At 45.1% G+C, this 134,261-nt stretch overlaps 1 protein-coding gene across 2 annotated transcripts; it reads left to right on the plus strand.

Annotated features, from left to right (window-relative positions):
• Nucleotides 1-392: 392 nt before the first annotated feature.
• EVA1C (eva-1 homolog C) lies at nt 393-87,715 on the plus strand. Of its 2 annotated transcripts, XM_066599072.1 has the most exons (8): nt 393-892; nt 62,543-62,748; nt 64,751-64,874; nt 72,099-72,251; nt 73,845-73,988; nt 74,961-75,032; nt 82,593-82,682; nt 84,657-87,715. In XM_066599072.1, exons 1-8 carry the CDS (start codon nt 781-783, stop codon nt 85,043-85,045), a joined length of 1,290 nt encoding a protein of 429 aa, XP_066455169.1. In that variant the 5' UTR covers nt 393-780; the 3' UTR covers nt 85,046-87,715. The 2 variants fall into 2 exon arrangements, with proteins under 2 accessions (XP_066455169.1, XP_066455170.1); XM_066599073.1 differs by lacking the exon at nt 74,961-75,032.
• The last annotated feature ends 46,546 nt before the right edge of the window (nt 87,716-134,261 follow it).

The following is a 134,261-nucleotide window of genomic DNA, read 5'->3' on the forward strand; positions in this document are numbered from 1 at the left end:
ACATAGTTGCAACTTGGTTGCCAAAGTAACAGTCGCTCCCCACTAAGACACTAAAAATCATCAGTGACCATGTATAAAAAGTGCGAGGGCGTACTGAGCGGCTTGAATTGTGTGAATTAATCGTGCAGTTGACGTCCCCCACCTCCAGGGGGTCCGTGCGCCATGAATTGAGATCACATATGAAGTGGGATCTACTACAGCAGTGTAGATCTGGCTGGTAGCAACTTCTAATTGACTTGTAAATCAATTCCCAAAACAGGAATAACTTTCTTTAAGAGTTTTGCCACTAGATGGCTTCAGTGGCACGTTCTCCCGAGCCCCATTGACTCCCAAACAGTAGAAGTTGTGTAAGTGGGAGGATATGTCTGGGTCACCAAACATTCCACGTGCGGCAGGAGCAGGGAGGGCTCCTCTGTTTATTCCTGGTCATCAGTGATGATGGCACCGACCACTCAGGACGAATTTGGATCCTTCTACTGATACGCCACCTGTCCCGGGTCAATAGCTTACTTCACGGTAAGCCTGTGCCCCCCTGGAGTACCCGGCTGCTCTTCTTAAATGATGTAAGAGATATAAGGACACATAAGAAGAGATCCAGAAAAGGGGGTGTGAAGGCAGAAGTGACACCTCGCCCATGAGCAATGACCCCTGAGCTCCATTGTATATGAAGACTTCTGACAGCTGGGATCTGCAGGTCCTTCAGACATGACTCCTTGTTTCCCAGCGACAGGCTGGATAGAAGATCGGATCATGTGAGTCCCCAGGCAGGAGCTCCACATCATGATCAAGCGGGATGGCTATGAAGGGAGACAGGTGGACCCAGTGAGCTGCATTGCCCTTTGCATCTTCCTGCTCTGGACCACAGAGGTCTCTGCCCTGGCTGACTTCTCAGGTAACTAGTGCCGATAACTTGTGATGACGCAGAATACTGTTGCGTCGCTCATCTGTAGCTGCAAATTGCATTTCATTTGAAAATTTCAATTGCTTACCTTTTTCGCCACAGCAGCCAAACCAAATCTGTCAGTAAATCCATCAGTATCGCTTCATCTCTCACCGTCTGACACTTCGCAGAAACTTTGTAAAAAACTCTGCAAACATTTTTTTTTTGTCTCACTGCCCGGTGATAATTCCTTTTTGTAGTACAAATGGAGGTTTTCGCTCTCAGGTAGCACTCCTAGATTAGGGGCTCATTCACACGGGCAGATGCAGTTTTCAGTCCGTGAATGTGCCGCATTTCCAAGGACCGGAACACTGCGTGTTCTCCGTGTATCTGGACCCCCCTGCAGATTTTTGGCACGTATGAACAGTGTTTTTTAGGCACGTAAAAAAACCCCTCCAAGTAGGTCCATTGATGTCATAAATCCACAGTGAATACGCATGTATCAGGCATATTTACGCCTTCCCATTAACCTCAATGGGCTTCTTCAGTCTGTAATAGGGATCAAATTAGGAAGTGCTGCAGGTTTTTTTCACGCACGTAAATAATGCAAGTCTGTAAACCCCGATGCAAAGCAAAGGGGATGAAGAACTCCATCATACATGTATGAAAAGTACGGAGTGCATACATGTGGATGAGCCCTAATATGCCAGGGCAAACACATCCTACTCACTCCTATGAGATGTAAGGGGCGAAGGGGGACGTTATCAGCAGGGCGGTCCCTCATGTCATCTTCCTGCAGCTGTTTTGCCTTTTCCAGTTTAAAAGGCGACATATTTATCAAATGTTGCCCGATGTTGATACATTTGTGGCAGTTTTAGATGTGACTGTAGATGTGGAGTTACTTTGTACATCCCTCGGATCCTACAGCGAGATTGTGACAGATTTATGACTTTTTAATACGTTTTAAACGTTCCCCGTGCCTGTATGTCTTGGGTGGGAGGGGTGTGGGGGGGGGGGGGGGGTTTGAGCAAAATGCCATACATTTACACCATGTAGATGGAGAGGGCTCAGAAGTTGAGCCTGCGCCATCCGCAGCGGGAACTGGTCGTAACTGATAACCAGGATCGCGCTGCAACAGAATAACTCCGATCCCAGCCATTAGAGGGAACTTGGTACTACTTATAAGCACCATAAACTAAGTTAAGGTGCTTCTAGGATAGGCCCTACTGAGTCCGGGGTGTCATTTTTATACTTACCAGGCTCCCTGTTCCTTTGCTGTCATCACAGGAACCCAATGCTCTATTTATCAATATTAGTCAGGAAAGAAAAATAATAATGGCCCGTAGGCGCCTAGGCTCCATTATTTTCTTTCGTGACTAGCACTTTTTACTCACAGCTACCTACTATGGTGGCAACCGGACTGGCAGCACCCTGCTAACCATCTTCCAAAAGCTATTTGGATCCCATCCCTGATACCCTGTTTCCCTGAAAATAAGACATACCCAGAAAATAAGACATAGCATGATTTTCCAGAATTTTTGAGGATGCAAAATGATTTTTCAGGCTTTTTGAGGATGCTTCAAATATAAGCCCTACTCCAAAATTAAGCCCTGCTAACAGTTATTTTAAAAAGTCAATTTAAATAGTGTCCAGGCAGCTATACATGTAAACAAGTTAAACCTTTTTGAACAAAAATTAATATAAGACACTGTCTTATTTTCAGGGAAACACGGTAGTAGTTGCTCCACCCTCTCCTTCTCTTGGACGTTTATCAGTATGACTCTCTTCATTCAGTCCCATAGAGAACAGTAGAGTGTGTGCAAGGACTGAATGAAAAGTCATGCTGACTGATTGAGCGCCGGCTTCCCAGGGTAACAGCATGTGAATGGGGAGGCCGGTGAGTATAAAAATTCCACCCGCAGACTCAGTGGAACCTGCCCTATATGCACCGTAACTTAGTTTACCGAGTTTATAGTAAGTGACAGGTGCCCATTAACCTCTAAGATGCCATGGTCAATGCTCACTGTGGCATACAAGTGGTTAATAGTGTGAGGAGCACCCTCTATCATGTCTTTAGCCCTCTGCAATGCTATCACGGAGGATTGATGCGTTATCACAACTGGAGGCCTGACCGTGGCCTCAGAGCTTGCCATGGCTGATGGTGTCAAACAGCAGTGATAATACAGAAGTACTGAAATGTATTATCTGCACAATCACATGTTTGCATGTTCAAGTCCCCCACAGGGACAACGAGAACGGGAAATCAATAAAACAAAAATAGTCAAAGAAAATAATTAGGTTAAAAAAACAATTAATTAAACATATTATTTTTATAGTACGGCGAATGCTTAAAAAAAAGCCAAAATCCGGTTTTTGTTCATTTCACCTTTCAAAAGGTGCAATAAAAGTGGCCAAAAAAGTTCTATGGACCCATTGATGGTATCAATAAAAACTGCAGCTCATCATTCAAAAAACAAGCCCCCCCCCCCAGAGCTCCATTGATGGGGGAAAAACAACTAAATCGGCATCACCACCTTGTAAGACCCAGAACATTTTCCTTCCGGCAGCGGAGCTCTGTGGGGGGCCTGATTTTTGTGGGAAGAGTTTTTATTGGTACCATTTTGAGGTACATGTGGCTTTTGGATTGCTTTTTATGAAAAATAGCAATTCTTGTATTACTTTTTTAATTCTCTTTACGCGTTCACTGTGTGAGATAAATAAATATTGTCATTGTCGTTACAAACGCCGGGATCTTATGTGTTGCTTTTTTATATTTCTTTTGGTATTTTATCTATTTAAAAAAAGGGTTTCTGTGCGCTGATACGCTCACTAAGATAGCACACTGCATTACTTATGTACTGCATTCTACTAAGCTTATGGCACCGGCCTATTAAACTCTGCTTAGTCAGGATAAGAGATGAGCAAGCATACTCGCTAAGGGAAATTGCTTGAGCGAGCATTGCCCTTAGCGAGTACCTGCCCGCTCGAGACAAAAGGTTCGGGTGCCGGCGGCGGGCAGGGAGCTGCGGGGGAGAGCGGGGCAGAACGGAGGGGAGATCTCTCTCTACCCCCCCCCCCCCCCCCGTCACCCCCTGCTCACCCCCGCAACTCACGGCTCCCCCGCGCCGGCACCCGAACCTTTTGTCTCGAGTGGGCAGGTACTCGCTAAGGGCAATGCTCGCTCATCACTAGTCAGGATCTAATAGAAGGAGTTACATTGCAGACATGGAGGCCTTTGTCAGGCTTCTGGCTACCATGGGAACCCATTATTACCTTGCAATTGCACTGTGGAGTGCTGATCGGTGACAGAAGAAGCCTCCTCCCCCTGTCGTCTGCTTACATGCTGCAGTTGCTATTGATTGTGTCATATAAGGGGTCAGACTGCCAGGATCTGAGGTTTCAGGCTGTTAGAGCAGGAGCCTGGCTGTCAGTAGTCAGCCCAGCCGCCACCTTAAAAAGATATTAGTGCAGGTTTAAAGCCCATTAAGGAGGTCAATAAAAAGGCATATTGAGGCCATGGAGGGCTTATTTAAAGGATTGGGTCGGAGTACACTTTGGGGTCAAAATCTATGTTTAAGTTCATTTGAATTAATTTAGCGGTGTGATCAACAGGTCACTGGATTGGACGGCAGTAAGCGGGGGCATTGTCTATATCAATAGGGTGGTGCATACAGACATATCTCACTAGTACTGTCATTTGTAGTACCACAGGTTGGGTTAGTTTGTTGGCAGTGCGGAGCAGGATGTGTAGTTTTCTACTTCCCTCTTAGCACCAATGCCAAAAGCAATACAAGATTTCTCCAGCGAGTCACACAGTATTATAATGTCGATGAGCGCACCAGGAAGTTAGTCTATCCTGCTGTCACTTCCAGTTTCAGGGAGCGTCCCTCCAATCACATCCTTGTCGTTCGTCCACTGAGAATTTCAAGTGTCAGACTAGAGGATTATGCCAAAATTTGAAGGGTTTGTCCAGTTGTAAGCTATTGATGTCCTATCCTCAGAAGAGAGAATCAGTATAAGATTGGCAGGGGTCCATTGCCAGGGACCTCCACTGATCAGCTGTTAACCAGGCTGGTGTGCAGGAAGCAGACAGCTCTGTTCTCATTGCAGTGGCCAGGCTTGGTATGGCAGTCCAAGTTTCCATTGAAGTGAATGGGAACTGTGCCTGTAATACCAAGTTTTGAAATGATGATAAACAGGCAGCACAATGGAATAGAGCTTCTTACCAGATAGAACTCATATAAGGACTTTTATTCATAATCCACATGTAAAGACGCAACGTTTCGATCAACTGCTGTGATCTTTGTCATGCTTGACAAAGGATCACTGGTTTTCACCCTTCACTCCTTCAAGCAGGATTCATTTTTTCTGCAGGGGCCCCAAGACGTTTCTCACACCTGGTGTTGTGGCGACTGACACGGCGCAGGACTGAGTTGTGCTACCTGGTGGTCTGTACAGGAATGTAGTGGGTTGACAGGCGAAGGTCAGAGCTGGCAGCAGCGGTGTAGAAACAAGGTCAGGGCAGGAGCGAACAATAGCATAGTCCGAAGAGTCAAGAGTCAGAGCATGAGTCAAAAAGCGGAATACACGAAATGGGGTTTATCACAATGACCAGCATTAAACGATTTCTTAGGCATTCCCTGGTGGCCGAGAGCAGTAAGTGCAGACCTCTCGGCAGGTAGACAGTACACACATTGCAGTGAACGGTAACAATCTTCACTTGGCAGCAGAGTTAGCAAAGCAGTTTTCAGTACTTACAGACAGTATTAAAGTAACTGTATTACAGCGATCAGTTCCCGCCACTCATTGCCAATCAGGTCTGACACCGCCCACTTGACGCATTCACACCAAAACTAAGAAGAGTCCATATGGGGAAACGGGACAGAGAGAGAAAAGAAGAGACCTCGTTGGAGTCAGCAGGGCCGCAGCTGAAAATCTATGTGGCCGGCCCCGCTGACATGAGGCCGATGTAGAGAAATGTATGACTTCAGCAAGCTTCCTTCACCAGTCCTTCTCCCAGCCAAAGGCAGCTTCCTTTCAAGAAGGTGTCCAGTAAGATAAACCTTCTCTGATAATTCCCTCCAGTGCCAAACCACTGATGTCCCTCATCCTCCGCACAGAGGAATGTATATGGGAACCAGTGAAGAGTCGATCACTGCTCATCGTTCATGGCGTCCAAAAGCCTGAACTACAGTTATGGAGGGAATCACTTATTGGTGCCAATGTAAAGTCAATATAGGAGAAAAGCCGACTGCTTAAGAACACTTCATTTATTCTTGTTTTATTCCAAAAAAATCCATAAAATTACTAATGGTAGGTGCTGTGTAATAGCGCGTCTACACGGTACCTACACTCTGTAAATTTATGGAATTTTTGGAATAAAAGAAGAAGAAAAAGTGTTTTTTAGGAGCCGGCTTTTCTCCTTTGTTGTTGCTATTTAAGCCATTTGACTTACGGTCAGCCTGAGAACCTTCCAGCTGAACCGGGGTAAATACTACTAACCAGATGAGGATAACAATGTGTGGTGTAATTTAAAGACAATATACCTTTATTTCACAATGGTCCAGGTACCGGGGGGGGGGGGGGGTTGTAGCAATAGTTGATAGGAATCAAGGACGGAATATAGATAAGCCAAAAGGGGCACCTTCCACAGCAGCCCCACTGCCACCAACTAAATGTTGAACCTCTGTGTTCCTTACATGGAGCTTTGGTAGCCCATCTTCCTGCATTGATTGCTATAGATATGTGGGCTCACCTCTGTTGCCGCTTACCTCTATGAGGAACAAATGATAAAATGTTAAGATCCAAGATGACAATCCATGTTTCCCCAACTCATAGTGCATATTGGTGGTCCTCCGGAACGACTCTAGGTTTACTTGGGCCCTTGGGGACAAAGTCTCAAAGAACCCCCTTATTAATTTATAGTCTCTGCCCCATAATTTATAATTTATAGGCCCCACCGTGCCTCATATGTAATTTATAGGCCCCGCTGTGCTGTTTAGCTATTTATAGGCCCCACTGTGCTGTTTAGCTATTTATAGGCCTTGCTTTGCCCCCTTAGCAATTAATAAGCCACACTGTTCTCCCTTAGTAATTTATAAGCCATGCTGTTCTCCTTTAGTAATTTTTTTGGACCCGCTGTGCCCCTTTAGTAATTTCAAGACCTTATTGTTCCCGCTTAGTAATTTATAGGCCCCGCTGTTTCTCCTTAGTAATTTATAGGCCCTGCTGTACCCGCTTCATTATTTATAGGCTCTGCTGTGTCTCCTGAGTTATTTACAGGCCCCACTGTGTCCCAGCTCACCTCCATTACACTTCCATGGCATCCTCCAATCTCTGCCTTATCCTTTTCTAGCCAGGATCGTGTGGAACAACTCAGGCAGCGTGATGACATCATCTCACCATCTACATGACAGAGAAGACATTGGGTGGTGGAACAGGAATCGTTTCGCTTCCTGCAGTACCGCTCTTAAAGTCAATTGTATCCAGGCCAAAAAGATGTGGATACAATTGATTTCAAAGGACAGACCAGATTGGGCACCCCAAGCCTCAGTGGGCCCGGCACCTGCCTGGGTTTGCTGGCTGCTGATGCCAGCCCCGGTTGTCCTTGTGCATCATAGAATGGCATTAGATCTTGTTGACTGTCACTGCGGATGGGCCACACAGATCTTTTTGCCCACGGGCCTCCACCAGCCCGGTGGCCATAATAGCATTTCTGATACTAGTTCTGATGATAATATTCATCTAGCAGCAGGTTGCGTTTCTGCCCTGACTCCAGAACATTCCTCTTCTGCGGAGACCTGGAGATTGTACATTTGCAGGGGGGGATTATGGTGGGGCATTCTTTCTTGGGTCATTGGTTTTTCCGCTCTGTGTAATCTGTACGATCAGATCTCTCCTTGAGCTATCTCCCTGCCTGGGCTCTGATCCCTCCCTGCACGTTCTGAGGCTTTCTCTAATCGCTTCCACGCCTGCTGCGAGGGAATGCATAAAACAACATTACGTTTGCCCTCCTTGGCCTTCCCCATCCTGCGCAGTTCGACGTTCTCACACTCGCAGCCAGAAATCTTACAATCACTTCTAGTTTTTTCCTTTCCGGCTTTTCACTTTTCTCCGACTCAATGGGAATTTAACCCGGCAGTGAAATATAAAATGTCTCTTGTGATGTAACCCGCGAGCGGCTACCGGACACCTTGTAGCGATGGGGGGCACAGGGCCGCGCTCTATGGGTTGTGAGGCACATCTATCCTTTGCCCCCTCACCACCACCTTACAGGTGCACCCAGAGGCGTAACTTGAAGCTCCCGGGCCCCGATGCAAAACTTGTAACAGGGCCCCAACTATAATGCTTAATTCATAGTACTGGGCTCCTTATATGGAGAAGAGAGGCCTTATGGGCCCCCTAAGGCTCTGGGGCCTGGGTGCAACCGCATCCCCTGCATCCTCTATAGTTACGCCTCTGGGTGCACCTCTGGGGTCTTAACTCCTTCCCGCTGCAACGCTTTTTCATTTTTTCTTCCCCTTTTCCCAAATAATCACAGATTTCATTTCTCCGCTGCCGTAGCCACACGAGGGCTGTTTTTCGTGGGACAAGTTATATTTTTTAATAGTACTATTTAACATCTCATACAAAGTACTGGAAAACTTTAAACGTTTCTAAGTGGGGAGAAATTGAAAAAAAAATGCAATTTCTCCATTTTTGGGGACTTTGTTTTTATGGAGCAGTAAAATGAAATCCACAATGTATGAAGTTTTATTTATGTAGCGCTTCTTACAAAAAAGAAAATGTTTTTTTTAAATTGCTTTTGACCTCCACAACTTTTTATTTTTCCATCGATGGCCCAAGTTAAGGTAACCAATAAAGCGCAATTCTGCCAATACATATTGTTTTTTTATGATGGTTTCGAAGTACAGGATTAAGAATGTGATAGTTTAATAAATTGGACTTTTGCAGACGCGGCAATACCAAAATTTTTTTGTCTTTATTTTTTGATGCAGTGACTAGGAAAAGTTTTTTTAATTAACTTTTCATATTTTTTACAGTAATTCAAAAAACTTTTTTTTGTCATTTTTGACATTTGTTTTTTTAGCCTCCAGAGGGGCCTTGAACTTGCAATTGTCCGATCACTAATACAGTAATATGCAGTACTAGAGTATTGCATTATACAGTATTCTGACAGGCATCCTTTTAAGAAAAGCTACAGGCACATCTTAATAAGTGCTCACTCATGGCAGCCTTAGGGGCTTAATACACAGACCCCCGATGTGCGCTGTACATGTACGACGTGTCAGGATGGAGTTAGGTTAGTTTAACACAGACAATTGCGAATTTGACAGGAGAAAATGGCAGCAAAATCGTTACTTTGTTCCCGCGATTTTTGAGCGTCAGCTATGCTTATTCTTGAGAATAATATCACTGCCGCCTGCGAGAAAATCGCGCCATTTTTTATTGCAAAAGTCAATAGGACTTTCTTATGTTAAAAACGTATCCCATCACACGAAAATCGCAAGTTTGTGCCATGCGATGCCATAAACAGGAGGCTCCATAGGGAAACATGGGAGATTTTTAAAAATCGCATATTGTGATTCTGTGATTTTCTTTTCTAGCAACATCGCATCAGTGAAAACATCGCTAATGTGAAGGAAACCATTGAAACTCATTGCTTTCATAATTCTGCCTCTTTACTCGCTCTCGCATCGCACTACATTTGCACGATGTTACCTCCCGTATGAAGGCTGCCTAATAGAGGCTTCCAGAAACACGAACATTTGTCCCATTTCCTCGTAGCACCAAATTCTAAATACTTTGCCAACTTTCTAGAAGTTCTTCATCCCCTCTTCTTTACATAGACTGCTTTAGTCTGCCTGCCCGTTCAATAATTAAGACCTTGTTTATGAAAGGTCTAATTCTTATATGCATTATACATGGTGGTCTAGGGGAGTGTAGTGGTTTACACCTAGTAATTTTGTAGTCTATAGCAATAAGGGGTTAATACTGACATCCATTATCTGTGGTGGTGATGTAAGCTGCTGAAGGGGGTTTACAGTTGGAAATAGTTGCTGACCTATCCTTAGTATAGGTCATCAATAGTTTATTGATGGGGGTCCTTTGATCAGCTGCCCGCCGGGCCGCTATAATAGTGTGCAGAGCCGGAAGCGGACAGCTCTGTATATTATGTAGCGGCCCGGCATTATAGTGCAACTCTCATTCACTTCAATAGGAGCCGCGTCTGAAGTAATGCATGCAACAAATCCTTCTGGTTGGTAACAAGTGCCACATGGAACAAACCCTTCTTCTGGTTGGTACCTCATGTAGTATGAAACAAGCCCTCCTTCTCAGTATCACATACCACATGGAACATTCCTTCCACTTGATACCGTGGGCCGTATGAAACACATTCTTATTCTGGTTGCTCCCATGTCACACATCACGCATCATTTTTCTGATGGGCAGGGGTGTAACTATAGGGGGTGCAGTTGCTACCGGGCCCAGGAGCCTTAGGGGTCCATAGGCCCCCCCACTACATACCAAGACACCAGTATTATAAATCACACATGGTAGATAGGGGGCCCTGTTACAGATTTCGCACACGGGGCCCAAGGGCTCCCAGTTACACCTCTGCTGATGGGTAATGTGCGCCATAGAACACATTCTTCCTCTGTTGGTCACACCTTCCACATGGAACAATCCTCTAGTTGGTAACGTGCCACGTAGAACCCATTCTTCTTCTGCCTGGTAACATGTGCCATGTGGAACAGCCGGCCACGGGCAACTGAACGATTACAGAATCAACGCCCACTTGCCTCGTCCGCTACTTGTCATTCGCTTCGTCTCTCATCTCTGCATAATAATGTAATTCTTCAAATTTCTCTTATAAATTTCAGGTCTTCATAGAAATAGAGATCCCATCAAGGGTTAATGATCTTCTCTGGGCGTCGGTGTAATTAACTAACGACATTTCATTACGTTCTGCGTGTTCTGACACTTCACACTGGTTACGTAAAGAGCTTCAGCTATGCCCCATAAAGGCCATTAAGTGAGTGTTAGTCTCCCCTGATGCCGTGTAACTACATGTATGTAGTGGGTGGTAATGCACCTGTAGCGCCAAGCTAGAAGAAGACTCATAACCATCTCTAAAGCGGTTACACCAAGGGCACAATCCATGATCATATGTCCTACGAGCAGCATCGGGGAGAGTCCCTACCGTGTTTCCCTGAAAATAAGACAGTGTCTTATATTAACTTTTGTTCAAAAAGGTTTACCTTTTTTACATGTATAGCTGCCTGGACACTATTTAAATTGACTTTTTTAAATTAACTGTTAGCAGGGCTTAATTTTGGAGTAGGGCTTATATTTCAAGCATTCTCAAAAAGCCTGAAAAATCATTTTGCATCCTCAAAAATTCTGGAAAATCATGCTATGTCTTATTTTCAGGGAAACGGGGTAGCTTGGAGGTCCTCTCTATGACCAGTAAGTCCTGGTATCGCAGCACATGAACGCCCGTCATGCAATATTATACTTCCCCTATAGCGGCTGCTGCTGAGATAATGTGTAGCTGACCGCTGCTTTACATGGCAAAATCGGCTAATTGCCGGGTTGCCAAGATAAGTCTAGTTCTCTGTGCTACAACATTTGAGGATCTCTTATCTGCTAATATGGCACTTATGGAAACAGCAGACTACTTGGCGCTCAGGTACTTCCGTCCTCCCAACCATCCCCAGCCACCCCATTCAGGTGGCAGTGGTGGTCCCAAAAGTTGGAGCCACACCAATCAGACTTTTATGACATATCCTGTGAAAATGTAATCCCTTCGCAGCCCAGTGCTGGGGGATCAATGATAACACCGATCCTCGCTGTTAACCTCTTATATGCCACGATCAATGTTGATTGCGGCATGTAAAGAGTTCATAGAAGAACGGCTCTCCCTCTGTGATATTATTGGCCCTCCACCATATAATCAAGGCTAATGGATTGCTATAGCAACCAAATGCGAGTCAATGGTGTCCGGAACTGCCATGGCCTGTGATCGCTATGATTAGCAATAGTGCATTGCAATACAGAAGTACTGCAATGTATTACCATAGCGATCGCAGGATCGCAGGTTCAAGTCCCCTTCAGGGACTTAAAAAATGTTTTAAAAAGTAGTCATGTACAAATTAGTAAAAAACAATAAAATCTTTTTGCTCACTTTCCCCTCTTTGTTTAAAAATATATAAAATAGTTGCATCCCTTAGGACCAAAATAGGTCGCGTCACTAAGGGGTTAAGACAGGTGACAATCTTACTCGAAGGACACCTTATTTAGTCTTAATGACCACCCTCCCAGCTTTGCCACCACCCGCACCCCGGAGGTCAGTCTTCTCTTATAATGTTAATTTTGTGTTTTAGATGGTGCAGCATTTAATGAGTTAAAAGACCAATAAACACATGAAATATGACTCTAATCCGCACTCCGTCAATATTACCTCATTAGTCACAGTATCTGCCCCAGCCACAAAGAGCTCTCAGATATTCAGGGACGATGTGCCGGCCACAAGTACCGCACAGAGGAAACAACACCTTCAATAGGGAGCAGAACGGCCCATTAAATTGTCCATCTACTCAACTAGATAAAGTCAAACAACGGGGCGGGGCTATCAGTGGAGGGAATCGTCTGACTGTGGAATTCTGCTTCAGTAAAGTCTTTCTTCCTGGGATTATAGCAGGACTTACCTGTAGCTTTCATTTAGCTTTGCAGCAAATTGTATATCCAAAAATTATTTATTCAATATATATTTGGGTTTTTTTGTTTATAGTGGTGCCGTTTTCACTTTCATGTGAGCATCTATGTAAAAAAAATTACATCATTGCAGTTCTCACACCAGCCACTGGGGCAACACAGTAGGCTGACACCTCCTGTTTTATGCAGTTTATTTTCCAGCTTTGTTGCATAGACTGGGTCAGATCAGCAAAGTCATTTCATTAGGATTAGAGAGCAAGGGATATAATCACAGCTTTATTGTACTGCTGAAGACCTGGCACTTTCTATTTTCAGCAGTTCACTTTTCTGCTTTGCTGCATATACTGGGGCCGCTCAGCAGAGTCATTTCATTATCCTTAAAGAGCAAGGGATGTAATAATAGCTCTGTTGTACTCCTGAAAGCCTAGATAAGGCAGAGAAACAGTGCTATATACACAGGCTCTGTGTGAGGACACTCTCAGATATCTCAGGCCAGAGAGGCTGCACTCCATCATGGGATTGAATTCAATGAATGGTCGAACGCTGCCTGTGATTGGCTGAGCACTGTGACCAATCACAGGCAGCGCTCAGCTGTCATTCAATGAGTGGCTGAGTGCTGCATGTAATTGGCTGAGTGCTCAGCCAATCAGACACAGCCCTTTTTGAGCAGTCTGGGATTTTAAATCCCCACCTGTTGAAAAAACTTCAGAGCAGTGCAGGGAGACAAGCGACTAGATGCGCCTGAGCCCCGGCAGTGGCGGAGATGTGAGTATATTTTTTTTACACAAACCAGGGATTATTTCCAGGAAAGGGCTTATATTTAAAGCCCTTCCCTGAAAATCACTGCAGGGATTGCCGGCAGCCCATTGCTTTTAATGGGGCTGCCGGCAGCAGTGGCGGCCCCATTGAAAGCAATAGGAGAACATCGTGATCCTCTGCCACAGCTGTGGCAGGGGATTCTTTACTCTCCGCGGGGAGTCCCCTTGTCACTGAAGGCTGTGACAGCACTGTCACAGTGTTCAGTGACAAGGGGACTCCCTGCGGGAAATCTTGACGCGCAGCACAGACCTATGGTGCACGCGTGTCCTATCTTATACAGGTGTGCGTATTTGCATGCCTGTAAAACACAGACATGTGAACACATCATAGGAAACCTATCGTTCTAATAGACGCACGGTTTTGTGCGCACATAAACACGCTCGTGTGAACGAGGCCTAAGATTGTGTTCACACATAGCAGATTTGGTCCAGATTTTGGTGTGGATCCACCCCAGACTTTAATTTTCACTTGTCAATTGAAAGGGTGAAGTCTGCTGCAGATCCGCACTACAATCTGCACGTGTGAACGCACCCTACGTTGGTGTTGATAGTTGAACTATATAAAGGGGTTTTCTGCTTTGAACAATTCCTACTTTTTAGAAGGGTCTCTTTACAATAAGCTGATCAAAAACCCAGCTGGGACCCCCAGTGATCAGCTGTGGAGAAACCTGTCAGGAAGGGAACAATTTTCCTTGCAGTGCCTCCACAGGCGAAGATAAGCATTACACAATGGCCATTCAAATCAATGAGTTCTCTGTGTAATGCAGGACGCTCTCTAAGAGATATATGATAAAGGGTTTTCTAAACTGAACCACTTTATACCGAGTGACGACATACCGTGCCAGATTCTTTGGTATTTGACAGACCTTGAAGAAGCAGAATCCCCCCCCCCCCTCCCCGAATGACCTCAGTAAGCTCCGGTAATGTGATCCTTCACAGCCTCTCGTACGTAATAACAATTTGTTGTACCTAATTGAGTGTGGTTAATGGCTTTCTATAAGGAAATGTTACCAGGAGACGGATTGCTGTACGTTAGATGGAGGCGTACCAGAGAGAGCGCGGGCGCTGCAGCGCCAAGACATAATCGGGCTCAGATCCCGGATCTGTACAATAGTCTCTACTAAGTAAATACTTCTCACTTCCATCTTCACTCAGCGTTCACGAGAGACGGGGGGATTAGGGACGGCGGTGAAAATCAGACATTCCTATTACAATTCATAAATAATAATAATAAACTTTATTTGTATAGCGCCAACATATTCCGCAGCGCTTACATAGACGGGGGATACGGAAAGACAAAATACAAACATACAGAACCGCGGTTACATAGTAATCAGTTGATGGAAACAATAGGGGTGAGGGTCCTGCTCCAACGAGCTTACATACTACAAGTAATGGGGTCATACAGAGGGTAAAGGGGCTGGAGATGGGCACGGTATGGCGAGGTGGAGAGTGAGGGGTGATATACACATAGACAATGGTCAGACATTTAGCCATGTGACGGCAGAAACGGTGTGACTGCAGGAGCGGTTTATGATGGCTAGCAGGGATTGCAGTCAGTAGGTCAGGGAGCATGTTATCAGGTGGAGTACAGAGGGGTTTGTTTAGGGAATGCGGTATGCCTCCCTGAAGAGGTGCATTTTTAGAGCACGCCTGAAGTTCTGCGAGTCCTGGATTGCTCGGGTATCCTTTGGTAGTGCGTTCCAGAGGACCGGTGCTGCTCTGGAGAAGTCTTGGAGGCGGGAATGAGAAGGTCCAATGAAAGGGGCGCTCAGTCTGGTTTCATTAGCAGAGCGGAGAGCCCGGGCTGGTTGATGGATTGAGATGAGGGAGGCGATATAGGGGGCGCTGCGCTGTGGAGGGCTTTGTGGATGAAGGTAGCGAGTTTGAATTGAATTCTGTATTTAACGGGCAGCCAGTGCAGTGACCGGCACAGGGCAGAGGCGTCCGAGTAGCGGCTGGACAGGAAGATGAGCCTGGCTGCCGCATTCAGGATGGACTGGAGAGGGTAGAGTCTGGTGCAGGGGAGGCCGATCAGCAACGAATTGCAGTAATCGAGCCGGGAGTGGAGAGGGCAACAGTAAGCGTTTTTAACGTCTCCACAGTGAGAAAAGAGCAGATTCTTGCGATGTTCTTGAGGTGCAGCTGACATGTTCGGGCCAGAGATTGGATGTAGGGGGCAAAAGAGAGATCAGAGTCAAATATGACCCCAAGGCAGCGGGCATGTTGTCTAGGAGTTATGGTGGTAAATCACCATACCCAGATATAAGAGACAAGAAGAGGGGCTACCTACCCCCCCAGGAGCCTAAGTACAATGGGCGTAGAAGAGGAGGTCGGACCCGGGCCCTGGAGCCTGAGGGGCCCGTAAGGCTTCTCTTCCCCATGTGAGCAGACCAGTACTATGAATGAAGCATTATAGTTGGGGGCCCAGTAAAGCCTTATGAGCTTCCATGAATATTGCTCTAATATTACTGCGCCTTCTAGATCTTCTTTGGGCACTTTTTGGGATGTTTTTATTTTATCCCTGAACCTTACATAAACGTTATATTTAACATGAACATGTGCGTCCCCCTCCACCCTGCCCCGAAGAGACGGCAAATACCGGAGTCGTCTCGTCTGAGAATAATTATACCTATTATATACATTCACAATCCATTACTCACTGCTATATAGGAAGGTATATGAGGAAATGGTTCTACAGCGGCCCATCTGGTTATGGCTGCTTCTGATCTGGTTAAAAAAATGATCTATCTATCTCATATGTATTTCTTATCTCCTATCCATCTATTTTCTATCTCTATCTCATATCTACCATGTTTCCCTGAAAATAAGACACTGTCTTATATTAATTGTTACCCCAAAAGAGACACAAGGTCTTATTTTTGGGGGATCTCTTATAATACTTACCTAGCAGGCGTCGTCCGGGTCCCTCCCGCTGTTGTCCGAAGTCCGGCAGGCTTCTGTGCAGTTTTCAGCTGCCAGGAGAATATCGCTTGCTGGTAACGGGGTTTGAAAACCCAACTTCCAGCAAGCGATTGGCTCTCGAGCGTTGCAGCTCAGCCAATCACTGCGATGCATGATGAACTAATCACAGCCATTCAATGTGATACTGTGATTGGCTCATCAAGCACCGCATTTAGAGTAGCTATAGCTTATTTTCTGGGTAGGGCTTATATTTCAAGCCTCCCCATGCAAATCAGGGTAGGGCTTATTTTAGGGAAACACAGTATCTATCTATCTCATATCTATGTATCTCTGGGCTAGTTCCCTACGTACACTGCAATCAGTACTATAAGTGACAAGGGAAATGTTTATTACCCAGTTCTCAATTTACTCATCCATTTCCAGGAGGAATTACAGAGGAATACTTCAGTGCACGGTTCTCTAATGAGCTGCTCTGGAATTGTAATTCAAAGGAAATACAAGTGTTTGTTAAACAGATGTATCTATAGATCTGACAGATCCTCTCCACATTCCATAAGAAATATATTAGGAAGCCTTGGAGGATATCTGAGAGCGGCTGAGTAATAATCAGCTGCGGGACGGAACGCTGACTTTCATGCAGGAGGAACCTTCTGTATACCGTAGCTACAATTCCTCATGAATAGAGGTGGGGAAGACGCCTTCCCTGAGTGATGAGCGCCGGGGATGACATATTGGAAGCGCTCTGACATCTTCATAGCGGTGTAGCACATCTGTTCTGCGCCCGCCATCTACACGATGTAAAGGAGATTATAGCGGGGCAGAAAATGTGGCAGGAATGCCAGATACCATCATTAGTAGACGGCTGGAACCGAAACAGAGGAATTCCTCACTCTGGGCTTTGCATTGTGCCGATGACATTTCTCTATCTGATAAACGTTTTTGGCCCGGCGCTCGCTGCATTTGATGGAAGCTCTAAATGGTGGTTTTAATACGGAGCTCTGGGCAGCGGGCACCGGGGTAACCTGCGGGCCGTGGTAGGGTTACACCGCCTTTTGTCTCTGCTCGAAAAGCATTCTAGAAGAGAAAAAAAGGAAAAGCTGACTGTATGACCTGCGAAATTCTGTGTGCTCTGAAGAGCGGCGATCAAAAAGAGAATCTGATGGGACAAAAACAATGTTGTACAAATACGGTTGTTTGCAAAAGTTTAGGCGCCCCTAATCAAATTACTGATTGTTAAAAACTGGTATAGCGGCACCTGTAAAGGTCCGATTTATTAAAATATCGCATTATTAATCGCAGGCGGTGAACCCCATCAGGAGAACATTACCAACGCCCCAATCGCATTTGTCACGCAAAATCGATCAAAAAGCCGTCTGTACCCAAAACTGTACCAGTAAATACTACAGGGGCCTCATACGGCTGCACTGATGGACAAATAAAGTTAGGGTGTTCAAAAGATGGCGACAGAAAGTAATAAGTAGTTCATAAGTAGTAAAACAAAGAATATTTACACTTCTGGTCAAAAGTTTTAGAACGCCTCAATTTTTGCAGTTATTTTTGACACCTAGGGCTTATTTACACGAGCGTATATCGGCCAGCGTTTTCACGGCCGGCCGATATACGCTTCCATCTAAGCAGTTCCCCCCTTCCCCCCCACTCACCGACTCTCTGCCTCTCTCCTCCACTCCAGCATTTGCAATGGGACGCGGGTGGGATGGGGCGGAGCTAAGCTCTGCTCTGTCCTGCTCTCTTCCATTGCTAGCAATGGAGAAGGGGAGGGAGCTTAGCTCCGCCTCCATGTCGCCCACTCCCATTGCAAACCACTCAGAGGGGAGGAGAAAGGCAGATAGTCGGTGAGTGGGAGGGAGGGGGGAACTGCTTAGATGGAAGCGTATATCGGCCGAGCGTGAAAACGCTGGCTGATATACGCTCATGTAAATAAGCCCTTACACAGTTCAAGTCCAGCAAATAATGTGAAATGGTTCAAAAGTGAGTTACAAACGTAAAAACATTATGAAATCTGAAACGCAACAATAGTCTAAATGTATCATTTTAAGCAAAGCAATACTTCCGGGAACCCATGAGGGCCGGCGGCTCTGCTGCACAGTAACAAGTTATGCATTGAAATTGGACACAAACTGTTCCTACAGGAGTCTCAACTTTTGTAGATTACTTTTAAACCCTCCTATTCTACATAACCAGTGTTTGAACAGCCGGCGTTACCCCCTCCGGGGCAGGATCGGGACAGTTATGTTCTTCAGGACGGAGCACATGGCTATCATAAGGGCAAGGAAAGCAATTAAACAAACTAAACAGACAGACAATTATAAGTCTTAGGCCCCTCCCATAAATGCGTTCAGAAAACTCCGCTCGAAATTGTAGCATTTTTACTGCGATTTTTAGCGGCGTTTTTCAGCAAATGTCACGGCCTTTGAAGGCAGCACTTTTTAAAGCACTCTATCATTCTTCAAATATAACAGACAGTGGCATTAGAAACACTGCGTTCAAGCGCATGCCTGCAATCAATGGCGGCGCTGTACCGCGGTTAGCGTGGCTCCCGGGACGCCGCACTAAGGCCTCATGTCCACGGGGAAAATCAGGCCCGCTACGGATTCTCCATGGAGAATCCGTAGCAGGTCCCTCCTGCCCCGCGGACATGAGGCATAAAAATAAGAATTAACTCACCTCTCGCCCGCTCCGGATCTTCCCTTCGCCGCGGCTTCATCTTCTCTCCGTCGCGGCCGGATCTTCTTTCTTCGGCCCGGCGGATGCGCAGGGCACGTCGGTTACGTGCCCCGCGCATGCGCCGGCCCGAAGAAAAAAGATCTGGCCGCGACGGAGAGAAGATGAAGCCGCGGCGAAGGGAAGATCCGGAGCAGGTGAGTAAATTCTGATTTTGGTCTCCCGTGGATCCGGACGGCTTCCATAGGCTTCAATAGAAGCCTGCGGGAGACCCGCACGAAAATGGAGCATGGTCCAGATTTTTTCATGCTCCATTTTAAAAAAAATCACTTTTATTGACCATCCGCGGGTATTTATCTACCCGCGGGTGGTCAATGCATCCATATGGGGTGCGGATACGCTTGCGGGAGAAGAGTTAAAATCCGCTGCGGATTTTAATTCTTCTTTTGCCCGTGGACATGAGGCCTAATCGTGGTAAAAAGTGTCATGTGTGAGAGTGGCCTTAGAAGGGTAGGTCTATCCTAGAGAGAAATTGCCAAAAAAGCCAAGGTGGCAGTCAGTACAGTTTCCTATACAATCACAAGGCATTTGGAAACTGGAGGAAACTGACTTGAAGAGTTTGGCAGACCAAAGGCCTCTAAAGAAGCAGCAACTAATCTTCAAGCTCAGCTTAATGCCGCAAAAGAGCAAGTTTCCATTTCAAGTGTGAAGAGAAGACTTCTATCCGCAGGTCTTACAGGTAGAGAATCCGTAAGAAAGCCACTGCTGAGACTGCAAGACATCAACAGGCTTGCCTGGGCCAAACAGCAGTGGCAGTGGACTACTGAAGGGTGGAAGAAGGTCTTATGAACGGATGAATCAACATGTGACATCTTTGGTACGTCACTCCGGGATCTTATACACTGTCTATTAGGTGACAGGATGGCTCCTGAGTGTGTGACACCAACTGTCAAACATGGAGGAGGAAGCATGACGGTCTGGAGCTCTTCTGCTGGATCCAGAGTTGGCAACTTGCACAGAGTGACTGGCACACTGGACAAAAAGGCCTACCAAAACATTTTGATGCACCATGCTATACCCTCCGGTGTACGCCTAGTTGGTCAGGGGTTCATATTACAGCAAGACCGTGATCCAAAACATACTTCTAGAATATGTCAGAACTATTCAAGAAGAAGCCGGTAGAGAGAAGAACTGGATAGAAGGGTGTAAGCAAAGCAACTAACAAGTGCAGCACATTTGTGGGAACTTCTGCAACAATGCTGGGAAGAGATTTCCGAACAATATCTGAATGCAATTGTAGAAAGAATGCCTCAATAGTAAAAAAAACTGCTTTATCAGCTGGAGGGGGAGACTGGGAAGGGTCAGAAATCTAGATTTAATTTAGTGAAACAAAGTGAAACCATTATTTTCATTCATCTTAACTTGTTTCTTTTTTCTATGATTTCATTTCAAAGTACATTTGGGATATTAAACTGTGTAAATATCAATGAAAACTGGAAAAACTGTGATGTTCTAAAGTTTTTGGCGAGTAGTGTCAGTGTATTTACACAGCTGATGAAAAGAACTCATTATTATAAATAGGTGTCTGTACATGGGCGATTTGTTTTCCTTGCAGTGAGGCACAATATGTGCTTCTTTTGGTGAATTCTGTTCACGAATCGCCCATTATTCCCTATGGGAACAAAAAAAGGTATTAAATTGCACTGGTTTGTAAATCTGATTTTCATGTGAGTGCGGTTTTATATTCTTACTATTGGATCAACATGCTGTTTTCACGCACATGAAAATTGCACGTTCAGTGATGGGAGTGTTTTTCGCACAAAACGCATCGCAATCACATAATAAATGCAGGTTTACAAGTGCAATATTGGCCCAAGTTTCTTGGACTGATGTCACACTTGCCCATGTAGATACTAAATCTGGTATTTCTGTACTCATATTGATCCACAGACTTAAGAGAACTTGTCACTTACTGTCATCGCTGTAAAAACAGCCCTCTCTAAAAAGTGTCCAAATTTCATTTTTTCCATTTCACCTCACTCAGAAATGTTTAAAAGTACATTATATGGTACTTATAATGGCACCACTGGAAAATACAACTCTTCCCGCAAAAAACAAGCCCTCATGCAGCCATGTCACTGAGGGAAAGTGGTGAGAAAAAAATATAGGAACGAAACATGGAAGGGCCGAGACTAAATCTTTACTTCATGTTCTGTTTTTCCAATTTAAAGGGGTTTTCCAGAAAAAAAACTATTGATGAAGCTGCTAGGGCACTTCTACCTCCGACGGTGGGGACGGCTGCGAAAGTGCACTAGCAGCTTCAGCTTATATTGATTTCCAATAGCCAGTCCACTTCCTCCCCCGACCCCTATGATGCACTGACAGCATATGATGTTATGTTGTGAAACTGAATGCAGTTTTGTGAAAAGGTGTGCCCCCGGCGAATAGGTCACTGACGATAGGTCATGAATAGTTTGTGCCTGGAAAACCCTTTTAAAAGTTAACATGTTTACTACCTTCCGCCACCATTAGCGTCAGCTGCCTGTTTTATCATTGCACTCAGCCCCCCCTAGTGGTGGCCACAGGCAGCCAGGATTTTATCATTGAATGCCTGATCTATGAAAGAGCTTTGGGGCTATGTATCAGAAAAATAGAGCTCTGAGCCCTAAAAAATAAATGATAAAACTAATTAGTGTATAATTTTGCTTCTGATTAAATATGTGCCAGAGTCGAATCCACTTTAAGAAGCTGAGGATTGAATTGCTACAGAATGACCTCATTTTTCCTCCTTATTGTCCCAGTTTACATTACGCAACTTCTGTTTCCGCACTTCGTAGAAAGCAATATTTGTTAAAGGGCAAAATGCTTCCACTAAGTTCTTCTGTTGTGTACTGTGAAAGTTTGTTGGTAAATATAGTTTGACTTTTGCGCTGTTTACCACACCGTCCACCAATCGGCTCTCTTTATTACTAAAGAAGATTAATTAGCGCTTTATAAGTTTCCGCTCACTATAAAGCGGTAAGACTGATATCATCTGGACAGGAGCTGTCTGGGACCTCGTCTCGCAGCGCCGGATGTCACCACTTCACTTATCGCTGACTCTCAGCTACAGCTATTTATATCAGCGGAACGCGGTGTCTCTACGTGAAAGTACTAAAATAGTCCAGCTGCTCCGGAGCACAGAGAACAATACTATCGGTGACGTCCGCCATTCAGTCTCTATTACAGAGGGAGATTTATGAAATATCATCAATGAATCCACTATTGTAACAAGAACATTCTGGATGGTAACATTGTATCACACCGCTGACACCAGCTAGACGCAGTTACAGGGTGGAAATCTGCACAACTACTTGTAACGTATACCTTTACTAGGATCACAAGCTTACAGAGCGTCACAATGCTGCGTTACATCCACAACACGCTCATGTGAGCCCGGGTTTCGCATGGAAACAGAATACATTGATTTGAATGGGGAGATTCACACGGGCATTTTTTTACTTGGTCGGACAGTTTGATTAGATTAAAAAAAACAGCATGTCCTATTATTGTCCAATTTTCTGACAAAAGTTGGTCCTTCAAATTAATGCATGCATGAAAAAAACAAACCGGTTGCGCTGATGGGATGAAACTGAAAGGAAGGAGACACAAATTAGATATTAGACAGTGAGGAGGATCAATGTGTGGAACAGGTTACCACGGGGGGTGGGGAGTTCTTTTTCAATGAAAGATTTAGAGATCCTGCATTGAGCAGAGGGTCGGACCCGATGACCCTGGAGGACCCTTCCAACTCTACAATTCTAGGGATCCCGAGCAGCGTACCCCTGTTGATCAATGAGTGGAACAGGTTGCCACAGGAAGTGGCGAGTTCTCCTTCAATGGAAGTGTTCAAACAAAGGCTGGACAGACATCTGTCTGGGATGATTTAGTGAACCTGCACTGAGCAGGGGGTTGACACTGGAGGTCCCTTCCAACTCTACCATTCTGTGATTCTATTTAAGTGGGAGCAGTTTTTAAAGGTTTTGTTCTAATATGACAACTTATCCTCTATCTACAGGATATAAGATAACTTGCTGATCGGTGCCATGGCCTGTGATTGCTATGATTAGCGATAATGCATAAACATAAAAAAATGTTTAAAAAAATTTAAAACACGTAAAAAATTAGTAAAAAAAAGTTTTTTGTGCATTTTCCCCTATTTGAAACATTAAAAAAAAAACATGCTTGTTATAGTCACACCCATAACAACTCATACAATCAATTGAACATTTTTTTACAGCAAATGCTACAAAAAAAAGAAAAAAAACACAGAGCCAAAATGCTTTTTTTCATCATTTTGCCTACCAAAAAAATCGCTATAGAAAGATCGAAAAATCATTACAAGAGTTTCGGCGATGGTAAAATAAAAAAAATACGGCTTTTGAAAGCAGAGATTAAAATCGCCCAAAAATTGTTCCATCCTTAGACCTAAAATAGGCCAAGTCATGAAAGTATTAGGCAGGACCAAAAGACCACAAACTTACCGTAGGCCCCCTCCACAGAGAGGATGCCTGATATAGCCGGCAGTACCACATGATTGGCAGGGGAAGGTTATGTGCATTGGCCCATTAAGAGCATGGCAATGTGAGCGCACCCTCTGCGCTACAGAGAGAGGGCGAGCCGACGTGAGAGCAGGGCATCTGCTGGGAACAAATCAAAAATGTGCACTACGACCACCAGGGGAGGTAGGTGGGCGGCTGCGAGCTAGAACACCGCTGCTATTGTTATGCCTGAACTGAAATGATCCCAGTGCAACAGGTAAAATTCTGCTCACTGTATACACATTTATACAGCACTCAGTGAGTTCAGTGGGACGATATAAAACTATACAGTTCCAAGACAAAAGTAAGTGAACCCTTTGGAATCACCTGGATTCCTGCTTGCTTACACAGTGTGCTTTGCTATCTACAGTTGTACTGTTCATGTCTTTTATTGAGCTCATTGAGTAATCATCCACAGTGCTGGAAGAAAAAGAAAGTGAGCTTCAGTCCCGATGGGCAGGATTTGCTGTATTTGCCGTAGACTTCAGCACTGGAGCAATAAATTACCAACCATCATGTTATTATTTAGAAGTAATTGTGGGAAAATGATGGCATTTATCATTGCTGACAGCAGCTGCTATAGTAGCAAACCACAGGAATCTACTTACCTGACCACACAGTCCTGACTATATTAACTTGTGGCTTAGCGACGATCTCCACTGAGCCCGAACGCATCACATTGTCTTCACTGCTTACTGTGGTTGCATCGTTATGGATACAATGGAGCAGTCACCGTAACAATGCAGCTCTGAACAGTAACAGTAGGTATCCATACACACAGAAGGTAAAAACAGCATTAAAGGGGTTGTCCAGGATTGATTTTTAATTTTTTTTTATTGATGACCTTCCCTCAGGGTCGGGCATTAATCGTTGATCAACAGGGGTACGCTGCTCGGGATCCCTAGAATGGAAGAGTTGGAAGGGTCCTCCAGGGTCATAGGGTCCGACCCTCTGCTCAATGCAGGATCTCTAAATCATCCCAGATAGATGTCTGTCCAGCCTCTGAACACTTCCATTGAAAGAGAACTCCCCACCTACCGTGGTAACCTGTTCCACTCATTGATCCCCCTCACTGTCTAATATCTAATCTGTGTCTCCTCCCTTTCAGTTTCATCCCATTGCTTCTAGTCTTTCCTTGTGCAGATGAAAATAGGGCTGATCCCTCTGCAGTGTGACAGCCCTTCAGATATTTGTAGACCGCTATTAAGTCTCCTCTCAGCTTTCTCCTTTAACCGTTCCTCATAGGACATGATTTGCAGACCGCTTACCATCTTGGTAACTCTTCTCTGAACTTGCTCTAGTTTGTCTATGTCTTTTTTAAAGTGGGGTGCCCAGAACTGGACAGAGTATTCCATATGAAGTCTTCCTAAGGAAGAGTAGAGGGGATAATGACTTCATGTGATCTAGACTCTGTGCTTCTCTTAATACATCCCAGAATTGTGTTTGCCTTTTTGGCTGCTGCATCACATTCTTGACACATGTTCAGTCTATGATCTATTAGTATACCCAAGTATTTTTCACATGTGCTGCTTAGCCTTATTCCTCCCCTGCTGATCAACTGATTCCTGGCACCGCTATCCCTATTGCCGAATGCAGACGGCTGGGTCGGATTCCGACTTTGAGATGCGACCCTGTGACCTTTAGTTTACCTGTCTGGCGTCTACACTCAGCACTATGGATGTGGCGGCTTGCGCACAGCCGCACATGCGCAGTGCAGAGGCGGTGTGTCAGTGATAACACAGCCGTGCGAGGCTCACACTAAAATAGGACATGCCACGATTTTTTTTAATCACGAGAGTTTACCGCGATCGAAATCTCATCTGTCTGCATTGGTTTGCGTAAACCAATGCAATCCTATGGCAGCATTCAACAGTGGAAATTCCATGCGAAATCCCGCTACGGAATTTCTGCTTGTGTGCATTCGGCGTATGGAAAGCATAGAAAGCAGATGGTGCAGCTTCCTGGATTTGTATTGCAGGCACCATTGCCTGACCTCCATATTGGAGTTTATGTTGCCTGTCCTGCCTTCAGCTTCTTGATTACATCAGTGTTCACACTCTCAGATACAATGCCTCAGGCTTGTATAGTGTCAGCTGCCACATAGTTGAGGCAACTTCTGCGAGTAATGGCCCGGAGACCCTGCAGTGCAGAGCAGATCCCAACTGTAGGGGCAAAGGGTGAAAACTGGGATACCCCAGGTGCTGCCTGCAGATTAACCCAAAGCCGGATCCGTACGTGGCAGAGTGAATCCACATCTGCTTCACGACATTTTTCTGTTGCTGTAGGAGATTTTATTGAATTACTTTGCATCACAATATAGTAATCCGTGTCGTACAAAATGTTTGTGAAACTTTACATTTTGTTTCAGGATGATGTCATGTTTACAAATATCCGTGCGGATCTGTTTGTATGTCGGTTACTGCTTGTAAACATCATTTTGTAGAACTACATGAACTTTGTAAGAAAAATGTGTCTCTCTAATGAAAGACATGAAGAACAGTAAACACGATTTTCTCAAAACCAAATGCATTTTCACCAAATAACATAATTTGCTGTATGATATGACGCCGCATCACAAAGCGGTCATCTATGTCAGACATGATATTGACATTTTGTGTCCGGACTATTTGTGGTTACAGAACCCCCTGCAGATGCTTCTCTTCGTACATCGGGCACTATAAACAGAGTATTTTGTTCACACGTTGGCGGCTCCGTTCAGACACTTCGGCGCAGAGCCGGCATGAAATTCCGGATGAAAAAGTCGTGCATGTGGGGCTTTACGTGCTGTAAAAATGCTGGACAGGTGCCGGAACCAAATGGACCCCCTCATAGTCAATGCGGTCCACTCTGCAGAGTTTGGTTCTTCTATGAGATGGATCCATTCATCCAGGGGATTCCATTTTCCAACTTCCCGATCGGAGAAGTGAACGTAGCCTAAATGAACAGCATTAAAGGCAACCTGTCACTTCCAAACAGCACAATAAACTAAGTCATGGTCCTGTTCGGGGAGGTTACAGGGAGCCGGGCGGATGAATTTTTTTTATACACACTCTTATTCCCACACTGAAGTCATATGTGGTCTGCAAATCTGACTCTTTTCAGACCATTATTACACTCTCTCCCATAGACTGTGTACGGCAGTCTGTAAAGAGTCAGATTTTCAGATGGTCTGTGGACTTCACCAGGGAGGTGTGGGATAGATTCCCTGTCACCTCCCAGAACTTCACCATACTTAGTATATTGTGCTGTTTGGAGGTGACAGGTTCCCTTTAAACCCAATTTTCACAAAACTATGTCCTGTTTCACAAAATAGTTTTAAATATAATGTAAATATCAATGGGATCCTGTCAGCAGCCCTGAACACCTAACACTGCCAACAGCTCCGGGAGAGCAGATTCCAAAATGTATCTGGTTAAAATACCTGGACAAAGTGTATCTTTCTATACAGCCTTTCACAATTTCTCACGCCGTATGTTAATGGCAGCTGAAGAGTCCGGTAGGTGAGCTGGACTGTCTCTGCTGCCGGAGGTTCGTTATACAACCCTGTCCCTCCTTCCTCTGTGATATGGATGATGTCTCCAACATCATCTACAGGACAGTCAAAATCTCACTGGAAGATCGTGGCCCGATGCATATGCAGATCGTTTGGCCTTTTTGTGGACAGACATGGCTTCTTCATCTGTGTATGCCCTAGTCTGCGATCTCCCAACACATGTGCAACATTTGGATGACGTCAGAGACAAAAGTTGTGGGGTTATGAAATGAATTCCAAAGCAGCAGACATAATCCGGGGAACCCACCAGCATATGTCCGGAGAAGTTTTAACAGGTTTACAAGAGTACGCTTTGCTAAAGGCAATTGCTCGAGCGAGCATTGCCTTTAGCGAGTACCCGCCCGCTCGAGACGAAAGGTTCGGGTGCCGGCGGCGGGCAGGGAGCTGCGGGGGACAGCGGGGCGGAACGGAGGGGAGATCTCTCTTTCCCTTTCTCCCCCCGCTCCCTCCTGCTGACAACCGCTACTCACCGCTCCCCCACGCCGGCACCCGAACCTTTCGTCTCGAGCGGGCAGGTACTCGCTAAAGGCAATGCTCGCTCGAGCAATTGCCTTTAGCGAGTACACTCGCTCATCTCTACAGTAGATACGTTTTGGAGTCGGCTCTGCATCAGTGTTTTGGAACTGTAGGCCGGTTTAGGTGCTCAGAACTGCTGACAAGTTATCCCTTTAACCTGTTCCTGCCCCAGGACATCAATGCACGCCCTGGCTGGGAAGCAGTTCCCACTAATGGGCATACATTTACATCCTAGAGATGATGCAGGCTCAGAAACTGGGCTGAAATATCCACACCGACAGCCAGCCGTGACTGACAGCCGACTTCAAGCTGCAACAGCGTGGACCAATGAGAACACCGATCCCTGCTGTTAACCAATTGATCGCAGCATGCAAAGGGTTCAGAGAGGGGCGCAATGTCCATGCTCTTTGCAATACAAGTTGCGCCTGAGAATCTTGGGCTCGACTCTCTAGACTGTGTAAATACGGTCTAAAGGGTTAATTTGAATAGCAAAATGGTCATATGTACTATATGAAAATATTAGTCACAAAATTGACATTTTGTCTCCGTGTTTACAGACCTTTCTGCAGATGTTCTGTCTGTATACAGGATGCTGTCAGTAAACAGACTCATTTGTAAAGAAGGGGATTAAACAGCAGCGTCACAAAAGAATATTATATGTATTATATTAATGTGTCATGCTGGATATTAGTCCCAATATTGACAGTTTATATCAAGACTAGCTGATATATCCGGCTTCGCCCGAGGTAATTTGGAACAAGTGTTTACCTGCTGTTCACACAAAAAAGCATAGAAAGCAGATTGTGTAGGAACATTTGATGAAGTTGTAGCTACTTCAGAGGAACCGAGGAATAAATTGTGTTCACCACTTTGTGTAGAATCTCCTCAGCAAATGCATGTATTTATAAGGAAGATTCTCCTCAGAATATACATGTATTTATAAGGTAGATTCTCCTCAGCATATACATGTATTTATAAGGTAGATATTCCTCAGTATATATATGTATTTATAAGATAGATTCTCCTCAGTATATACATGTATTTATAAGGTAGATTCTCCTCAGTATATACATGTATTTATAAGGTAGATTCTCCTCAGTATATATATGTATTTATAAGGTAGATATTCCTCAGCATATACATGTATTTATAAGGTAGATTCTCCTCAGTGTATATATATGTATTTATAAGGTAGTTTCTCCTCAGTATATACATAAATTTATAAAGTAGATTCTCCTCAGTATATACATATATTTATAAGGTAGATTCTCCTCAGTATATACATGTATTTATAAGGTAGAATCTCCTCAGTATATACATGTATTTATAAGGTAGATTCTCCTCAGTATATATATGTATTTATAAAGTAGATTCTCCTCAGTATATACATGTATTTATAAGGTAGATTCTCCTTAGCATATACATATATTTATAAGATAGATTCTCCTCAGTATATACATATATTTATAAGGTAGATTCTCCTCAGTATATACATGTATTTATAAGGTAGATTCTCCTCAGTATATATATGTATTTATAAGGTAGATTCTCCTCAGTATATACATGTATTTATAAGGTAGAATCTCCTCAGTATATACATGTATTTATAAGGTAGATTCTCCTCAGTATATATATGTATTTATAAGGTAGATTATCCTCAGTATATACATGTATTTATAAGGTAGATTCTCCTCAGTATATACATATATTTATAAGGTAGATTCTCCCCAGCATATACATGTATTTATAAGGTAGATTCTCCTCAGTATATACATATATTTATAAGGTAGATTCTCCTCAGTATATATATGTATTTATAAGGTAGTTTCTCCTCAGTATATACATGTATTTATAAGGTAGATTCTCCTCAGTATATACATGTATTTATAAGGTAGATTCTCCTCAGTATATATATGTATTTATAAGGTAGATTCTCCTCAGTATATACATGTATTTATAAGGTAGAATCTCCTCAGTATATACATGTATTTATAAGGTAGATTCTCCTCAGTATATATATGTATTTATAAGGTAGATTCTCCCCAGCATATACATGTATTTATAAGGTAGATTCTCCTCAGTATATACATATATTTATAAGGTAGATTCTCCTCAGTATATATATGTATTTATAAGGTAGTTTCTCCTCAGTATATACATGTATTTATAAGGTAGATTCTCCTCAGTATATACATATATTTATAAGGTAGTTTCTCCTCAGTATATACATGTATTTATAAGGTAGATTCTCCTCAGTATATTCATGTATTTATAAGGTAGATTCTCCTCAGTATATACATGTATTTATAAGGTAGATTCTCCTCAGTATATACATATATTTATAAGGTAGATTCTCCTCATTATATACATATATTTATAAGGTAGACTCTCCTCAGTATATATATGTATTTATAAGGTAGTTTCTCCTCAGTATATACATGTATTTATAAGGTAGATTCTCCTCAGTATATACATGTATTTATAAGGTAGATTCTCCTCAGTATATACATATATTTATAAGGTAGATTCTCCTCATTATATACATATATTTATAAGGTAGACTCTCCTCAGTATATATATGTATTTATAAGGTAGTTTCTCCTCAGCATATACATGTATTTATAAGGTAGATTCTCCTCAGTATATACATATATTTATAAGGTACATTCTCCTCAGCATATTCATGTATTTATAAGGTCGATTCTCCTCAGTATATACATAAATTTATAAGGTAGATTCTCCTCAGTATATACATATATTTGTAAGGTAGATTCTCCTTAGCATATACATGTATTTATAAGGTAGATTCTCCTCAGTATATACATATATTTATAAGGTAGATTCTCCTCATTATATACATATATTTATAAGGTAGATTCTCCTCAGTATATACATGTATTTATAAGGTCGATTCTCCTCAGTATATACATAAATTTATAAGGTAGATTCTCCTCAGTATATACATATATTTGTAAGGTAGATTCTCCTTAGCATATACATGTATTTATAAGGTAGATTCTCCTCAGTATATACATGTATTTATAAGGTAGATTCTCCTCAGTATATACATGTATTTATAAGATAGAATCTCCTCAGTATATACATGTATTTATAAGGTAGAATCTCCTCAGTATATACATGTATTTATAAGGTAGATTCTCCTCAGTATATACATGTATTTATAAAATAGAATCTCCTCAGTATATACATGTATTTATAAGGTAGATTCTCCTCAGCATATACATGTATTTATAAGGTAGATTCTCCTCAGTATATACATGTATTTATAAGGTAGAATCTCCTCAGTATATACATGTATTTATAAGGTAGATTCTCCTCAGTATATACATGTATTTATACAATAGAATCTCCTCAGTATATACATGTATTTATAAGGTAGATTCTCCTCAGCATATACATGTATTTATAAGGTAGATTCTCCTCAGTATATACATGTATTTATAAGATAGAATCTCCTCAGTATATACATGTATTTATAAGGTAGATTCTCCTCAGCATGTACATAAATTTATAAGGTAGATTCTCCTCAGTATATACATATATTTATAAGGTAGATTCTCCTCATTATATACATATATTTATGAGGTAGATTCTCCTCAGTATATATATGTATTTATAAGGTAGTTTCTCCTCAGCATATACATGTATTTATAAGGTAGATTCTCCTCAGTATATACATGTATTTATAAGGTAGATTCTCCTCAGTATATACATATATTTATAAGGTACATTCTCCTCAGCATATTCATGTATTTATAAGGTCGATTCTCCTCAGTATATACATAAATTTATAAGGTAGATTCTCCTCAGTATATGCATATATTTGTAAGGTAGATTCTCCTTAGCATATACATGTATTTATAAGGTAGATTCTCCTCATTATATACATATATTTATGAGGTAGATTCTCCTCAGTATATATATGTATTTATAAGGTAGATTCTCCTCAGTATATACATATATTTATAAGGTAGATTCTCCTCAGTATATACATGTATTTATAAGGTCGATTCTCCTCAGTATATACATAAATTTATAAGGTAGATTCTCCTCAGTATATACATATATTTGTAAGGTAGATTCTCCTTAGCATATACATGTATTTATAAGGTAGATTCTCCTCAGTATATACATGTATTTATAAGGTAGATTCTCCTCAGTATATACATGTATTTATAAGATAGAATCTCCTCAGTATATACATGTATTTATAAGGTAGATTCTCCTCAGTATATACATTTATTTATAAAATAGAATCTCCTCAGTATATACATGTATTTATAAGGTAGATTCTCCTCAGCATATACATGTATTTATAAGGTAGATTCTCCTCAGTATATACATGTATTTATAAGGTAGAATCTCCTCAGTATATACATGTATTTATAAGGTAGAATCTCCTCAGTATATACATGTATTTATAAGGTAGATTCTCCTCAGTATATACATGTATTTATAAGATAGAATCTCCTCAGTATATACATGTATTTATAAGGTAGATTCTCCTCAGTATATACATGTATTTATAAGGTAGAATCTCCTCAGTATATACATGTATTTATAAGGTAGATTCTCCTCAGCATGTACATAAATTTATAAGGTAGATTCTCCTCAGTATATACATATATTTATAAGGTAGATTCTCCTCAGCATATACATGTATTTATAAGATAGATTCTCCTCAGTATATACATGTATTTATAAGGTAGATTCTCCTCAGCATATACATGTATTTATAAGGTCGATTCTCCTCAGTATATACATAAATTTATAAGGTAGATTCTCCTCAGTATATGCATATATTTGTAAGGTAGATTCTCCTTAGCATATACATGTATTTATAAGGTAGATTCTCCTCATTATATACATATATTTATGAGGTAGATTCTCCTCAGTATATATATGTATTTATAAGGTAGATTCTCCTCAGTATATACATATATTTATAAGGTAGATTCTCCTCAGTATATACATGTATTTATAAGGTCGATTCTCCTCAGTATATACATAAATTTATAAGGTAGATTCTCCTCAGTATATACATATATTTGTAAGGTAGATTCTCCTTAGCATATACATGTATTTATAAGGTAGATTCTCCTCAGTATATACATGTATTTATAAGGTAGATTCTCCTCAGTATATACATGTATTTATAAGATAGAATCTCCTCAGTATATACATGTATTTATAAGGTAGATTCTCCTCAGTATATACATTTATTTATAAAATAGAATCTCCTCAGTATATACATGTATTTATAAGGTAGATTCTCCTCAGCATATACATGTATTTATAAGGTAGATTCTCCTCAGTATATACATGTATTTATAAGGTAGAATCTCCTCAGTATATACATGTATTTATAAGGTAGAATCTCCTCAGTATATACATGTATTTATAAGGTAGATTCTCCTCAGTATATACATGTATTTATAAGATAGAATCTCCTCAGTATATACATGTATTTATAAGGTAGATTCTCCTCAGTATATACATGTATTTATAAGGTAGAATCTCCTCAGTATATACATGTATTTATAAGGTAGATTCTCCTCAGCATGTACATAAATTTATAAGGTAGATTCTCCTCAGTATATACATATATTTATAAGGTAGATTCTCCTCAGCATATACATGTATTTATAAGATAGATTCTCCTCAGTATATACATGTATTTATAAGGTAGATTCTCCTCAGCATATACATGTATTTATAAGGTAGATTCTCCTCAGCATATACATGTATTTATAAGGTAGATTCTCCTCAGTATATACATGTATTTATAAGGTAGAATCTCCTCAGTATATACATGTATTTATAAGGTAGGTTCTCCTCAGTATATACATGTATTTATAAGGTAGATTCTCCTCAGTATATACATGTATTTATAAGGTAGATTCTCCTCAGTATATACATGTATTTATAAGGTAGATTCTCCTCAGCATATACATGTATTTATAAGATAGATTCTCCTCAGTATATACATGTATTTATAAGGTAGATTCTCCTCAGCATATACATGTATTTATAAGGTAGGTTCTCCTCAGTATATACATGTATTTATAAGGTAGATTCTCCTCAGTATATACATGTATTTATAAGGTAGATTCTCCTCAGTATATACATGTATTTATAAGGTAGGTTCTCCTCAGTATATACATGTATTTATAAGGTAGATTCTCCTCAGCATATACATGTATTTATAAGGTAGATTCTCCTCAGTATACACACACAGAGGTGAATAATATAATAATAATATTTATTTGTATAGCGCCAGCTTATTCCGCAGCGCTTATAAGCATGGGAGGAACACAGACAATACAACAATTACATATGATATACAATCAGTTTGAAACAAATGGGGTGGGGGTGATACAGGAGGTACAAGGGGGGATTGGCATGGGGGAACACAGGCAGTATGGGAATTACATGTGGAAATCAGTTATTAGGAAGCAAATGGGTATGGGGCAATAAGGAGGTGCAGGGGTAGGGGTTGTATGTGATAGGCAGGGTGGAAGGTGTGGGGAGCCATAGGGAGGGGCAGGGGGACTAGGTCAGGAGGTTTGGTATGCCTCCCTGAAGAGGTGCATTTGAAATTTTGTGCATCAGGAATTGTCCGGATGCCTTGGGGTAGAGTGTTCCAGAGGATGGGTGCTGCTCTAGGGAAGTCCTGGAGGTGAGCATGTGAGGTTGGTATTACAGGGGTGTTTAGTCTGAGTGTGTTAGCCGATCGGAGTGAGCGGGCTGGTGTACGGACAGGACGGAAGCGATGTACGGTGGCACAGCGCCATGGAGAGCTTTGTGGGTGAGGGTGAGGAGTTTAAATTAATTTCTGCAGTGGATGGGCAGCCAATGCAGCGACTAGTATAGTGCAGAGGTATCTGAGTAATCACTGGATAGGAAGAGTCTAACTGCTGCGTTTAATATAGATTGGAGAGTGGAGAGTCTAGTGCGGGGAAGGCCAATGAACAGCGAGTTGCAGTAGGCAATTCGGGAGTGGATGAGGGCAACAACGAGTGTCTTTCGTGTGTCCGTGGTGAGGAGTGGATGGATTTTAGCAATATTCCTGAATTGCAGATAGCATGTTCGGGCCAGAGATTGGATGTGGGGGGTAAAGGAGACGGCAGAGTCCAGTGTGACCTCAAGGCAGTGGGTGTGCTGCCTGGGGGTTATGGTGGTGCCAGATACTGATATGGAGATGTTGGAGGGAGGTTGGCTGGTTGAGGGCGGAAAGACGAGAAGGTCAGTTTTTGAGAGGTTAAGTTTGAGTAAGAGGGAGGACATAGTGTTAGAGACAGCGGACAGACAGCCGGTGGTGTTCTGGAAGAATAGTACTGAGATGTTGTGGGAGCAGGTGTATAGTTAGGTGTCGTCAGCGTAGAGATGGTATTGGAGGCTGAATTAGCGGATGGTTTGTCCAATTGGGGCTGTATAGATAAAGAAGAGAAGGGGACCAAGGACTGAGCTCTGGGGGACCCCAACAGCGAGAGGAAGTGAAGAGGAGATAGAGCTAGCGAAGGAGATGCTGAATGAGCGGTCAGAGAGGTAGGAGGAGAACCAGGAGAGAGCAGTGTCCATTAGACCAATAGTGGGGAGCATAGTGAGAAGGAGGTCATGGTCGACAGTGTCAAATGCAGCATAGAGGTCAAGGAGGATTAGTAGGGAGTAGTCGCCTCTTGACTTTGCCTTCCTCGGGTCATTTGATACTTTTTTGAGGGCGGTTTCGATCGAGTATAGGGGGCAGAAACTGGACCGGAGGGGTAGATAATCAAGTTGCAACCCTTTACTTCCCCTATTTACCTGCCGAATTTTCAAGATTCGCGTTTTGATCGCAAATTATCATGGTTGGACAATGAAATTCTCAAAAAGGCCTACTTAGTACGCCTCCATGACCTGAGATAATCTGTTCACAAAAAAAATAATTTCCCTAGGCTTTATGATTTTTGAGAAAAGAACTATCTCATGTATCACAGTTTTTCATGGATTTTCGCACTTCGAATTAAATAATCAAGTTGCAACCCCTTTACTTGTCCTATTTAGGAACTAAAGAATGGTTGTGGCAAATTTCAAGTTCGTACGACGCCGGTAACTTAGAGAATTAGTCGCTAGTCAATCAGTGATGACTTTCGCTTATATAGATGATATTGACTTTACAGAAATCAGTGTGGATCTTCCCGCGGTCTGGCACTGCTCTCTACTCTTCCGTGCAATCAGTAGCCACTCGAATGTATTTTTATGCCAGAGTCCAAACTCAGCTCTCAGTGTACAACCGCAATTCTAAAAAAGGTGGCCCACGATGTAAAATGTAATGAAATGCGAAGGACCCCATGGATAACTTGACACAGACGAACAGAGAATGGGCAGGACAACAAATAAGGCGAATGCCCCCCCCCCCCCCCCAATACTTCATCACACGAAAAGACCCAGGGGACCGAGATGGCAACAGTTCAGCGAAAAATCTGCTCCCCCACCGTGCCTCTACCCAGGTACATCGGTAGCCTACTTTTTCTCATTTTACCTTTAATCGCTCCCCCCCCCTTCCCTTACTCCCCTCCCACCCCCCCTCTTCCCCTCTCATACACTTCCCCTGTTCTTTACCCTGTCCCAGGGGAAGCACAATGTTAACTATTTAATTAGAAATAAAGTGAGATCCAGATGTGCAGGGACAACATCAAGAAGACCCAAAAAAGTGCGGATTTTTGCAAATATGGGGGGGGGGGGGGGGAACAAACATCTGGCTTATACTGTACTGAACGGTATGCATCGCAAGATAATGAATCCTGTCATACTGTACAGCTGGAATACCTAGTGCAAATGTTATAAAAAAAAGACTGATTGCTAAAAATGCATGAGCAGGGCGGCGCTCCGCTCCGCCATGCTGGGCCCCTACGGCTCTCCCGGGTCTGATCCGTCCTGAGATACCGCAAACCTATCACTCTCGCGGACGGCTGCCCCCCTGTTCTCCCCTGGTAGTAGAAGGTGACCCGCCTACCTTCTTTAAGAGCGCCTCTGCCTAGTCAGGACACCATACAAACTCTGAGAGAGAAAATAGGAGTATCCAGTTAACGGGCTCACCCCTGAGAGTACGGAGCCGCGAGAAGAAGAAAACGTGGCTGATCGGAGTTCAGCTCTTGCAGCTAGTTAACTCAAGTGCACCCTTCTCACCCCCTCCCTCCTCTCCCACCCCCTCCCAGCGTTACTATTCTATTTACAATTTATAAGTTCTATAAGATTTATAAGGTACATAATCCACCTTCATGTGAAGATCGCCTCCACCCACCCTGAACCAGAGAATAAAGCCTCTAAGCACAAATGTCGTGTTTGGGGAGGGGGGATCGTGATCAATAATTGGATTTAATCTTTATGTACCATCATGTTTGTATCAAAAATGTAATTTCTAAACAATCCTTTTTTCATTGTTCAAAGTTTACAGCCAAGCGGCATAATGCACTTACTACCTTGTTATTACACTGTAAAAGAAAAACTTCAATAAAAAGTGATTTGTTAAAAAAAAAAAAAAAATGTAATGAAATGCAAATTTAAAAAAGGATGTAATGATTTGGAAATCACATCTAACCATATTTTATTCACAACAGACAAGAGAACTTATCAGAGGGGGGGGGGGGGGAACATTCTTCCATTTCATTTAAAAAAATTAACTCATTTGATGGCAGCAACACATCTCACAAAAGTTGGGACAGGGGTAACAAAAGGCTGGAAAAGTAAGCGGTACTAATGAAAAGCAGTTGGAGGGTCAATTTTCTAGTAAGTCACATGATTGTGTAAAAAGATCATGTAGAGAGGCTGAGTTTCTCAGAAGCAGCGATGGTCAGAGGTCACCAATCTGTGAAAAAGTACAACTCAACATTCTGGAACAATTTCAGAAAATAGTTCCTCAAAGTAAAATATGTAAAATTGCGAAGACTTTGATTATCCTACCAGCTACAATACATAATATCATCAAAAGATTCAGAGAATCTGGAGAAGTTCATGTGTACAAGGGACACAGCCGGCGATCAGTACTGGATGTATATATGTAGAGATGAGCGAGCGTACTCGGAAAAGCACTACTCGCTCGAGTAATGTGCTTTATCCGAGTATCGCTGTGCTCGGGTCTGAAGATTCGGGTGCCGCTGCGGCTGACAGGTGAGTCGCAGCGGGGAGCAGGGGAGAGCGGGGCGGGAGAGAGGGAGAGAAAGATCTCCCTTCCGTTCCTCCCCGCTCTCCCCGCTCCGTGCCGGCACCCGAATCTTCAGACCCGAGCACAGCGATACTCGGATAAAGCAAATTACTCGAGCGAGTAGTGCTTTTCCGAGTACGCTCGCTCATCTCTATATATATGTCTTTTTTCGACCTTACATACTTTGTTACTATATATCAACACAATCCAGAAAGGCCGGCGTCTTCTCTGGGCCAAATCTTATTTAAAATGGAGTGAGAAAAAGTGGAAAACTGTTCAGTGATCAAATGATTCAATGAAAACAAAGATCTGGTACCGTGTTAGCCAGTAGAGCAAAATGTGATTGTTCTCAGCAAGAGAAACGACGTAATCTTGTAGATATGATACCTTTTAATGGCTAACAAAAATACATGATGTAATAATAGCGAGCTTTCGTACCAACGCGTTGGTACGAAAGCTCGCTATTATTACATCATGTATTTTTGTTAGCCATTAAAAGGTATCATATCTACAAGATTACGTCGTTTCTCTTGCTGAGAACAATCACAAATGATTCAAAATTTGAAATTTATTTTGGAAGCCACAGACGCTGTGGACACTGAGGAGAGGGATCATCCAGCTCGTTTCAGTGCACAGTTCAAAAGCCGGCTTCTCTGATGGTATGGGGTTGCATTAGTGCCTATGGCATGGGCAGCTTAGTCTGCTTTCACATCTGCACTCGGGGAGCAGTAAAGTGGAATACCCTGGCCAAACAGATTCGCCTTATGATGGGACCAACCAACACTGAATGAACCCCCTTGACTGTAATGTGTTCCATTCAGTTTTTGCTATTTCTTCTGGTATTTTTTGCCAGATTTGCGACAAAACCCCCAACGGAGGTTCCAGCATAGATGTGAAACTAGCCTAACACATCTTGATAGGCAATATCAATGCTGAACAGTATATATAGGTTGTAGAATTATAGAATGGTAGAGTTGGAAGGGACCTCCAGGGTCATCGGGTCCAACCCCCTGCTCAGTGCAGGATCACTAAATCATCCCAGACAGATGTCTGTCCAGCCTTTGTTTGAACACTTCCATTGAAGCATAACTCACCACTTCCCATGGTAACCTGTTCCACTCATTGATCCTCCTCACTGTCTAATATCTAATCTGTGTCTCCTCCCTTTCAGTTTCATCCCATTGCTTCTAGTCTTTCCTTGTGCAGATGAGAATAGGGCTGATCCCTCTGCACTGTGACAGCCCTTCAGATATTTGTAGACCGCTATTAAGTCTCCTCTCAGCCTTCTCTTCTGCAAGCTAAACATTCCCAGATCCTTTAACCGCTCCTCATAGGACATGATTTGCAGACCGCTCAGCATCTTGTTACCTCTTCTCTGAACTTGCTCCAGTTTGTCTATGTCTTTTTTAAATTGGGGTGCCCAGAATTGGACACAGTATTCCAGATGAGGTCTGACTAAAGAAGAGTAGAGGGGGATAATGACCTCAGATGATCTAGACTCTATGCTTCTCTTAATACATCTCAGAATTGTGTTTGCCTTTTTGGCTGCTGCATCACATTGTTGACTCATGTTCAGTCTATGATCTATTAGTATACCCAAGTCTTTTTCACATGTGCTGCTGCTCAGCCCAATTCCTCCCATTCTGTATGTGCTTTTTTCATTTTTCTTGCCCAGTTGTAGGACCTTGCATTTCTCCTTGTGAAATAACATTCTGTTAGTCGCCGACCACTGTGCAAGCTTTTCTAGATCTTCCTGAATACTCTCTCATCCCTAGTGTTAGTTATCCCTCCTAGCTTTGTGTCATTGGCATATTTGATCAGTTTCCCATCAATTGCCTCCTCCAGATCATTTATAAAAATGTTGAACACTGGGCCTAGGACAGAGCCTTGTGGTCCCCACTTGATACATTCTTCCACTTGGATGTGCAGCCATTTATAACCACTCTTTGAGAACGATCACTCAGCCAGTTGTGAATCCACCTAACAGTTGTCATGTCAATCCCAGACTTGGTCATTTTTTCAATAAGTATGGTATGAGATACTTTGTCAAATGCTTTACTAAAGTCAAGATATACTATATCCACCGCATTTTCCTGATCAATCCAGTCGGTGATTCTGTCATAGAAGGAACTTAGATTCGTCCGGCATGACTTGTTTGTTACAAACCCATGCTGGCTCTGGTTAATTACTCCATTTTTATCCATAATAAATTTGTTCAAAGATCTTTCCCGGTATATAAGTCAGACTCACAGGCCTGTAGTTTCCTGGATCCACCTTCTTCCCTTTTTTGAAGAAAGGGTCAACATTTGCCTTGTCCAATCTTCTGGGACTTCTGTTCTCCAGGAATTTTCAAAGATTATGGCGAGTGGTTTAGCAATTACCTCTACTGCTTCCTTTAGTATCCTAAGATGTAATTCATCTGGACCTTGAGAGTTGAATTCATTTAAGTTAGCTAAGTGTTCCCTCACCATCTCTGCTTACAGATAGCCTGTATTCTTTTATTCCTCCAATAGCACAGGGAAGATCAGTTCATGTTCTATCTACTTTCTGAGAGAAAACAGATACAAAATAGGAATTTGAAAGTTCAGCCTTTTGAACATAATTCTTAACCAATTCACCATTTTCAACCTATAAGCATCCAATAGCATCTTTGACTTTTCTTTTGCTTTTGACATACCACCAAAATCCTTTTTTATTGCTTTTGGTCTCTGTTGCAAGCCTCAATTCATTATTCGCTTTAGCTTTTCTGACACTTGCCCTACAGTTTCTGCAGACCATAGAACAACATACGCTCCATCCAGATAATGTCTCTTTTAGGGAAGGCCTTGGTTATTTCAGCAAGTCAATACTAAACCCCATACTGCATCCATCACAACAGCATGGTTCCTCAGAAGAAGAGTACGGGTGGTGAACCGGCCGCCTGCAGTCCAGGCTTTCCACCAATAGAAAACATTTGGCACATTAGGAAACAAAAAATCAGGCAGAGATGACTGAGGACTGTGGAGCAGCTAGAACCCTCCATCAGACAAGAATGGGACAACATTCCTCTCCTAAAACTCCAGCATAAGGTCTCCTCACTTCCTAGACATTTACAGACTGCTGTAATGTAACTGTATACAATGGTGGACATGGCCCTGCCCCACTTTTGTGTGATGTGTTGCTGCCATCAATTTTTAAATGAGTTAATTTCTCCTTTAAATGTCCCCCTTCTGATGTGTTCTATCTTCTCTTGTGAATAAAATATGCTTATATTAGATTTCCAAATCATTGCATTCTTTTTTTCTTTACATCTATCTGCATTTTGCACAGCGCCCCAACTTTTTGGGGATTGTAGATCTGTGGCTTTCTGTAACTGTCCTGAAACCTAGGAGGGCATGACTACATCTTAGACTCTTATTTGGCATCATGAGATTGGAGACTGAAGAAATGTATGAAAGCGTCCAATGAGTCACCCGATTCCCACTATGACCCCTCTGCCAGTATAATAGTGCAGTTGTTCTTATTCTTAGTCAGTGACCGCTCCGTACTACCTGCCCACAGTCACCATTCTGGATGTTCATGCTGCGTCACACATGGTGCTGTCTGATAACATCTCATTCGTTCTGGTGGCTTCCAGTAACGGCTGGAAAATCTGTGAGAAGCTGCATTAGCCAAAAGTACAATATAAAAAGGCACAATGTGCGGAAATCTAAGACGTTTGTACGCTGAATCAGGAAGTTTTATATCCTTAGTTGGCAGCGATTATATGCCGATGTGAGAAAGAGAGAAGTGAAGGTGATAAGAAGCAGCATCGGAAGACAAGGGTGTACGAGAACGGGAAGTCAGATGAGAGAGGAAGGGAGTAGAAAGCAGCATTTGTGGAGGAAACGGTGATTAGTGTTACAGGCACTCCAGGTTTGAAGGCTTTAATAGTCATTGCTACTTTATCAGTGATACAATAAATGTGATGCTAAATTGGAACAGGGCCCCCAGCTATAATGCTTCATTCATAGTACTGATCTCCATGTATGGGGAAGAGAGGCCTTATGGGTCCTAAGGTTGTAGGGCCCAGATGTGAATGCACTCTCTGCACCAACCACAGTTGTGTAAGGGGGTTATGGTTTATCAGTGCTAGCATCGTGTTATTTTCTTTGTAATGAATCTCTTTAAGAGGAGTGGGAATGAAGGAATAGAGCTGAGCAGGAAGAAGAGACAAGTAGTAGTTTAGAGAGGGGCTTGGTGCAGGATGGAGGTTGACGCAGGAGTCTCCCCTGGTGTACTGCAGTGTCGAAGATACAGTCCTAAAAACGATTCCCTCCAGGGAAAATAGATGCGGCCATTGAGAAGCTTGCAGAGTGTGCAGAGAGCAGCCAAGCTGTGGACAGCGAAGAAGGGAGTCTCTCCTGGTTTATGTTATCGTTGTAGCAATTGACCATTTTCCTCTGGTGAACAGAGAAAGGAGTGCAGAATAGGGAGATCAGTGCCAGTGCCATTCCCATTCCCCGTGATGATGCCATCTTCATGGGCTGGAGAGATATTGATCATTGGTCGGCTGGCCTAAAAACTGGTCAGTAAACTCAGTGTAGAGACCCAGACTGGTTACTAACAAAGTGTTAATGCAGTTCTGGGAAAGTAGCGTTACACTGTTTATTACTGTGAAGACTGTTTAATGGGTTAAATTAATGTATAAAATGGAGTTTATGATTGGAGAACCAAGGAGGATAGAGAAGAGAGGCACAATATCCACAGTGATTCAGCACTCTTCAGCACCTGTTAGCCCCTCAGCTTTATGCTGCTAGGAGGACCCAAAAGTCTATAAAAGTAACTGTTTCCTTCTAGAAAGTTCAGCTGTGGCTAGTTGTTAGTGAAGGAAGCACATGAGGTATAACAAAAAGAACAGACGGCTGGTTAAGAGACAGCTGCCTACGACTTCATCCCAGAGTCTGAGGGAGGGGAGAGGTGCCAGATACGATGCTGAAGTAACTTTCTCAGGGTCCCGGTGAGAAATCTGGACACGGATTATGGGAATTTTTTTGTAGGAAAAGCAGTATCTCCAGTCACCAAACTCTGTATCCAGATGTATGGACATGAACTGGATGTTTGTCTATTAGAAACACCTTTAACAAAAGATACTGTACACTTGCTTCACCATTCTGTATAGGCACATTCTTTTCATTCTATGTACTCGATTTATTCACGTGGCGTAGGTGTACTGATTCATAAAAATATCCCTTAAGTGTGAGTCATCTGTTATAGATTGTATGGGGAGATTTGTTTGTCTTAAATGTATTATTACATAAAATAAATATTTCTTGATGACAATATATATCCCCCCCATGAAGACGTTTATATGTGGGCATTATATACCGAAGATTAGTCTAGATAAGCCTTAATCTCAGGATGTCATTACGGCCCTTTAGTGATGAGCTTTAGATGCAGAGCAGGCGTATATGTATTCTCCTACTAATCAGATGGAAATTAATTGGCACAGGCTCACCTTGCAGATCATGTGACAGGGGTTGTAAAAAATAAGCAACTTTTTATGAAGCGGAAGATCTTTGAGGAAGGGGAAGCAGGGGTTGTTTCTGGGCTCAGGGATCATCATCCTATGTGGCAGCATTGAGAAGGCCTGATCATTTGGTTACAGAGCAGGATGAAATTTTGCTGACTTTTTTCTATTTTAAAAACATGGATGCTTCTAAATGAAGTGTGGATTGTGAAGATCTGATGAATATTTGGATCGGGTGCTACTGCTAACTTTATCTGATGATCAGAGAGCGATATTAGAGGCTCTAAATGAGTTAGGCCGCCTGCAGATGGCCGGGCCGGATCCCCTGCAAGAATTCTTGCAGCAGGACCCGACCCACGCCCGTGCAGGGACCAGTACTGCTCTCACCTTCTCCCGCGGCTCCGGCTCTGTGATGTGCCGGCTGCCGCCCAGCCAGCGCATGCGCAGAGCGGAGCTGGGGCGCACAGAAGTAGAACATGCCACAATTTGTTTTTCGCGTGTATTTTCACACGGACAAATCGCGTCCGTCTTCATAGGATTGCGTTTTGTAATGCGGGAAATCCCGCTGCAGAATTTCCGCCCGTGTGCAGGGGGCCTTGAGGAATGCAGTAGCAGCACTTCAGAGAAAAAGAAAAGTTGCCTGGGTTGGATGGTCTTCCAAATGAATTTTTTAAGCGTTACCCGGATACGCGTCTGCCATATTTATTGACGGTGTTTAATGAATCATTACATCAATGAGAGATGCCATGATAGTGTCAATACCTGGACTGGGAAAGGATTTGTCTCTTTCTGACTCCGATCGTCCAATATCTCTGTTCACCACTGATGTTAAAGTCTTGGCGAGGGCACTTTTAAGGCACTTTTATTATAAGGCAAAGTTAATGAAGAAAAAGAAGTAAAAGGAAGAATAAGGGAAAATAGGGAAAAGAAGAAGGAAGAATAAGGGAAAAGAAGGAGAAAAATATTCTTTTTCCTTCTTCTTTTAGCGGGTTCGGCTGAGATGAGCCGTCTGACGTTCGGGTTCTCACTGAACTGAATTCTACCTTGCTGATTAGGAACAGTTATCTTTGTATCTAGTATGTCGGGACATCAGTGCTGTCCGAATGATGGTTCCATCATAATTTCAACAGATTCTTCAGAAATTGGTTGTTTGCATAAAAGAATATGACCAACATGAGTTGTCAGGTTTAGGAAACCCATTTGCAAATATCCTGTTATAGACTTCCCATAAATGCCCCCTTATTTGTGGCTGCAGAGAGGGTCTCTGGAGGACTTGACACGTCCTTACAGTATAAACTGAGCGCCATTTGATATTGGGGACATTGTAATGCCAGCGACCGCTGAGTACATTGCTCGGCTATGTCCAGCAGTCCCATAAAATTAAATGAAGTGGCAGTGCACATGACTGACCACTGTTCTGTTCATATAGGGGATATGAAACCCCCATTCTAATGATCATTGGGGGTCACAGAGGTTGGACCCCCACCAATCAGATAGTTATCCCCTATCCATAGGAGAAGGGATAAATTTAAAACTTGGCACGATTCCTTCAAAGTGACCCTCCGATTTCAGGTCAAAATTATGTGCTGGGACAGGAGGAGGCGGCGCATGTGTGTATGTGGGGGGACTATATTACCTGCAGTTCTTCAGTTAGGACAGGAGCGGGCAGTGCATGTGTGTATGTGGGGGGACTATATTACCGGCAGTTCTTCAGTTAGGACAGGAGGAGGCATTGCATGTGTGTATGTGGGGGGACTATATTACCGGCAGTTCTTCAGTTAGGACAGGAGCGGGCAGTGCATGTGTGTATGTGGGGGGACTATATTACCGGCAGTTCTTCAGTTAGGACAGGAGTGGGCAGTGCATGTGTGTATGTGTGCTGCCGAGTGTATTACCTGCAGTTGTTCTTCTTTGCTGTCCCTCTGATCTGCCGCTTATGAGCCCTATTTTTGGCCATTTCACATGGCGGCAGCCACAATTTTCTAACTACTTAATGCACACTGTGCATTGCTTTTTGATTGGCCAGTGCTGATTATATGGGCAGCTCTGGCCAATCAGAGAGCAGGTATAGGGTATTAGTAGTCTCACGGTATCAATGTACTGTGGGGATCCATCATTGATCTTGGATGAACAAAAATGGGACACAGAGGTGGCAGATTTGATAGATGGCAGGGAACAACTGCAGGAGATAGTATTAACCCCCTCCTCACTGCCTGCCCTTTCTGGTCCTGGGACTGAATTTTGTCCTGAGACCGGGTACGTTTCTGAATTGGTTTTCCCATGTATATACTTGCAAGCTCTTGAGCTTATAGGAAAACTTGCAACCTCTCAAGGCCATGTGAAAACCAATGCAGACAGTTTGTTTGACTGTCTCCTGCAAATAACAGAAAGTTTACTTCAGATTTCCAGGCAGCTCCAGACTTACAAAAACAAACAGTCACGCCTGGGTGTGGTGCATACAGTGAAAGGCTTGTGGCATGTAGGGCCAGCTAAAATACCAACTCAACTGATACAAAACCAAAGCTGTGGCTCAATAAAAGCACATTACCAACATGTGACCTAAGCAACACAAATCCAGTGTTAAACTCTGGAGGAAAAAATAAACAATTTTTGTTGCCTAGTGTACTTGGTCAAAATTGGCATGTTTGGCCAAACTATATTTAATGTGTATGGCCATCCTTACAATCCTGACTTATCTAGACCTGCAACACTGCAATAGAACAGTTATTAAAATGCTAACCTTCTAATGATGAGATGATGATGAAGATGAGATGACATTGCTCACCCTGTCTCAATCTATATAGCAAAGCTCACTGTTCTGTTACAGAAAAGATAAAGTGCCCCTTCTGTGTATTCTCTAGAGGCTACTGTGAAAACTGGAATATTTCAAGGTTTTATTTATTATTTAGAGGAAAAAAATAATTGAAAAAAATAAAAAACATTTTGAAAAATATTTTTAAAATAATACTCTAATTTAAATAAAATGCCATTTCTTACATTTTGGTTCTTTTTTTTAATAATTTTCTTCTGGCCTCCTTTATTGTACATCTACACACAAGAGAATCTGCATAGTGCAGTTATGAGAAGAATTGATATAACACCAGATGTCGTATTTCTCAGACTTCGGTTTATTTTGTTTATTTTCTGTCTTTATTTCATGTCGAGGATTCTCGGATCGGAGTAAATACTTTCCATGATCTATTAAGATTCTCAGCTTGTTTGGGGGGATTGGTATTGTCTGGGGAGCTGAAGAGAACATTAACCCAGCTACCCTTGCTTGGAAAACAAACGCTTCATTCCATCCGTCCGTGCTCCCAGGGGGCTGCGTGTAAAATTGAAATTGGCAGAACAAACTGATCTTTGGAGATAGCTGTATTGATGGTATAACCAAAATCCTGCTTGTGGATGTGCAGCACGTAGCGATGATAACAAAGGATCCTTCCATGCACTCCCATAGATAGTGCAGGAAGCAGTTTAGCAGTACTGTGCATGTGCCAGAATGCCCATGCATTGTGATGGGGCCGATCACTGGAAAACTGATTATATGGATCATGAATGATATCACAGTCTCTGAGACGGGGCCCACTTGTCCTCAGCTCACAACTTCGGACCAGCCATGCAAAATTGCCACAACTTGCCTCCAGTCCTGCGACCCACCATCAGTTCAGACTATGTTCCCCAACGTGCAAAATCACCCTGCCGTGTAACATATGGCTCGATCGGTGCAGTCATGCACCATGTCACCCTAGAAGGAATAGTGGTAACATGCGGGGGGTACGATGGCAGTGACAGATCGGCGCAGCACAAACTTTTTTTTAATAATTAAACTTTAGTAACAAAACACTGATTAAGTTTTTCACTCCACAGGAAGGCACTTTATAGTTGAACGTGTCATTACCGTCACACGGCATATCCGAACAATATTTGGGTACAAACATTTCTCCCCAATATGGGCTGCAGTAATAAACAAATTAACATATCAAGCAACACACACACTATTGAACCCGTCTCTATCTCAGGCCTTTCACATCACGTAAAGTCACATGGTGTGCACACCGAACTGAGGCCAAGCCTCACTTACGTCCCAACACTGCAGCAATGTCCATAGTTCTCTAGTGGCCTGATCTCCCACCTTTGCTGCTCCAAACTCTCTCGCAGGCTCTCGCATCCTGGCCTGCCCTTCAGTCCCCAGTCATCAGGGCCCTTTTAGGTTTTTTTTGTCGCTTATATCAGGTTTTCTCTTGCATTTCTCCCCAGTGACTTTCCCTAGCACAGGGATCCATCCGTATGCGCAGCTTGTGTCCTCGCAGCTCCACACTAACGTGGCATCCACAGTGCCTCTGTTAACCCTTTCCCTTGGCTAGCAGAGGGAGGAATTTAAACTGGCACTAGCAAGCGCCACACTAACCCGTGCTCGACTGGTTTCTGCACTCCCCATACTCTCTCCCAGCCAGATTCTGGACCAGAGCAACCGGGATTTAACATGCAGCATTCGAGCTGCTGAAAACCATGTAAAGGGGTGCAGGGCACCGCTCACCCCCCTTACATGGGCATAAAAATCCACGCAAATAGAAGATCTTCAGCCAATAAACATAAAAACGAATAGCCACATGAGCAGACGCAAATAGCAAACAATTGATGTGGCCATTCATTCGGGTCATCCTTAGAAAGTTCTCTTGAAACAGCACTGATCGTGAATTGCTGCTTGTACGGGCAATTGGTGTTTCCGTTTAAAAGGAGGGTTGTCCAGGAGTAGTATAAAAATGGCTGCTGTCAGGGCAGCGTGTTGGAACCTGTCCTAGCATGGGAGAATTCATGTGCATCCCAAAAGAGGCGGCGCTGTGAGTGGGGGTGGAGCATAATATTACACTGTTCAGGCTCCACCCTACTTATAGTCATGCCTTTTCTTCCTATTTTTGCAAGAATAGTACTAAGCAGCTGCCCCCCCCCCCCTCCACCTCCTCGATGTAAGGAAGGTGTGTGAGTGGTTGTTCATCAGTGCCTTGCACCTGTGCAGGCTGCTCCTCCATGTAGCGGTCTGGCTGTCTGCATGTTTGGGATGTGGTGCTTCTACCTGCCCTCTTGTATCACTATGTATATGGCCGCCTTCTGTGATTTTTTTTTTCATGTCTGTTTATATTTCCCTTTTCTGTGATTTTGATGTGTAACAGCACAGGAACGAGCATCACTGGGATGAGCTGCCAGGCATTGCCCCATATAAATGTGGCATGAGCGCATGCCCACGCTTGTAAGACATCCAAGTTTTTACCTACAAGTGATCAGAAAACATTTGCAGTGTAAAGTTTTTGTAATGTGACCCTTAAGATTTACAGACTCTGGAACGTAAGTAGGAACAATGAGTATAGAATTACCTCCCACCCACATGGATGCACAAGTCCAACAAAGCCCACTCGAACAAGTACAAATACAGCAGGAACATTCTTGTGTTGAAGACTTCCGTGTGACGTTAGAAAGCAGGCAGCTGTTTACACACGAGGCCGATCATCCCACAAGTTATGTCTGACATAGTCGTCTAGGGGGTTGTTGTGACTTGACAAAAGTGATGAGAAGTGGGAGACGATGAATGTCGGTAAGTACAGGTGATGGCTTCCCTATCTTAGGACCCTTTTACACTGGACCACCTGTTGAGTATAGATGCCCGACAGGTCGTCCCAGCAATGATCGTGCTTTTACCCAGGAACAAGTATTGGTCAGTGAATGGAGGATGAGCGGGCCGGGAATTGTACTGGCCCGCCGGCCTTCATTCACAATAAACAGGCAGTCATTCATAGATCTATTGGTCATTATTGCAGAAACTGAACGACTAATGAGAAACAAACAAATTCTCATTCATCGTTCAGTCGTGGCAGCATTTACACTGAACCTCAAAAGACATTTACAAGGCGTCGCAGCATCTATGATTTCATTGGATTTGGCGACCGTAACAGGGTGAGCCAGTTATCTTTAATTATTCAGTCTTTGTTAATAGCTGGTGTGCCCCATTTAGGATCTCGCTTTATTAGCCAGAACGGAAAGCCATTACTAAAGGAGCGCTCATTCCGGAGGACCCAACAAATCTATACACAATCCCTACCGATATCAACTGATTGTGGCTTGTCCTCCCCAACAACTTATCTCCAGAGTGCTTCTCTAATATGAAGAGTTGTCCAAACGACCCATTTATATAGGGTTGCAATTGTACCTCATCTATTTGCCATGAGTATGTCTCTAAGAACCCCTGGCAGAGGGGAGTTTTCAACAGCAGAAGCTGCAGCCAACCAGGCGTTTTCCCCGTTGCAACCGTGTAATATACATTATCCTACCAAAAGTAATTGGACAGCTGAGCAAGAATCAAAAGTAGTATTTATTTCAATATGTTAATACTTAGTGGGGCTCCTTTGGTCCTAATGACATCAGATACTCCGTAAGGGGTGAGCGGTGTGGCTGACAGCCATGAGTTAAACCCCACTCCCTCCGATCCGGGACCCAACTGGAAGGGGGCGTGGGGTAGAGGAAGAGAGGAGCTCCAGAGTGCCATGTTGAGAAGACCTCACCCTATATTGATACCATTCCTCTATGAGACAGGGAAGAGAAAGTGCAGAGTGCTGGAGAGCGTCTAGGGGTGAGGGTTGTGCGTGCCCAATGAGAGAGACTGCAAGCTGTGGAGGGAGTGGGCAGCTGCAGGAGTAGGTCATTGGTTGTTGGAGAGATTGTGGAATGGTGTGATACTGTACTGTTGTGGAGGTTGGCTGCCCTAGTCTACATCATAGAGAATGTCACCAAGCTTCATGCACCAGGCAACAACTATCTACATCCCGAGAGAGAGAGAAAGAGAGACTGGATCTGCAACAGAGCACAAGAGCCCCTCACTGCACCATCAGACCACCAACAAGCCACAATGGAGCACGTCACAGATTGCGACGGAACTGGATCGTAAATGAGTCTGGTCTCAATGAAGGCTGAACATGTGCAGACATGTAGTGACTATTAGGGACTACGCAGGCCTGCTAGTCAGAGGACACTATTCTGTGGGACACAAGAAGTTCCATGCTTGACTAGTAAAGGGACTTATTGTAAACGAGGCCCTGAGGCTTTGGGAAACTCGTTCTGAATATTTACATTTACAATTCAGCTAGTTGCAGACAATATTTACGGACTGTGTGGGGCAAGGCGCAATTATCGGTTTACTGGTGCTGTTAAAGTACCATTGTTATATCTCAGTATCTTACTGATATTGTACAGCAGCACATCTCACAGAAGTTGGTGCAGGAACATCTCTTATTGTGTAACATCCAATCTTCTTTTTACAACAGTCTGTAAACATCTGGGAAGTGAGGAGAACAATTGTTGGAGTTTGGGGAGAGGAATGTTGTCCCAATCTTGTTTGATGGAGGATTCTAGCTGCTCTGCAGTTCTGGGTCTTCTTTGCCATTTCATAATGTGCCAAATGTTTTCTCTTGGTGGAAGGTCTGGACTGCAGGCGGCCGGTTCACCATCCGGGCTCTTCTTCTGAGGCCTTAGTCAGACGGGCGTTTTTAGCCGCGATTTGCGCATGCGCATGCGTCCGGCGATTTTATAAAACCATTGCTTTGCAATGGTATCGGACACATGAGCGCTTTTTATGCGCTCGTCCGATAAATTATAGAACAAAAAATCGCAGATCGCACCTATCTGCGATCTGCGATTCCTGTTATTTTCTCTATATGCGCTCAATGGGGCCGGCGGCAGCAGCGCCGACCCCATTGAGAACATATAGAAGACAAATCATTCTTCTCTGCCACAGCTGTAACAGCTGTGACAGAAAAGAACGATGTTTGCCCATTGAATTCAATGGAGCCGGCAATACAGCCGCTCCATTGAAAGCAATGGGCTGCCGGCGTGCGCGGGGTTAATTGTCGGGAAGGGCTTAAATATATAAGCCCTTCCCTGCAATTCATCCTAAAATGTGTTAAAATAAAAAAAAATTGTATACTCACCTTTCCGCTGCAGCCGGAGTCCAGCCGCGGCCGCTGTCAGTTCTCCTGAACTGCTTCTTGGCACTATTCAGCCGGCGGGGCTTTAAAATCCCCGCCTGCTGAATGATCTGCCTCTGATTGGTCACAGCCCTGACCAATCAGAGGCCGGTTTCACTCACACACCCATTCATGAATTCATGAATGGGTGAGTGACTGCTGCCTCTCAGCACTGAGCCAATCAGGGGCAGGTCTGACTCACATCCATTCATGAATTCATGAATGGGTGTGAGTGAGGCATGCCTCTGATTGGCTCAGCGCTGAGCCAATCAGGGGGCCGGTCTGACTCACACCCCCTTCACACCCACTGCAGGACGGCCGTGCGGAACTCCCGCTGCCGGGAGAAGGTGAGTATACAATTTTTTTTTATTTTAACACATTTTAGGATGAATTGCAGGGAAGGGCTTATATATTTAAGCCCTTACCGACAATTCATCCCGGGCTCGCCCGCAGCGCATTGCTTTAAATGGAGGCGGCTCTATTGCCGTCTCCATTGAATGCAATGTGCTGGACAGCTCCGGCCCGTTTCTAATGAAACACGGCTAGGAGCAGATTTTCGGGCGATTTGCGGGCGACTTGCGCGCACCGGTCACGCGATTTGCGATTTGCGGATGCGCATCCGTCATGCGATCCGCAAATCGCGTGAAAAAACGCCCGTCTGACTAAGGCCTGAGAAGCCATGCTGTTGTGATGGATGCAGTATGTGGTTTAGCATTGTCTTGATGAATTAAGCAAGCCTTCCCTGAAAAAGACGTCTGGATGGAGCATATGTTGTTCTAAAACCTCTATATACGGCTCAGCATTGATAGTGCCTTTTCTAGATGTGTAAGCTGCCCGTGCCATAGACGCTAATGCAACCCCATACCATCAGAGATGCAGGTTTTTGAACTGTGCACTGATAACAAGTTGGATGGTCCCTCTCCTCTTGAGTCTGCAGGACACGGTGTCTGAGGTCTGCAAAAAGAATTTCAAATTTTGATTCTTCTGACCACAGAACAGTTTTTCATTTTGCCTCAGTCTATTTTAACTGAGCTTTGGCCCAGAGAAGATGCTGGCATTTTGGGGTTACGTTGATATATGGCCTCTTCTTTGCATGATACAGTTTTAACTTGTATTTGTGGATTGCACGGCAAACTGTGTTCACAGACAATGATTTCTGGAAGTATTCCTGAACCCATGCAGGGATTTGCATTACAGAACTATGCTGTTTTTAATGTAGTGCTGCCTGAGGGTCCGTAGATCTCGAGCATCCAATATTGTCCGTCAGCCATGTCCCTTGTGCACGTGAACTTCTCCAGATTCTCTGACTCTTTTGATGATATTATGTACTGTAGATGGTGGGATATTCAAAGTCTTCACTATTTTATGTTGACAAACATTTTTCTAAAATGATTCCACGCAGTTTTTTACCGATTGGTGAACCTCTGACCATCTTCGCTTCTGAGAGACTCTGCCTCTTTAATGGGCTCTATTTATACACAGTCATGTGACTTAGTAGAACATTGACCATCTAGTTGTTTTTCATTAGTACTACTTACTTTTTTAGCCTTTTGTTACCTTTGTCCCAACTTTTGTGAGATGTGCTGCTGCCATCAATTTCTAAATTTCTAATTTTTCTAAATGAAATGGAAAAAAAATGGGGTTGTAATTAATAATTTTCATACTATGTAGGGAATATTAGTATTTCTAGTTGGTGATGGCTAAGTTTATGTAACGGATCCATTACATTTACATATTTTTTCAGCTGTTTGCTAAAAATTGCATAACGATTTTTTTTTTTGTAATTCCGGTGTCGGCTATGTAAACTGGTACCTGTGTCATCTACCGCGACAATTCTCCATGACATACTTTTTACTAATGACTGATTAACTTAAGCTAGTATTTTCCTCCATTTATCCTGCAAACATCCAGGGAAGATTGTTCATATTTCCTGTCCCGACGTTCCAGTTCATCCCAGAGATGTTCAGTACGGTCCAGGTGGGACCAAGTGTAGGACGGTCCAATTGTAGAACATCCATATCCTCAAACCAATACAAAACAGCGTTGGATCTGTGACAAGCTGCGTTGTCTTGTTGGAAGTATGGCCGAACATTCCCAGAGTATTGCCACATTGTCAGCAGCACATTATTGGCTAGAATGTCAGGGTCCACCTCCATATACATGCTTCTTGTCACTACAACCAATGGGCCGAGACCATGCCACATAGAACATCCCCAGAGTCCATAATGGAACCATACTTATCTGTTAGCACAACACACTCAGACAAAAGGGATTCTGTTTTCAGCCGTCCAAGATGGCAAATTCAATTTTTTAGTTACTTAAAGCACACTGGGCACTTGAGCATAGTACATTGGTAGTCTAATACTACCGATGCACTGTGGACGTTAGGAAGTCTGAAGCTCCTGAAATAGCCTGAATCTGTAGTAGTGTGGGAGTTTGAGCTTTCCCTGGAGACCATATTTAGTCATTGTCTCCAGATTCTTTTACTCTTATCAGTGTAAAATAATGTAAGCCACACGTTACATTAAATATGCATTCGTAAGTGTTAGACTTTGTAATGATTTCTTATTTTACTACTGCAAAAATGTGTAACTTAGGGTGTTGTCCACTGTTATTGGACCCTTATATACCTCTGTGTTGTTGTTGTTAGCTGTTTAGTCGTTCACGACCCTCGGCAACCCTATGGGCTCCCTCCATGTTTTTCGGTTTTGCACTGCTTCGTTCAGTTGTGTGATTTCTGACAGTATCAGCCATCGTGTTCTTTGGCGGTCAGGTCTTCTTTTGCCACTGATCTGTCCAAGCATTATAGATGTTTCTAGCGACTCTGCTCTTATTACATGGCCAAAATCCGTGAGTCTGAGTCTGACCATCTTATCCTCTGTGAGTCTGAGCTCGGTCGTCTTGTCCTCCGTGAGTCTGAGTCCGGTCATCTTGCCCTCCCAATGATAAATCGGGTCTTATACGATTCAGGACTTCTCTGTTTGTTCCTCGCTGTCCAGGGAATACGCAGCAGCTTTCACAAGCAGCTCCAACGCATCCATCCTCCTTCTATCAGCTTCCCCCGCAGTCCAGCTCTCACATCCATACATGATTATGGGGATAACAGTGGTTTGCACTATCCTGCATTTAGTTGCTATACCGTTATTCCACTTTTCCAGATTTTGTTTGTGTTTAGCATCGCGCTGCGCCCTACTGCTGTCCTACGCTTTATCTCTGGCATAGATTTTCCAGCCTGGTCAATTTTTGAGCCAAGGAAGATGAAGTCTCAAGCGCATTCTATGGCCTCATTTTCGATTTGGATTTGAATTTGGCCATTTTTTACAGTTGTCATAGTTTTAATCTTCTTTACATTCAGGTAGAGGCCCATTCTTTCACTTTCAGTTTTAATCTTCTATATCAGCGGCTTCAGACCGGCTTCTGCTTCTGCCAGCAGAGTTGTGTCATCCGCATAACGGAGATTGTTGATGTTTCTTCCACCTATTCTCACCCTGGTTTCCAATTTGTCTAGGTCCATTTTCTGCATGATCACTTCCGCATATGGGTTAAACAAGAAGGGGGAGAGGATGCAGCCCTGTTAGACGCCTTTGCCAATCCCAAATAAATCTGTTTCCCCATACTGCTTTTTCACAGGGGCTTCTTGATTGGTATAAAGTGATTTTATCAGCTTGACTAGATGTTCTGATACGCTCAGCTCTTGTAGGGGGCGCCATAGCTTGTCATGATCAATGTGATTAAAAGTAATGTAGTCGATGAAGCTCATGCAGATATTCTTTTGGTATTCTCAAGCTTTTCCATTGCCCATCACAGGTTTGCAATATAGTCGTGGGTGCCGCGCCCTTGCGAGAATTCTGCCTGCGCATCAGGGAGCGCCACTTCAACTGCTGATCTCAGTCTTTCCTGTGTAATGTTGAAAAGAATCCTGCTTGCATGCGGACTGAGGGCGATTGTTCGGTAGTTAGGGTAATTCTGGGAGTCGCCTTTCTTTGGTATTGAGATGAAGACATCTTTCCCAGTCCTGTGGCCATTGTGTGTATGCCCATACTGCCTGGCACAGCGCCGTGATGGTTTTCACTGGTACTGGCAGCACTCGCTCTGCCAGTATGTTATCTATGCCTGGTGCTTTATTTTTGGCTAGTTGTTTCATTGCCATAACCACTTCTGACTCCATAATGGAGGCTCCAAGTCCACACGCTCCACCTCGTGTAATGGTCCAGGTATGTGGTTGCAGGCATATAGTTCCTTGGAGTATTCCCTACATTTATCCTTGATACTCTGTTGGTCATTCAGTTCCTTCCCATTTTTGCCTCTGATCGTGCTGTTGCGTGCCAAGAACGGTTTTCAGGCCATCCTGACCTGTGAGAATAGGCCTCACATATGGCCTTCCATGGCTTCTACTTTGAGTTGTTTGCAACAATCATTCCAGTCCATTTCCTGGTCTTTCCTTGTCGCTCGCTGAAAATCGGCATCTAGTTGCCGAACTTCGTCTTTGTTGCCGGCGGTCTTTGTTGCTCTTCTGTTATCGGCTATTCTGAGGGTTTGCTCGGACAACCAATAGCGCAGTTTTTCCTGCTTCTTATTAGCGAGATGCTTACTGACTGTTTCCATAACTCTGGACTGTATATCGCGCCGTAGTTCCTCTGAATGCGTCTCTGATGTGTCCAGTAGTTAGAATCAGTTTGCGACCCCAATAGTGTATAATTGGGGGATTTTAGAGGTGTTGGATTTTCTCAGTCGAGCGCCTCTTAATGCTGCAGAATTTGATCTCAGCTGGAAGGAGTTCGTGATCAGAGCCGCAGCCGGCGCCAGGAAAGGTTTTCATTGCAACAACTGAACTTCACCAACGATGATGACCCAGAATGTTTAATCACTTTTTATTGAAGCATTTAAGTTTAAACATTTACCATCATCCACGTTGCTTATATCATTCATTAAACCAACTATCAATTACATTCAAACACAATCAGATAGTTAAGCAGCATCAGTGAGAAATTCCATATTACGCTAATAGCTCTCGATCAGTGTCACCGTCTGTCAAATGAACCAAAAGTTTCACTTATCTAAGCCCTATATCTAAACTTTCCTTAATACGGGTAACAGAATTAGGTTGTTCTAAGAGGGGAAAGAAGAAATAAAGTATGAAAAAAAAGAAAAAAATGAAGGGGGGGGGGGAATCTTCATCCATACACCATCCATACACCAGTGGGAAAAGAAAAATACATAGTATAAGGGTATATGGAATAACAAAGTATGTGTCTATATCCATTCAAACTTATTATTTCTTATTTGACATATACGAAGAAAACGAAAGATCAATCCTAGACCGCTGTCTGCGAATTTCCAATCAGACTTCTACGTTCTGGAGATTTCTGGAAGTGTATCCAGGGACTCCAAATGCAAATAAACTTCTCCCGACCCTCTCTCTCCTCCACCACCAACTCCTCCATAGACATCAGCTCATTGACCTCCTGTGTCCACTCTACCATTGTCGGGGTCTTTTGCGTTTTCTGATATCCTAGTATCACTGAGTGTGCGGCTGTTAAAAAGAACCGTAGCAGGTCTGTTTTGACACCGAACCAGGAAGCAGAGACAGGAGCGCTATCTGCGGGGATGCAGTAATCAAACTTTTCATAATTCCCTTGTAAGTGGAAGACACCATACCCCAAATGGGCACAATACAGTTTCACCAAATATGCAGCATGCTTCCTATTTCTCTACCACATCTCCAACAATCTGGAGAACCGCGGGGAAAATGCGATGCAACATGGCTGGACATCTGTACCATCTTATTATTATTTGGTAATTCCTTTCTTGTGCTCTACAGGTCATGGGCAGCTTGTGAGCCGGCAAGAAGGCCCTCTCACACTCCCAGGGTTCAATTGAACATCCAAGGTCATGTTCCCCCTTCTTTGTAAAGATGGGGTCCCAGTCAAGGGTTTTCCCCATAATTTCTTGATACATTTTTGACAGGCATCTAGATGAGGGCGATCCCTTTGTAAATAGTGTTTCAAAGGAATTAAGTGGAGTGAAATTTGTGTAATTGGATGTATGAGAATTATGATAATTATCCCCTCATCTCTCAAAATCTGGTACACTCTAATGTCATCTGTTATCGACCAACCTAGGAAGCTGGAAGTCTCCATAGCAGGAGGGAAATCTAGATTTACCAAATAAAGGAGTTAGTGGTCCCCTCTTATTGGACAGTCCATATCTTATCACTGATTTATCCCACATTTTCAGGAAATCTCTCGCGAAAGGCGAACGCTCCATAGTATTAGGTCTTTATGTCTGCGTCAACCATGGCAACCCCCCCCCCCCCCCACACCCCCACTGTCATTTCCAGTAAGTCCTCTTAGACTCACCCATTGTTTGGACTCCCTGTGAAAATGCCATTCAAACAAACACATTACTACGGAAGCCAAATGGTAGATCCTCAGGTTGGGTAGACCCGCTCCTCCATCCCCTCTAGGTCTTGTAAGTGTTCTAAAACCTATCCTACTACGGTTCCCTTCCCACGCAAATCGGATAAATGCTGTTTGCAGTTGTTTGAAACAGATACAGGAAGCGAGGAACAACATCCATTTTGAGAACATTAATACGGCCAAACCAGGACATTATTGTTTAGATCCTCAGTAATACGTTCAGTAATGGGAGGTAATTTAGAGAATATATTGACGAAAAATCTCTGGATATATGTGTGCCCAGATACTTAAAGGGGTTGCCCCGCGCCGAAACCTAAAATTTTTTTTTTAAACAGACTCCCACATTGTGCACAGTAAAAACGAATCCATTTGTTATTTTCAAAAAAAAATTCGCTTACCTGGATCCCCGTTCTGCAGCTTTGAAGATTCTTCTTTCAAAGATGGCGCCGCTGGTCTTCTCCCACGGTGCACTGCGGGATTTCTCCCATGGTGCACCGTGGATTTTCTTCTCCAGTCTTGCGTTCCACTGCCGATTACAGCCACCTCATTGGCTGATCGGCACCATGTGACGGAGGCGGAGCTATGATGACGTGGAGAAGAGGGAGGAGCCAGGACGCAGCTCGTGAGCCCGGACACATCCAGAGGAGGATTTCACTCTGGGCAAGCGCGGCTGTTCATGCGACCAGAGAAGAGGCTTCATCGTCGCCATGGAGACGGGGGGTAAGCACCGGAGGGGGTAAGTGTATAACTTCTGTATGGCCAATATTTAATGCACGATGTACATTACAAAGTGCATTAATATGGCCATACAGAAGTGCATAACCCCACTTGCTGCCGCGGGACAACCCCTTTAATGCTAGAGTTCCTCCATGATTACACAAGATGTAATCAATCTGATTTCAATGGAGGCCATTGGAGGTGTCCACGTGTACAGTCGGCGTTTGGGTTGCATAAACCATGCGTTTGTTATCCTGAGTCAATATTCTTGGCAGAACTGTACCAGGCGATCACCGGCTTCATTTTTTTCCCCCAAGCCCAAATCTTCCTGTCGGTTGCTTCTGCCTGGCTGCCAACTTTGGAATCAAAGTCCCCCATAATGTAAATAATGCCCTTCTTTGGCATTTCGTTTAGAGTTTTCTGGACGTTGGCACAAAAATCGTCAATGGTTTCCTCATCGGCATCCGTCGTTGGGGCATAGACCTGTAAGATTGAGATGTTTATTGGCTTACCACATATCTGGATAGCAATGATACGATCACTGACTGCTATAGAACTTTTTACTGCCTTTAAGGTCTGCTTATTTATAATAAAGGCTACTTCATTCCTCTTGATTTCCTCATGTCCAGCATAGTGCAAGTGAAGTCATCGGACTGAAAATATCCATTACTGTCCAGTGCAATTCGTTAATTCCAAGAATATCAATGTTAAGTCTTGTCATATCCCGTTTCACAATTTCCCTAGACTCGTGCCACGCACATTCCATGTTACTAGTATGTCAGCTTTGGTGCAGCTCAGTCCTTTCCTCTTATCATGAGGTGCATCTGCAGCTGGGCTTCCTGAGGGCTTTCCCCCAGTTGTGTCATGACGAAAACCCCAACTACTTGTACCCAGACCTTGCTCTTCCCCAGTAGCCTTTAGAGAATCCTTTGGCCTGGGGGGCCTGCCATCGGATATCATATCTGAATGATTTGAGAGCTCTTTCATGGGGTTTCCAAGGCGAGATTTTTATAGAGTAGGTCGCCAGGTCTTTCCTTAACCCTCCCCATTTATCCGGGCTTGGGACCGGCGTATAGGAATGCCTCCTACATGGCTGGGCTCCTCTTTGTTGTACCTTTTGCAATAAAAATTCTTGTGAGGGGGCTTCTTCTTTCAGAAGGGCTTTGAAACAGGACATAATTGTTTCATGTTGTATTCTTCACTGGGGCACTGTAAAGACAATTGGGCAGTCCTGGATAATGAGGCTTCGATACTCCTTGAAAATCACCTAAATTAAGGGATTACTCCATGTTATACGGGCACCGTACTGTATGAAAGTAATGGGAGATGTTTGACATGCAGTAGTTAGTAGTACATTGTATAGCAGATCCTTATAGGGGGCACCAATAAGTAGAGCACAGAGCACCATCCATTGTAAGCCCGGTCCTGCTTGTAACAACCAGCTTTGATAGGTAGAAGCCAAACGAGTTCAGGCGGCCGTCCAGCAGCGGTTCTCAGATGACAGTTCTCAAGATTAGAGGAAAACTTTGGAATTTAACTTTCAGGAATGAAAGAACTTCAGCAGCAACAAAACAGGAACTATAACGTTATAATGCAGTGAGCTGAACAAAGGTGTTCAGGCAGGAATTCCACTTCCATGGACCAGTCAGTCGTAGACCGCCATCCTAGGACTACTATGGGGGCAGGGACTGGTCTGGACAGGAGAGACTGGCTACACACAGTTGGCAATCTCTAGATCTTCTGCTGTTTTGATATCTCTAAATGTATCATCATACCTTCTTGAAAAGCTACTGTAATTGGGCCATACCATGTCGTGAAATGACCTGGCTGTATACTTTATACAATGGGGCTGTATACAGCAGAAAAATATAAGTTGGTCTTGCTGGGTTGCCCCTACCATGAGGCAAGGTGAGATAATTGCCTCAGGCAGCGGTGCCCTCAAGCGGGAAGGGTGGGTGGCGCAGCAGCGGCTGGACGTTTGCTAAGTTGTGCCTGTACTAGGCAGCCAGTAGAAGCACAGTGGGAGCAGTCTGTCCATGCACTGATTTTGCAGCCTGTATCAAACACACCCATCCACATTCCGGCAGTGCGCCTGCCATACTGCTTGCATTACTGGTTTCTTCAGTATCAGTGAGTGACATAGACAAGTCACTCACACAGACCCGCTGCTCTCCAGGTCTGACCATGCCCCGGAAGAGACATGCTAAAATTAAGTCTAACACTGGTTGGCTGAGCCTCAGTAGATTGGAAGGGGTCTGCCACTCGGTACCCTGCCAGCCAGCTGATAAGAGCTGATGTCAGCCAACCGGAAAGCTCATAATTCTGTCCATTCAGGAGTGGCTCAGTTGGTATTGTAGCTCTCTCCGATTCACTTCAATTGAAAATGCTGCAATCTGAGCGACTTCCAACAAGGCTTGGTCATTGGTGCTAGAATAACCGGGGATTTCACTGCCAACAGCGTGGGGTTTTCTTATGTAATAGTGTGGAGAGTATACAGAGAATGCCGTGATCGAAAAAAAAACAGATCCTGGGGATGGAAACAACTCATCACTGAAAGGAGTCAGAGGGGGATGTCAAGAATCATTCTGATAAGCAGGCACTGTGCAGTCGAGTAGTAGTCTTACATTTTACAATACAACCTCTCTGGGGATAATTGATTGTTAATTATAAAATTATAGAATGGTAGAGTTGGAAGGGAGCTCCAGGGTCATCGGGTCTAACCCCCTACTCAGTGCAGGATTCACTAAATCATCCAAGACAGATATTTGTCCAGCCTTTGTTTGAACACTTCCATTGAAGTAGAACTCACCACCTCCTGTGGCAACCTGTTCCACTCATTGATCCCCCTCACTGTCTAATATCTAATCTGTGTCTCCTCCCTTTCAGTTCATCCCATTGCTTCTAGTCTTTCCTTGTGCAGATGAGAATAGGGCTGATCCCTCTGCACTGTGACAGCCCTTCAGATATTTGTAGACAGCTATTAAGTCTCCTCTCAGCCTTCTCTTCTGCTAAACATTCCCAGATCCTTTAACTGTTCCTCATAGGACATGATTTGCAGACCGCTCACCATCTTGGTAACTGTTCTCTGAGCTTGCTCCAGTTTGTCTATGTCTTTTATAAAGTGGAGTGCCCAGAACTGGACCCAGTATTCCAGATGAGGTCTGACTAAGGAAGAGTAGAGGGGGATAATGACCTCACATGATCTAGACTCTATGCTTCTCTTAATACATCCCAGAATTGTGTTTGCCTTTTTGGCTGCTGCATCACACTGTTGACTCATGTTCAGTCTATGATCTATTAGTATACCCAAGTCTTTTTCACATGTGCTGCTGCTTAGCCCAATTCCTCCCATTCTATATGTGTTTTTTTTTCATTTTTTTTTGCCCAGATGTAGGATGCATTTCTACTAGATACTATTCTGTTAGTCGCCGCCCACTGTTCAGGCTTTTCTAGATCTTTTTGAATACTCTCTCTCTCTTCCCTAGTGTTAGCTATCCCTCCTAGATTTGTGTCGTCGCAAATTTGATCATTTTCCCATCAATGTCCTCCTCCAGATCATTTATAAAAATGTTGACCCCCACTGGATCCAATTGCTCTGGACCCATACAGTCTGGATATTGTTGGCAGCACATCCCCCGTTTACGAGTGAGAAGCGCTGCTGACAAATGACTGTTATTTTTGCCTGCCTAAAAGAAGCAATCAGCCGACATACGAGCGTTTGCGCATTTGTTAGGTGATCGCTTGTTTGCACGAGGGAGTAATAAGAGTTCTTATCAGCATTTGATATCAGCCCAGACCCGAGCTGTCATAAATGGGTTCTGTAAGCGTAGTAAAGCGTAAATCACATGACCCAGTTAGTTTTTGGCCCGTGCATCCTGTATATTGAGCTTTGGAAGTGGTTGGAGTGAATCAGAGTGAATCAAGTTTAAAAAAATTGGTCTTTTCATCTATCCAGGGGTCAGTGGTGGAAATGTCCTCCTCACAATATGGCTGCTTGAGCCTCGCTGATTAGGTGTCTCTTTTATCACAGGATATCTGACAAAGCTGCTGCAGAACCACACTGTATTTGCCTGCGACGGGGACCATCTGATGCTCCAGTGTCCCCGGCATTCCACTATCAGCATCCAGTCGGCGTTCTATGGGCGTCCTGCACATATCCTTCCAAGGTGCGCCTCCCCGTCACCGGAAGCCATGCCCAGTCCTCCTGCCAAGTGCCTCGCACAAACTGCACTGCAGGTAAGTGACATTACTGACTAATATGTTGCACTTTGAAGACTACATTGAGGGTATGTTCACACGGCGGAATTTTCCACACCGGTTTTCCCCCTAAAAATACAGCAGCAATCCGCTCTGCCGCTGAATTTTCTGTGGATCCGTATGCAGATTCAGTCCTGTCAGTGGGCAAAGGCAACAGTTCTTCGTTGGACGTACCGCATATGGATTTTGCCCACTGACAGGGCTAAGTCTACGTGCGGCAAAATACACCGCAGAAACATACAGCTTAGCTCTGGGGGTTTTGCCGCTGTTTTAGAGGTGGAATCTGTGCTGAAAATTTGTGCGCTTATGGAGGGCGGGGAGAAAAAACACCTCAATTCTGTCATTGTTTTTCTGTTTTTTCTTTTACGTTAATCATGGCGCATAAAAAACATAATAAATAGTTTCTGCGGGTCGCTACGATTATGACGATACCAAAATTACAGTTTCCTTTAGGTTTTTCCACTTTTGCACAATAAAAATCCTTTTTTGGAAAATCTATATTTTTTTGCATCACTGCATTCAACGCCCCATAACTTTTTTATTTCCCATGGGCGGAGCTCTTTATTTCCCATGGGCGGAGCTCTGGGGGCTTATTGTTGCATTCAACGCCCCATAACTTTTTTATTTCCCATGGGCGGAGCTCTTTATTTCCTATGGGCGGAGCTCTGTGGGGCTTATTGTTGTATAGTCACTCTATATAAAAACACACAAACACTCGTCGGTTCGCTTCAGCGACTGTTTTGAGTGACTATGCAGACATTAGATGTCCCATGTAAAACCACCCTTCCTCCGCCTGTAGGCATTATTAACGAGCACCAAACTACATTGTCGGTCGGCACTCGTTACCGCAGGCAGATTATCTGATCATGCTAAACCACTGTGGGGCGCCAGACAATCCGTACCTCCTGGTCCTGTAAGTCTGGCACTGGATAGTCATCTGCTTTCTCACTTTCCCCATCGACGGGTTCAGTTTTTGGATCGGCTCCATGAGATGTAGATTTAGTTTCGATGTCAGTTTTAGACACAGTTGACATTGGCCTCGCGGCTTTGGTTATTTCACAAGCCTATGTGGTGATGATGGGTCCATTGTGTAACATTTGGCATATGGAAGGGGTCATCCCACCAAGAAAAGTTATCTTCTATCAACAGGATAGGGAATAACTAGCTGATTGGTGGGAGTCTGACCTCTGGGACCCCGAGTGATCATGAAAACAGGGTCCTTGAAAGCCCTGAATGAATGGAATGTCAGTCAAGCATGCATGCCGCTCCATTCGTTTCAGTGGTGGAGATGGCCAAGTTCTTGAACTAGGCTATCTCCGGCAGCTCCAATGAAATAAATGGAGCATGTGTGACCTTCACGCTATTGATTTTGGGCCTTTTGGATCCCATGCCCCCTCACTTCCTCACTGCACCCCCTACAGTGAGGGGGAGTTTGATTGGAGGGATGGCCAAGCATGCATGCAACCTCTCCATTCAAGCTCCTGCAGTTGGTGCAGTAAGGAAGTGAGGAGGTATGGGACCCAAATTCTCAGGTGCAGGGTCAGTACCCCCACCAATCTGACTTTTTGCACCTATTTTGTGAAAAAAGTCTATTAACCCTCTAACCAGATTTTTCTAAACAATCCATGCAGTTGGAGAACATGATGGGGGTCTCCAGGGAACCTCTCCCAATTAAACATGCAGATTATTAGAGGATTATTCATTTTCCCAACAGGAAGCGGAAGTTGTTTTTTGTATCATGTTTTCATATGTAGATAAGAAACACTTAACATGATAAGACTGGAGCAGGAAAGCTGGGGGTTTCCTTCCTGCAGCCCTTATAATGTAATACTTGTATTGTAGTACGCCGCACGAGATAAGATGTGATGATGTGATTACGAAGGTCCACAATGTACAGGGCCACCAGATACCGCGCCATTGTTTGTACGTATATACATGGTTGGGCGCAGTATAGTCACATGGATTTTCTGCTTCCTTTTAGAAAGTCTTGGATGAATGCCAGAACCTGAGGTCCTGCCAGCTGCCTGTGAATAGTCGTGTTTTTGGGGTAGACCCATGCCCGGGGATCACCAAGTATCTGCTGGTGTCGTACAAGTGCAAACCTAGTAGGTGAATTCTATATAGTTTTCACATTTTTCTATTATATTATATTCCTAGTCTCGGCATGGGACATTCACATTAACCCCTTCAGGACCAGAGATTTTTCACTTTTTTAGTTTTGTTTTTTTGTCCCGCCTTCCAAGACCCATAACTTTTTTAATTCTCCCATTGACATGGCCGCGTGGGGGCTTATTTTTTGCGGAAAGAGTTTATTCCTTAATGGTTTCATTTCATGTATGGAAAAAGTTTTAAGCATTTTAAAGTGGGGAGTAATGAAAAAAAATGCAATTGTGCCGTTATCGGTGGGTTTAGTTCGTAGATTATTCACACTGCAGTAAAAATGACGCATGAACTTTGCTCTGTGGGTCCGTACAATTACGGTGACACCAAATTTCTATATATTTTATGTGTTTTTCTATTTTTAAAAGGTAAGTTCATTTTTTCTTAAAAATAGTTTTCTGTTGCCGTCGATTGGGCTGTATGAGGGCTCGTTTTTTGTGTGGCGTGAGCAGTAGTTTTTATGTGCACATTTTGTTGATCACTTTTTATTCAAATTTTTTGGAAACCAGAATTGGAAGAAAAAAAAAACGCAAATTTGGCATTCCGTCTTTTTTTTTTTACTTCACCATTTATTTTGCCTTCACCATGCAACTTTGTGATATTGTAATAGTTTGGACTTTTATGTGCACGGCGATAACAAATATATGGTGGGGTTTTAACTGTTCAGTTTTTTAATTGGGAAAATGGGAAAAAAGGGAGTTTGAACTTTTAATATAATTTTTTACTGTTATTAATTGCTGTTTATCCTTTTATGTAATCCCCACAGGTAACTTGAGACCATCTGATTGCTTGTACTATATACTGCAATAATACAGTATTGCAGTATATAGCAATTTTTGACGTTGCCTTTTAAACCATGCATCAGGAAGTAGGCTCCGGTCTGCCGTGCTATCCCATCTAATCATGCTGCGAGGGGGTGCCGATGGGGTGATTGAAGGGGTGTCCCCTCCCCACTAACTGTTTAAACACGTGGTCAGCCTTGACCGTGGCACCTAAATAGCTAACTGTGGTAATAAGAGCTAACTAAAACAGCTGATAGCCATCGGGTATGAAGCGGACTTGGCTCCTGAGCCCGCTTCATGCATACTTCAGGACCACATGATGTTTATAGTTGTCTGCTGATCCTGAAGTTGTTAAAGGGAAATTTTATAGATTTTTACTATTGATGACCCCTGCATAGGTCATCAATAGTTGATTGGCAGAGGTCTGCCGCTAAGGATCCCGACCGATCAACAGGCCTACTGTCAGTGCAGACAGTGCTGTCCATATTACAGTGGGCCAGGTTGGTATTGCATTGAATTCAATGGGCGTTGTCTCTGTGGTACTATTCGGGCTGCTGCAATGTTGACAGTTCTGTCTTCTTCTGGCTCACTGACAATGGGCCGGGCAAACAGCTGATCAGTAGGGATCCCGAGTGGTGGACCTATCCTGTGCACAGGCCATTAACAGTAAACGTCATATAGCATCTTTACTTTCTCGCTTATGTAGCTGTAAGAGGGCTTGTTTTTTGCTGGACGACTTGTAATTTTTATTAGTACTATGTACACAGGACATTTTGATCACTGTTTTTATTCCTGTTTTTGCGAGGCTATTCTGGCCAGGTTTTTTTTACGGTGTTTACCCTTGGTTTTCACTAGTAAAACATTGTGCAACAGAAAAAGGTTTATTTACTTTCTGTAAAACCACTTAGGTATTGTGGTCAGCATTGACTGCAGCATCTGAGGGGTTAAAGAATTGGGTTTTAGAGTCAATATAAGGCCTCGGTCAGACGACCGTTTTTTGCCGCGATTTGCAGATCGCATGATGGATGCGCATACGCAAATCGCGTGACCGGGGCCGACGATTCGCCAAAAAATCTACAGCTAGCAGCGTTTTCGGCGAAACGGGCCCGATCAAAGGAGCGCTGTCCGTCCATTGAAATTCAATGGAGCCGGCAATACAGCCGGCTCCATTGAAAGCAATGGGCTGCCGGCGAGCGCAGGATGAATTTTCGGGAAGGGCTTAAACATATAAGCCCTTCCCTGAAAACCATCCAAAAATGTGTAAAAATAAAAAAAATATATATACTCACCTTGTCCCTGCAGCCGGAGTTCAGCCGCGGCCAGCCGGCAGTTCTCCTGAACTGCTCTGTGTAGTATTCAGCAGGCGGGGATTTAAAATCCCCACCTGCTGAATGGGCTGCCTCTGATTGGTCACAGCCCTCACCAATCAGAGGCAGCTCTCACTCACCCATTCATGAATGGGTGAGTGAGTGCTGCCTCTGATTGGCTGAGCGCAGGGACCAATCAGGGGCAGCTCTCAGCTGTCATTCAATAGCTGAGAGCTCCCCCTGATTGGTCCTTGCGCTGAGCCAATCAGAGGCAGCACTCACTCACCCATTCATGAATTCATGAATGGGTGAGTGAGAGCTGTCTCTGATTGGTGAGCGCTGTGACCAATCAGAGGCAGCCCATTCAGTAGGCGGGGATTTTAAATCCCCACCTGCTGAATACTACACAGTGCAGTTCAGGAGAACTGCCGGCCGGCCACGGCTGAACTCCGTCTGCAGCCCATTGCTTTCAATGGAGCCGGCTGTATTGCCGGCTCCATTGAATTCAATGGGCGAACATCGTTCTTCTCTGCCACAGCTGTTACAGCTGTGGCAGAGGAGAATGATCTTTATAGTATATGTTCTCAATGGGGTCGGCGCTGCTGCCGCCGGCCCCACTAAGCGCATATATAGAACACAAGGAATCGCAGATCTGCGATTCGTCGTGTCCTATAATTTACCGCATATCCGCCTAAAAAGCGGACATGTGACCGATCCCATTGCGAAGCAATAGTTCTATATATACGCAGATCGCATGCGTAAATCGCACGAAAAAACGCTCGTCTGACCGAGGCCTAAAGCCTAATTGAGTGCAGAAGATTTATTAGACTGCTCTACTAATCACCTCTATCACTGTGTGACAATCAAAGAGCAAATATAGGGGGAAGAGGGTGATAACATGGTCAAAAGTCCATGTTACTCCCCTCCCAAGGGTGATCTACAACCTTACAGAGGAGACCAAAGAATGACAGCTCCTTCTTCTCTCCCTCCTTATCCCCCTTCTGCTCTGTGTGGCTGAAGTGGCAGCTGCAAGTTTAGTCCATGCAGCTCTGAATTTAACCAGCTCTATCTCTGCCTAGAATAGGGCTACTGCTGTGGGTTTGGTCTTGTTTGATAGCAAGGACTCTTGGCTCACTGTGTCTGTAGTTCATCCCGAACAGTGCTCAGGATAAACTGTAAGGTCTTTTCTCCTAGCCTCAGCACTATTTGGGTAAAGCTGTTGATGATGGAAGACTGATGCCAAGTTGGTTTTGGCACTGTTAACATCTGTCGTAAATGGAAATGGAAACAACATAACAGCAGATCCGTTACACAACAATTACAATATGACTGATTCTCACTGACCGCATTGACATACGTGTGTGTGTGTAGTAAATGAGGCCAGCTTTATGGTCACGGCCGCATGTCGATGAGACCCCGCCCACATACGGTGGGTGGGGATTCAAATAATCGGCTAGTTGACTGCACAATTTTGCTGGTAATAATGCAGTTTTACCAGCAAAAGGACACAACCATTAGCAATCAGGCCTTCCCGTTCAGACCCCCACAGCTTCTTACATTTCGCTTTTCCCCCCTGAAGGCACATTTCTGCGCCCCTCTGTGCATTTTCCTATGTCGTACACTGAACTATTAACCAGCATCTGCCCCGTACGGCTCCATCTATACTCGAGATGTTTTCTAACTTATTGTGCTGATTACGGGACATAGAAAAGGACTTTGTTTTCTGCTTGAATGGAGGGAATAATCCTATTAAACAAGTGTGCGCTCCCTGCCAATGTGGAAGAGGCTTATTTTACAACAGTAGAAAGAGATTTTTCTTTTTCAAAAACTGTCCCTGGCAGCGAACCAGCGGCTCGTTCCCCTGCGTCTGATTCAGGAGGGAGATAACAGCCCTTCATCTACCACCTGAAAATGTTACAACGGCCCCGTTAGCGCCGTCAATGGCTGCGCCGGTTCACGTCCAGAAGACAAAGCTAAAATCTACTGGTTGTGCCATCACAGATCACTCTGCCCGTTCTTACCGCACCAATCCAATAGACAGAGGGCTGTGAAATATTAGTAGGGAAGCTCTATGTTCTTGTTATAATGAGGGAGATAACAGAGCAAAGCGCTCAGGAGTGCGCATGTTTAACTGACCCTCTATTCATATAGGGGGGCACTGGATCCCCATTCTGGTGATTGGTTGGGGTCCCGACCGATGAGACACTTATTCTCTATCCTGGGATAAGTGAAAAATTTGGAACAACCCCTTTAACTCTTTCAAAACCAGAAATTTTAGTTTTTTTCATTTTCTCCTCCCCGTTTTTAAAAAGTCATAACTTTTTTATTTTGACTTAGTCATTTAAGAGCTTGTTTTTGCGGGATGACTTGTATTTTTTAGGGCCAGTTGCACCAAAGTTTTGATCTGAGACCAACAAGAGTTGATCTAAGATCAAGTAGAAAGACGTTGCACTAACTCGGTTTAGCCCGTGATCGTGGGTCAAATCTAGTCTCAAATTGATCCCCTAATTTTTTGCGGATCAAACTAGTTGAACTTAATTTAGCAGCCGAAATCCAAGATGGCGGACTGAGCTGATAGCCCTTTACTGGGTGGTGAAATTACACCCATGTTTGCTGCTGGTAGCTGCCATGATTTTACTATCGCAATGATTGCTGGAAAGATCTCTGAATGCTGGGAGGATCACCTGACTGCAGCCACCAATCAATGTGGGACACTTTTCTTCTAGGTTGATCCTTTGATTGCAGATCATGTGACCTTGGTTTTGCAAATCTTAGTGTTGGTGCAACGCTTTCCCCTTAAACCAAGTTCAACAGCTGATCGCAGTTTAACTAGACCGGGATCATCAGCGTGGTTGGTGCAACCCTCCTCTAATGGTACAATCCAATGAACTGCATAATATATTGAAGACCGTAGAACAGATTGTAAGTGGGATAAAAGCCAACCCAATCGCAGCATTTGTGGGAGCTTCTGCTTTACTCCATTTATGGTGCAGTAAAAACGACCCGCTAACTTTTATCTACGGCGTCATTATAATTACAGTTATAGCAAATTTATACATTTCTTTATATTATACTTGTTGCTTTCTGTTGCCGTATTCTCAGACCCTGAACTTTATTTTCCGTCAAGCAAACACAATGATACCAATTTTGCTACTTTTTATGCTTCTACCAGGAAAAGGGGCTTTAAATGTTCAATATTTTTATTTTTAAAAGAAGATAAAAAAAAATTTTACTAAACATATTTTCCCTTTTTTTGACCCCCCCCCCCCAAGGGGTCTTGAACTTGCATTTGTTTGATTGTTTTTGGATATTTGCTGGCAATCTATTAAGTCTTTCCACAGGCAGGGCTTTATAGGCTGAAGTGCAGGACAGTCCTGGGAGCCTTTTTTAAGGCCCCAGAATGCCATAGCAACAGAACACCACCCCGCAATCACATCGCAGATGGACTGCTTAGGAGACAGGGGGAGCCCGCTCCATCTGTCCATCCCCTTTAAAAGCTGCAGTCAATGCTGACTGCAGCATTTACAGTGTTAATGGCCAGGATCAGAGTTTCCTCCAATCCCAGCTGCTGCAGCTGGGTGAAGGCTGTGTTTTATACCTTGCACCCCCACGCTCGTCTCCCAAGTTCATTCCATACTAACCTCACACACATCCAACATTAATTAACATCAGATTGCGGGAAGGTATTCAGTCTTCAGTTACACCCGTGGCTTACTCTACGGGGCTCAGTGGATGCAAACAGCAAACAAACCCAGTATGTAGTCAGATCCTGCAGTCATACGTTATTCCCCTCCACGTCTCTAGATAAGCAAGCAGGGGAATGCGGAAACACAGATTTATATATTGTTGGTAACCATGAAGACGCATCGGGCTGCATAGGAGCTGCATACACAAAGTAGTAGGATGTGCTTAATAACGGCTGTTTGTTAAGTTGCTTCACTTTTGATATTTATAAGCTAACTATTGGCAGAAGGTCGGATACCGAATCCATTCAAGTGCAGCGAATTGTACAAGCAGTCCTGTGTAAAACCAGAGATAAATTGGATTTGATGATTAGCTGAGCCATGAAGCAAAGCCAATGTCTGTTACACCCGTATATAGTATATATCTGTTAGTGACCTTGTATTTATACTGGTGGCGTCTCATATACACAACCACATCCTATCCTATTAACCTGTGGTATGCATGGCCAGCCTTAGCTGTGTGCGACCCATGTGCCCACCACCAGTTCATAGGCAGAGGGGGGGCACTAGGCGGCTGCATGCTGGGGGCGATCACCCCCTTAAATCCACCTGGCCAAATGATCTTCATCCAGCAGCATGTTGTGGAGCTAAATGAATCATCCTCTTCCTGGCTCTGGCTCTTCCCCTCTGAATTTTTGTATTGGGGTTTGTTTGTGCTCTATTTATGTAATGAGCTTAATTCTGGTACTGCATTTATGTTATGAACTTGATGCTGGTACCGCATCTAAACTTAGTTCTGGTGCTCAATGTATATTATGAGCTTGGTTCTGGTACAGTATTTATTCACATAGCTGTTCTGGGGTGGGTCTGCTGCTATATTGTTGCTTTCTGCACAAGCAGAATAGAGTCAGACTGTCAGCAGTGCAATGTGTATATATATATATTCCTTATTATTACAAGGGTGCCAAAAAGTAAAATAGAGAAGCTTTTACTCTCCAGGGGCCCCTTGTTTACATTGTTAGCATCTGTATGTGGCTGGGACTGCATCGTAATTGAAGAATTGCGCAGATGTGGTACACAATGTACGTTACAAAGCTTTTGGATTATTTTATCATTATCTTTGATGTTTATCAAACTGCAGTATAACATGGAGAACCCTTTAGGCATCTCTAAACTATACAGAGGATGGGGCGGAGCTCAGCGGGTCACCTGGTATAGGTTGTTGGGGGGCTACCGGCTCCCACATTGTAGTCTCCGTCCTGAGATACGTTTGTGCAGATATCCTGTATTTTCGGAAAGCACTATTTCCATCCGCCATCTCCGGCACATCGCACGGCACGGTGGATGCAGGATGTTCGCTCTTATACTGTTTACTTAGTTTGCGCTTCTGTTTTTAGCTGAATACAAATCGACATCGGTTTGTGAAAACCACGAACTGAAGCTTCACTGCAAAGAGCCCAAATTACTCAACGTGTACTCTGCTGTCTATGGTAGATTCGCCCATGAAAAGAATCCTTGCACCAACGGCTTGGACCGAGGGACCCCCTATGGTGAGTAGATATGGAGATAATTTATCATCATCTGGGGGTTTCCCACTAAAGACATTTAGAAATGACTGATTACTGGGGGTCCAGCCGCAGGGATCCCACCCCAGAGATCCCATGACAGGCACACCTGAATACCCCATAGCAATGGAGCGGTGGTGCCCATGCTCGACTGCTGCTCTATTCACTTCCCTCGGACAGAGATCGATGCGCTTGGCAACCTCCCTGCCATCGATGTAAATGGAGCGGTGGCCATGCATCTGCACCACAGCTCTATCTGCATGGGCCATTCGGGTGCACCACTCTCGGGACCCCTTAGGACTACAATTAGACCCCCAGCGATCAGACATTTATCCCTATCCTGTGGGGACAGAATAAATGTCTTTAGTAGGAAAACCCCTTTAACACATGCACACGCGTGTAGGCTCTACTTACATGTTCAGAAACCTCTTCAGTCACTGAAATGTTTATCTTCAGTAAAGGTCCCCCATACACATTAGGCTAAAGCTGATGGAAATGGACAATATCCACCAAGAAGGTGGATGGAAATGTAACGATTATTTCAGCCCACTGAAAACAGACAGTCATCGTCGGGAAAGAAGGGGTTAACAGCTCAATTGTTCATCTGATAGTCGGACGAAAGATCTTTCTATGAAAGAACATTCCCAAAAAGATTGTCCGTCTGTCGCCCAGAGCCATTGGACATATATGGCCAGTTTGAAAAAAGTAGGAGAGGAGGGGTAGGAAGGCGTGTAGCTGCAGTAGCAGCCTGTGTGTGACAGATGCTGTGAGAGGGGAGGAGGGAGCAGCGGTTGATTAGTCAGATCACAGGGCACAGCTCTCCAGTCCCACATCAGTCCTCTAATCTTGTGCAATGACAAGTCATCACTTTGCTCCAACCATAATGTGTGTTTTGCCCTCAGAATTCCTACCAAATAACTACCAGCCAATCACACATGAAGTCCCCATGGTTGATATGAATCACTAATTCATGAAGTAGCAATTCCCCATAAACTGTAAATGAAAGGTGGTCATCCCCATTGTAGTCTATGGGGAACGCTGCCTTTGCGAATTGACAAACAGTCTCCTGACTTGTGAGGGTCCGAGAGGTGGAAACTTCACTTATTACATATCTATGGCATATCTACAGAATATGCATATGATAGGTCATCACTAGTTGATCGGTGGTGGTCTACAACTAGGGATCCCTGCAAATGCTGTGATTCCTGGCACTGCTGTCAGTGTGGACAGCGCTGGAAGCAGATCGCACTGTCATCGTTACAGCGGCCCAGTTTAGTACTACAGTAGAGTTTATATTGAATTTAATGGGAGCTGTGCCTGTAGTACCAAACTGGGCCACTGTAACACTGACAGTGCTATTTGCTTCCAACGCTGTCCACACTGACAACAGGGCCAGGAATCCTCTGATCGGCAGATCTCCACTGATCAGTTATTGATGACTTCTCCTAAGGATAGATCATCAATGTTAATAGTCCTGGAGAGCCCCTTTAAGCATTGAAACCACATTTGGCCTTGCAGCTTACAGATGATTTGCCAAACCAGATCTACTAACAACTCCTGTCATCCTCTGTCTTCTAGACTGTGTATCTTACTCTGCCCTGACCGTGCTGGCACAGAGGTGTTACGGAAAGCAGAGATGCAGAATGCTGGTCCATGATAAACATTTCGGAAGTCCCTGTCTGCCTGGAGTCGTGAAATATCTTACAGTAAACTATACCTGTGGTAAGGAGTAAGGACATGTCCCCCTTTGTATAGTATGCTGCTATTACAGATCAGAAATACAAATTAGTACGGCATTTGTTACTTCCGAGCTGGACACAAAACTCCTCGCCTGGATCGGACATAATATACTAACGGATATACACATAATATAACTAACACGGAGAACACAAACTATTTATAACGCAACCAAAAGTGGGGGAACAGGAAATCTGACCCTAACCTACTAATGTTATGGGACCCTACTTAACAGCAGAGTGATCGCCCTGATAAGGGCAACCCATATCAGGATCTTGTGGTGACCCTGACTCTCCCTAGTTGGAAGACAGGGATAATGTTTACAGCAATAACTATGTGTGCGATATAGATATTAAACAATCACATAATAAACCAGATGTAATGCCAATGCAGAATGAACAGTAGGTCAGGAAACAGAAGTAACACCCCAAATACCCTTAACAGAAACAGACTTATCTGGCAGTGGAGCAAAACAGGAGCCTCTGACTAGACCAAAAACACCTTCAGACTAGAAGTATAACTGGTGTCCTCCATAAGGAGGAGCCAGAATAAATGTGTACAGACAATCACAGCTGGGACACGCCCCCCCCCCCCCCAACCGACCAATCCATCCACAAACCAGCAGAGGAGTGCTAATGGCAGCTTTCAATGCTGGAATAGCACTGAGTATGCACTGGTCTGTGTATCACCTGAGTCGTAGCTGACACCGTAACAAGTCATCCGGTCCCTATCTGACATGGCCGGCGAGTCCTGACAGCGTTTGTGCAATAATCTGTAAGAAAGTGATTAACCCTCTGCTGCTGGTGGGTCAGCCGATCTTGGCCGAGCCGGACCAAATGGAGGATCCTCTGATGTCGTTCTACATCACTCATGGAATACAATGCAATAATGCTGCATCTCTTGGAAACGGCGAGAACTTCCAGTAGACGATGTACAATCTTTCTTTTTCGTTTATAGTTCCAAAAATGATACTGACAGAGATTGACCCCAAGATCTCTTATGTAATGCCCCCCACGGAGCTGAACGATGGTAAATATGGCCATTATCATGCATTATCATCACTTCTCTGTTGTCTTTTCTGCTCCTGACCATAGATGGAGGATATAATGCTGCGCTGCATCGCTTTCCCTTTATACAATATAGAACTTCTGCAACAATTCAGTTTATTGACTGTAAGCGTTAACCCCTGAGTTACCCCAGAGCATGTGATCGATTAGCTGTATCTGTCAGTCAGCTACGTATTTATGTATGTGATGCATATGATCATCTTAAACCTCAGCATAGGACGAGCGCAGCACAGATTATTTCGTTCAAACTCTTATCTAGGCGATGACACGACATCCACGAACTATCCACAACGTCATTGTGGAAGGGCTGCGGGTCGCACAGCTTCCATTGAAGTCAAGAGATGCGTGGTGGTCACTAGACTTGACAGACACGCTGACATTAAAAACATCTATGCGGTTTAAAGGAGTCTTCCAGATATGTTGGACCTCGTTCACACGGGCAGATTTGCCACTAAATCCGTGCAGAAATTAGCCTGCGGTGCGGAATTTACAGCCGCAACGCTAATTTAAACAGCAGATTTGGTGCAGAAAACCCCCAGATATCTGCTGTAGACTTCAATGGAAAGGATGAAATCCGCAGCAAAATCTGCAACAGCAGCTGTGGGCTTTCAAGGATGTTTTTACACGGACGGAGCAGGACGCAGCGCAAATGTGGATTTTGTCAAGTTGGGCGGCATCCCACGAGTGCACTTGCGGCTGCACAATCTGCAGCAAATAGAAGCCATTGATTCCAAAGGGTTCCTTCACACGCATACCGAGCGCAGGGAATAAATGCGACATGCTCTATTTTCGAGCCCATTTGCGCACCGAAGGCGCCGGTCTGCCCGAACTGTGCAATTTCCTGGGGTTAAGCGAAACCACCCGGCCTACTAGGTCAGCTGACCCTCTTACCGAGTCAGCTGCCCCGCCTACTCAAACATGGCGCTGCCGAGACCGAGCCGATGTGAGCGTCCTGGCAGTGCAATGAAGTACAGTAAAATGCGCCAATATGGGCGTGATAGCGTGCGTATGTGCGTTTACGCCCGTGTGAGGCCACCCTCAGTGCGGAGTTTGTTGTGTTTTTAACTGCGGAACGCGTTCAGTGGAAAGTCTCGCGGAATTTTCTTCCGCAGACAATAATTGGCGTTGCGTCTCCTGGATGTTAGAAATACGTGATAACAATTCCGTAAGACGTCCGTAATACCGCGGGAGAAAGCTCTTACGTTACGGAATTTAAAGGGAATCTGTCACCTACTGTAAGTCCTATGAGCTGAGCGTATGTGCTGACAGTAGGTGCCCGTTGCGTCCGGCGATGGGTTATACTCACCTCCCCTGTAGTTGGCGCTGGAAGCCGCTGCTGAATGCGTTGGGCGCTGCGGCTAAATAGTCCGCCCAATCTAATTTTAGCGGACTATTTAGTGCAGCGCACCGTGCATGCAGTGATGGCTTCCAGCGCTCACAGTGGGGGAGGGGAGTATAACCCATCCCCAGACTCAGCGTGGCGCCTACTAACAGACGTCGTCGGAGTCACTTTAATCTTGCGGTTTTGAAGTAAAGACGTGCGGATTTTAACGGGTGCAGAATTCAAACATCGGTAGAACATTGTGACGCAGAAATGTCCGCGTGGACTAATCCCGTCCTGTGGGAACGCGCCCATCAGCCGCCTTCACGCGGGCCGTATCTGCTGCGGGCTTCATGCAGCACAGAGGTGCAGGAAAACAGCAGAGACCAAATCTGTCCTTACGGGCTCCTGCACACAAGCGCCTGCGTATATATGAGAGCATGACGCGGCCGCGCTGTGAATGTTACGCTGTCATGTGCTTTCAGCGCATTTTACTGTACTTTTTTCCGTTGCCGGGCCCGTTCACATCGGAGCGAGACACACCTGCGTTGCTTTTGAACCGCCTGAGCAGCCTAATTAGTCCCCAGTGTTGTCAATCAATACCACAAAATCGCACAGTTACGTGCTCAATTTGTTTTGGATGGAGTGCACATTTGCGCACCCCCATAGACTCCTCCGGTGCCTCGGTGCGCGTCGCATATTTTTTCCCCCAACAGAAATGCGCGCAAAAATGCTGAATGTGAGGGATTGAAATCAATGGGTTCTATCGTTAGCGCTTTTATCACCCGTGTGAATGAGCCCCTAAATGCTTCCGCTTTTGCTGCGAATCTTTTAGCAGATCTGCTGTGGAGTTTAACCCTTTGTATTTCAGGGATTGAATTCCGCAGCAGCAATCCACACACTGCTGATTCGTTGCGGAAAATCTCTGCGTCACACGAAGGAAATCCCCTCCACGCGGCTCGTACTGTAAAGGCTGCAGAATTTCCGCAGCGTGTGCGAAGGCGGCCTCAGAGCAGCGGACAACGTTCGTCACGTGTTGCTTCTACCTACAGAAATATTTGGCGTTTCTCTATTTCTCAGTGACTATTTTTGCTAAATTGACAACAGGAAGTGCCGCCATGTTGGTTGTCACTCTTGCATTAGTGCGGCGTGTGTCACAAGAACGTATTTAGGCGCGCAATAAACAGAAAACAGAACCAAACGATTTCAGTGGGTTCGTTCTCAAGATCGTAATTTCTGTGCGCAATTGCGTTGCTCAAAAAAGAACACATCCTTTCCTCATTAGACTAATTGGCCTTTCCAATGGCTGAGGGTGTTATTGTTTTTTGCGGGCGCAATTACACACGGCTTGAGAGCGTAAAAAGTACATTAAAAACGGATGCAAATACGCAACGCTTGATGCGCAAATGTGCAGACACTGGTGTGACACGGGGCGGTATCTGCTATTTTCTTACTCACAGAAAAGGCCATCGGTGTGTGCGAAGCTGATTGAAAGGTGACAACCAATATGGCTGCTCAGGTAAAGATGGTTGCCATGACAACAGAAAATTGACAACATCTTAATTTCCTAACACCCGCCACTGCCGCGCCTCAAAGCAGCGTGGGGATACCAAATTGTGGGACATTTCATTCCTTCTTATACCACGAAATGCCCCCGAAATAACCCAGGAGCGCTCCGCCCCGTCAGATTAGCATAGCCCCGCCCACGGCGACTGACGCATTATAACCCTTGTAGTGACGTCTATGGTCAGGATCTTTGCATGTTATTAGAAGGCGCAGATATAATCGCCATAATTCGGCCTCATGTAGCGGCTTTCAGAGGGGAGGACCGGCCTCGTTACCCATAGCAACCACTCTGCCATCGCTCTGATTGGTTGCTCGGAGTCACACGGCCTTGTGCTCCCTCCAACAGCTCTCATACATGAGGCCCATAATGCTTTGCTGCTAAATCTGGGCGCATCCACACGGGTGAGACAATAGTGCGCGCTTTAGGCCTTGCGGGACGCACAAACCTCGCACGAGAATACGAGCCATTATTAGTAATGCGTCTGTTTACGCGGACGGCCGTTCTCTCACAACGCGGAATATTGTTCTGTGAGTCCGCAGAAATCTTGCGCAATGTTTCCAATGGCTAAGAAAAATCGCATCACACGTAAACGCGAGCTCCATGCGAATGCGATGCGGTTTTTAATTTCTAAATGTCTAAAATACTTGTAAATCGCATTCGCACTGAACAGCACAATTTTACAAGCACAATATCAGCCCGAGTTTCTCGCCCGCCCGTGTGAACGCACCGTGTCCGTAAAATCCTGAGAGACGATGTAAGTACTCCGCTCTCGTGGTTTGCATCTCCATTCGCCATTCTGAACGCGGCTGGTCAGTAGAGAGCAGTGCATTGTGGGAATCCAGAGGATTTGCACAGTTAGAGCCAATTCACATGGGTGTATGCAGGCCGTAAGCTCCGCCTCTAAGGGCTTGGACAGACGAGCGTGTAATGTAATATGTTCGCTCCTGCGCAATTTGTTTGTACAGTAACAAGTGTATTTAGTGATCATACCTGCGCAAATACACAGAGTCACCACGAGAGGATTTAAAGGGCTTATTTGCCTAACGAGGTGGTGGCGATCGCAGGTATGTGCGGCGTTCAGCTGTTTGCAGATAGGGCAGGTCCAATTTTTTGGCGCCGCAAAAAAATCGAGCGGAAAAAAACCGTGAGCATGAACCCATTGAAATGAATAGGTTCTGTTCTCGCGGCGTATCGCGCTCCTCCGTTTAAGCCCTGAGGGACATTTCTGCGTCCCAATGTTCTCCCTCTGCGGTTTGTATTGCGCACCTGCTAAAATCTGCACGGTTTTACTTCAAAACCGCAAGATTGAATTTCGCAGCGGAAAAGCTTTTCGTGGAATTAAGGACGCCTCGCGGAATTGTTCTTGCGGATTTCTAAGATGTAATTCCACAATTACAGTCTGCAGGAAAAAAGCGCACGAAATTCCACAAGACGTTTCGCAGAACGCATTCTGCAGTTAAAATTTTAACAAAATCCGCACTAATTGCCAAACTCTGCATTTGCGCTGCGTCCTGCGGACAATTCTGTCCTGCGTTAGAGGACCCTAAGGGCTTATTCACACGAACGCATTTACACACATCATACACAGTGAATAGAAGGAATTGATTAAAATGGGTTCGGTCACATGTACGTTTTTTTTACGCGCATTTCAGTCGTACAAAAAGAAACACGACATGATCTATTTTGTGGCGTATCACGCACTAATTAACCCATAGTAAACTTAATTGCCCATTGAAGTCATAGGGAGCGTGCTGGTATGTTTCTTGGGAGGGGAAACATCACTCCTTAGGGAGAGCAGCAAGGAGGTGAGTGAGGAGCCTTATAGGGCCACCCAGGCTCCTCTGGGTAATATGCAAATAAGAAAGATGCAACAATACCTCTGCAGCGCCACCAATCCTGCCATTCAATAGGTGGCGCTGCAGAGGTATTGCTCCATCTTCCTTAATTGTAAGTTTCTTTGCATGCGGAAAGCCCTGTAAAATGTGTGCAAATGCGCGACAAAACGCAATTACCGTCGTGCATATATGCAGCGCAAATGCTTACGTAAATACTCTTACGCCTATGTGAAGCCGGCCCAACTCCACGGACACCACACCGCCCTGTCATGGCCTGCGAGGACCAACGGTCTGTGTGACAAAACATCACTGCACATCCAGTTCGTGTCCATATTCACCAATGACAACAGAACACGCAATGTGCGCTATCTGTGCAGATTGCGCAGCACATGTTGACCGCGGGTTGTCCTTTGCGAGTTGCGTCCGGAATTTGTAGGCACGACCGCACTTGCTGTGTGAATAAAGCCTCACTGAGGGAGGGTCTTCTGCAGGCAGATCTGCGGTGTCTCTACTGTAACACCCGCGTCAGATTATTTAGCCTCAAATTGCATCATGTGATCTCCGCCCAAGAAGGCGATTATCCGGTCGCATGTCTGACCGCAGAAACGGGAATAAATGGAGATAAAAACCAAGAAATACCCTGAAATCTACAAAACCAGAAGAGCCGAGTTCTCACTGAGTCACTCCGCTTCGCATGTTGGCTTGTACTGCGTAACTTTCAGCATTGCTTGACTTGCACACAGCGTCCGGGCGCGATGTAATGGATTTGGCGCTGTACTCGTGTGCGAAGTCTTTTCTCCTCTTCTTCAACTTTTATCCCTAAAAGAAAAAATGTATCTTGAAAGGTTTTCTGGGACTTTAATAATGGTGACATTAAATACATCGCAAGCCGTGAGCCGTGAGCCTGCCCATCGCAATCAACGGGAAACGCGCAAAAGGATCGGAGTTTAACAAAAGCAAAGCATTTTTTGCCTAAAAAAAGGCCTCGCATTTGCGGGTAAAACGCACGCTGATGAGCGTCACAGCGGGACGGTTTTGTGGCCAATATGGCGCTCGCCTGTGTGCAACCAGCATTCCAAGGGAACGGCCAAAGATAGGACATGCCGCTCATGTATATTCAAATCAATGGGGCTCATATTCGTGCGAGATCTCGCAGCGCACAAATCTCGCGCAATTTTCTTGGGCATGTGAGGGCAGCCTCAAGGAATTGTCTGGTTTAGGGCGGAATTCCCACGGGTGCATCTTCTGTGTTATGAATCGCACAACACTCACACGACAATGGAACGCATTATTTGCAATGGCTCTACCTACACGGGTGACTTTTCTCTCACTGCGATGCTGCAAGATAGAAAAATCGCAGCATGTCTCATGTTTTGCGCAATATCGGCCATTATTTCCTATGGAATAAGAAAAAAAATTGCATTGCACTTGCCTACAGATGCAGTTTTCATGCGCGTGCGATGCGGTCTTTTGCTTTTCCTACTGAAAGAACATGCAAAAATCACATGTGCGGTGATGCATTTTTTGGGGGGCAAAGCGCATCACTCGCAGGAAAGTTCGCAGCTTTGCAAGTGGATATTGGATCAAGTTTTTCAGACCGGTATCGTACTCGCTGCTGTGAATGCACCCTAAGGGCTAATTCACACAAGCGATAGTCTGGCGCGAGTTCTGTACGATGCAATGCACCAAAAGTTGTGCGGATATGAAGTCCATTCTTTTAAATGCACTTATTCACAGCAGCAATTTTTTTTCCTCGCAGCATCGCTTAAGCGCAGTTTCAGATGAGCGCAGGCACAACTGCGCTTACCCGCATGGAGAGTAATTGGGCCTAAAGACCAGAGCGCCGGAGTTTGAAAATAAACGCGGGAAAATAGGTGTCGCCCGATCTTTCCCGCAAATGGTAATCACTAGGCCGGGTCCTATCTTTTCTCGGGGGTACAATTAACGGGCGAGAATCCTGATAGTGAAAATGAAACCACTGAAATCCATTGAAATCCACTGAAATCAGGGGTTTGGTTTTGTCCCATTATGGCACCGTGATTATGACGGTCCCGTGACAGGAAAAAGCTACGTTCGTCTGAATCCGCCCTATGGAACGCAATTTCACGGAAGTGATGTGATGTCCTTTTAAATCAAAAATGCTTTGCATTTTTGTGATAAAAGCACACTGGCGAGCACGTAATCGGGCCGCGATTCTCAGACTGATATCGCACTCGCTTGTGATAGACAGTTCTCAGCTATTCTGATAGGCTCTTCATACGTGGGAGTCCTACACTTGGGACATCCACCAATTACCTGGAGCGGAGGGCAGCTAGAGAGAGTTTTGCTCTCTGCAGGATTTCAGTGGGCACTATGTAATACTTCTTTTCACCTGCGGAGGCACTGTAGCAGATGTGAACACTTGCTACCCAATACATAATATAATAGTGTGAGTAGCTACACTGACTAATATTCGCTGTGGGTTCACCATCTAAATGCAGATGTTATACAGACATGAAGTAGTTGTGTGTGAACGAGGCTGAATCCGGTACAGAGCAGTTGTGGAGTGCTGATAGTGTCTACATGGGAGTTGTACATGGCGCGTGGTCAGCTTGCATTACCTGTCGCTACAGCTTACTGCCTCTCCCCTATTTACCTACTACTTGTTACTGAAGTATGATCAGAATGTGCTTTTCATTCCACTGTCTTCACGCTGAAACGCCTCATTTCATGGATTCTGTATCATCTGGATATATTACGGCTCGGCTTCTAGAATTTATGATATTTCACGTGATTTTCTGACATTCTCTTTTAACTTAGATATCAAACCCGACCTCTCGGAATCTCGGCTTCCCAGCAGAGACGGACTCTTCTTCAGTGACCTTCTTGCGGCGTATTCTTCCATAAGAGGTGAGGATATTTAACAAGGAATGACTGCTGTAGTAGGATAACTTGTAGCGCTGGTAGGCCTAGAAGGGTTGTCTCACTACAACAACCCCTCTCTATACGCCTAAGACATAGCTATGAGCCAGTATGGAGAGGTGTATCCATGCATTACATAATATGTTAGGAAGGAGAGTCCATTGAGCAGCTTCTTCCAGACTGCTCAGCTTGACTGACAGCTCCCTCCATATACACAGATAGGGAGAAACCTGTCAATCAAGCCGAGAAGGGTGGGGAGAAGCTGCACAGCTGACTCCTCTCCCCGTGCCGGGACTTATCTTCCCATGCCGGGACTCATCTCTCTGTGCCCGGACTCATCTCCCTATCCCTGGATTTATCTTTCTGTGTCTGAACTCATCTCCCCATATCTTGACTTACCTCCCTGTGTCTGGATTAATCATCCCATACCTGTACTCATCTCCCCATGCTCAGACTCGTCTACCGTGCCCGGAATCATCTCCCCATGTCCGAACTCATCTCTTCATGCCACAACTTATCATCAGTCCCAGACTCATCTCTCTGTGCTGGGACTCCTCTCCCCATGTCTAGACTTACCTTCATGTGCCTGGACTCGCTCATTCCATATCTAGACTCATCTCCCCATGCTCAGACTTATCTCCCTGTGCCCAGAATAATCTCCCCATGCCAGGACTTATCTCCCGCTCCCAGACTCATCTCCCTATGCTGGGACTCATGTTCCCATGTCTGGATTTACCTCCCTGTGCCTGGACTCATCTCCCCATGCTCAGACTCATCTCCCTGTGCCTGGAATCAGCTCCCCATGTCTGAATCCATCTCCCCACGCCAGAACTTATCTCCTGGTCCCAGACTCATCTCCCTGTGCTGGGACTCATGTCCCCATGTCTGGACTTACCTCCCTGTGCCTGGACTCATCACCCCATACCTGGACTCATCTCCCTGTGCCCAGAATTATCTCACCATGTTCGAACTCATCACCACATGCCTGGTCCATAATTAAAACTATGTTTACACTAAAACACTGCAGCATTTCACAGTAAAACATTGCTTCGACGAATGTACATCCAGAAGAAGGTCATATAGAATATTTCCAAGGGCTCCTGCTAGACACTTAGGCTACTGGTGATTCGCAAGCAGGGGCGTAACTATAGTGGATGCAGGGGATGCGGTTGCACCCGAGCTCAGGAGCCTTAAGGGGCCCATAAGGCCTTTCATCTCCATAGGGAGAGCCCAGTACTATGAATAAAGCATGATAGTTGGGGGCCCTGTTACAGGTGTTGCATGGGGGCCCAGAAGCTTCAAGTTACTCCTCTGTTCGCAAGACATCTTTTCCCATGCTTCAATGGAAATCAAGCATGACAGTTGCATCATGAGCCATGTGATGACATATTGGATATTGCTTGCAGGCAGCGTTGGGTTGGCTCACCAGAGAACAGATGACTTTTCCTGCACCTAGACTCTGAGTCTGACACAAAAATGGGCCACATACAACAGGGCTCCTGAGCTCCATTTGGAGGTGGCTTTGAAGCAATCACTTGTCGCTAGGATGTTTTTTAGGGGTGACTGGCTACCTCTTAGTTCTTATTCGTTAAAAGGTCTCGATTGCCCAAGGAACATCTACTTGCAAGATTCGCTTCGTTGGCCAAGATGCCACAACATTGCATCCTAAAGCAACTTTCTGCAATGGCTAGAGTTGTAGATAGGGTTCCCTTCAACTGGGGCAAAGATTCAGGATGCTTCCCTGGCACTGTATCTAATACCCAATGCCAAGGTAAAGTATCTCATTGCACCAAGCATCAAAAGCCCACTAGCCCCGGCAATGGCCATATCATTATAGTGAGACCTTATGTGGCCTCCATACATTCCTAATGGAACATGATGTCCCAGCATGCACCATGACGTCTAGTGCTTATAGATAACAGTATATTAACATAATGTATCCTTCTCACCATTTGTCTCTAGATCATCCAGAAAGAGCGGCCTTATTCTTTGTATGCAGCCTTTGCATTGGATTGATCCTGACGCTTTTCGCCCTGGTGATCCACATCTCTTGGAGAGAGGACTGGCGCAGATTTCAGAAAGTCAACGGACAAGTCATGCAAAGAGTAGACTGTGGAGAGACGGATGGAGGCAGCAGTGATGAGGAAGAAGGAGAGGACGAGGCTTCAACAAAATCTCACTTTTCTCAAGAGTTCCGTGAGTTATGCAAAGCGTCCCGTCCGGTCCATTGCACAGAAGACGCTGCAGACCTCGCCGAACGCATAGAACGCAGAGAACAAATCATTCACGAAATCTGGTTGAACAGCGGACTGGACATCCCACCGAGTCGACTCACAATACCGTTCTTCTAATGAGTTTTATGTATGAGACTTAGGCAAGGGGTGGGGCCAACTGTTGCACCCCAGTAGCTGCGGGCCTGTACTCTGCCGCAGCCACCGGGGAGTCACTCGTTACCTGAACTCAATAATACTCTTCTGTGAAGGGAAATGTAGTTTAAATTTTATCAAGAAGGAAAGAGGCGGATTCTAATTTTTAACGATGGAGACATGTGACATAAGAGCTCGCTTATATTTTTCTACGGATTTATATTTATCAATGTAAAGATTATTCAGAGATATAAGGAGAAAGGAAAGAACACTATACTTTTTTTTTTAACTTTCTAATTAAATGGGCCGTATCACCTAAAGGGGAATTGTGCATTACTGACCACGGCACTCTTAAAGTGACTCTATCAGATCTCCTATCTAAGGGCAGCGTAGGATAGAGGAAGAGACGCTGAGCTCGAATATATATATAGTTTTCTATGAATGACTCAGTATTTTCATGTAAAAAGTTGTGTAAATGCTGCCAGGATTCTTACAGAAAGCCTGAGAATCCTGATTGCCCCGCCCACTCATAGAGAAAGCCTGAGAGTCCTGATTGCCCCGCCCACTCATACAGAAGCCTGTGAGTCCTGATTGCCCCGCCCACTCATACAGAAGCCTGTGAGTCCTGATTGCCCCGCCCACTCATACAGAAAGCCTGTGAGTCCTGATTGCCCCGCCCACTCATAGAGAAAGCCTGAGAGTCCTGATTGCCCGGTCCACTCATAGAGAAAGCCTGAAAGTCCTGATTGCCCCACCCACTCATACAGAAAGCCTGTGAGTCCTGATTGTCCCACCCACTCATAGAGAAAGCCTGTGAGTCCTGATTGCCCCGCCCACTCATAGAGAAAGCCTGAGAGTCCTGATTGCCCCGCCCACTCATAGAGAAAGCCTGAGAGTCCTGATTGCCCCGCCCACTCATAGAGAAAGCCTGTGCGTCCTGATTGCCCCGCCCACTCATACAGAAAGCCTGTGAGTCCTGATTGCCCCGCCCACTCATACAGAAAGCCTGTGAGTCCTGATTTCCCCGCCCACTCATACAGAAAGCCTGTGAGTCCTGATTGCCCCGCCCACTCATACAGAAAGGGCAAGGAACCATGACTCGCGGGCTTTCTCTAGTGGGAAGCAGGTCTCACGGGCTTTCTGTATGGGTCCTGGCAGCATTTACACAGCTTTTTACATGAAAATACTAAGTCATTGATATAAAACGATATATATTAGAGCCCAGCCTCTCCTCCTCTGGTATATACTGCCCTCAGTAGGACACTTGACAAAGACATTTTAAGAATATGGGTTCTTTTATATTTTCTCAAACTCCTAAGTATCCTTTTGTACTTTGCCACCAGAAGTTCTTCAGGGCGCTCACTTCATACTGTAAGTCATCCAACAATCTGTTATAGTCAACTGTAAAGAAAATCTGAAGACATTCAAGCCCTGCCCTATTCAGGCCAGGAATATCCAAAAGCTTCCCCAAATGACCCTTTAATGCAAATTTGCATAAACCACACCTCCTTTGTTGTCCACCTTTTGAGACAGTCCAGCAAAACTTTGGACTATAGGAGAATCTGTTGTAACTAAATTAGGATTGTGGTGATGTTGGCAGGTTCTGGGCGTGTTAAAGGAATACCAAGTAGTTGATATTTCAGAATGGTTAAAGGGGTTTTCCAGGCAAATAGTGTCCTCAGGATAGGATAAATACATGATTAACCAGGGTCTGCCGCCCAGGACCGTGACTAATCAGCTGCTATGGTGCCCATTGTCAGAACCATAATACACAGGGTACAAAGCACATTACTCCAACCCCTGGGTAGTGGTCAGGGCTGGTACCTAGCATACCGTTTGGCAAATTCAGTATTTGCATATTTGCTGATTTCCTGCGGTGTCCAAATACTTTTGTCCATATGGTGTATATGGCACTGATAGGCAGCCTGCTGGTATTCTGCTTCAGAAGAAAAAAATCAGTATACCCATACCAGAACAGCTCAGTGAATAAATACTATACCAGAACCAGGCTCGTAACAGAAATGCAGCACCAGAATCAAGTTCAGTACATAAATCCAACACTAGAACCAGGCTCAGTACATAGATACAATACCAGAACCAAGCTTAGTACATAGACAAAATACCAGAACCAAGTTTAGTACATAAATACAGCCGCAGAACCAAGCTCATAACATAAATACAGCTAAAGAACCAAGATCAGTATATAAATACAGCACCAGAACCAATCTCATTACATAGATGCAATACCAGAAGCAAGCTCAGAACATAAATACAGCCAAAGCTTCTAATATAATTATAATAGCAAAACTAAGCATTTAATCCTTGAATTCTTGGATCAGCAGTTTCCGAGGAAGGGAATAGGGCATCGTGGCCTGGTGGAGCAGCCGAATCTCACCTGTGGGGTGATGCCGAGTCCAAGCTTTACGCAGTGCAAATCCAGACTGTGGCGCACATGCAACAGAGGATCCTGGATGCCTGTGCAAGCATTGCTGCTGAGGTGTTTCTCTCTGCACTGAGAATGGGAGAAGATGATAGCCCCGACGATCCGAAACAACAGGGAGCACAACAAGCACATCCTGTAGTGGATCGTAATTGTGTTCCATGTCACAGACAAAATGTTAATACCTTTGGTAGGAATAAAGATACGGGGCATTTAAGCACAGATTTGGATTCCTCATCAAATTCCCTGTTTTATATATATATATATATATATATCTATCACATTCAGCGCTTCCCTTTTGAGAAATGTCGACTTAGTTCCAAGATGGTGGCTTTCAAATGACCACTGTGTTGGACACCGCCCCTCACAGATTTGCCCTTCCCCTTACCAACATGCCACACACTGGATGACAATCCCAACCACAGTTTTCCATTTATTCAAGTGTATCTATACCTTTATATTTATTTATCAGTGTTATTTTCTAAGCTGCGGTAGAGTCTATTATGACTGCTGTATGATGACTGCTGTATGATGGCTGCTGTATGATGGCTGCTGTATAATGGCTGCTGTATGATGTGTGCTGTATGATGTGTGCTGTATGATATACTCTTTGTCAAAGACAATCCCGCCCCTAGAAGAAGCTGTCGTTTGCTGCAGACCCCGTCCTGCGGTTCCATCTCAGGCAGATCTGTAAATAATGAGAGTTGTGGTGTGATTTAGATGGACGGTCTTGTCACTGAAGACCCTAAAAGTGGTTCCCCCCTTGGCCTATAAGAGGCTCTCGGAGGCTCCTTGTGTGTAGTGACCTCTTCTTCCACTTGTGTAGAGCTTGTTGACCTCTAGACGCCTCTACGACACAGAGAAGAGATTTCACCAATTACCAGAGTCTGAGAGGGGCACATTATTGGGATGTGAGAAGCTGGATGGTCGTATCGATGAATTATCCTCCACTGGGTCGTTCTGACCAGACTGTTAGGAGGTGTTGGGACCAGTGGATGTGTGAGGGCACACAAGGTGACCGGGCTCAGGACCCCCCCCCCAAGAGACCACCAGTAGAGAGGACCGTCTGACCAGACTGTTAGGAGGTGTTGGGACCAGTGGATGGGGGCACACAAGGTGACCGGGCTTAGGACCCCCAATAGACCACCAGTAGAGAGGAGTGTCTGATCATCCAACAAGCAACTCCAAATGTTTCGTTCTCCGCCATCCAAAGACAGGTGGCGCCATTGTTACAGGCCCCTTCGTCTGTCAGAATAATTTCCAGGCACTTGGCTGAAGAACATCTGGTCTCACAGCACCCATTATGTGTACTGCCTTTGACACCCACCCACTGTTGCCTCCGTGTGCAGTGGTGTTGAGAAAGACAAAACTGGACGCTACGGAGTTGAACCGAGTTGTCTGCAGCGATTAATCCAGGTTTAGTTTGGGCGCTGATGACGGCCGTGTTTGTGTTTTGAGACCTCGGGGTGAGCACCTCAATCCTGCCTTTGCTGTGGAGCAGCACACTGCCCCCTGCTGGTGTGATGGTCTGGGGTCATCACATACGATAGTCGGAACCCCTTAGTAGTGGCACGAGGGACAATGACAGCTCAGCGATATGTTCAGGACACCCTGAAGCCACATGTGTTCCTCTCGTGGCGGCTTCCAGCAGGATAATGCTCGGCCGCACACACAAGGGGGTCACAGAAGCCCCCACAACATTGTCACACTTCCGTGGCTGCCTGGTCATCAGATTTATCACCAATAGAACTATGAGTCTGCACGATCTAGAGGCTCAGTTATAGCAAATGTGGAGCGATATGCTGCAGGATACCATATGCAACCTGTATGCCTCCATGCTCGCCCTTGTATCCAAGCTAGAGGCGGCCCAACAGGGTCCTAGAACCTCCATGGCCATCCAAATCGCATCATGTATCCAAGCTAGAGGCAGTACTAGAGCCTCCATGCCTGCCCGTATCACATCTTGTATCCAAGCTAGAGGCGGTACAGCAGGGTCCTAGAGCCTCCATGCCCACCTGTATCACATCTTGTATCCAAGCTAGAGGCGGTACAGCAGGGTACTAGAGCCTCCATGCCCCCAGTATCACAGCTTGTATCCAAGCTAGAGGCGGTACAGCAGGGTCCTAGAACCTCCATGGCCATCCAAATCGCATCATGTATCCAAGCTAGAGGCAGTACTAGAGCCTCCATGCCTGCCCGTATCACATCTTGTATCCAAGCTAGAGGCAGTACAACAGGGTACTAGAGCCTCCATGCCCACCTGTATCACATCTTGTATCCAAGCTAGAGGCGGTACAGCAGGGTACTAGAGCCTCCATGCCCACCTGTATCACATCTTGTATCCAAGCTAGAGGCGGTACAGCAGAGTACTAGAGCCTCCATGCCCCCAGTATCACATCTTGTATCCAAGCCAGAGGTGGTACAACAGGGTACTAGAGCCTCCCTACAAGGGGTCGGTTCTCTACAATCACACAGAGAAAGTTTCATTGCATTCCAACAACTTCAAGGGGAGATTGATTGGTTTTGACAATGAGTGTCTGACTGGGATACATAGACCGGGTCTGTAATATCGCACTTAATCAAAGTTTGTAGGACTAATGCAAAAAAATTCATGTTGCTCTTTGGCAGCCATATGGTTAACTATTGGTGAGCAGAAGTGCCTTCAGACCTGCAGCCGTCCCTCCATTTCTGGTAGGTAACGTGCTTAGCATTGTCTTCCATGGAGGTAAAACTAGAATCTCATAGACTTCAATGCAAGATTGCTACTACCGATACTAGTGTCCCCCCAGGTGGTAGAGGGGCTATTGGAACTGTAATCTCTGCACCCCAATGGTTGCTGCACTGGTCCTGCAGACACAGTTTAAGGGGGGATTCCAGTGAAGGAGGATAGGGAATAACTATCTGACCATTGGGGGTCCAACCACTAGGACCCCCTCAAACCTGAGAACAGTGGTCCCATGTCCCCCGAATGAATGGAGCAGTAACTGCTGCCAATCATTTCAACTGGGCTGGCACAGAGCTAGGTTAAAGCGCTTGGTTATCTTCGGTACTCCATTATTAGAAATGTAGTGGCATCACGCATGCGCAGCCAACACTCCGTTCATCTGGGAGTACAAAGTTCAAACGTTAGTCCCATTGAAATGAATGGAGCTGCAACCGCGCATGCGCAACCACCATTCCATTCATTTGGGGGTGCACAGGACCCCTGTTCTTGAGATCAGTGGGGATCTCAGCAGTGGGACCACCACTGACCATATAGTGATCCTGTGGATAGGGGGTAACTTAATTATACCACAACACCCCTTTAATGTTGTAGTCATCATCTCTGGGGTACCATTTGAGGGTGAACAGCTGTGTGTAAGCGACGCCTAAGGAGCGACCCTGCAGTACAACGGCTCCAAGATGTCTCCGCGGCACATAATGATGGCGCTGAGAAGTTTTGCTTTCTCGGCTTCTATTGTGTTTTGTGTTAATAAAATGAGAACAAAAGGGAACTAAATCAGATCCCAAAGAGAATGTACTTCATCTAAAGGGACATCATCACCGACGTAAGGAAGGACATTATTTTTGCATTACCTTTTAAAAGGCCACTCCGGCGAAAACACATTTTTTCTGTCCCTGCTCCCCTCACCTGATTGCCTATCACACTCTGGAGGTCTCCTCTGTGTATTGCAGTCACTTTCATGCAGTGCAGCCCCCTGTCTGATGCTTTTCTAAATGAGCTACAGCCCATAAGTATGCAGTCAGGAGGATGAGCTCTGATCTCCTCTATTATACATGTGTGATCATCATCAGTAATTATGGCAGGTGTGTCTGTGCACTCCTTTTGGCAGTTTTTGTGGTAGAGTCCATGTAATAGTATCAGACCGTGAAACTGACTAGAAACTGAACACATAACCCCAAGTAGATCCGAGCCGGTTAAAACTGAGATCACATGACCATCTGAGGAGATAGAGGCCAGGAGGTTCGGATAGATGGAAATAACTAACTAAGGTAACACCAGCTGACATATAAACTGGGGGTCCTGCTTTATAGCTGCCTACCGCTCCGCCCATATCTTCACTGTATTGTCATGTTGTTCGGCGGGTCACCGCCATACTGTAATTGTTTTTTTTGTACTTTTGTAATAGTTCATACTATTTATTTCCTGTCTTTTGCATTCTGCGCTGGTCTCACACATACTGGAGGCTTTTTTTTGTAAAAATTCCACTTTTTCTGTGTTTTGATGCATTTCTTAGCAAAAAATGCTGCATTTAGATGCCTGATGTAGGTCAAAAGTAAAAAATGAAACACGCTTCAAACAACAGGGCTATTTATTAAAGGGGTTGTCCAGGGTTAGAAAAACATGGCTGCTTTCTTCCAAACACAGCGCCACCCTTGTCCATAGGGTTGTGTCTGGTATTGCAGCTCAGCTCCATTGAAGTGAAAGCAATACCAGAAACAACCCTATGGACAAGGGCGCTGACTCATATCCCCATTCACTGTTACAAGGCTTGTTAATAGGTCTGACACTAACTTACAGGAAGGCGGCCTTCTAAGAGGTGGCGCTGTAGAGTCATTGTTTCATCTTCACGTCTCCATATGTTGCCAGCCAGTCATCTCTCCCCTTCCTACAGTTGGCTGACACTGCACCCTACCTGTAACATGCATGCTGCTGCACAAGGCTCGGTCTGCAGCCTCTCCTCTCCTGTGCCTGCCATCTCTATCTCTCCAGCACTCTGCTGGCTATTTGAGGTGGTATATATCACTATAAGATATGATCTGATCAGACCTGCCTATGGAATGTAATAATCAGGCACCTGCACATATGCAGACTAACCTTTGGCTTCATGCGATGACCAGACCTTGTACGGCCATCTTTATGTTCCTCCACATTATATTATAAAGACATGCATCTAAGCAAAACTATTTTATGGTTCCATCATCAGCAATGAAAGGTGAAGCTCCCAGGTGAGACATGTCAGAACATTTGACCCGGCATTTAAATGATACTGTACCTTTAAGAAGTGATGGTTGTGCATTGCTGGACATTGCTGCACTGCTTCTAATACCACGGTCCCCGTCGGTATGCAGTGGGCTCATTTCCTGTGGTGAAGTCCGAGTCGACCCACCAAGACTACTAACTGAATAATCCCAAATAACGGAGCGGATCGGCCACCATGTAACAGCACTATATATCAGGGTGTCCCGCGGTGATCTGCTGTGCTGAAATAAATGGCGTATTCAGATGTCAGACTCCGCGTGTTGCTTCTCCCATCGGCTGAGGACATATTTGACGTTCACACATATGGGCCATGAGAAGATTCAATCTACACACTGAGGGGTTAAACAGACGGCCGTGACATTGTCCCATGAGGCTGATGATAATCACGGCTGCATAACGGGACGAAACAAAACTATTGATTGTAATGGTTGTTTTTACTAGCGGTATTCTCGCCCGTTAATACTACGCGCGAGGAAGATGGGGCAGGACTGATATTCCCGCTTTTTTCCCCGAAACTCGTAAAAAATAGTGTGGAGTTTGAAAGGTAAAAAAAAAAAAGATTTTTACCTTGTTCATGCGCAGCTGTGCTCCGTAACGGTCAGCGTAATTGCACATACTCTGTGTGAAGAATGTTGTGTCAAGTAGGAACCCTACAGCATACAGGTGTAGGCTGGATTCACACGAACGTATATCGGCTCGGTTTTCACACCGAGCCAATATACGTCGTCCTCATCTGCAGGGGGGGAAGAATGGAAGAGCCAGGAGCAGGAAGTGAGCCCCCGCCCCCTCTCCACCCCTCTGCACTATTTGCAATGAAAGGAGGCGGGACGGGGCGAAGTTCCGTGAATTAGCCCCGCCCTGTCCCACCTCCTTTAATTGCAAATCGTGCAGAGGGGCGGAGAGGGGGCGGGGGCTCAGTTCCTGCTCCTGGCTCTTCCATTCTTCCCCCCCTGCAGATGAGGATGACGTATATCGGCTCGGCGTGAAAACCCAGCTGATATACGTTCGTGTGAATCCAGCCGTATAGTAACATAGTGTGCATGGCTGGAAAAAAGCCCCTAGCACATTTAGTTCAGCCCATTACTGATTCCCCCCCCCCCCCCCCCCAACCCCCAATGTTGATGTAAAGGAAGGCAAAGACCCCAATGAGGTAGAAGCCAATTTTCCCCAGTTTAGGGGAAAAATTCCTTCCTGGCTCAAAGTCTGGCAATCAGAATAATCCCCAGATCACCGACCCTTCTGGAGTAATCAGGGATATAACATGTAATATAACACTCTAGAAAGACCCTTCTTATACGTTTATCAAGTTCATCATCACCACGTCCTCAGGCAGAGAGTTCCTTAGTCTCACTGCTCTTACAGTAAAGAACCTCCTTCTACGTTGGTGTAGAAACCTTCTTTCCTCTAGATGTAAAGAGGGCCCCCTTGTTACAGTCCTAGGTATAATAGATGATGGGAGAGATCTCTGTACTGACCCCTGATATATCTATACATAGTTATTAGAGCGCCCCCTTGTTACAGTCCTGGGTATAATAGATGATGGGAGAGATCCCTGTACTGACCCCTGATATCTATACATAGATATTAGAGCGCCCCCTTGTTACAGTCCTGCGTATAATAGATGATGGGAGAGATCTCTGTACTGACCCCTTATATACCTATACATAGTTATTAGAGCGCCCCCTTGTTACAGTACTGGATATAATAGATGATGGGAGAGATCTCTGTACTGACCCCTGATATATCTATACATAGTTATTAGAGTGCCCCCTTGTTACAGTCCTGGGTATAATAGATGATGGGAGAGATCTCTGTATTGACCCCTGATATATTATACATAGTTATCAGAGCGCCCCCTTGTTACAGTCCTGGGTATAAATAGATGATGGGAGAGATCTCTGCACTGACCCCTGATATATCTATACATAGTTATTAGAGCGCCTCCTTGTTACAGTCCTGGATATAATAGATGATGGGAGAGATCTCTGTATTGACCCCTGATATATTATACATAGTTATCAGAGCGCCCCCTTGTTACAGTCCTGGGTATAATAGATGATGGAAGAGATCCCTGTACTGACCCCTGATATATCTATACATAGTTATTAGAGCGCCCCCTTGTTACAGTACTGGATGTAATAGATGATGGGAGAGATCTCTGTACTGACCCCTGATATATGAGGGGCTGCTGATAAGTCTTTGGCTTTGTGTTCTTTTTTTGTTTCTATGGTAACGAATGTTACATCACATGAAAGCCTTATGTGTCTAATATATGTTTTCAAAATTTAGTGTTTGTAGTTTATGGCAACAGGGATCTCGGCACGCGGGAAAACAAAATGGCGGAGTCTAAGGCGATATTCACAGCAAATGAGATCAGAGGAGGGATAAAGTCGGCGAAGGATATTCATGGTGATATGTGGCAGACATCGGGGGTCAATGCCCTTCATATCCTACAGTTATGAACTGGGTGCCACTTCAGCCCCAATGATGAGGAACATCCTGGACGACCGAGAGAGGTTGTTGTTCCGGAGATCATCGATGCTGTGCACAACCTCATACTGGAGAATCGGCCAATCTCAGCTGCAGGAATAGCCAGGAAAAACAATGAAGTTCCCAGCAGCACTGCAGCAATCCTTCAAGTAAAGCCAGGCAAGTAAAAAGTGCAAACGCCAGTATCAGAGCCCAAACCAGATAAGCTCAAAAAATGCAGTCCATGTAATTAGAATGACTGGCAGCAATCCAAGGTATGGAAAAATACAAATGCGTTTATTTACCCCATAACAAACAAGCAACGTTTCGGTCAACAGACCTTCCTCAAGCAGGAATAGCCGACATCATGGGGATTTCTGGTGAACGTGTTTGTGTCATTATCCATGAAGAAGCCATCGGCAAAGTGGGTCCCCAAATGTCTGACATCAGATCAGAGAAGCATCGAGTGAAAACTTCCCGGTCCATCTGTCAGCGTTTCCAGACTAATAAGAACTTCCTGGACCGACCGGTCACCATGGATGAGACCTGGATTTATGTCTATGACCCTGAAACCAAGGAGCAGTCAGAGAGTGGAGGCCCAGTGGTTCTCAGCCACTAAGGTGATGGCGATAAGGAGGGCGAGCTGCTAGTGGACGACCTTCACAATGGTTCCACCATCAATGCAAGGGATTACATGGAACTTTTGGACCAATTAAATTCTTGATGTGAAAGTACATTTATTTACATTGCTTTAAATTTACGCACATATGACAAATGTATGTTTTTATTCTGAAAATAAGCGAATAAAATACTTTTGAACGAACTTTTGGACCAATTGAAGGCAGCTCTGAAGGCCAAAAGGCGCGGCAAGCTGTCCAAAGGAATCTTGTTCCTGCAAGACAACGCCTCCGCTCACACTGCACAAGCGACCACTGCAAAACTGGTGGAGCTAGGCTTCCAGCTGGTTGACCACCCACCTTATTCACCAGATCTAGCTCCCTCCGACTATCATCTGTTTCTAAACCTGAAGAAACACCTCAAGGGGACCAAATTTCACACCATTTCTGATGCCATGGCTGCTACGGAGGTCTGGTTTGAGGCACACCCGAAATCCTTCTTTTTGCAAGGCTTACAGAACTTGGAATACCGATGTAAGAAGTGTGTTGGCATCAGTGGAGAGGATGTGGGAGAAATGGAAAGTTCATCTTCCTATCTTGTTTCTTTCTGGGTAAAGCCGAAGACTTATCAGCAGCCCCTCGTATCTATACATAGTTATAAGATTGCTCCAGTTAGACTTAAAGCCCATTTAGACACGACGATTATCGCTCAAAATTCACTCTATAGCCGTCTTTTGAGCGATAATCGTTGTGTGTAGCTGCACGGACATCGCACAGTTTTCGTTATCCCGTCGCTCATCGTTGTCTTTCAGCGTGCTGACGCTGAGCCTCATCAGGGATTCACAGCGGGATACAGCTGATACTATTGTTTCAGCTGTATCCGCTCCCTGATGATAGGCGGGGTATGAAGATCAGAGCAGTCCAGCTGTGTTCTCCATACCTGGCACGGAGCGCTCGGCTGTATAAGAGACGGGTGCCCCGTGCAGAAAACATCTGGATGCAGAAGACAAGTGGGGACACTGCATCCTCCGCTGGCAGTGTAAGGTGATCGCTCATCTTGAGCGACATTGTTTGAGCGATAATCGTTGTGTCTAAATAGTTAACTTTCTTTACAGTTAACTAAAATCCCCAGGTCCTTTTCCATGCCAGTGTTCCCAGGTGATGATGTTCCAACAACACTACAACTAAACCCTGACCCAAGTGAGACAGTGAGGGGCTGCGGTGGTCACATCTCCTCGGTGTCAGAAACCATACGTGGCCGCATAGGTGGTGTGATAAAACAGCAAAGGTCCTCTTTATTCTTCCATAATGCGCACAGCAACGTTTCGACCCTTATGGGTCTTTCTTAAACTGCTGTTTTATCACACCACCTATGCTGCCACACATGTTTTCTGTTAACCTGATTTGGAGCCTTGACTTGGGGTTCCTGGTGGCTATGCATTGATATCGCCTCGCCATATATGAACAGAGGAAGCGCTGCTGACATATCTTCTTCTTTGACTTGTCTTCTCTGGTGTCAGTGACATCATTGCTAATTCACTGCAGCTGGAAGTGAAGACCGGCGGGGCACCAGGCACTGGGGGAGAGACAAGAGCTTGGAACAATAAGAAGTCCAGGTCCATACAATAGCAATCAATCATGAGTGTCACTCGTGGCCGCTAATGCTCATGTACTAGCACCCTAAGAAAGCACCTTGTTTGGGGAGGTACTACCCTTTACATATAACAGTACCCCCGTGTTAGTTTCTTACCCCTGTGTGTGGCCATAATGGGTGTCCTTCGTGTCTCCTTTCCCTGGTGGGCATCTGTGTGGATTGGAGATGCCCCTTGTGTATTCTGTACTGCTGAGGTCATTGTCTCCCCCAAACATGGATGAGCCCAGTGGAGCAAAGCCACAGTCAGGAGTGTAGCTAAATGCTCATGAGCCTGGGCGCAAAAGTTTATCTTGGGGCCCCCCAACTTCTTTTAACCTATTAACTCAGAGGTGTAACTTGAAGCTTCTGGGCCCCAATGCAAAACCTGTAACAGGGCCCCCAACAATAATGCTTTATTTATAGTACTGGGCTCCCTCTATGGAGAAGAGAGACCTTATGGGCCCCTAAGGCTCCTGGGCCCGGGTGCAACCACATCTTCTATAATTACGCCAGTGGCCACAGTGCTAGAGCAGCATCCGAGGAGCAGGCTGGATCTTTCTCCCGGCAGAATTCTCTCTCCACTGTCATGCACTTTTTCCTCGCTAAGCAGCGGTTTTTCCCTTCCTTCGGATGCATGCGGTACCTGCGCTGTACTTCCACACGTTTCCATCATGTCCGGGCTTTCACTCTTTTTAAGACTAGTGGCTTTATGGAGGGTTCCTGGAATGGCTGGGCTCTGGCATGAGCGGCAGACCATCTCTCACTTTTCTCTTCCTCTCTCAGCTCTGGGCGACCACCAACTAACTAACCAACCTTTTTGCACCTTCCTCTCCACACATACATCACATGAACACAGACCAGTCAACAGCTAGACAGTCAGACAAATAGATACATTTTCCAGACAACACCAGACATGGACAGACATTAACCCTTTCGTGCCTGCAAACTCCAATACACATAAATCTGATGCAATCCAAATTCATGATCATATTATAAAACAAACACACACCATGTATTCTGGGGTGCTGGGGGGACCCCTAACTCTGGGCCACTACACTAGGCAGGCAATGGAGCAGGAGCTCCCGAGACAGCCAATTGTCCGGGTTCTAGGGCAAGCTTCTCTCATCATGACAAGGGCGCTCATCACAGAGGGGTAAGAGACCTTGTACTAATGTAAAGTGGAAGAGGAAGCGCACAGAGTGTACAGCGCTGCATTGGGCAGGGTAGCAGATAAATGCAGCAGGGGGAGCTGGGAAGCAGTGTGGCAAGTGCCATGTGGAGGTGTCTAGCACCCCTTCACCTCAGTCCTAGATGCGCCCACCTACTGTATACCGTAAGATGCTTGCACAGGTTCTCACTGATAGGGCTGCAGTGAGAAGGGAGAGGGAACACATGGGGGTCTCAGCAGTTGGAGGACTCTTGGCCATGTGCCTAAGGGCCATACCCTTGGTACTGGGTATCAGGAGACGGTGCGCCTAGGGGGTGTAGAGATAATAGTTGGCCCATAATGCCCAGTGGTCCTTTGGTCACATAAAAAGGCACCAGTATTATAAGTAGCACATGATATATGGAGTGCCAGTTACTGACCTTGCATTGGGCCCAGAGGCTTCATGTTATATTCAAGTGGAGGCCCATCAATGTCTAAAGTTGACCAGCAACTTGAGTGGGTTTGTGATGTATTACTTGTTGTGTCAAACACTTGGTGCTCGTCCAAGATGGAGTCTAATCTTGGACCTCAATGAGCACCTTCTTATATAGTATTTCAAGTGTGGGGAATATGGCCCCTTCATTTAACCTCTGAGGGGGTGAGAAGAGCTCCAGTGAGATTGGGGCCTATTTATTATGACCTGGAGACCAGAATTCTGGTGGCCAAAAGTTGCAATTAAGGTGCATCCGCCAAATACCGCAACCGTTTGGTCATTTACATAACACCCCGACATTTTTTCAAAAAGTTGACATTGTGCAGGTTTAGGGGGTGTGGCCATGCAAGGCCCAACACATTTACTATAATCTATGCCAAAAACAGGCGTACAGTATAGCAAAAACTCCAGCTCCTACCTGACGTAGGTTTTATTCTAGCGCACATTGGTGAATGGCTTCTTAATACTTTTGTCGCTCGTAGCCAGGTGCGCACTTTACTTCGTATGAAACACCCGTCTGCGTAAATAAGCCCCATTATGTCAACCTATCGCATACATTGATCTTGATGGAACATATACATATTTTTTTTGGTACATTATACCTATTTACTTTCCTAGGCCGCCATTTCATACACCAGTCTAAGCAAAGTGTGCGCCAAACTGGGAGCGATAAATGTATTAGGTCGCGGCACTTCCATGCGCCAAATTAAAACCCATGGCAGCCCTGGGCTGGAGTAAGTTTTTTGCATAAGTTATGCCAGTCTCTGATGTAGATTATAGTTAATGTGAAGGGTCGCACACAGCTACACCCCTACAGCTAGGCCCCACCCACTTTTTAAAAAACCGTAGTAAATGCCCCAAATTTATGACTTTTGGTTTGCAGAATTCCGGCATCCAGTGTACAGTAAATAGGCCCCATTGACTTTAAACGAGGGTCAAAAGGTCCGTAATAAATCTGGAATATTCGCCACGGCACATATTATTTAGCAGGGACGCGCCTCGCAGCAATTAACAATCTGCCAAGCCGATCAGCGAGCGCGGTGGACATTATACTAATGGAGGTTGTGTTGGCCACCTACTGCATATGGAATTCAGGATTGTCATATACACAAGTGCGGCCGCATTCCTGGGACAAATCCAGTGGCGAGCAGCGAGGGACCCGGCGAGCTGTCACCGCTCCGCTAGAGGCTCACATAATCTGGCTGGAGGAATGTTCATGCTCCGCTGACAGTCACCGCGACTCCGCCAAACAGAGACTTATCTAAGGTGAAAGCAAAGTCTTCCTGGCTCCCAGTGAAAGCTTCTACATGTAACTTAAGTGTCTTCGAAAAGACGCCGAACAAAAGGAGGAAAAATGTCATTTCCCGCGGTGACTCAGTCTCAGGTTTACGCATTAACCGTCTGGGCACAAAACGAGGCCATTGGGGGGTATCACCCATGTGTTTATTTTACTAATTAAAATCAGATAATGACACATTTTTTAAATCCGACTTCGTTTTTTGATTGTGGATTTTTTCTTCTACTGTCTGTACATAACTGCGCGGGGGGGGGTCTAGGGGCGGGCGAGCATCCTGCTGGAACTGCTGTTAGCGGGATTTAGAGATATGCTTTACAGCAGCCTCATGGGTCATAGACAGAATGGACAGGAGCTGACCTATTGATGTCTATGGAAGAGTGTTGTGTGTATGTTCTCAGAGGCAGGGGGAGGAGGTGATCTGTGACATCACCTATTGTGAATAGTGGACCCTGAGTTATCTACATATAGGTGTCTCCTCTCAGTGTAATCCTGCCTGTGATGATAATGAGATGACAGCTAAGGCCCAAGACATTCTCTCTACAGAACCAGAAGTGTCAGAGTATTATTAGGCTTAGTGATCAGTGTGCAGGGAGGGGAGGAGGGGAGCTGTGACATCACGGTTTGTGAATGGTGGAGCTTGTGTTATCTATATATAGGTGTCACCTCTCAGTGTAAGGAGCAGGAAAGGTGAATCTCCACGTCCAAACGGCTGCATTTTAGGATAGAACCGAACAGCGCCGAACAGAACCAATTGACTATATGTCCATTCGGTTTACGCTTAGCTGACGGGCCTTGGGACGGTGGGAAAAGCGCTGCATGTTGTTGTTTTGAGCCAGATCTGTGATGGAAGCTCCAACCGGACGTTCCAACTCAGATGTGAAAGCAACCTAATCCTGCCTGCCTGTGATGATGAGATGATGGCTGAAAAGTTTTCTCTACAGAACAGGAAGTGTCAAACTATTATTAGGCTTTGTGGTCAGTGTGCAGGGAGGGGAGGAGGGGAGCTGTGACATCACCTATTGTCAATATTGGATCTTGTGTTATCTATATATAGGTGTCACCTCTCAGTGTAATCCTGTCTGTGATGATAATGAAATGACGGCTGAGAAGTTTTCTCTACAGAACAGGAAGTGTCAGACCATTATTAGGCATTATTAGATGATATTGATAATAAAGAAAAAAACGCCAAAAAACGCTTTAAAAATATGTTTAATATAAAAATGTGATCTAAGGGATCGAAGCTAATTGTCCACGTTTAACCAGAAGCACAGAAATATCAATGCCGTATAATCTTGGTCTCCGAGACCCCTTTATATTCGGCCTCATGTAGAGAGATCTATAATGTGGCGCCTAGGGACGGCTATAGGCTCATATAGGCACCTATTTGTGCCTCTGGTTTGATATGCAGGCTGTGTTACAGAGGTCTTTCTTCTTATGGAAATGTCGCGGACAGTGACAGCAGATTCAGGATACGACGCAGCAGACGGAGTCGCCAAACGATACAGTATTTATTTATAGACAAAGAAGTGAAAATGTGCGATATTAAACTGACAGAAAATTAGTTAACTTTTACCGTAAGATCTCTGGCTGACTACGGCTAATTCTTAGGATCAGTAATACTCTGCACACAGACTGAAGTCATACAAGACAAGCTACATACTGTAATACACAGCTCCTACGTAAAGGAATAGTGCTTCACTTTTCTGGAACACAACTTAGACAAACTCTAATAACAATGTCTCGGGGATTTTAGGTTCAGCTCGGCTTAATATCGCTTCCTCAGTCCACTTGAATTCTCGCTCCCGGAATTAGTAACAACCATTCAAATAGCAAGTGCCTAATTGCTCACTAAAGTTTCTTTGTCACTGATTGCAGCTGGCCTGATGGCTAATTATTTAGTTTCTAGTGGTGTACACACCTAGCGGCTTTACTGAGGCCGGCCTCACTTACGGGTTGTTGCTCCAACGTCCTTCTTGGTCTTGGGCCATGGTTCAGCAGCACAATCCTTCTCTCTGGTCTTTACACTGCTTCTATCCCTGGGTGTGACTATGTCCTAAGTCAGTGCAGCAGCAGTCCTTCTGCACTTTAACAGTGCTTTCACCCGCGCTTGGGCTTTCCAGCAGCACCTCCACCCACTATCACAGTCTCTGTGCTCTCTTGTGTTGCAGCAGGACATTGTCCTTTTAGTGCTGACATCATCTCACTAGAAAGTTCCCAGGAAGCATGCCCATTTTAGTTTGGAGCGGCCATCTTGGTGCTCCATTGTGAAGTCCAGTACACCCTTTATGGGAGTCCCTTACAGAAGCACATGAAGTGCATATAGGTATGTAATATGTGGTTTCGCCATACAGGGACTGTGTGCGTGACAATGGTTGCCTCTATCTTGTCCATGGGTTGTTATAAAACAGCTGCTGATGGGTGTAAAGAGCAGGTTCTGATTATTAAGGAACCCATGTAGTCTGATCCTGCAGTCATGTATCTTCTAACTGTCTTGTACTTCTTGGTTACCTTAAGCTTCACCTCATGGACCCCATCGTGACCAGGTTCTTGACAGTGGGTCAGAATCTGGGGCCATCGGAGGCCAGAAGAGCTCAGGCCCTTCTTCTGTGTAGCTGATTGGTGGATCCTTAGGACATGTTTCCCAAGCTTCCCAGATTGTGGATGGTGAACTGCCATCCTGGGAGACAGGAGACGTGTCCCATGGGGGTGGCTGGGAATGGCATGAAATAAAAACCAGCCTCATCCGCTTTGCTCCCCGTCCTAACTGGACCTGAAGCAACTGGTGGTGTTGTGTACAACGCACTGGTAAGGTGTGATGGTTCTCAGATAGAGAAACCAAGTAATCTTGTAGATATGATAGCTTTTAATGGCCAACAAAAATACATGATGTTATAGCGAGCTTTCGGATGTTCTATGGACCCTTAGACTCACCTTCTCTCCTTACATCACTGCCCTTGCCCTTTATGTTCCTCCGTGACTGCGCCCGGTTGTCCGAGGGCAATAGTGTGGGGTCGCTGCCTTCCGCTGCCACTATCCTGCCGACTACGCCATTTATGAAGTAGGTGGTAGTGGTGTGCATGTCGTGGTGGTAATTCTTGTGAGAGGGACAGGGCTTTGCGCCTGCGAGTAAATATTTGCACAGGTGCAAGAATATTCTCTCCTGCTCTCGCATCACCACCTTACACACCAGTCCGGGTTGTTTAGGTCCCCCTGATCACTTCTGGGTAGTGTGATCACTTGCTGTGCAGCCGCAAGTGAGCCTGGTTGTGAGTGGGGTTCTGGGGTGGCATAGAACGAAGCGGGGGGAGGAAAGGGTGAGTCATAGACTGTTTTTTTATTTTACTGTATAGGCTTAAACACGTGCACGTATTTTTGTCCCATTTTGCGGCCATGAAAACCACGGCCACAAAACGGGTTGAAACAAAACCATTGATTTCAATTGTTTCATTTTCACTAGTGGTAATGTTGCATGTTAATAGTACATTTTTTAGGGCAGGACCTATCTTCCGCGTTTTTTTCAAAACTTGTGCAAAATAGCGCAGTTTGAAGAGTCAAAAAAAAGAACCCCTGGTTCATGCACTACTACGCTCCATAGCGGCGATCATATTAGCACAAGCACACGTCTGTTTAACCCCTTAGTGACCAAGCCTGTTTGCGCCTTAATGACCAGGCCAAATTTTGCAAATCTGACATGTGTCACTTTAACATGGAAAAACACCAGAAAGGTTTTGCATATCCAAGCGATTCTGACATTGTTTTTTCGCCACATGTTGTGCTTCATTTAGGCGGAAAAAATAGACCAATAGAAATTGTGTTTATTTATTAAAAGCGCCAAAATTGGGAAAATTTTGAAAAAATCGTCATTTTTTCACATTTCCAACTGCAATATCTTAAATATGTGCAAACATAATATAGAAATTTTTGCTAAGATTTATATTTCCACCCGTTTACTTTATTTTGGGCGCACATTGGAAAAACTTTCGTTTTTTTTTAACTATTTAGGAGACGTACAAATTTAACATTACTTTTTAGCATTTTGAGGAACACTTTGTTTTCCTATACCAAGCCGAGATTGGAAAGGCTCATGAGTGTCAGAATAATAGATACCCCCCCAAATGACCTCATTTTAAAAACTACACCCCTTAATGTATTCACTGAGGGGTGTCATGAGTATTTTGACCCCACAGTTTTTTTTCAGGAATTAATTCAATTTAGAGGAGAAAAAGTAAAATTTCATATTTTTGCAAATCTGTCATTTTAAAGACATATTTTTTTCCTATAGTTTACATGAAAATCAGGATTTACACCCCAAAATGGATACCCCTATTTCTCCCGTGTTCAGAAATATACCCATTGTGGCCCTATTGTTATATCTGAGTCCACAACGGGGCCCAAAATGAAAGGAGTAGTCAGTGTCTTTCAAAACAGAAATTTTGCTTGAAGTCCTTTTAGGCCCCATAGCACACATGTAGAGTTCTTGAGCGCCCAAAACCATAGAAAACCCCCACAAATGACCCCATTTTGAAAACTAGACCCCTTAAGGAATTTATCTAGGGGTGTGCTGCATATTTTGACCCCACAGTTTTTGAATGAATTCAAACCAAGCAAAAGGAAAAAATTGTGATTTTCGTTTTTTCGGCAATTCTGTCATTTTAAAAACAGCTTTTTTTGTACAGCACACATATGAAGGAAGACTTGCACCCAAAAATGGATACCCCTGTTTGTCCCGTGTTCAGAGACATACCCATTGTGGCCCTAATCTTATGTCTGGATACACAACGGAGCCCAAAATGAAAGGAGCGACCGGTGGCTTTCGGAACACAAATTTTGCTTGAAGTCCTTTTAGGCCCCATTGCCCACTTGTAGAGTTCTTGAGCGCCCAAAACCATAGAGAACCCCCACAAATGACCCCATTTTGAAAACTAGACCCCTTAACGAATTTATCTAGGGATGTACTGCATATTTTGACCCCACAGTTTTTGAATAAATTTAAGCAAAGCAAAAGGAAAAAAATAGGATTTTCATTTTTTGGGCTATTGTGTCAATTTAAAAACAGTTTTTTTTGTACAGCACACATATAAATGAAGGTTTTCACCCCAAAATGGATACCCCTGTTTGTCCCGTGTTCAGAAACATACCCATTGTGGCCCTAATAGACTTACAGGACCCATGGCTAGGCCTACAATGAAAGGAATACCCGTTGGATTTCAGGGTACCACTGAATAAATTTCAGGCCCCATTGCCCACTTATAGAGCCATTGAGCGGCCAAAACTATAAAGAACCCCCTCAAATGACCCCATTTTGAAAACTAGACCCCTTAACGAATTCATCTAGGGGTGTACTGCGTATTTTGACCCCACAGTATTTGAATGAATCTAAGCAAAGCAGAAGGAAAAAGTTACGATTTTCAATTTTTTTGGCAATTTTTTCAATTTAAAAACAGTTTTTTTGTACAGTGCACATAGGAATGAAGACGTTCACCCCAAAATGGATACCCCCGTTTGTCCCGAGTTCAGAAACATACCCATTGTGGCCCTAATCTACTTACAGGACGCATGGCAAGGCCTATAAAGGACGGAACACCTGTTGGATTTTAGGGCACAACTGAATAAATTCCAGGCCCCATTGCTTATTTGTACAGAATAAAGATTGACTCCCTAAAAATTCCCCCCCTCCCCCTCCGCGCCCTTTTTGGCGTTCGCAAATCTTAGATAAAAGTAAAAATGTGAACTGTGTAGTATTTCCGAAGACAGGGGTAATTACAGAGGCTGGTTGGAATGGGCCCATGGGGCAATAAAACCGGGTATCCCCCCCCCCCTCCTCTCATGCTTTTTGGGGGTATTTCATGACCTCAGTGGCGGGTATGGGGTGTAAAAAGTGGCGTTCCGTGAGTCTCCGTAAGCTTGATGAGGTGCGGCGGTCTCACACAGAAGGCGCTCAACAAGGTGCTCCTGGAACTGCAGGAAAGCGAGCGTTCCCGGGGCTTCTTGTAAAATACGTATCACAGGTAGCGGTCTGAATAACGCCGGGCTCACGCGGGTGCAGGCGGAATCCGCTTGCGGAGGCCCACAGCGGATCCCATCTGTGAGCCCGGCTGTGACCCTGCGTACGGCTGCGTAATGTACTGCGCATAACTGCGTACTCACACAGGCGGTCATGCACAGTACACCTTTGTTTGTATTTCCCGCACCATCGCTTAGCGATGACATGGGTACCCGCAGCCCGTATACAATGTAGTTGCGTATGGACTGCGGGTATATCCGCGACCATGGAGCACAATGGGCTCTATGTTGCCGATATCCGCAGTAAAATAGAACCTGCTGCGTTCTCTTTTCTGCGAGTGGATTACGCAATTCTGACCCGCTAATGTGAGCGGAAATGTGTAATCCAATGCGATTGATCTGCGTATTACCGCGGATCAGAAGCATGCGGAATCCGTAATTCCTATCCGGTCATGTGAGACCGGCCTAAGGTAGATCGCTACCTTTTTATCACGTGACTGGGGACCGCTCAACGAGGCCACCCGTCACTGCTCCAGGCTCTCTGTGACCGTTGGTCGCCTGGGAGCAAGGAGATTTTAAGTTTCCTGGGCTCCCCGACCTGCGCATGTGTCCGGCTTTTTGCCGGCAATCGCATGTGCAGAATCCTGGAAGGTCCACGGAGGAAGATCGTGTCGGGATTCAAATACGCAGGCCTCCGGTAAAAAGATTCATCTCCTCTCACCGATCGCATCAGTGAGGGGAGATGAAACTTCAAATTTTTTTTTTTACTTTTACGTGATCGCCATTATTGGATAATGGCGAACACGTGACCAGGAACCGCTCACCCCGGACCCCCATTAAATCTCCATGCTCTTGGCTACGTTTTGTAGCCAGGAGCAGGGAGAATTTAAATTATCCTGGCAATCCACAGCTTTTGCGCATGCGCCCGCCATTTTGGCGACGGGCGCGTGTGCAGAAGCTGTGGTAAGGTCCGCGGATAAATCTGGGGGCCTTAGGTACGTACTTTCATCCTCCCTCACGGATATGATCCATGAGGGGAGATGAAACGTACGCTTTTTAAACTTTTAAAAACTTTTTTTTACTTTTTTTTTTTTTTACTTTTTTACACTTTTTTCTCACTTTACATGATCACTGTCATCCATTGGATGACAGTGATCATGTCCCCGGTATAATCTCTCTGCTCCTAGCTACACATGGCAGCCAGAAGCAGAGGGATTTTAAATTTCCCGGGGCTCGAGCCCGTCTGTTCACGCGCCCGATGTCAATCATCGGGCGCGCATGCGCAGATGGGGATTCGGGTCCCGGGACATCGGGACACCGCTGAGGACTGGGGGTGAGTATTTTCACCTCCCCTCATGGATCCGATCCATGAGGGGAGGTGAAACTGACTTTTTTCAAACTTTTTTTTAACTTTTTCGCGATCGCCGCTAACCATTGGATAACGGCGATCGCGGTACCGGGGACCGCTCACGGCAGTCCCCGCTGACATCTCCTGCCTCCCGGCTACCTACAGGAGCCGGGAGCCAGGAGATTTTAAATCTCCCGCGCCGCCGGGCCTTCTGCGCATGCGGCTGACGTAATGCCGCCTGGCGCGCATGCGCAGAAGACCGGCTTCGGGCCCCGGAGGCATATTAACACATTCTGCCGCAGTTCTCCAGCGCGGCCGATTCACCCAATCAGCTGGCTGGAATCGGCACATGTGACTACACAGCGTGCACGCGGATTGCCTGCAGCAGCCGTGTGCACTACACAGTACAGTTAAGCAGCCGTGTACTACACACTACACTTAAGCAGCACGGGGTTAGGGTTTAGGGTTAGGTTTACGGTTAGGTTTAGGGTTAGTGTTTAGGGTTAGGGTTAAGCTTTAGGGTTAAGGTTTAGGGTTAGTGTTTAGGGTTAGGTTTAGGGTTGGGGTTAGGTTTAGTTAACCCTAAACCTAACCCCGTGCTGCTTAAAGGAGATGTCCCGAGGCAGCAAGTGGGTCTATACACTTCTGTATGGCCATAATAATGCACTTTGTAATGTACATTGTGCATTAATTATGAGCCATACAGAAGTTATAAAAAGTTTTATACTTACCTGCTCCGTTGCTAGCGTCCTCGTCTCCATGGAGCCGACTAATTTTTGGCCTCCGATGGCCAAATTAGCCGCGCTTGCGCAGTCCGGGTCTTCTGCAGTCTTCTATGGGGCTCCGTGTAGCTCCGTGTAGCTCCGCCCCGTCACGTGCCGATTCCAGCCAATCAGGAGGCTGGAATCGGCAGTGGACCGCACAGAAGAGCTGCGGTCCACGGAGGAAGAGGCCATCTTCAGCGGTGAGTAGAGAAGTCACCGGAGCGCGGGGATTAAGGTAAGCGCTCCGGTGAGCTTTCTTTACCTCCCTGCATCGGGGTTGTCTCGCGCCGAGCGGGGGGGGGGTTGAAAAAAAAAAAAACCCGTTTCGGCGCGGGACAACCCCTTTAAGTGGAGTGTGTAGTACACGGCTGCTTAACTGTACTGTGTAGTGCACACGGCTGCTGCAGGCAATCCGCGTGCACGCTGTGTAGTCACATGTGCCGATTCCAGCCAGCTGATTGGGTGAATCGGCCGCGCTGGAGAACTGCGGCAGAATGTGTTAATATGCGCCCCGGAGTGGCAGGAGAGCGGGGAGCAGCGTGCCAGACCTCGGTGAGTAATTTCAGCTGCTCCGATGGATCCGATCCATCAGAGCAGCTGAATCTTTAACTTTTATGTACTTTTATTTACTTTTTTTGCGATCGGCGCTATCCATTGCATAGCGCCGATCGCAATGCCGGGGGGGGGCTCCGAACAGCCCGGGATGACAGCTCCATGCTGTCAGCTACCTGCGGACACCGACAGCATGGAGCTGTCACGTCCACAGCCCGAGGGGCACTATTCTCTGCAGGAAGCATGTTTTTACGTCCTCAGAGAATAGAGCCCACTTCGGGAGGACGTAAAAACACTATGGGCTGGTCGTTAAGGGGTTAAGCCCAAAAAGCCAGTATTGAGCAGGGACATGCAGTGCATTATTACTGAGACGGGCATGCAGGGGCATTTTTATTCATGGAGGGCATTAATACTGAGAGGCAGCATTATTAAAGAGACTAGGCATGCGTGGGCATTATTATTGAAGGGGGCATAGGGTGCATTATTAATGAGGGTGGGCACTATTGTTGTGAGGGGCACTCTGATAGGTCATTAATAGCTGATTGGTTTGGAGCCTCCGCTGATCAGCTGTCCACCAGCTGTGCAGTGGCCAAGTATGGTATTGCAGGCATAGCTCCCATTCACAGTAGGAGCAGTGCCTGCAATATTATGCTCTGTACACCGTGACAGCGGCCCGGCGAACAGCAGATCAGCGGGGGTCCCGAGTGACGAAACCCCCTTTACCCCCGCTGTGGGAGACCCCAATTCTTATCATGTAGTCTGCAGTTATTTATTATTTTCTACATTGATGATGAATTTCTAAATGCATAAAAATAACAAGCTGCCGTTCTTTGGTCCAGATTACATGAAGATGATTTCATGAGGATTTCCGTGTCCCAAGGTCAGCTGGGACCGTACAGCCTGTAATGTGCTGTTCTGGAGCAAGCTGTCCCCGGAAAACAGCAGACGTCAGAAACCGCTCATGTGCATCTAGTTTGCGGATTTATGACCTCTCTTTTTTATTCCTGCTCCCACTATGACAAAGGAGAGAACCATAAAAACACTCATTCCACAGTATTAAAAGGGATGGACTATATTAACACTTCATTGAAAGAGGCTGTTTGACACCAGAAAACTGGATCTGTCCTTTTTAAAACAAAACAGCGCCACTATTGTCTGCAGGCTGTGGCTGGTATTGCAGTAGTCAATTTAAAAAGTGTCTGAGCCGCAGTACCAGATGCTGTCTATGGGCAAGAAGGGCGCTGTTCCTGGGAAAGTAGATCCATTTCTCCAATCTCAGTAGAAGCCCTTTTAACATTTGCCTATTTTGCACAGTTAGGGTTATGTCACAGGATTTCTGCACTTTTGATGGCTGGTTGGATACTTTTACTAAAGTTTGAGTACTTTTTTGGCTTTGGTACGTGTCTCGTGGGCAGCAGTGACCTGTGCCTATCCTGAGCTTTAGGGAGTAAAGACAGAAGAGGATCGTATAAAGAAACAAATGATGGCAATAATGACCGCAGCCGGAGTATGTTGGTCTTCTGGAAGGGAGTGAATGTTGTACTGCATACAAAGTGTCTGGCGATGTCTACGACACGGAAGTGGGTCCAGGCTGGTGTCACGACGTCAGCCTGGCTTATGTGATCGAGGCTCTGGCGCATGCATCCTGCCATTCAATGCTGGGTGCCAATGAGTAAACAGTAATCTGCCTGTGTGAGGTTTGATTGGTCTACAGGGAAATGGTTTCCCCAGGCGAATCAGCCATCTCTGTACTCAATATATATTCCAGCCCCTCCTTTCACATGGCACCGGTTATTCCTCTGCATGGTGGAGTTCCTGTCCAGTCCATGTTCTCCAGGCATCAGCCCAGTCATCCTTATTGAAAAAATGATCAAATATGGGATTGACAAAGCAACTGTTAGGTGGATATAGTATATCTTAACTTTAGTAAGGCAACTGTTAGGTGGATTCACAACTGTCTGAGTGATCGTACTCAGAGTGGTCATAAATGGCTGCACATCCAAGTGGAAGAATGTATCAAGTGGGGACCACAAGGCTCTGTCCTGGGCCCAGTGTTGGTCAACATTGTTATAAATGATCTGGAGGAGGGAATCGAGGGGAAACGGATCAAATTTGCAGATGACACAAAGCTAGGAGGGAGAGCTAACACTAGGGAAGAGAGAGAGAGTATTCAAAAAGATCTACAAAAGCTTGAACAGCGGGCGGCGACTAACAGAATGGTATTTAACAAGCAGAAATGCAGAGTCCTACATCTGGGCAAGAAAAATGAAAAAGCACATACAGAATGGGAGGAGTTGGGCTAAGCAGCATCACGCGTGAAAAAGACTTGGGTATACTAATAGATCATAGACTGAACATGAGTCAACAGTGTGATGTGTTAAGTTGATTCCTGGCAGACGCGGGCATCACCCGTTCCTCCTGTGTGAATAGCCTTTTACTTTCCATCAGCACTCGGAAGGTAATCCTCCCCAGTGCTGCGTGTTTTTTATCAGCACGGTAGGAGTTAACCCCTGTGCTCCCACCCATTACCTCCCTATTTTAACTGCACTAGGGACCCTCCTCCTTGCCCGATTATTGGTGTTGTTTGTTCCTGCTCCCAGCAAAGCTACCCTGTTTCTGATTCCCGTGCAACAAACCTTGGACCTGTTATTTGGATTTTGCTTGAACTCTGCCTGTCTCGACCCTCGGATTTGTGACCCGGATCTCGCTTGAACACTGCCAGACGCGACATTGGTCCATATCCAGACTGTGCGTGTCGGCGTGTCTCATAGTGCGATGCACTAGTGTCGCCGAGGGACGGGGTCAGCCGCCAACTACACTGGCACTAGTCCAGGAGGTACTGGCCTGGTCGGTTCCCCGCAGAAAAAGGCCAGATCCCTGTACAGGGGTTAAAGGTGAATACTGGGATATATTAAGAGAAGCATAGAATCTAGATCATGTGAGGTCATTATCCCGCTCTACTCTTCCTTAGTCAGACCTCATCTGGAATACTGGGTCCAGTTCTGGGCACCCAGATTTAAAAAAATACATCAACAAACTGGAGAAAGTTGACAGAAGTGTTACCAAGATGGTGAGCGGTCTGCAAATCATGTCCTATGAGGAACGGTTAAAGGCTCTGGGAATGTTTAGCTTGCAGAAGAGAAGCCTGAGAGGAGCCTTAATAGCGGTCTACAAATATCTGAAGGGCTGTCACAGTGCAGAGGGATCAGCCCTATGCGCATCTGCACAAGGAAAGTCTAGAAGCAATGGGATGAAACTGAAAGGGGGGGGGGATTAATGAGTGGAACAGGTTGCCACAGGAGGTGGGGAGTTCTCCTTCAATGGAAGTGTTCAAACAAAGGCTGGACAAATATCTGTCTGGGATGATTTAGTGAATCCTGCACTGAGCATAGGGTTGGACCCGATGACCGTGGAGGTCCCTTCCAATTCTATGATTCTAAGTCTCTGATGATTTTACTTTTATTTGCTGTTGTTATCTAGTGCTATCATTACTATTTTTATCCTATTAGTCATTGTCACCCATACTTTCCATTTAGGGACAGTATAGGTAGCTCCCAGGTTCAAGACGTGGGGCTGCCCTTGTCAGGGCAATTGCCCTGCTTCTAGGCAGGGTTTTCCTGTATTCATATGATATGGTGAAATTTCCCTTTTCGCAATTGTTCAGTTCTGTTGTCGATAGTTTTCTAATAGAGTATATGTTCGTTCTTTGGGACAGCTTTTACATCCGATCTGGACCAGGTGTCTTGGTCATCAGGACTCCACGGAACACAAAAAAGGAAAAGAAGTGCATTAGTCCCTTGAAATTGTAATGGGAATTTTTCAGTTTTATTGTATATTTTATATGGTCATTGATTTTTTAAACAAAAGGGCTTATTAGGGTCCAGTGGGCGGTTCTACTGCGATACTGACTACTTTCCCTGTAGAACACTGTGTCAGCAATAGCTGTCAATCACTTATTCGGACCGCCCACTGGACTCATAAACCCAGAAAGAGCAGAGGTTAAAACGAATAAATGTCTAGTTGTACTGAATATTTTCACATAAATAAGCATGTTAATCCGCTCAGTCGCGTTGAGTGAACTTTTTAAAGTTTGGTTTGACCAGTTCGTTGAACCTCGGCAAAAATTTTAGTTCAGTTAATTTGAACCAAACTTTACCTATACAATAAAACTCCTCCTCCTATGGAGGAGGAATAAGAAGAAAGAAGAAGCATGGTGGCTCAGTGGGTGGCACAGAAATCTGACCAAGGACAACATCTGCATGGAGTTTGTATGTCCCCCCGTGTTTCTATTTCTTCCCTTTCTCCATCTCCACTGGAGGAGGAAGAGGAGGAGGTAGAATGTAGAAGTATGGTGGCTCAGTGGTTAGAACCGTTGCCTTGCAATCCTGAGGTCCTAGGTTTAAATCTAACCATGCAGATTTTGTCCTTGGTCAGTTTTGAACCTCTGACCCCAGTGCTGCCCGGCAATGGTTCTGATCACCAAGTCTAGGAGGAGGAATCATTTTATTGGTTTCAGCTGGGACAAACCACCTGGCTTCACGCCAAACTGAACTTTTAGTAGAGTTTGACCCAAAACAAGGTTCAGCTGCTTCGGTTGGCTCCGCTCCCCTTGCTCTATGACCCGCCACCTGCAGATTAGATTCCGTTTGCGCCGTGACAGGTTCCCTTTAAGGGTGGATAATGCTTCTGTGTCAGTCACACCCGCTGAGATGCTTTTTTCTAACCCCCAAGTGAAATGTCACGGCCATTATTCCGCTCTTACTTTTCCAATGTTGTAGAGAAATATTTTACAGACAGTTTAATGTTTCTGCACAAAGAAACCCAATACGGTTCTATTCACAGATTATTTTTTTTCCGTTTGCGACAACAAAAGATCTAACACACGATCCGCCGCTGCCAACAATTCCACCTGGTGACACCCTCTGCCCACGCCTGGAGTCTAGCTGGCTTCCATCATCAAGGACTTATTATCCGTGTGCTGCGCCGTCCTGTTGGGGCAGGAGCCTTCCATTGAAATCGGCTGTGACCGCACGCCAGGTTGTATAGGAAGACAGAACTACAAAGCGTCGCCTACAATGTATAGATTGTACGGCGTCTCCTCTGCCGCAGGCGGACATACCGTATGACAATCAGGAGCTGGGAGGTGGGATTACATATTCACTCCCAATTATCTGGTAAATGCTTGCAAATTGCGCGGACTTTATTCAAAAACATCTTTTCATGTGGGACAAAGAAGCAAAATCTACAAAATTTGTGTTAAAAAGTAGAAAAGTGCCACCGCAGAAGACTCGGTGGAGAGTAAATTTAACTGTAGCAACCAGTGCCAGGTGGCTGCTGCCAAGGCAAATGAAATTAAAGGGCTTTTCCGGCACTAAACTGTTGATGCATCATCCTCAGGATGGGTCATTAATAGTTAATTAGTGTGGTGAGGGGGGGGTTGTCGCTCAGAATCCTCACTGATCAGGTGATTGAAGTGACAACGGCACTTGAGTGAGCTGTCACTTTAGCCCATACCATGCACAGCGCCGTACACTGTATAGCGGCTGTGTTTGGTAGCGTAGCTCCGTCTCATTCTCTTGAATGGGACGGGGCTCCTCTCAGGCCATGTAACGAATGACCATGGTGTCACCGAGCTGAGAAGAGACTGCGGTACTCACTACAGCACCATGACCTCTTCAATCAGGTGATCAGTGGGGATTCCAAGTGGTGGACACATGTTGTAACACATATTTTTTGATATTCCCAATATACAGGGGGTTTAAATACATTTAGCGGCCCGCTTCAGCCTTATTTGTTCGCATTGTTATCTGGTTAATAAAGTTACACAAGCGGCACAATTTCCGGTGATCAGAGTCTTCCTAAACAAACAATTTAGGGCCTTAAACTCTCACACATGACCTGAAGGTTGTGGGTTCAATCCCCGCTTGGTTCAGGTAGATGTCTCAAGGTTGACTCAGCTTTCCATCCCTCTGAAGTGGGTAAAATGAGTACCCAGCTTGGTGGGGGGTAATAAACAAATTACCCGAAAGCACTGCGGAATAAGTTGGCGCTATACAAATAACAAGTCCCTTCCCCCCCAATTGCCTTCACCCCAGGCCACCGCTTCACTCCATCCCCAACCGTCCCTGTGGGAATATATCACCTGCCTCCCAGGATGATGAACTCAAATTTCTATTACTGAATCTGGGATGGTTGGAAAATATGTATTATGTACAATTTTGGACCGCTGTGTTTAAAAAGGAGATATCTGAAGTATAGGAGGCGCAGAGCAGGAGGACCGAGGTAATTACCAGAAACACTGGTGCTATCATATCCTTATAAGTACTAGTGTACAAATATACAAACGGGCGGTAGAGATCTGTCTAATGACCCTCATACACTCAGCCCTGTCACCATGACAAGGGGGCATGCTAAACGTCTAGAGGAAGGAAGGCTTCACAATTGGCATAGACGGGATTCTTTACTGTAAGAGCAGTGAGATTATGGAAAACTCAGAGATAAGATGTTGTGATGATGGTTTTATTGTACAAGTTGAATAGAGACCTGAATGTCTTTCTAGAAAGTAGTAACACACAAGTTGTAGTCACTAGATTTCTAGAGTGGGACTATTTGAAGTTGGGAAGGACTTTTGCCCCCTAATATGAGGCAATTGGCAGGACATTCCCAGGTTTAGTAACTCTAAAACCTCGTACTCTCAATGGAACGGCGTTAAATGCAGAGGAAGGGAATCACCTGACCCGGCGGCTGAACATGAAGAGCAATGCTTTTTGGAGCAGTAAGTATATTAATAATCAAAACTTAAAAAACATTTGGGTGAGAACATTGCCGGCCTCAGGTCAGACAGCATCCTGAGCGGAATGTTATTCTGCACCCCTTAGCATAAGAAAATAGTGTGTATATATATATATAGTACTGATGTGCAATCTGCCTGTGTTCTGCTTGTGCAGAAAGCGGCAAGATAGCAGCATACCCACAGCAGAACAGCTCAGAGAATAAATACTGTACCAGAACCAAGCTCATAACGTAAATACAGTAACAACCAACAGGCACATAATACCAGAACCAAGCTCAGTACATAAATACACCAGAACCAACCTCATAAATACAGCACTAGATCCAAGCTCAGTACATAAATACAGCACCAGAGCCAAGCTCAACACATAGATACAGCACCAGAACCAACCTCATAAGATAAATACAGTAGCGCCTCAGAACATCAGAGGTGCGGGGATAGAGCCAGGAGGAGGATGGTTCATGTAGCTCTACAAGTTGCTGATGCATGGAGGAAGCAGATTAGCTGTCCAGGAGGACCTAGAGGGGGCCAATCATCTCCAGGCCTATGTCCGCCTGATGCCCCCCACAAGCCGATGGCCAGCGCTCTGTGCACCTGCACGGATTGCAGATAGCTGAGGCTGGCCATGGGTGGAAATATACTTGGGTCATAAAGTAACCAGAAAACCCCATTAAAGGATCCTTGTGGTAGAACTAGTAGACTATCAATCTAGTTCTGAGCTTCGGAGAATGGCGCATGCCACAGGAATCCAGAGGGGGGCGCTGTTCCTGTGTACTCAGATGAGGGTCCACATTACGTCGTCCTTCATCTAGTTGGGATTGATGTTCCCCTCATGAGCCCTGGCCGCCGTCTGGGGGTCATTCACAAGCACAGGGGACAATCACTCTGCTAAATGGCCTCATTAACTTGTGCCGGAGGAGGGAGACGATGGCAGAGCCTCGTGAAGCAAAGTCCTTTTATCCGAATGCATTCAGCTGTTTCATGTAAACCATTTGTGCGACACTGAATCCCGTCCCTCCAGCTGCACCTCAATGATCCTGTGGGAAGCTATTGTGACCCCCCGGCGCTGAGGGACGTCCCCGCACAGGCCATGTGGGCGCAGCGCTCGTACAGCTCCATCGTATTCAGGGCCTAATGCTATAATACAAGGTAAGGTAACGGCCTGCGCGGCGAATGGCGAATACCAACACAGACAGCGTGCAAAGTTATTAGGCTCCTCAGCGGATTCTGCTTTTACTGAGCAGTTTGCATTTTGTCTTCCTTTAGCGCACACGGACTTATTTTGGTCTGAAAAATCGTACAGAAATAGCGCGCACACGGGCTTATTATTACCCGGATAATCGGTCCAAGTAGCGAAAAAATCGCAGCATGTTCTTTACATGTCGGACCTTTGGGCAACAATAACACATCAATGTGCGTTCATCCGCAGCGAAGAAAACCCACTGAGTTCATTCATTCTATTCATTCACATGTGATTATTTTGCGTGTTCATTTCAGGTGCGCCAAAAATACGCAGCCTGCTCTACTTTGATGCGCATCTGCGCAGGAAGATAGCAGATATTGAGCTATTTAACTTAATTGCCCATTTCAATGACTGGCAGCACGGTTGCACGATTTTGCGCACGACGCGCACAGAAAATACAGTAAGACACGCAGGTGTGCAAAAATGCAACGCCCATTGCACAAACATGCTGTGCAAGCGCGCTTACGGAAATGTGACACCGGCCTTAGAGCTCCTGTCCACGGGCGTAGTGATATCCTGCGGCAGATCTCTGACAGATAGGCTCAATGCGGAGAATCATGGCTCATCGCGGCATGCTGCGATTTAACCCCTTGAGTGGCGGGTTTCCTACCACCCTGTCGTGCCCACCAGGGCAGGTTTTTTAAAATGGTCTAATCATTGAATTTCAACTAATTTTGCAGTTGCGTCTCAAGAGCCATAACTTTTTCATTTTTCCATTGACATGGCCATATAAGGGCTTGTTTTTTGCGGGACAAGTTGTGATTTTTTAAACAGGGGGGAAGAAAAAAAGAAATGGGGAAAAAAGAAAAAAAAGGGGCCATGTCATTAAGGGTTTAAATAATGTATTAACTTCCTTCTCTGGGTCATTACGACGCACACGGATACCACATGTGTGATTGTATTTTAGATTTTTTACAAAGTAAAGGGAGACAAGTGTTTTTATTATTTTTTTAATAATTTTTTAACTTTTTTATTTTTTATTTTTTTTGTCCCTTTAGGGGACTTCCACGGGGACCCATTAGGACCCCTGATCACATTCCGGGGGTCCGATGGTGACAGCCCTTTACATGCTGCAGTGACAGCCCTTTACATGCTGCAGTCACATAGACTGCAGCATGTAAAGGGTTAACCCAGCAGAGATCGGAGGTTTTCTCTGATCTCTGCTGTAAGAGCTGGTGCCTAGCTATCCTCTGACAGCTAACAACCAGCTCTCCCTGCCACAGAGACCATCGGCTTGCTTCTGACAAGCCGATGGTCTCTATGGCAACCTGTAAACAAAGCAGGAGATTGCCGACATATCGGCAATATCTTCTGCTGGTTTTTCAAAGCCCTTCCACTGCTCTGTGTGGGTCTGTGCAGGCAGAGCACAATGTCACAGCTTGTGGCATTGTGCTCTGCAGCTCCCATAGTGATACATAGCCCGGAAATCTTCCGGGCTATGTTGCTATGAGCAGTGGAGCTCGTCCCGGAAATTTTCCGGGCGTGCCACTCAAGGGGTTAAATCCCGCGAGTGGAGAATCGCTATGATTCTCCGCTCGTGAACAGCGGGGCTGCGCTTTCCATAGTAAGTCTATGGAAAGCATTCACTGCGTTCCCCGCGGCTGGGTTATCATTTGTGGACAGGAGGCCTACGGCTGCTTTGGGACTGAGGTAGTAAGCTCGCCTGATGGACTGTAGTGGACTGGCGCACCGGCAGGCTCTGGTCATTCGCTGGTCCGGCTTGCTGAAGGCGAACTGGTTTGTGGAGCTGCAGTGGACTGGGAGGCAGTTTGGCGCGAGGCATTTAATAGGCCCACATTGTGATGCTTCAACATGAGCTTGACTTGTAAAACAGCGAATAATAGCAACAGTCTCTTCCAGCAGAAATATTGGTACAGTTGGTTCTGGCCGTCGGCAACAATGTACAGAAACGGGTGGCCTGGCCCTGATCTGCTCACCGGAGTTCAGCACTCTTGGGTTTATGCCACAATGGCAGTAACATCCCGCACTAAGCCTCTGCCACCCCCTTTACAATATGTCTAGTCGTGACCACTGGCATAACTATCAGGGGCGCAGGGGATGCGGTTGCACCCGGACCCAGGAGCCTTGGGGGGCCCATAAGGCCTCTCTTCTCCATATAGGGAGCCCAGTACTATGAATAAAGCATTATAGTTGGGGGCCCCGTTCCAGGTTTTGCATCGGGGCCCAGAAGCTTCAAGTTACGCCTCTGGGTTAAGGGGTTAAGAGAAGTTGGAGGACCCCATGATAAACTTAAAATAAACTTTTGCACCCGGGCCCCTGAGCCTTTAGCTGCATCCCTGGTTGTGACCGTACACCATGTCAATAATCAGGAGGTGCACAGCTTCGGTGCGGCGTCCTACCGTCTCCTCTACGTGCCGTGAGGGACAATAACTCCATAAATGGGGTCCGATGAAGAACACAACAATACTTTTTTGCCAAATTAATTCTGAATCTGACTGAAAAACTTCAGTATTGCTCTCCATTAAATCGGAGGGATATGGCGGCCAGTACGGGCGGGCACCCTCGTTTCACCAAGCTGCTGTATGTATTGCGTCTGGTAGGCCCTGATTGGTGGGGGTGCCTGGAGTCAGACCCCTTTACTCTAATGGCCTTTCTGGAAAGTCTATGAGCGAGGCAGACTGTCCGGCCGCTGCCTGCAGTGCGGTCACTTCTGGAGCTCGGGTTGTACAATGTTGCATCGCTCTCGTATCCGAGAGGTCCTGGAAGTCTTGGCGGTCCGTCTCGCTCTCACCAGGAGGTTGTCAGGCAGGAAACAAGTTCTGCCACTTAAGGAGGCACTTAGCGAAACGACAAATTGCTGCAACATAATAGAGCTAATCAGCTTGTGCCCCGGTAACCGATGAGGAGATGTCGGGCCGCGGGGTCAGCGGTGGGAACCTCATGGAGATCAAACAGGAAGTCTGGCCCTCAGGACCGGCAGCATTCACTGACCAGAAGACGTTTAAAGGGGGTCTCCAGTTTTAGGTTATTAAAGCTTAACCCCTTAGTGACGCGGCCTATTTTGGGCCTCAGGGATGCGATGATTTTCATTCCACTTTTCAAAAACCCTAACTTTATTTTTTTGTCAACATGGCCATATGTGACGAGCTGCAGTTTATATTAGTACCATTTTATGGTTACATATAATGTATCGCGCAACCTTTTTTTTTTTTTTTTAACCGTGGGAGGAAAAAAAAAACGCAAATTCTGCCAAAATTATATATATATATTTTTTTAAGGTTTTTACACTTTTGCATAATAAAAACTTTTTTTTCTAAATGACTTTTTTTGCATCGCTGCAGTCAGAGTTCCATACCTTTTCCACGGACGGAGCGCTGTGAGGACTTGGTTTTTGTGTGACAAGTTGTAGTTCTTACTGGTACCATTTTGGGGTACATGCGGCTTTTTGATCACTTTTTTTTGGGGGGGGGGGGGAGAGGCAAAATGAACAGAATAAGCGTATTGTCACCATTTAAAAACATTTTTTATAGCGTTTGCCGTGTGGGATAAGAAGCGTGTTTAACAATACCAAATATTAAACAAAGAGGGGAAGGGGCATAAAAAAGTTTTTTGCTTTTACTATTTTCTATTTTTATTTATTTTTTATGTCCCTGTATGGGACTTAATCCCGAGATGTTGCGATCGCACTGATAATAAATGGCAGTACTTCTGTACTGTAATGCATTATCGGCCATGGCAACCCATTGGCCCTCTGACTTCACATGGCGAAGGGCTGATGATGTCACAGAGGGAGCGCTCTCCCTATATGAACCCTTTACATGCTGCAATCAACATTGAGCACGTAAGGGGTTAACAGCGAGGATCAGTGATCTTACCCCTCCGAACCATTGCAGCGGAAGCCAATTGTCAGTCACAGCCGGCTCCTGCTGCAGATGGTGGTGGCTCAGTTTCTGAGCCGGCACCATCCATAGGGCTCTGGTTTAGGTCCTGTGACGGGAAGGGATTAAAGGGGTTGAGGAACCTGCGGCTGATTTCCTGACCGCATTGCTGGATTTTCGGAAACAGCGGAGAAGGCCGCCTTACGCTGCTTCTATAACTCCTACTGAAGTGAATGCACAGCGCCTGATCGTATAAGAATAGGCGATGCGTGGAAACGGACGGCCGACAGCCGCACAGGATTCATTTTTTGTAGTTTTTGTCAAACGTGACTTTATATTACAGTTGTGATCAATACATGATGAAGACTAATCCTCTGGAAGGTAACAAAACTTCACATTCAATGACTGCAAGCAGAGATGTTGAAAACTATGAAGAATTGATGCTAAAAGGGCATTAAAAAATTTGCAGGATTTTTGAATTATACATGATGCAGTCAAAAAGCCGATCCGGCGCTAAATCTGATCGTGGTGTCCTATAGTGAAATAACACTAGTGTGCTTGAACGGGGAGGCACGGGCGCACTACACGATGGTTTGGCGCACCAACTGCACTGTTGAAGAATAAGTAGCATTTGAGAAGCAGGAATCCGCTTTCCGCGTCTCTCTAAGTCCCGCAAGACCGCTGCTATGGCTGACAGGAGGAGGCCACTTCCAGTACGCTTTCCTTGCAGTACGCCAGGAGCCGATCATCCAGGAAGCCGTCCGCCGTCATCTGCAGGAGATGCAGGTACTGATCCACATAGAGGGTCCCAGGAATAACCACGGGTACAGCCGGCACGTTCACGCTGAAATGTGAGTAATCTTCTGATTGGGTGGCGCTCTTACTAGTAATCTGCACTGAATTGGCGCTTTGCACGCGGTCCCACCCTGGACTGCACTGTCAAACGGCTCCATGCGTGTCGTAGCAGAAGGAGTCCCTTTCTAGTACTTTCCTTACTTCAGTCATAGCGGCGGTCTTAGAGAGACGCAGAAAGCGGATTTCTGCTTCTCACATGCTGCTCTTTAGATTTACAATTGGGTCTTACTCTCTCTTTTAAAATCGCCACAACGCAAAATTGGATTCCATGTTTCGGGGCCCCCAGGGGCCGGTGCGCCATACCATCATGTAGCGCATCCTTGCCTTTCTATTCAAGTTCACTTTTGGTATTTCAATATAGGACGCCAGTACTGACATACAGCGCCGGATCCGTTTTTTGACCACACCCTGTATAGCGAGTTAATCCTGCACGGTCTGGCGGTGGTTTATTCCTGATCAGCGCTGTCGGACGGTATACAGTATATCTACATTTTCTCACTGATATGTGGGAAAGGCGGTTTTCCAAAAGCCGCTTCTATAACGTAATCGTTCCCATTGTTGAAAGACACAAGTAGTTACTGAGAAACTCTTGAGTGTCTGAACTTGCTGAGTGCTCGGCTCTTCAGAAAGAGTCCCTGACTTGTGGCTGTCCCGCTGCATTCTGCACGCAGCCCCCACCCCGCCCGCCACTTAAAAGTTGCTCAATGTAGCAGTGAGTTTCGGGCCCCAGAGGGTCTTTGTGAGCGGCGTGTCTGTATGTCATGGCGGTTTATGGCCTGTGAAACATGCGGGATACATTGTTACCAGCTGAATTGCAGCCGATTAATTAGCTCTGAATCACATTACAAAGTGATTGTTCTGGAGATGGACGGGATGATTAATGGAACCCGGCTCTCTAAAACAAGAGGCGCTCCCCTCACATGGGGTCTGCCTATTATTCTGCGCCTTCTCCTGCGAGCTCTTTCAGCATCTCGCCTGCTTTCAGACTTCATTGGTTTTCGAGTAGTTTTCGTCAGATTTGACCTTTCAGAAAAAAATAGAACCAGCTGGAGTTTCAAGGTACAAAGAGGAACAACGACTGGTGCTTCACAGCCGCACACATCCCATCCTCGCCGCCCAGAAGGAAATCCGTGTCCTGGATGTCGGCATCGGGAACGCTTTTGACTACTTTTATCTGCTTGGAGGCCATTTTTGACCCATGAGGGACCGATTAATCAACAGATGGCACTTGTACTATGTATAGGCATCAGAGGTGGAACTTGTAGATGCCAGCACCCCAACTCTAATGCTTCATTTGTAGTACTGGTCTCCTCCTATGGGAAAGAGAGACCTTATGGGCCCCTTAAAGGGGATGTCCAGTTGTAAACTATTGCTGGTCTATGCGCAGGATCAGCGAGGGTCTGACAATCAGCTATTCTCCAGGCCGATGTGCTCCTGCATTGACCCGATTTCTGCAAGAAGCAGACAGCTCCGTTCCCACTGCAGTGGCGAGGCTTGGTATTGTAGATAGGGCCGGTGCCGGACCCACTGCATCTGGGGTGGCCCACTGACAGACTCTGTTCTCTACAGCTTCCAAGCAGTGGAATCTGTCAGTGAAAGTATATTTGGCTCCTTCCACTCTCTGGCACACTGCAATCATCATCCTTCACTCCAGATCTCATGCGCAGGTTCCAGCGTGTGGAGCGTGTGGAGTTCTTTCCACACCATTCAAAGTACCAGTGGACTGTCCGATGGGCGGTCTAACTCTGCAAGAGGTTCAAGCTCTCTCCCTGCCTTTTCATCTCAAACACAACCCGTTCTTTGCTAAATGAGAATTCATCTAGACGGGAGGGTGTTGATCCGATCTTGTGCGTAAAAAATAGTTTGCTATTGGCTAAGCTGAAAATTCCTCACTCGAGGACCCAGGCCCCCGGCCACGAACATATGAGGAGTGGCGTCCGCGATTCGAAATCTGAGCAGCTCACGTCAGGATCTGTCTGCATTGCATTATTACAGTTTGCACGATGCTCCCTCAATCCCATAAGATCTCGGTTACATTGACTGCGCTTCCTCTCTTTGATCTGACCGATGTATTGGTCAGTATTTAGCTGTAGAGTTTTCTCCTTCTGCACAAAGTCAGGATCAGCAAGAAACCTCTTGCTCAATTAGTCCTCTAGTGACTTCTGACTCTTTTGCAGGTTTGCTTTTGCCTCATATATCAAGAGTTTCATCAATTTGAGAGATACAAGTGGACGCTCGTGCTCCCATTTAGCAGGAGTTCTGGATTGCCAAATCTCCTAGATGGCAGGATTGAGATGCGAAGTCCTTCGGGGACAGTTCTATGTTCTTCATATTTTTGAAGTCCCTGGACCTCCCACCAATTACTAACGTGCTCCTTATACTGAAATCCTTAGAGTTTGTGTATGTTAGTCTGCCTCTTCATTTAAAGTTCCCCCTCTGAACATACCGACGCTGCCTCGGAAAGCCATGAATCAGTATCAAGGTTACTAGACAGAAATCCTGCCATTTTCCCACTGAGGCAGTTACCGTCTATATGACCAATTTACTAAGACCTTCACAGTTACAGACAACTAAAAACATAAATCTTTATTAAACAACTATTAAAATAATTTAGGGCTGACATGGACAGACACATAGAATAAAGCCCCATTTACACTGACAGATGAAATACAGTTTGGAGTGACAGTTTTGAGCGATCATCTTTGCATACTTTGTAGTGTTCTCTGTGCTTACAGCCCATGCCCTGCTGTGAATTCACAGCGGGACACAGGCACAGAGAATCTTATCAGTGCAGCCGGCTGATAACAGCTGATCACTCTATTCTATCAAGCTAGAATTCAGCGATCAACGACTTGTGTGCGAAAACTGCACAATGTCCCTGCATTTAGATAGAACAAGAATCACTCAAAAGATACTTTTGAGCAAATTTTCAGCGATTCTCTAGGAGATAAAGAATGAAGGCGATAAATCCAGGAGGTTTCTTTTTGTAAAAACCGTTGATCAGTATTGCCTCTTTGATTCGATGTTCACAGAACCTCAATTCCCTGAAATTTCAGTTGCTCAGGATTCTCGCCATGCACTAACCGCATATGATCTGCCAGCGGTGTCGACTCATTTCTCCTATTGTCCCCTAGATGCGCCATTATTCTCCTACAGAACTGTTGTATGGTCTTTCCCATGTATTTTCGTGGGCATGGACATGTCGCCATACACACGATGTTTGGCATATGGCAGTTACACGATTCTGGTAATTACGATTCGTTGAAGCGCTCGTAAAGGTGTTACTTTTCAGTATAAATGGGAACGCTACACAGTTTGAGCATGGAAAAGTCCCAGAAGGCCTCGAGGTAGGAAGCCATGTTTTGTTGGTAGACAGTGGACGAAGGTGACTCTTGATAAGATGATCTCTCAGATGGTGCCCTCTCCTGAATGTGATGGCCGGCATTTCTGGGAGAATCTCCCTTAGGTCCTCATCAGTTTTAAGCATATCCCAATACCGGTTGAGTGTGTCTCAAACTTGACTGACTCCTGTATCAAAAGTCCCAATGGTACAGGGTATCAATACTATTTCCAGATTCCATAGGATCAAAAGCTCAAAACATACAAAATGGTGGGCCTTATTCACCACATCCAGTGGGTAGCCTCTATCAAGAAACCTTTTAGTCAGCTTGATACTCTTGTTTGAATGTGGCTTCATCGGAACGGTTATGTCTGAGACGGAGGAACTGTCCCTTAGAAATTCCTTTCTTCAGGGACTTGGGATGGTAACTTTTCCAGCTAAGTAAATTATATTGGTCGCAGTTGATTTCCGAAATAGTGGGGACACCAAAGAACCATCAGAATTTTTCGTGACCATTATGTCCAAGAATGGTAAAGATGTCCTACTCATGGCTGAGGTGAATCTGAGATTCAGTGAGTTGATTTTAAGTCTATCCACAAAGGATAAGAAAGTTGTTTCATCTCCATTCCATAATATAAATATATCATCTATGAATCTCAGCCATAGTAGAATCTTATCAGGCCAGTCATTAAGTTCCGCAGGGAAGACCACCTTTTCCTCCCACCAGCCCAGGTACACGTTGGCATACAATGGGGCACAGGGCATCCCCATCACAGTGCCCCTAAGCTGGTGGAAGTACTTCGAGTCAAAGAGGAAGTAGTTATGTTGTAAAAAGAATTTAACAGCTTGGATCCCACCGCCATGTGAGATAGAACTGTATAGAGCCTCAACATCACTTGTAGCCAGCAAAGTGTCCAAATACACAGTTATGCCTTCTAATAGCCCTAATACATTCATCGCCTCAGGAACGTGTGATCTAAGAGATGTGACGAAGGGTCTGAGAATCCGGTCTACATAAATACTTAAATTCTGGGTGAGATTATCTTCCCCAGAGACAATGGGTCTACTCTTTATAGGACTGGTGCCCTTATGCACCTTCGGCAATCCATAGAATGTAGCTACAGTGGGGGTAGGTGGATACATAAACCTAAATTCGGAACCACTGATGGTCTTGTTTTCCATTGCTCCCAACAGAAGCTCTTTAAAGGGGTTGTCTCGCGAAATCAAGTGGGGTTATACACTTCTGTATGGCGATATTAATGCACTTTGTAATATACATCGTGGATTAAATATGAGCCATACAGAAGTTATTCACTTACCCACTCCATTGCTGGCGTCCCCGTCTCCATGGTGCCGTCTAATTCTGATGTCTTCTTGCTTTTTTAGACACGCTTGCGCTGTGCGGTCTTCTCCCCTTCCCCTAGGTCCAGGCACGAGCGGCATTCTGGCTTCGCCCCCTTCTACGCGTCATCACGTAGCTCTGCCCCGTCACGTGTGCCGATTCCAGCCAATCAGGAGGCTGGAATCTGCAATGGACCGCACAGAGCCCACGGTGCACCATGGGAAAGGACCCGCGGTGCATCGTGGGTGAAGATCCCGGCGGCCATCTTGGTGAAGGAAGAAGAAGGAAGACGTCGCAGAGTGGGGATTCGGGTAAGTAATATGTTAATTTTTTTTTTAACACATCCCTTGTGGTTGTCCTGCGCCGAACGGGGGGCCTATGGAAAAAAAAACAACCCGTTTCGGCGCGAGACAACCCTTTTAAGTGACTTTAAAAAAGCTATAGTCGGGTCACCACTCAGCACCGAATACGTAGAAGTATCCTTCAGTAATTCCAACACATATTGACATATTGTTCTCTACCCATGACTACGATATTTCCTTCCTTATCCACTGGTTTGATTATTTGCATGTGGTGCGGAATGAACTCCAGCGGTGATATCTTAAAATGGGAGCTTCAGCTGAAAAAAAATAAAGGTACCCCATTCCACCTTCAGGCGTACATGCAGAGATGTATGGTGTTAATAGGGCTAAATATCGTGACAGACTTCCTTTAAGATGGTATGGAAACTGGCACCACTTTCTGCAACCAACACGTTGGGGGCATGAAACCCTCTCTGGTCAAACTTCTCCTGCCCTCCTGAATACTAAACCCGTCTGCAGAGCATTTATATAGACCTTCCCTAATAAGACCCCATCGCTGACTTCTTGAGGTAACGAGACCCTTCCGCACTCCGGCTATTTTATAACTGCACCCATTATGTGTATCATCAGCGGTTGTAACGAACTTGTACCAAACGCTGATTGTTATAGAAACAACGAATTGGTAATTTCCCGTCCAATAAACCTAATTAGAGGTTTTGGCTTTAAATGAAAAGACAACTAATAAGCCCATTAAAGAGTTCAAAAGACGGATGGACAAAACCGTATTATCTGCAGAGACGAACGTGACTGGAAGCTGGACAACGTCCAACTGGTAAAAGAAGGCTGCGAGTCGAAGAGAAGGAGAATAACGACATGAGAAAAAAACGGTCTCATCTTAGTCCCAAACATCGGGACACATTTACCAGTGTCTGGCATTAAGAAGTCGGATCTGGTGTACATTTCTGTCTAGAAGCGTGGAGCTACCGGGGAAAGGCCTCCACCTCTGAGTATTCAGCGCACCATGCGCCAGGGGACAATGTACTAAGCCCGATGCAGGGAATGCCAAGCTCAGTAGATTTTCCCCAATGGGTTCTGCATTTGTGCAAAAAAGTTCCCCTTTTGTATCATCTGTCCACAGAACATTTTCCCAGAAGCATTGTGGAACATCTCATCGGTGTCTGATAAATTTGGGTTTGACCAGCAGCGGTCTCCTTCGGGATGTCCTTCCATGATCACCATTCGTGGTTAGTGTCCCTCTAATAGTGGACACATGAGCAGAGATCTCTGCAGTCTGAAGCTTCTGCTGTAGGTCTCTTGTGGTTCCTTTTGGGTTCATTCTCCCTTCTTTCAGGATTGCCCACTGTACTAGATATAACAGGATGCTTCTGGGGAGAGTAGAACATACCTGAATGTTCTCCATTTCTAGATAATTAAAGGGGTTGTCCCGCGCCAAAACGTTTTTTTTTTTTTTTCAATAGTCCCCCCGTTCGGCGCGAGACAAACCCGATGCAGGGGTTTAAAAAAAAAAAACGGATAGTACTTACCCGAATCCCCGCGCTCCGGTGACTTCTTACTTACCTTGCGAAGATGGCCGCCGGGATCTTCACCCACGGTGGACCGCAGGTCTTCTCCCATGGTGCACCGTGGGCTCTGTGCGTTCCATTGCCGATTCCAGCCTCCTGATTGGCTGGAATCGGCACACGTGACGGGGCGGAGCTACGAGGAGCAGCTCTCCGGCACGAGCGGCCCCATTCAGAAGGGAGAAGACCGGACTGCGCAAGCGCGTCTAATCGGGCGATTAGACACTGAAATTAGACGGCACCATGGAGACGAGGACGCTAGCAACGGAACAGGTAAGTGAATAACTTCTGTATGGCTCATAATTAATGCACGATGTATATTACAAAGTGCATTAATATGGCCATACAGAAGTGTATAACCCCACTTGCTTTCGCGGGACAACTCCTTTAACTCCTTAAGGACGCGGCCCTTTTATTTTTCCCCATTTTTGTTTTTTGTCCTCACTTTCAAAAACTCATACCTCTTTAATTTTTCCATGGACGTAGCTGTATGAGGGCTTGTTTTTTGTGGGACGAGTTGCATTTTTCAATTGTACTATTTACTGTACCATATAATGTACTGAAAAACTTTAAAAAATGTCCAAGTGGAGTGAAATGGAAAAAAACGGCAATTGCACCAAGGTAGACTGGGCAAAGATTGCCAGGCTGATAGACACCGACCCAAAAGACTGAAAGCTGTCATAAAGTCAAAGGGTACATCAACAAAGTATTAGTTTTAGGGTGTGCAGATTTATGTAACCATATTTTAGTTTTTTTTGTTTTCTACCCTTAAAGATTTTAGCTTGTTTTTCAGTGAAATTGTACAGATAACGGGTCACATCTGAAATGATTCGTCTGCATTGGACAAAAACCGGACATTTAGCGGGTGTGTGGCCTTTTTATATCCTCTGTAAGTAGGTAGACCGCCCTACTGTCCATGTAATATAATGTCACTGACATTCAGTCGGACATAAAGGAGTTGCGAGGCTACATTTGAACGGACCTCTCTTCCCACTCCGCCATTGTTACTTGTCCTGGCACAGAGGAACACAATTATGTAACAATTTCAACAAGTTTCTTTCTTGCTCACATCAACACTCTACATGGCGCTCGTTAGATCCTACGGGATTCTTTCAGTGTAGAACAAGCTCGTTCTGAGAGAAACCGTCTACAAATAATAGTCCTATTGTGTTTCCTGCACAATGGAAATGTCACTGTATAAAACTAAGTAGCCGGACTATGATTTAACCAGTTGGTTACCAGCCAGCCCTGCCTTAACAGGTTAATCACATCATGTCCGCCAGTGCGCTCTGTCTGTACTGTACCTTTAAGCGCTCACAATCTATAATTACACATGTTCTGCTTTGGCACGGATTGCCCAGAAACTTCGTTGTCCATTGGCAAAGCCTCAATATGAAGTTCCTGCGGATTATTAGGTAGATTACATGGAATGTCCTGCCCGTCTGGCAGTGACGTCTCAGCACACCGGGTACAAGAAGGGTAAGGCGAAGGTCTAGGCGACTGTAGTGATTAAATACCACGTCTTATGGTCTGTGCTACCAGCAATGTCAATGACAGATACTGACGTAGATCAAATGTAGCTTCTAGAAGGATCTTCCAAAAATGTTAATTAACGTTTTCTGCTAAGAGTATGGAGTCATAGGTCTGGGGTTGTGTAAAGTCTTTTCCGGGACCATTTTGGCATTGTATGAATCAGTATTATGTATTGTGGTCATTAACGTTTCAATATAATGATTATTTGTTACATAGTGGGATCTCTAAGTAGCGTCACATGGTGCTGCAGCTTTTTCACATTTTCGGTCAGCATTACGTCCATAGCCTCTTCTTCCGCTCCAGTCCTTGATGTCAGCAACCATGTGAGGGAGGAGGTCTGGTTCCGGCAGTTACCCAAGGCTCTGGTAGAAGGGTTTGCCTCGAGGGGAAGCAGCTCAACTCGAATTATGGAGGGTTAGGCCCAAAACTGAGTGAAACTGATGCATGCACTTTTCAACCATCTGTCATTGAAACAGCGCATGATCAGTCTAAGCCCCCCATCTTCTTGGCCATCAGAGCTTGTATTATTTTGAGCCCGGCAGAGTAGTTTCTGCGCAATTCTGATGCATTACTATGGGAGGATAAGCCTTTATATAAATAACTCACATTGTAAGTGTCTTGCAGGTAAATGTCTTAAAGGTGCAGCTTGTAGGAGGTTCAGATCTGCAAGTCTATCTTCAGACATATGCTGCAGATTTGCTCTACTACGAGGGGGTGCGGGTAAGTCTTTGGTTTGGCGATCTTTATCTTTAATAGTTTTCACATCAATAAAGGTTCTATCACATAAAAGCTCAGTCTTTGTAATACTTTGTCAGCAGATTTTGGTCTGATCTTATGTTTGAAGACAAGATGGCGGAGTCTGTAGCAGATTTCACTGCGAATGAGAGCAGAGCAGTGATGAAGTTCCCGTTTCTGACAGAGATGTTGGCCAGACACATTCATGATGGCATGGTACAAACATCAGGTGGCGAGTGACCTTTTCCACAGTGAAAAATTGGGTTACCAAATGTAAATGTGGCCACTTCAACTCCGACGATGAAGACCATTCCAGGAGATCTCCAGTGGGGACCATTCCAGGAACCATAGCCTCCATCCATGACATGATTCTGAAAGACCTGCAAATTTCTACTAAGACGAGAGCCGAGGCTCTGAACATTTGCAGAGAGAGTTGGGTCCATAATTCACCATCATCTGGACATGAGGAAGGTGGCTGCCAAGTGGGTCCACAAATGTTTGTTTGCCGATCTAAAGTGTGCCCAAGTGCAAGCCTTACGGAGAATTCTGCAGGGTTTTCAGCAGGATGCTGATGCTTTCCTGTCTCGACTGCTGATAATGGATGGGATGTGAATTTTTTATGTAGGATCCTGAGTCAAAAGAAATTCAGAGTGCAGGCGTCATCGTCCAAGCTGATCAAGTCTGCCTGGGCTGCTTGTTGACGACCTTCCAATCCGGTCTACTATCACAGCTGTGTATTACACAACACTTCTGGAGAAACTAGAATCCTAAATGGTAGATTTGGATGGGACCTCCAGGGTCATCGGGTCCACCCCCCTGCTCAGTGCAGGATCACTAAATCATCCCAGCCAGATGTCTGTCCAACCTTTGTTTTAAGACTTCCATTGAAGGAGAACTCCCCACCTCCTGTGGTAACCTGTTCCACTTGTTGATAGCCCTCACTGTGTAATATCTAATCTGTGTCTCCTCCATTTCAGTTTCATCCCATTGGTTCTGGTCTTTCCAGAAGCAGTGAGAAGGATTAAAGTCTAAAAGTCTTGGAAAGTTGACTCAAGGTGCCGTTCTTGCGAGGCAATGCCTCATCCCACACAACTGCCATGACCCAGAGCAAACTGCCTGACCTAGGCTTCCAGGTGGTAAATCATCCTCCTTATTCGTCTGATCTGGCATCCCTAGACCATCATCTTGTTCTTATTTAAAGATACTCCTCAAGTGAACAAAGTTTGCCTCCATTTCTGACGCATTTGCAGCGGCTGATGCCTGGTTTGCCGCGGCTGATGCCTGGTTTGCCGCCCCACCAAAGGAATTCTTTCAGGATGGATTAAAGAAGTTGTAACACCACAGTCAGAAGTGCATTTATATCTGAAGGACTGTGTAAAATAACTGTAAAAATTGCATTGCTCTGCGTTAATTTTTTGTGGTTAAAGCTGAGGACTTCTCAGCACCCCTTCATATTACTACATACATCAGAATACTGGCAGAGTCTGCAGCAGATTTCACTGCTTCTAGTTCCTGTTTCTGAAAGGGATCTTGGCCAAGGACATTCACAGGGACACGGTGCCAACATCAGATGACAAGTATCCTTCATACTCGCAGTGAAAAGTTGGGTTGCCTAATTTAAGACTGGACACTTCAACTCTAACGATGTAGACGGTTCCAGGAGACCTCCAGTGGTGACTGTTCCAGAAACCAGAAACACCAAGGACTTATCAGCACCCCTTCGTGTCGCTACAAATACTAATATGTGTGTTGGTTGACCGTCATTGTCAAAGATTGTGCAACCAAGTATTAGGGAAGGTGCCTGCAATCCTGTCCATGTCACATACTAGGTTTAAAGTAAGAGAAATCAAGTAATCTTGTAGATGTGATACCTTTTAATGGCTACAAAAAAAAAACATGATGTTACAGTGAGCTTTCAGACCTCTCAGGGTCCTTCCTCAGGCTTAATGGAACAAATCTAAAGACAATTTACCAGTGACAAGGAATGTGAAATCTCTCTTTCAGACCTGAAAACAAGGAAGGTGGAACAATACCTCTGCAGCGCCACCTATTGGATGGCAGCATTCCTTCAAATCAATGTATGAGTTTTTACCTAGTATGTAAAACAATGATTGGGAATAGCACCCCTTCTGGGTGTTCTCCTTGGGGAGAGGCGATGCCATCCCGATCCACTCACCCCCCAGGTGTCTCCACACACCCCTGGGTGCTCTCTTTAAAGATATCCCACTTGACCCCTTCAGACCTTTCATATGCTCCACTGATATCCACTGATGCAAGAACCCCGGTCCAAGGTTCATTCCATTCTTGAGGGTATTAAAAATGGCCATAAATTCATACTTCCAAATGTGTTATAGTAAATACGTCTTTAGATTTGTTCCATTATGCCTGAGGAAGGACCCTGTGATGTCTGAAAGCTCGCTGTAACATCATGTGTTTTTGTTAGCCATTAAATGTATCATATCTACAGGATTACTTTATTTCTCTTCCCGAGAACAATCACATTTTGCTCTGCTGGCGACACACTAGGTTTATTCTCTCTCATCTATGGTGACAGGTTATGTTCTTTGTTGAATGTACTTAGATGCGCCATTATATCTTCTAATGATACAACATTATTACATCTCCCCTCATCTCTGAAGATACTAACCAACCAAGGGGGCCACTAATGTTCGTCACAACCCTATACCAGAACCGTAGAAATAAGATGCGGTTGGGCCCCTTTTGCATCTATAAGGCTCCCCCCCAGTCTTCTGCAAAGTAATTCCACAAGATTTTGGATGTGTCGGTGGGACTTTGTGTTCATTCAGCCTAACTAACATTTATGAGGTCCGGCTCGCAGTGTTCTACTTCCTGTTGGAGGGAGTTAGGGTCCAGACTCTGTGCAGCCACTCAAGTTCCTTCACATCAAACCATGTCGCTGTGTGCTGGCGTGCTGGAACGGGAAGGAGCTTCCCCAAACGGTCACCAAAAATGACTTGGCATGCTGTACCATTAAAAAAAAAAAAGTACTTGCTCCAGGGCAGGTAATGGTGTAAAAATGAAAAAAGCTATTACCCCGCCTCTAACATTGCCTCCACTCCAATGCTGCCGACCTGCACCCCTACCTTCCAGGCCCAATACGGGAAGGGATGATGTCACATTCATCAATGACATGACCATTGCAGGCAATCGCTGGTCATGTGTTCATGAATGGGACGCGACAGTGGAGACCAGTGATTAGCTGCAGTAGTCATGTGACCCATAAATGTAATGTCACCCCTTTCTAGATTAGCTAGGCCTGTAATAATCTCTTTAATATGACCCTCCGCTGGAAATAGGGGCCAAACTCTGTAGGATTTGGTGGAGAAGGGATAATGGTCTAGGGTTGTTTTTCAGCCACGTTGCGCTGGTGGAGTCAGCATTCTCCTCGATCCTCTCAAACCCGGATTCATCAATCAGACATCCAAACACCACTATTATATAGTGCACATACAACCATATGTTCCCTATGCAGTACGGCCATGCAATATCTACACAGCGAGTAGGTTAATGGTTTAGTTCCTGGGGAAACAAGACGGTGATGGAATTATTTGTACTCGACTCTGCAGTCTACTGAATGGGGTCCGTCTGGAGGTCTCTCTTATGGATACCCTAACAGGCATTAATACTGGACAGCCATGCAGGCCACCAGTATAAACCCCCCTCTCTGGTGACCATGTGGAGGGGAGCCCCCTGCCTCGTCAACACTGCAACAAGCATTAATCACAGTGTTTTACAATCCCAGCAGTTAGTCTCAGGAGGCAGCTGTCCACCACCTGCCCGCTAGGGGTGGTCCCGCGGGCTCGGACTCTGTCCCCCTGCGATGACCATCAAGAACATGTAAATTGCAACAGAGGAAAGAATATCTCAGGCT

This window comes from Eleutherodactylus coqui, chromosome 4 (genome assembly GCF_035609145.1).
Source record: "Eleutherodactylus coqui strain aEleCoq1 chromosome 4, aEleCoq1.hap1, whole genome shotgun sequence".
In the NCBI taxonomy this organism is placed as follows: domain Eukaryota; kingdom Metazoa; phylum Chordata; class Amphibia; order Anura; family Eleutherodactylidae; genus Eleutherodactylus; species Eleutherodactylus coqui.

Coding starts and splice junctions, on each gene's coding strand:
- EVA1C (XM_066599072.1), top strand. CDS start 781: ATGATCAAGCGGGATGGCTATGAAGGGAGACAGGTGGACCCAGTGAGC. Junction 73,989..74,960: donor TACAGTAAACTATACCTGTG/GTAAGGAGTAAG, acceptor TTTCGTTTATAG/TTCCAAAAATGATACTGACA. Junction 75,033..82,592: donor CCCCACGGAGCTGAACGATG/GTAAATATGGCC, acceptor CTTTTAACTTAG/ATATCAAACCCGACCTCTCG.